This window comes from Notolepis coatsorum (genome assembly GCF_963971535.1).
Source record: "Notolepis coatsorum genome assembly, chromosome: 20".
In the NCBI taxonomy this organism is placed as follows: domain Eukaryota; kingdom Metazoa; phylum Chordata; class Actinopteri; order Aulopiformes; family Paralepididae; genus Notolepis; species Notolepis coatsorum.
The window spans coordinates 35,951,989-36,082,128 of NC_140184.1; the positions used below are offsets into that span (position 1 = coordinate 35,951,989).

Consider the following 130,140-nt stretch of genomic DNA (forward strand, 5'->3'; position numbering starts at 1 on the left):
CCGTGCTACCCCGTCCCATGAACAACGCATGCCTGGCCGTACTGTATTGTACCCATTCTGCAATCTGTTAAATAAAGTTTTCATTCATTCATTCATTCAAGTTCTTTCGACGGTTAAGCTTAGGCTAATGGACAAGCTAAAAGCAATTGGTTTTGATAGCCTATCAGTGAGCTGGATGCAATCCTACCTGGAGGGGAGAGAACAGATGGTAGAGGTAAACGGTACTCTATCCCCCCCCCTCACAGTGAGCTGTGGTGTTCCACAAGGAAGCATACTAGGACCGCTACTCTTCCTAATTTATGCAAATGACATGTCGTCAGCCTGTGACTGCAACTTGTTCCTGTTTGCGGACGACTCAGCCCTGCTGGTCTCTGACAAGAACAAATTGCAGGTTGAAAAAACCCTCAGCACGGAACTAGGCAAAATCTGCATATGGCTCGCTGATAACAAACTATCATTACACATGGGCAAAACAGAGTCCATTCTCTTCGGTTCAAATAACAAACTCAGCAAGACCGATGGCTTCTCAGTTACAGTGGGTGACAATATTGTCACAAGGAAAGACGAAATTACCTACCTGGGTTCCATCCTAGAGGCAAATCTTTCCTGTGACAAAATGGCATCCAATGTAATAAAAAAAGTCAACCAACGAACTAGATTCTTGTACCGGATCTCCTCTCTGGTAAACAAGAATACCCTGAAGACTCTGGCAGGAGCACTCATTCAAGGGTACTATGACTATGCGTGCACCTCATGGTACCAAAGCACCTCAAAGGCGCTTAAAACAAAATTACAAACATCACAAAACAAACTGGTCAGACTACTACTTGACCTGAACCCCAGAACCCACCTCACCCCTGCCCACTTTGCCAACCTAGGATGGCTTAGAGTAGACGACAGAGTACAGCAACTTGCAATGGGCCTGGTCTACAAGATACACTATACGACCGGGGTGCCCATGTACATGTCAAAATACTTCCCAAAGGTCAGTGAATACCACAACCACTACACCAGAGGAAGCTCAACAAATCATGTTAAACCCAGATTCGGCTCAAACAAGGGACTAAACACGTTTCGCAATTATGCCACAACAATGTGGAACGCCCTACCCAAAGCTGTAAAGGAATGTGAATCCCTGCCCACATTCAAAACCGCCCTTAAAGAGCACCTACGGGAGGCTGCAATTCGAAACTGGCCACCGTAAATGCCCAAAACCCCCACCACCTCCTAATAGACAGTCTCCTCCCCACCGCATGTATATATTCCCTCCCCGCCGTATGTATATTTCCCTCCCACCCACCCACCCCCTCCTAATGTACAGTCCCCTCCCCATCATATGTATATACTCTGTCAGGATCTAGGGGTAACAGTACTGTATATTTGAATACCGCCTATGTCACAAATGTATCAGTACTAAATACCTATATGTCCCTATGCCATAAATGTCATGTATGTTGTGTATGTCATAAATGTCTATATGAATTGAAAATGGGGGACCCTGATGGAAACAAGACAAACGTCTTTCTCAGGTCTGCATCCCCTTAACAATTGTATGTATTGAGCCGTACTGTATTGTACCCATTCTGCAATCTGTTAAATAAAGTTTTCATTCATTCATTCATTCAGGCACTCTTTCGAAGTTGGTTAAGGTTAGAGTTTGTCTTAGAGCATGGCGATAGAACGCCAGGTAGTTTGCAGGCTGTTTGGCGTCCCCCCCCCTCATCCGCATGCGCAGTAGTGCAAAGCCAGGTCCATGCCACAACAAGCCACGTCCACGCCACGAAGCCCCGCCTCAAGCCACGTCCACGCCACGAAGACCCGCACAGACGTTGGGCTCTGTGGCTCTGCAGATATACCCTACTCATTGGTTTCGATGCTGCCTCTTTGAATATCCACTGTTGCTTTGTAACCACCAGGTGTCGCCACAGTCTTTTCAAAATGTTGCCCCTTCAACTTCCGTTTACGTATGCAAATTTCACAACAAGAAACATGGCGGCTGGCTCAGAGCGGAATCCCCCTCCTTTCCCTAAAACAGAGGAACAAGATCCAATGCCTTCTGGAATTAGAGATGGGGATAGTGATGAAGGAGCGGATATCTTTGTCAGTAATGTAAGTACGTGATGTATTTCGTAATTCGTGCACAATAATTGCTTCGGTCCGGCATTGTGTGTTGATAGTTGTAGCGCCGGTGAGCAACTCGTTTAAGCCAACAGGGAGCTAACGCTACTTGGCTGTCTAAACAACAAGTAGGTTATTAATTGAGGAACGGAGATCATTAAAATGCTAGCTAACGATAAGTGAGTTTAGCGACCTTGTTTGTTTAAATGTATCCTGTTTTCAAACGCCGTCACTACACACCTGAATATTTGATTTTGTTTTCGTATTCAAAACAATCCCAGATAGACATCATTAGCAAACATATCTTAACTATACTTGCCTGACGATAGTGTACTATTAACGTAAGTTAGTTAACTTTAGTTGATAACGCTGCGTGTTATTAGTCTGTGTCCCTCTCCATTCTTGCAGGCCCTCTAACGCAAACTGGGGGACCTGAATTGCCCTCTCACATTAAAGGGGAATGACACCCATTTTAAGAGTCAACATAATGTTCGTCCTGTGCCCAGTGCAGTTCAGTCAGTATTTGTGAACTTCACCCACTAATACTAAAGCTATAGGTCGGAGAGAGAAACCTTACAGCAGAAATAGAGCATGCTATGTATCACTTTTCAACTCATGCACGACAACAAATGTTTTCCACAGAGGCACCAGCAGCTTTAAGCTGAATAAAAAAATATCCCAACCTCTGACTTATACATTCCTAGCAAGCCGACTTATCCATGCCAAGAAATGTTTCAAGCCGATTAACGTTTTTCATTGCAAAATATCGTACCGTCTTCATAGCTTTTGAACCAGTGTGGTGGAGCCAAATGTATGTCACCAAATGCGTCTGTTGGTGCTTATCTATCTATGTGTCAGACAAATGTATTGCGCTCACTCTGAATTCCCTTTCAGTCTGCATTTTTTTTTTTATGTCATGTGCATTATTAACTTCAGTCATCTTGTGTTTAGATGAGGTAACAGGGAAAAGCTTTTCATGAGTTCCACTTCTTTTTCTTCTTCTTTTATGGCTTAAGTAACCAATGTTTTTATTTTGTATATATAACATGTGTTTTTAGAGCATTCCTGTGGCAATGAATGTAGGAGTTCCGCCGCCAGACGCCACCAACAAGAGTGAGGAGCCTCCTGATCTCTTCAGCGAAGAGGAGACCAGCAGCACGGCTCCCAACCCAAGCAATACTTTCAAAACGAATGGAGTCCACTCTGATGATGACAATGATCTGTTCACTGGTAAGGAAATCAACTCATGTTGGCTGCCGTTTACGCCAATTAACCTTGTTTATGCCACACCGTCTTCATCCAAAAAAACATATTCTTGAACCCAAATGAGCCTTGTACAATTGAACCCTTGCATGGAAGAGGCACCTCTTCTGCCTGTACCTCCCTTCCCCCATGCTGTTATGACACCTGAATTTCCCCAACGGGATTAATAAAGGAACACTTGACTTGAGGAACCATATAAGTCTATTTTGAAATTCCTTGGAGTCTTGGACAGCCCATGTATTTGCAGTTGTGAAGTTAATTTAAATCACTTGGAATGTGAATGGAATGTATCACAAGAAACTACTCAACATCTACTGTCTTTAACTACAAGTCAACACAACACTGTAACTTACCATCTTTAGATAATAAAGTATGAAAACATTGTTACTCTGAATACTTTATAAGGAGTTATATGGTTCTTCATCTGAGGTACTCAATTGTATGTTTGTATAGCACAGAATCGCATGTCTCAGTAGGCTTCACAGGCCCTCAATGGAACAACACCTCCTGGCTTAACACCCAAAGAAGATCAGGAAAAACTAACACAGAAAAAAAAACGTAATGGGGGGAACAAAAGGAAGACATTTTAGAAGGGCATTTCAATGAGAGGTCCCCCCAACAACGATGGCCAGATGTGCAATAGGTGTTGAAGTGGGTGACAATTTGACAAATAAATACAATGAGGTATTAATAATACTTGACACAAGGAAAATCATAGATAGGCATAACAGGTAAGCAGATACAATGGGGCAGAAACGGCATTCATAGAGATGCAGCATCATTAATGTCTGATGTGTTGCCACCCAGGGTGATGGATTGTTGCCTATAATTTGCCTTTCCTTCACATATAGTATAAAATGCTCATATCCAAAAGTAGTAGATAGATAAATAGGTCATATGTAGGTATGCATTTGGTTATGTGGGTGGGTAGGTTTGTGGGTGGGTGGGTGGTTGGTTATGTATTATTATGTACGCAGTATACAGTATATGCATGTAACTATGTACTGTGTGTATGTATGTTTGTATTAACACGTATCTTTTGAATGTATTCTGGTATTTTATAACATATGTTTGATTTGACAAAACGGGGGAAGTTCTCGATAAGCCTCTAGGCTTCTAACTTCTCCTTCACAATATGGTTATAACTTATTATGTATTTTTTATTTATTTTTTTTTACTTTTGTTTAACTGTGTTAATAAATAAATACAAAAAATAAATAGTAGAATCTAGGGAAAAATGTTTTCCCTTAAAATGTTCAATACAAAACATGCAAACAGAAACAACACTCATGAAAAGGAAAACTAAATATTTAAACAAAATAAATTAAGTTAACAAAAAAGGGCATTTACCATCCTTTCCTCTGTATTTCACAAAGTCTGGCCTCATGGGTCTCACCAATTCACACAATCTCCTCTACCTCTCCTCAAACCTTTCCATCACATGGATCACGTCCATCCATTCTCCCTCCGTCTGCACCACCAGACTTATCCACTTCCTTGCGAGAGTCTTTTTGGTTGCCGTCCTTAATATGTTAAAAATAGACTTGTCATCGTTATCCCTTATATCAAAATGTATTTTCCCCAAATACATCACTTTGAATTTTATTGGTATTTCTACTTCTAATCTTTTTTCCATATACTTGTGTACTCGTGTCCATAGAGGGAGGAGACTTATCTTTCTGGGTTTATCTTTCCTTCAGAGGCCTCGGTGGAGCTGACTATGGAGATGCCAGGCAGTACTTCCAGAAAGGAGCCATCCATGTCGACTGACCCTAAACCTGCTGTCTCATTCAGCCCCAGCGTGGCAGCACAGCCTAAATCCATGGAGCAGGTACAGGCCTGGGCAGACTGCCCCACACAGTGACAATAACTTCTTTTGTTGGTTTGTGCAAATCCACATTAGGGCTGGGCAATATGGCCAAAATATCATATCACGTTATTTTTCTTAGTATTTCAGTGGTATTTGGTGGCATTTTGTTTTCCAGTAAAAATTACAATGTGGTATACATTTTATTTTTACGTCTTTATCTTATAATGCGGTAGTCATGGTGCTGTTTCATTAAACATTTTGTGTTTCTTTTGTATTCTTTAGCTTTTTTAATACTGCTGCAATGAACAATCTTTTGATAAATGTACAAATGTACACTATGTAGCCTATATTTTTCACAATATATAATATGGCTATTGTAGGCATTATTGTAAATATCCCTACCTTTGCATGGATCCATGACCGTATACCTTCATATTTGGTATACCTCCCAGGCCTAGTCTGTGTCTATCATGCTTTTTGAAAGCTTATATATGTAACCATCTTCCAGACGCATAAGCCAACCATCCACCAGACACCTAGAGCTAACCATCCACCAGACACCTAGAGCTAACCATCCACCTGACACCTAGAGCTAACCATCCACCAGACACCTAGAGCCAACCATCCACCAGACACATAGCCAATCGTCCACCAGATACATAGCCAACCATCCACCAGACACATAGCGCTATCCATCCACCAGACACCTAGCGCTATCATCCACCAGACACCTAGGGCTATCCATCCACCAGACACCTAGCGCTATCCATCCACCAGACACCTAGCGCTATCCATCCACCAGACACCTAGCGCTATCCATCCACCAGACACCTAGCGCTATCCATCCACCAGACACCTAGCGCTATCCATCCACCAGACACCTAGCGCTATCCATCCACCAGACACCTAGAGCTATCCAGACGCCTAGAGCCAACCATCCACCAGACACCTAGAGCCAACCATCCACCAGACACCTAGAGCTATCCATCCACCAGACACCTAGAGCTATCCATCCACCAGATACATAGCCAACCATCCACCAGACACCTAGAGCTATCCATCCACCAGACGCCTAGAGCCAACCATCCACCTGACACCTACCAGACACATAGAGCCAACCACAACCATCCACCTGACACCTAGAGCTAACCACTGGAGTTATTCTAGACTGAAAATATGTTTGCAGTGTTGTGAAAACTACAGTTGTCTTTACTATGTGCCAATTGTTGTGATTTCCTGCAGTTGGAGGAGGAAGAAGAGGCCAAGGACAGCTTTGATGTAGATGTTGCTGTCACCAACCCTGAGAAAATTGGTCAGATTATTTGTTATGCTGTCTGTATTAGAACCACTTCTAGAGCCACATTCCTGAAACATTGAGGGTACTTGCCTTTTTGATCTGCCAGCCAGATTTCATGAATTTAGTGGTTACTTACTATTTGTGTATTGGTATTTCTAAATGGACACATAGTTTAATCCCGTCTTTATTAAGGCTCATTTATGGTAGGGCCCTCAACACTTTGGACAATGTCTCATGAGAAAAGGTGTCACTTGATGTTTATCATTTATGCATTTCTGACATCTGCAGAAACGTAAGACACCAAGTTCCCAGCAAGTGTTAATTTGCTCTTCCAGTCGTTCCTTTCTGCCTTCCATGTATCAGAATGTTAGCTACAACCAAAGCCAAAGTGAAACCACATGTATGTCCATGGCATTAGCATTTCATCCAATCACACTGTGACAAATATATGACAGTGTCTGCGACATAACAATATTCTGGAGGTGCGCAACATGAAAGAAAATGTTTACCATAAAAAATGCGTAATTTCTAGGAACGGCTGGGTAGCGCAGTGGACTAAGCACTCGCCTACCACCGCAGAGACTGGTATCGAATCCAGCTGTCCGTGGTACCTCCGGCTTGGTCAGTCGTCCCTACTAACACAATTGGCAGTGTTAACGGGTGGGAAGCCGTTGGGGTATGTGTCCTGGTCATTGTAAACTGCGACTCCTACTGGTCTGTTCTCCTACTGCCTGTTCAGCAGGGAGGGGGTCTGGGGTAAATAGCGCGAACCTCCGGCACGCGTTATGTTCCCCCAGTGAAACTCCTCGCTGTCAGGTGAAAAGAAGCGGCTGGCGACTCCACATGTATCGGAGGAGGCATGTGGTAGTTCTACACCCTCCCCAGGCCGACAGTGCGCGCAATGACCAGGAAGTGAATTGGCATAAAAACTAAATTGGGATGGGGGAAAAATATAGAAAGCCCAAAAATGTATAGAAAAAAAAAAGATAAATTCTGTCTAGCAACAGTTGTCAAAAGTATTGATTGTCTGACTCTTTCTAATGTGCTGTGCTCTTGTAGGAGATGGCATGAATGCGTACATGGCTTACAAGGTGTCCACTCGGGTATGTAGTCCAGCTTGTGTTCAGAAGAAACATCCAGTATATTCTTTCTAATTCTGTTGGCACTGTTAAGATGCCAAAATTCACCACAGTTTATTATTAGGGATGCACTGAAATGATAACTGATATTAACATTTCTATTATGGTTGATAACCAATATTACCAATGTTGATATTAACACATTGAGTGCCACGCCCCTTTGATCATATATGGCCATTCCGTGCCAGCGCTGAAGTCAATGGGAGAACGGGGAAATTTGCGAACGCTTAAACTATCTTAAATTATGGCTATGGGTCTAATACACCCGTCGCTTATCAATGACTTGCTTGCAGTCAACATGTACGAAACGGATTGTTTTTTCATTGGTACATTTCCGTTTTATACCGTTTTGAATACGAGTATAGTTTTGAAGATTTCTAGTGATTCCAGAGAAATCCGCGATAATAGCTCTTTAGTGGAATACACATGTTGTCATTTTTCGGCTGATTTATGAATCGTTTTCAAATAAACGCTAGATTATTGATAGTATATGTGTACTTATGCACGCTAGAGAAGCGGGCTGAAAAATCTATTATCCATGACCTGGTCAGCGCTAACGTCATATACACACACACAGACACGCTGCGATGGCTGAGAAAAAAACATCTGATTAACCAAATACTGGTAAAATAGAGTCCTTACCTCACATCAGATGTTCTGCAAAAAGATTAATCCAATTCCTGATCCAAATATTGATAGCGTTTATTGATCCAACGTTATAGTCCGAAACACATAATCGACGCTGCTCTAAGGGTCCTCAGTCAATCTGGTAACACGATACTGCTTGCCAGAGATGGGAAAACCACGGACCGGACTTTTTTTCTGATGCACATGGCCACCCAATCCAATCCAATGATGTGCATTACCATCCGGGAGACGATAGGCGGCGGTATTTGCCCTTTTCGAGCTCAGACCCATTCACAATGATAACGTCAGGCTGGATGGATGAAAAATGAATGGATATCGCTAATAAAGGAAATGGCGATTAAAAGACGAGAACTCGTCATTGGCACTCAAAGTGTTAATAAAACATTTCTATGATAATCAAATTTTGTACATTCTGAAACAAAGTTAGCCCACAATCCTGTGCATCATCATTCATTGTCACATGCAAGTAACATTACCCAAAGAAACTGCTTGGTAAAAAAAAAAAAATCACACAAAACTGCAGCTAAACGGAGAAATCATCAGTTGTTCTCATTGGTCCAATGAGCAAAACTGGCCAGAACTGTGTGTGTGTGTGTATATATATATATATATATATATATATATATAATCGTTCAGTTTATAGATGATGTGTCTCTCTCCACCAGACATCCTTAGCCATGTTCAGGAACAAGACCTTCTCGGTGAGGAGGCGTTTCAGTGACTTCTTGGGTCTGTACGAGAAGCTGTCCGGCAAGCAGTCACTCAATGGCTGTATCATTCCACCACCACCAGAAAAGAGTGTCGTAGGTGGGTCACCGTGTCTGTTCTGCGTAATAGACCTCTGAAATGTTGTCATTTTGAAAAGAAAAACGCCTCCCAATGGAGAGAATTAACAGTGTTTTACTTTCCTCTTTACCACTAATGTTGTCCTTTTATGTTGCATTTGGGATGAGAGGTAATGTAAGGTTTTACTGGAGGATTATATGTTTTGCTAACTAGATGTTGGATGCGTTTCATTACGCCATGACTACAAGAGTGCATGGAAGCTGACGACATCTGGATACCTGTGCTGCTAGCAATTCCCCCCCCCCCCTTTTTTTTATATAAATTGCAGCTTCAAAATTCAAAATGCTCTGCCTTATGAGACAGAATTCTATATTAGAAGACCTAATTCAAGGTATATATGTAAACTAATCTGACATACTGAAACTTGTTGTCTTTGCGGATGACACAAACATTTTATGTCCGGGGGATGACCTTCAGCAGCTTTTAGAAGTGGCAAACATAGAAATGGACAAATTAAAAGGTTGGTTCAACACAAATAAGTTATCACTCAATTTGAAAAAAAACAACTTCATGATATTTGGAAATTGTAAAATAATCACTGATCCTCAACTGAAAATTGATCATGTAAAAATTGAGAGAGTATATACAAGTTTCTAGGGGTCTTAATAGACCACAAACTCTGCTGGAAACCCCACATAAAATATTTGTGTTCAAAGTTAGCGAAGTATTGGTATACTGGGCAAGACTAGATCCTATCCTGAATCAGAAAAAACTCTATATACATTATATTGCACACTCATTGTACCATATCTATCATATTGTGTTGAAATCTGGGGAAATACTTATAAAAGCAACTTACAAAAGATATGCACACTGCAAAAAAGAGCCATACGCATAGTACATCACGGTAGATATTTAGATCACACAAATAGTCTGTTTGTAAGCAGTCAAACATTAAAATTCATGGACTTAATCCAATTCAAAATCACGGCTAAAGAGTGTTTATAATTTTAGAGGGACATTAGCTTTAAAGCAACCTACGGTACGTACAACTCTTAAAAGTATGTGCATTGCAGTTTGTGGGGTATCACACTGGAATGGTCTGGATGCGAATATAAAATTAAGCAAAAATATCAATACATTTAAAGGTAGCTATAAACGAGCACTTATGGACACATATAAGAGAGAGGAGCTTGAGCAGTAATGTGACTCTATTATTTTTTCATATTTGGATATATAAAAAACTGTACTTTTATTTTATTTTTTATTATTAGGTTATATTATTTTTATTTTTATTAAATTATAATGTCAAATATTGTAAGGAAGGGGCCGGGCTTGATAAGTTGTTTTACTTCCCCCTGTTCCTTCTCGAACACTTATTGTATGGAAATAGTCTTTGACTATTTACCTTTTTGTTTTTTAAACTTGTTTATGTTTCTATGTTCGAGACAAATAAAAATCAAATCAAAGGTAAAGAGCCTGTGAGGCTGAGCCACAGACGAAGCTAGGTTAATAACCCATTAATTGTCCTATGCTGAGGGAGACTGAGGGAACCACTCTCCCTTATTTGGGCAGAAATATTAAGATGCGTGTTTCTAATGTGAGCTTTGTGTTCGTTCAGGTGGTACACGGTAGTCATGTACATATAGTAGCTATCGGCTGATTAGAGACATGCACTAATCACGAACAAACATCACCCGACTCTTGACAGCAAGGCAGACAATTTTAAGCTGGCCTGCCTGTCACTCATTCCTGCCTTCATCCTTCTGCTGCTGCTTACATGCTGTTGGTAAAACCTGGACCTCTCTAAAACAATGGACAAGTTGCATGAGCATGGTGGTTTAGATGAAGGACTTGCGTCTGATTAACGGTATATATTTTGGGTTTATTAATTGTGTTCTCCCTCATCCCCACCTTTTTAAGTATTGTATTGGTTTGTGCTCCCCCCACTTGTTGCTATAAATGGTTTAATATCTATGATTATATTTCTTGACTAAAATACAGCTATAGTTTTTTTTAGCTTTTTACATGTCTTTTTGTGTTTTATTGTTTTGATCTAACAGGAATGACCAAACTGAAAGTGGGAAAGGACGACCCGTCATCAGGCGAGTTTGTAGAGCGAAGAAGAGCGGCCCTGGAGAGGTAAACATGTAGGGACTCACTAAAGATGGGGTATCTCATGTACCGTGTCATGCATTGCATCCAGTTGGGTGGTTAGGTTTGTGTGTGTGTGTGTGTGGGGGGGGGGGGGGGGGTATTCAGTGTTTCAAACGGGGGCTAAATGCTGTATTTCCCAGAGGGGCTCATTTGCTTCCCCACTTGGCTAAGCGTGGTTTGACTTTCTATGTCGAGTGGAGAACATTGATTATGTAGTTGTCTTTTCAAATCCACACTCGGATTATTATTATTGCATTATTGTACGGCCGAGATGAATATTGCATAGCTGTCATCATGCTGTTCATCATTATGCTATATCATAGGCAGTTCCCACCTGGCCTAACTACTTTCATTGGGGGCAAGACCTGAAGCCCCATGCTCTTTTCTTGATCCTCCAATTACAACTGTAGCTTTTCCTTGGAAGATCAAGAAAAGAGGGCCGATTTAATGCTTGAGTGCCACCACCCACTTCAATGATAGAGCTCTCATATTTGCGAATGCATAAACTACATCTTAAATTATGGCTATGTGTCTAATCTGGCTGTCGCTTATCAATGACTTGTTTGCAGTCAACATTGTCGAAAAAGGATTGTTTTTTAATCGGTTCATTTCCGTTTTATACCATTTTGAAAAACACTTGTTTTTTGAAAGTTTCAGGAAAATATAAAGATTCTGTGATAAACGCCCTTTATTGGAATATTCTGGAATACACAAAAAACGTTGTCATTTTTCGGCCTATTTATGAATCGTTTTCAAATAAACGCTAGATTATCGATAGTATATGTGTACTTATGCATGCTATAGAAGCGGGCTGAAAGATCGATTATCTCATTTCCTGATCAGCACACGCACACACACACATAGGGTACACGTTGATATCTCTGAAAAAAGCTCTGATTATCCTAAGACTGGTAAAATAGATTCCTTACCTCAGATCAGATGTTCTCCAAAAAGATTATTCCAATTCCTGATCGCCATTCCAAATATCGATCGCGTTTATTGATCGTCAACGACGCTGGGTACTGGAAATATGTATTCCACGCTGTTCTGGGGCTCGGCAATGAATCCGATCGTCTCGGGTGACTTGTCTGAGAAGTAAAATGAGGAAGCAGGATTTCCCCCCCCCCATGCGTTTCATTCAATCCTTTCCAAAGGGGTGCAGGGAGCGACGATAGGGGGCGGTATTTTCCCAATGGAGCTCAGAGAGAGTTTGCAGCACTAACGTGAGGCTAGATTGATGAAATATGAATTCAAATTGCTAATAAAAAAAAATGTATCTATCGTCGTTGGCACTGAACGGTCGGCATGAACAAACGAGTTATCTCGTCGTTGGCACTGAAAGTGTTAAAGGTCCCCTGTCTTATAAATAGCCTTTTCCAGTGTTTAGCATTGTTTTCTAGTAATGGGGCTTTGTATCAATGGGGTCTGTGTCTCTAATTCTCATTTTGGCGGATTGCTCCAATTCAGTTGAGACTATATCCTCCCCCAGTGAACTAAGCCATTCTGATTTGACTCGCTATCCTACATAGCAAGGAGCTGATCTTCAGTAACGCCCCCTCTATGGTTGTAGCGCAACCATTCGCTCAACAGCAGAGCGAGTGAAAATACCGACACTTCCTCAAACGGGTTGACATGAGCGGGTGCCGACAGAGACAGCCGAGAACGAGATAGAGGGGGGGGGGGGCGGGGGACGGAGCATTTACACTAGGGATGCTCGATATTGGCTTTTTACCGATATACCGATATTGTCCAACCCTTAATTTCCGATACCGATATCAACCGATACCGATATATGCAGGGTTTCCCCCCCAAAAAAATTGAATAATTTCAGGTAATTAACACATTACATATCTCTTGTTGTGGAATTAACACAACATTATGCATACTTTTGACAATAAATAAAATCATAATTTGTTCTTACTTGCTTGCCTGGGTAAATAAAGGTTATAGAAATGTAAAATTCTTTAAATAAAATTGAAAACCGATACCGATATTTTCCGATATCACATTTTAATGCCGATATCGGCCGATAATATCGGACATCCCTAATTTACACACAACCTCCCGACCTCGCGGGTCAGGAGCTTCGCCACTCGCATATCACTGTCAAAATATCATTGCGCCCGTATTCCGATCCATGCAATAATATTCACAGGGGTATATATTGTCATTTGAAACAAGTTACCAATGCATTGTCCCCTGGGATTATGCCCCCCCACGGCGAAATTAATTAGTATCCCCCTCAATCTCTCTATATCTCTCTCTGTCTGCCAGTGCAGACTGTGGGTGACTGTCACTCAAATCGCTTATGGGCGAAGCCCAGCCCGAACAGCTTGGAATCTTGAAGTGGAAAAATGCTGCTTTAGAGTACTTGATTAGAAATACAAAACAATGAATTTCTTTGAAAAAAAAAACATTACAGATGTGTTCCATAGACTCACAGGAATTGTGTAAATTTGCCCAAATAGTGAAAGGAATAGCAAGACATGTCCCCTTTAATGACCTCCCTACGGTCTGTGACGAAGTGGATATCATGATGTATGCTGACGACACAGTCATACTTACCCATGGAAAAAACCTTTCTGAAGTTGCTGCCAAATTATCCCATGCTATGGACAGCGGAGTGGCTCGATCAATCGAGCCTTACGTTGAATACAGACAAGACAGTGGCTATGTATTTTAGTAAACAAAGTAACAAAAGTATCTACCCTGATATATTTGTAAAGGGAGAGTGATACAAATTTGAGGAATTTAAATACTTAGGAGTTACTCTTGACTCAAAACTGACCTTTAAAAAACACATTAAAAATGGCTCATGTTTTAAAGTTTAACATTCAGAATTTCCGCCATATTAGAAATTCTTTAACAACTGAGGCTGCTAAAATGTACCTAAATGCTATGATCCTGTCCTATATGAGATACTGCATGCCATGCTGGATGCAAGCCAATCAAACCACCTTAAATCCCATCAGATTCCTGTATGGACAATCCCTGAAGATATTGGACAGAAAATCTAGACAGCATCACCACTGTAATATTCTGCCCAAATACAAACTACTAAGCTTTGATAATTTAACTATCTTCTCATACATTCGTTTAGTTCATAAAAATAATTAATAATACTGCCCCTCCTCCATTGAAACATTTGGTCCTATCCTGTTCTGAGCTGAGAACAAGGGCTTCAAGATCTGCATCAAGAGGTGACTGCAAGGTCCCTCTAAGAAACTCTGCTTCTGCCCAATCTGCCTTTTCTTTCAAGGCCATCAAAGAGTGGAACAGGCTTCCTAGTGACATAAAAAATAATATAAATGATGATAACTTTTGCTCTGTCACAGAAAAATGGCTCCTGAGTCACCAATGTTGCCAACACTAGGTGGTGCTGTCTGACTTCCTTGTGTATATATAGATGATTACACAAGGGACTCGGTTACTTTTACTTTGTACTTTTGAACACTGTCTTGTATTTTAAGTGTCATGAATAGATTATTGTGTTTGGCACTGTGCTGTGTCTATGTGCATGTTATGTTGCATTTCCATGTGTATGTATTTTGCACTCTTTATGCTGTGTGTCCTGTGCATGTTGTCTGGCATTTTACGTTTATATATATTTTTAACTCTTGCACTGTTTGTATTTCATGTGTTTTGGATAGACTACAGATGGAAATTAGCTTCTGCTAAATCTGGTGCAAACATATTTTCATGTAACAATGATTAATGTAAATGCACATTGTCTATACATTTAAAAAAAAAAAATCTAAATAAAATGCAGTCTGAACAGTGGGTTGTTGTTTCTGTTGAGTTTTTTGGTTCCACACTTGACCCTCCTTATTTTTCCCCCTCTTTCTTTTCTTTCTAAAGTGGTGTAAATGTGGTGATCTTACTACCACTTAGTACTCCCTTTTATGCACATTTTCTAAATGTTTTTTCCAGGTATCTCCAGAGAGTTGTGTCCCACCCCTCACTATTGCAAGACCCTGATGTCCGTGAATTCTTGGAGAGAGAAGAGGTATGGCTTTTTCAGAATGCTTTTCTGTTTAATGTAATTTTGAGGGGCTTTTACATTTTGAGAAACATGTTTTACCCTCGCTCTATCATCTCTAGGTGTATATTAATTTTACATAATTGTTCTGCATTTTGCCTGAGTGCAACACATGGGAGTTTATGGAGTAGGAAGTTGCAGCTGCTAAAGGTTATGGTTATTGTGATTACATGTTTAGTTGTGAGTGTCTGAGAGAGGTGGGAGTAAGTCACACATGTGTGCAAGTCACAAGCAAGTCCCAAGTCACTGTGTTTAGTCAAACAAGTGAAGTCATTGCTCGGGGTCAAGCCAGTTACAAGTCACCATGAACTAATTGTTTAAAATAAGAGAGAAAGGGGTACAATGGCAAGTCATGTCATGAGAAAACTGCACCAGTTAGTTAGTTACTACAACTAGGGATGGGTATTGTTAGGATTTTATCAATACAACTATTTATACTGGTTATCGATACCAATACTTATCAATACATGAAAATAATTATCAGTATTAGTTTGAGCTCAAATATTAACTTTTTATATATATATTTTATAAATATGAAGTGGAATAGATTTTATATATATTATATATATATATATATATATATATATATATATATATATATATATATTACCCATATAGGTATTGATTCCTTATAATGTGTGGCTTTTGTCCATACATCATGCCATTTCTCAGCATTCCAATTTTAAAGCCAGCAGCAGGCTCAGGCTGCGGTTAGACTTTCGTTTCATTTTCTGGTGAGTTTCGCCGCAATGTATGAGAGGTGGGTCACACTTTCGTTTTGTCACCTGAGCACAGTGATGTAGTACACTGCCAAAGCAGTAGATGGCAGTAGGTGGCGAACATGAAGGCAATTCTCAACCAATCAGAACTTGAATGTGCCAATACACTTCCTGCAAAGAAAATGTCAACAAGGCGGGCGCCACCATCTTTGCCTATTTACCCAATGCAGCACTTATTTTTCAGCAAAGTGTAATAAAAGTGCAATAAACAAAACGGATACATTCACTGTGTGTTCTGCTCTCATTTGTTGATGAAACAAAACTAACATCAACACAAGTGACCACCAAGAGCGGATAGTTTAGTCTCAAAAAAGATCGGTGACTTTGTTAGCTACATTGTTAGCTGCATGCTAACGTGAATGGAAGAACCATTATAGCATTGTGGCTAGAAGCTAACGTTAGCTCACGCTAGTTAGCCAGCACCAAACTGATGATATCGGGAGCTATCAGTAGCTAGATAACATTAGAGACAACGCCGTGTGTATTAAACAAAGGTGAATAGATGACTGGGCCATTTTGTTTAATGCTTGTTAAGATTGAAAGAGGAGCTTTGAGCTAACCGGGTCTGATAGCTAACGCTAGCTCATGTTAGCCAGTGGCAGTGCTCGTGCAATCGGTAATGCTAGCAGAATGAATGGATGTAAACTTTATTTAACATATTGCATAATGGGTACAATACAATACGGCTCAATACAAACAATTGTTAAGGGAATGCAGACTGTTGTAGCTTGGACTGGGGTCCTTATAACAATAACTTGACAACACATGGTAGCTGCAGCTATTTGGGACAGCTCTGTCCCAAACACACACCCACACACACACTGTTGTCACCGGAAGGGGCACGCAGATGGTATCTACTGCGCATGGGCGTTTTCGCAACAACGGCTCCGTGCAGATTACACGTCTGTTGTCGGCGAGTTTTGGCGCTATTTAGCGTTTTCAGTAGGGCCACAACGTATCCGCCAAAAAACGCATTTCTGTGTAAAAGGGACAGCAAACGTATTCAAAAACGAGCACAAAAACAGTGTGTGTAACAAGGGCCTCAGAGTCCTGCTGTTAAGCCCATGGTCGACAAATGCAATAATTGCAATCAAGTGTCAGGGATTTGCAATTGAGCACCATTATGAATCAAACAAGCACACAAGAGACTGCTGCTGTCAGATTGACTTCAGATTAATTTGATATACCATGTCTTGTCTGTGCCAGTTAATGTTATTAAATGAGGCCACTGGTGGAACATAAATCAACCTCACAAACCACCTACATTTACACATTGAAACTGAGAGGTTAGAAAACCCCTTGACTTTATCTGAGGCCCTTGTTACACACACTGTTTTTGTGCTCGTTTGAATACGTTTTTGAATATGTTTGCTGTCCCTATTGGATAGAAATACCGTTTTGGCAGGAAACGTTTTGGCCCTACTGAAAACGCTAAATTGTGTTTCCGTTTTGGAATAACGCCAAAAACTCGCCGACAACGTGTCATGTAATCTGCACGGAGCCGTTGTTGCTCAATGCCCATGCGCAGTAGATACCCACATCTGCGTGCTCTCGCCACGTCCGGTGACAACAGAGCTATAGCTGCAGCTACCATGTGTTAAGTTATTGTTACAAGGACCCCAGTCCAAGCTACAACAGTCTGCATTCCCTTAACAATTGTTTGTATTGAGCCGTATTGTATTGTACCCATTCTGCGATATGTTAAATAAAGTTTACATTCATTCATTCTGCTAGCATTAACGATTGCATAAGCAGCTGGCTAACGTGAGCTAGCGTTAGCTATCAGACCCTGTTAGCTCAAGCTCCTCTTTCAATCTTAACAAGCATTAAACAAAATGGCCCAGTCATCTATTCACTTTTGTTTAATACACAAGGCGTTGTCTCTAATGTTATCTAGCTACTGATGGCTCCCGATATCATCAGTTTGGTGCTGGCTGGTTAACGTGAGCTAATGTTGGCTGCTAGCCACAATGCTATACTGTTATACTGGCATATTCCATTCACGTTAGCATGTAGCATGCATGCATCGCCGATCTTTTTTGAGACTAAACTATCCGCTCTTGGTGGTCACTTGTGTTGATGTTAGTTTTGTTTCATCAACAAATGAGAGGCAGAACACACAGTGAATGTATCCGTTTTGTTTATTGCACTTTTATTACACTTTTGCTGAAAAATAAGTGCTGCATTGGGTAAATAGGCATTTAAAGATGGCGGCTTGTTGACATTTTCTTTGCAGGAAGTGTATTGGCACATTCAAGTTCTGATTGGTTGAAAATTGCCTTCATGTTCGCCACCTACTGCCACCTACTGCTTTGGCAGTGTACTACATCACTGTGCTCAGGTGACAAAACAAAAGTGTGACTCGCTACGTTGCGACCTGGAAAAGCGAAACTCATCTGAAAACGAAACGAAAGTCTAACCGCAGCCTGAGAACCGTACAGGCGTATTCTCACTTACTGCACTGTGGTAAAGGGCTGTGGGGCAAGATAAAGGTGACATATAAGACACCTTCTCACATTTGGTGAGATGAAGTAAGGAAATAGGATTTCTATGGAAATCAAGATACAGTTGTGTGAAAACCAACAAATTCCCGCATTTCTCACACAGCAGGTGGTACACACTAGGTACAGTAAATATATAACGTAGGATTTAGGATATTTGATTTGAAATGTAGTCCAGTAAGACTTAGGTTGCTCAGTGCAACAGGATCTCGGGTGGGCGATTGAGTGCCTCTCCACAGCATCCAAGGCTCCTACGAAATTCTGGCAGTGTCCGAAAATTGTCTAGTGCGACAAGTGAATGAGGCGATCCCAAAGACTTACCAATAGAAACACAGAAGGCGATGACACCATGCTTGGCAGTGCCGGTGGTAAAGAACATAAACATTATGTCAAACTTTAATAATTACTGTATGTAATGAGACCAAAAGCCTTTTTATGTGTCATCTGGGACATAACTCTTTGACCAGACAACCCCCAAACAGACACTGCTTGGCGAGAAACGGCAGAGCTACCGGATGAGCAAACTAGATGACAAGAAGCAGAAATCCTACCTATACATACAAAAAGTAAAAGTAAAAGGGAAGTTGAAATGATGCGTCAGTGACCATCAGCTGAGGGAGGATGCAGTCTAGTATCGGCCAGTATGACAGCAGAACTGCTCCAACTTCTGCAGTCTGACTAGACTGAGAAAGATGTTACCTCTTTCCCATCACGCAATCTGATAAATGTATCACTCACTCACTCACTCACTCACTCACTCACTCACTCACTCACTCACTCACTCACTCACACACACACACAGGTCGTTTGGTACATTAACAGACAATTAAAGTACAGTAGTATAAAATGTAATATATAAACAAAATTTGAATACAAATGCAATAGAATACCTGGCTGTACAATTGTGCAGGATGTAGTAGATTAGAATAAGAATACAGTGGAATAGTAACAGGGCTGTGCAGTATTGTGCAAGAAATATGAACAGTGTCATGTTCAGATGCTCTGTCATGTTCAGATGCTCTGTGTCATGTGTTCAGATGATCTGTGTCATGTGTTCAGATGCTCTGTGTCATGTGTTCAGATGCTCTGTGTCATGTGTTCAGATGCTCTGTGTCATGTGTTCAGATGCTCTGTGTCATGTGTTCAGATGCTCTGTGTCATGTGTTCAGATGCTCTGTGTCATGTGTTCAGATGCTCTGTGTCATGTGTTCAGATGCTCTGTCATGTGTTCAGATGCTCTGTGTCATGTGTTCAGATGCTCTGTGTCATGTGTTCAGATGCTCTGTGTCATGTGTTCAGATGCGCTGTGTCATGTGTTCAGATGCTCTGTGTCATGTTCAGATTAGGGATGGGTACCGAATTCTGTACTTTTGAGGTACCGAACCGAAACACGTCGGTACTACCGAGTATCGAATCAAGTGAGATACCGATTTTTTTTTTTTCTTTTTGTATGTCAACGTTCACACGCACAATATATGCTTACCTAGGATTTGACTTGATTCAACAACAAAGCAGTCGGAGCAATGGCAAGCCGAAAACTGTCGAAATTGTAGTTATTTGAAGTTTGGATTTTTTTTTTCACGACTGATGTAGGTAAATTAAATTTCTTGAGACTAAAGTACCGAAAAAAAGGTACCGTTGGGTACCGGTATCGATTCACAGGTACCGGTATCGGTTCAAATGTGAAAGGTACCCATCCCTAGTTCAGATGCTCTGTCATGTTCAGATGCTCACAGTGTGTCATGTTCAGATGCTCTGTGTCATGTCCAGATGCTCACAGTGTGTCATGTCCAGATGCTCACAGTGTGTCATGTTCAGATGCTCTGTGTCATGTCCAGATGCTCTGTGTCATGTTCAGATGCTCACAGTGTGTCATGTTCAGATGCTCTGTGTCATGTCCAGATGCTCACAGTGTGTCATGTCCAGATGCTCACAGTGTATTATGTTAAACAGTCTAATATTAAGATGTGTGTCTGTGGTCTCAGCTACCTCGGGCAGTGAACACCCAGACACTGAGTGGAGCTGGCTTCCTGAAGATGATCACCAAGGCGTCGGATGCCGTTAACAAGATGACGATCAAGATGAACGAGTCTGACACCGTAAGGGGGCTGGCCAGCAGCAGCTTATCGTTGTGAAGGTTCACTTTTAAAATGTATCCTATACTATTCTGAACTAGTTTGCTTGTATGGAAGTATGTGGTAAGAGTTTCAGATGCATCCTAGATGGTTTCAACCTAGATGGTTTCAACTTAATAACAGACATTGATCCCGAATTTCCCCAAGGGGATCAATAAAGGAATATCTTAACTTATCTTATAACACAAACAAACATTCTAGAATGGACTACATTTGATTTATGATGACCAACTCACGGAAAACGACTGCAGTGTCATGTACTGAAATGCCAATAAATTTGCCACAATTGCATGTTTGAATGAAACCTTTATACATATTGACAGCATATAATATAACATGAAACCGAAAGCATCAATGAATCTCAATTAATCTTTGATTAATCAATCTAAAGGACATTTAATTTCTCTGTTGAAATGAGTAGAGTGGTACGTTTGATAAGGCCATTTAGGACAACCTTTGGACTAGGAGGAGAGAAGAATCTATTGTTACTTTGGCATGAAATAAATTTTCTAGTTGCAATGAGTTGCATCTATAACTGTTCAGCACAATGCATGTTATGATTTGTTCATGTCATAATCAAATAGTAAAAATGGTCTGATACTACTTTTCCCTCATGCTTTTTAACATTCTTAACTGTTTCAGCGCCAACCACGGAAAAAGTCGGGTTAACTCGCCATCGCTTGAACGCCAATCACGAGAAAAGTCGGGTTTTAATCGTTATTTCTTTTATTCGGTATATCCATTCATTTTTCATCCATCCAGCCTGACATTATCATTGGGAATGGGTCTGAGCTCGCAAAAGGCCAATACCGCCGCAAACGCCTTGCGGCCGGTATTGCACATCATTGGAATCCCTCTGGCTGAGGCTGTGCATCGATCTAAGAAGTCCGGTCCAGGTTTTCCTTCTCGGGCAAGAGTAACGTTTATAACACATGGATTGGGGGACACTGGAGCAGCGTGGATTCATGTGTTTTGGTTGAGAAACGTTGGATCAATAAACACGATCAATATTTGGAATGGCGATCAGGAATTGGATTAATCTTTTTGCAGTACATCAGATGTGAGGTAAGGACTATGTTACCAATCTTGGGTTAATCCGATGTTTCTTTCGTAACGATCACTTGTGTGTGCGTGCTGTTGGCGCCGACCAAAGCACGGAGGGGCGACTTTTCAGCCCCTGCTTCCGTGCGCGCATGATGAAACATATAATACCGATAATCTAGCGTTTATTTCAGAACTATTCATAAATCAAGCGACATGGCACGATTTCTAAGAAAATACATTGAAGCGCCGTTTGCTGGGGTTATTGGGATTCGACAGGATCACTCTAAAACTATACTCATATTCACCACGGTATAAAATGGAAATGTATGTATGAATAAATTATCTGTTTTTTGCATGTTGACCGGAAGAAACTCACTGACAATTGACGTGTTTATTAGATCCATAGCTATAATATTTCATATAGTTTTAGCACTCGCAAACACCGGCATTATCCCATTGAACAGAGCGCTGGTATTCTTACCACAAGGTAAACAGCACAACACTAGGCAGCACGGAATGAGTTAAAGGAACACGCCAACTTTTTGGTTGCCATCTACCCTGGAGTTAGACAAGCAGATACATACCCTTTTCTTCTCTGTGCATGCATTAGGCTTTGGGAATAGCTGCACCGTTAGCCTAGCTAACGGAAGAAAAGGGTATGTATCTGCTTGTCTAACTCCAGGGTAAATGGCAAATAAGCTAATTTCCCAAAAAAGTTGGCCTGTTCCTTAACTCATTGAGCGCCACGCTCTTTTCCCATCTTTACTCAATGGCGCCAGCGAGCGTTATTAACCATTTTATCGTGTGTTCTGTATTATAGCTATGGAGACAATAGTATGGCTCATTTGATCATTTGACAGGCATTGTTCATATGATAGTCCAACACTGTCTAACCAGTTCATTTCTACATACTGTAGTTGGTGCGCTATTACATGCTTAACATCGCCCCTTTCCAATATAATCCAGTCTTTTTTCATAGACCGCGAGATATGATGCATTATATGCAATATGCCCAAATCATTCTGGTTGATTGCCTGAAACCCCAAATACTTCCAAATCAAAGGTATATACCATATACACATGTGTCTTCACAAAATCATCAAGGGGGGGGGGGGGGGGGGGGGGGTAGTCTTACCCCGAAAATGCGATCGTTACAAAAAGCACGGTTTAGGTCCGGTAAAATATGACACTGATCGGTACAGAAACATGTTTCAGCTTCGGTAAAATAGACATAGAATGTACCTTACCTTAGCCAGAAGGTACTCCAAAGAGAATAATCCCAGTGATCCCATCGGCGATCGCGATTACTCGTTTATATGTGTATACGGGAAACTATAGGTTTTGAGGCGAGGAAATCTCAGAGCGATTGCTCTGCAAGAACTCCTCCCCATCAGAGCGAGTCAGGACAGACACTGTCTAAACTAAACTATCAGAGTTCAAAAGGTAGGCGATACTGCCACCTGGTGAGATTTGATTGTCATTGCAATTCCAACGTAGGCAGATATGCCAGGGAGACCTAGGGAGCTCTGGCTGAGTGTTTAGAACGGGGATCAAAGGAAAAAGATCAAAGGATCAAAACCCTGAGTATACTCTGTTATGGTGCTCAACCGCTGGCGGCGAAACTCGACTACTCAGGTTTGGCGCAGAACGTGTTAAGTCTGCCATTACAGAAGTGGTGAGACTGTTGGGTTGTGGTTCTCTTGACGTCCCTGTGTTGCTGTGTGTTCCAGTGGTTTGAGGACAAGCTCCAGGAGGTGGAGAATGAGGACCAGCAGCTGAAGAAGCTGCATGCTGTGGTGGACTCCCTGGTTAATCACAGGAAGGGTAAGTGTGAAACATTATTACACATGTAGGATTTTGCTGTAGATGGCTGCTGCCGTTACTGTTGTAGAGTAAAGCCATACGTGCAACGTTTCTTCTTTTCACCTGTCACTTCTGAAGTGCTGTATGGCTCCTGGCTGGGCGGTAGGTGAGAGAAAAGAGTTGTTGGCTTTTCCGACACCAAAGAGGCGATGTATGGTCGTTATGCATAAGGTGCGGCCCAGAAATCAGTGGTGATTTGGTCTGGGGGGTACTGCCTATACACAGATTGGCACATCCATCAGTGGTGATTTGGTCTTGGGAGTACTACCTACACACAGACTGGCATAGTGGTGATTTGGTCTTGGGAGTACTACCTACACACAGACTGGCACAGTGGTGATTTGGTCTGGGGAGTACTACCTGTACACAGACTGGCACAGTGGTGATTTGGTCTGGGGAGTACTACCTATACACAGACTGGCACAGTGGTGATTTGGTCTGGGGAGTACTACCTATACACAGACTGGCACATCCGGGTACTTGGGCTTTTTTCAGTCACCCCTTCTATTGGTGGAAAACAGATGGATTGCTATCGCTGTTGTATTTGGCTGGTATAAAAACTGCAGAATGCTTACATTGTTAGAAACGTTTGTTTTGTTAGTGGTTAGTGCATCAAGTTATGTCAAGCAATTACTTTCCAACATTGAGCATTTGCAATTTGTGACGAGTTGGATCCGTTTTCAGGCCCCTGCAGTCTTATCTGGTATTTCCCTATTCAGCTGCAGGATATTTCCCCATTTCCATACCGGATATTTAATATGTCTGATCTCTCCCCCTGCTGCCCCAAACTCCAGTTTTACTCATGGACTTAATGCCCACGATGCTGGTCAAAGCCTGCCTACCTCAGCTCTGGCCGCTGGTTGTCTGCTCATCCAGTGGTGCTGGCCTTTTCCCCCCACAGTCCTCAGAATGGACTCTGGCAGACCTGCACTTAAAAAGTCAGGCATTGATGCTGATGCCCCGAGTATCTATGAGCCTATTACAAATCTACTATTCCTCTCCAATGTGCTGGAATGTTCTCTCTTTCCCAATTACTAAACCACGCTGCCTCAAATAAGCTCCTTGACCCATTTCAGCCTGGCCCTGGTTAACTCTAATGATCTGCTGTTAACTGCTGACTCTAGCCACATGAGAGTCCCAATCCTATGGCAGTGCAGTGTTGGAGACTGTAAAACACACCATCCTGCTGGAATGACCTTGCTTGAGACTCTTGTAGTCATCTCTGGTCTGCCTCTGTCTTGTTTTATGTCCTTCCTCACAACAAAATGCAGTTTAACATCAACGGCACCCAAACAACCCTGCAACAGGCTGCATTGACATGCTTTTCTGGTCTGGGCCATCTGATGATGGTAATATTAGGGAGTTATTGATTGACTTTTTCACTGCGAGTCCTGTCGGCATATACGGAGTACCGATCCGTCACTTTTGTTGAACGTTAGACCATCATTTTGCCATCACTGGAAACATTATTTTTATATATATAATCACATTTGTCAGAAAATGCAGCAAATTAATTCATTTGTTTTCATTTCTGATATATTACACATGGCTCTTGGTATCAGATTTTAGTATTGGGGAAATTCTCCGATAACAATACCCTATTTTTGCCTAGTGTCAGACTGATAACCAATACTAGTATCGCGGTATCGCTGCATCCCTAAACGACATGCTATCTTTATGCTCAATGACTGCCTGCACAGTGTTGAAGCCTGAATGCTCAGCAGCGTATGCAGTAGCAAACTCGACTGGCAAAACAGAGGTTGTCTTTATTCCACATCAGTAAGTTGTGACTTGTGTCTGCGCATCAAGGAAGCTTCTATCTTTGCTAAAATACTGGGAGTGCTCCTCGACTCTAGCATCTCATTTGAAACCCACACCAACATAGAACACAAACTGGTCTTATTTCACCTTAAATATTGACCTGCCTCTTCCTCTCCTGTTCTGATGCTGCACCGTGACCCCATACACGCCATGAAATATCAACATATTGCATTGTTTATAGAGTTGCAGTATATCTCAATATATTGAATTGCTGCCCATGTATCGTGATATGTATCATATCACGTATCGTATCATATTATTGCCAATACACAGCCCTACTATATTGTATTACATTTCCTCTTTTAATTCATAATACTCTTTCTTTATTACATTTCCTCTTTAAATTCACAATACATTCTTTCTTTATTACATTTTCTATCTTTTAATTCATAATACACTTTTTTGTATTACATTAACTAACTTTTATCCTACAACCATCATGTATTCAATGCAATGAATTTGTGAGAAAATAGAAATAGAAAAACTAATGAACTATAAATACAATTTTGTAATTTTTATTGAAATGTTATTAGAAGCCTGTCTCAAAAAAGAAAAAAAAACATAGCCTAACTATTTGTCGTTTTTCTAATCTTAACATGGATGTATTTTGCACTAGAGCTGTGCGGGAACACAGCGGTGTTTGCCAAGAGCATGGCCATGCTTGGAACCTCTGAGGACAACACAGCCCTGTCCCGAGCCTTGTCCCAGCTGGCGGAGGTGGAAGACAAGATGGAGCAGCTACACCAGGAGCAAGCCTCTAGTGACTTCTTCATCTTCGCTGAGCTGCTAGCCGACTACATCCGCCTGCTAGGTGCCGTCCGGGTACGCTAACTGTCATATAATGGTAGCTGTGAGAGGGATACCGGTAAACGAAAGCACCATTAATGAACTGATATTACATGATATATTGGTGATTTTGTATGTCCACAGGGCTGTTTTGATCAGCGCATGCGGGCGTGGCAGCGCTGGCAGGAGGCTCAGAGCACACTCCAGAAGAAGAGGGAAGTCGAGGCCAAGCTGCTGTGGGCCAACAAGCCAGACAAGTTACAGCAGGCCAAGGAGGAGATCACTGAGGTACCAGAGACCACCAGACCACGTGGAGGAGAACATCAGAGTCCAGGTGCCATTCTTCAGCTCCCTAAATGGGTTGAAGAATGGCACAGTTCTATAGCTAGTTCTGGATTGGGCCTTTTAAAGGAATGTAGCAACGGTCTGGGGTCACTTGAAGTCAGAATAGTATCTTAATTACGTTACTATATGAGGGTAAACTTGCTGAAGAAAAGCAAAGAAAGATCCTGACCCAGGAAATCTTTCATACTAGTAGTAACACTTGAGCACTAGAATTGCCTCAACTGATGGCATCACAGGTAAAGACCATTTCTGAAAATGATGACGAGTCCATTCAAGTCCTTATTTTCCTTGTGTGTCTTTTAGTGGGAAGCAAGAGTCACTCAGTATGAGAGGGATTTCGACAGGGTTGGGGTGACTGTACGCAAGGAGGTGCTCAGATTTGAGGTTTGTTTATCTACTTATATTTGACAAAACTGTTGGTCCACAGTGATATGTCTTTGACATGGGCAAAGACCACATCTTCATGCTTCTACTGTCATTTCAGAAAGAGAAGGCCAAGGATTTCAAGTCTCAGATAGTGAGATATTTGGAGTCTCTGCTACAGTCCCAGCAACGGGTAATCCTTTCATTATTTCAGTCATGCAATCTAGGCATTCATCCAGTTTCTTTAGCAAATAAGAGTGTAAAGGTGTTTTGCTTGCATCGTGGTTTTGAGGTACTTTATCCCAAAGCATTAGCACTGAAAAATCCCCTCCTTAGTGAATGATTTAAGTGTTTTGCATTGAGTTGGTCAGACATCATTTAAGTGATTGTTACAAGTTTTTCCAGCTATAAAGTGCTTTGAAACAATGAATGGTTCTAGCTATAAATTCAAAACCTGCTTTATTGAACAGGTTCTAGCTATGAATGCAAGATTTGGTTTATTCACTATTTTCAACTCTGTATTCCAGCTTATAAAGTTTTGGGAAGCATTCCTGCCTGAAGCGAAGGCGATAGCTTAACAAAGCGGGAGACCTTTCTAAAATTAAAGACCCCAACTGCCTTTTCGAACACTTTACCTCCTGACCAGGAACTGAGGGGACAACTGCCACACAGGAGAAAAGCTTCAATCCATACATTTCTTTTTGTAATGGAATACCAATTGTAGTGATGTTTCTGCTTTTATAGCTCTTTGATATAATTTGAAGTCATGCTTTATGTTTGACTCTATACATCTTTGTTTAGCTTATTTTATTTAAGAAAATATGAAGAATGAATTCACCAGAGATTAATTTGGAACTGCGTTGATTTGTAAGAGCCACTGTACATCACAATGGGACATAATGCCACTCCTCAGACCAATGTTGACAGTGATGTACTGCCATAGAGTAGCATTGTATTTTCTGTAGAAGATGTTTCTTTACAATAGAAGATACTCTTGTTTACAGTTGAAGATACTCATATATAAGGCATTCCAGTCACTTAACAGATTATTGTGTTAATGGAAACTTGTCAAAGAATGTGTTGATGCACTGCAATGCTTTGTGCAATTGGAGAGGCAGCAGATATGTATTGAAATGCCACTATTGGTGACAGCTCATTTACCAACAGTATTATCACACTGTTACAGTTTACTACTTGATGCACATTTATAGACGTGTTAAAGCCCTACAAAACAACAGAGAAACCAGGTTAAGGTTGCAGGGAGGTGATGATAAAATGTGATCACTGATGTATTGGTATTTAATGAGATGTGTCGGAATCCAGTGCAATGCAGTCTGCATGTCTGAGTCCAATGAAACATAGTTTTCTTTTGTTACTCACCTTGCCTTCAAATGGAGTCGTGTTCATGAGAAGGATCCGTATGAATGACCCACTGGTAAGGTCGTAAATGCACATTTTCTGAAAACTCTGAGTTCACGACTTATGACGTGGTGCTGATGTTTTTAATGGCAGAGCCCATGGAACTTAGTTTTGCTGTGGAATTGTTGTACATTTAGTGTTTCTTAGTAATTTTTTTTGCTGCGACCAGTATATATAGGTTACTGTTTGTCTGTTGGTCGGTCCACAAACATTTCCCCACCCTCTAGAGCATAGGTGTCAAACTCATGGCCCGCGGGCCAAATGTGGCCCGCCACGTCATTTGATGTGGCCCCCCAAGAGCTCTGGTAAAAAAATTAAAAAAACACAGGCCCTATGTCAGGATGCTGCAATTGGGCGTGGAGGTCAAGTGTGTGTGTGTGTGAAGATGTGTCCCAATTGACAAAAGAAAATGGGAGTGGTCTATTGCAAAAACGTTGCACTTGTTATTTGCGCTTGTTCCTCTGTTATTATGACTGCATTTAGTTAGCTAAATTGTTAACCTCAGTGACTTAAAGACTCATTGCCCAGTTGCCTAGCAACGGTGTCCTCACAACTTCAACCATTTGAACGTGAAGCATATGGCGTACCTGACTTCCCATGTCGAGACTACAAACCCACGAGTTCCATTTGAAGGCAGCATTAACCTGTGCTCATCATTTACTCTGATGCACAACAGGTCACCCCTGCTCCTGGGCCCAATTAACTAGACTGTTGTGGCTGCTTAAATCACACCACAGCTCTACTCCAGCACATTGGATTTTAAATAATGTTGATCCATTTCAAATCCAATGTGCTGGAGTACAGAGCCAAAAGAACATGACACATTTCACTGGACTCAGACGGATGGAGTGCACTGTATATGTGCACTACTTTGTGTCATTCAATACTCGTATGTACTTATAGATTTTTGGGGGTTGGACTGCAAGCCATGCATTGATCTACACAGTTTCATTACAAATGGTGAGGCCCAACAGAAATAATTTGGAACTGTCGCTGAGATTGTTTACTGCCCCTGTAAATAATTCTTTAATAAATCGATATATGTTTCTAAACTGACTATGTTCAAACATTTACGGTACCTGGATCAAATGTATATCATTGTCAAATGTTTTCTGTATCCAAACAATTTTCATAAGCAGTGTCTTAAGGCGAAGACATGTCAAATAAATATTGTCCCTTATTTTCTTATCTAACATTTGTAAGTCTAGTTTACTGTCCTGTCTTTTCTGTAAAAATGTGCTTTATTTTTGTAATCACTTGCATTAGCTCAGACAATTCATGAAAGTGCTATACCGTAAATGTAAAAAATAAAGATGATTGATTGAAATGTTAACTGATCTCAAGCTTCTTTTTTATATTTTTTTCCAAATAGTGCTGGTATTGGTGTTTACACAGTTATTAGTTATCAGTAAATGTAAATCAGCCCTACATAGCATATTTTAAAGCATGTTAATTTTTCCCCCCACAAGAACATTGGGATGGGGTGCCAGGGGTGGTGTTCAAAGTTGAATCCTCACTATGTTGATTGATGGATTTTTATTTAGTACATACAATTTATACAAAAGTATAAAAACAAGGGGTACAAGGATAACATGTGAAAGTCTCGACTTGTTTCCAACATGGTCCCAAGAAGAATACAATAAATCACAAAAAGAGTTAAGATAAAACAAGTAGATAGAATAGACAACACACTTTTTTTGAAAGAGCCTCATTACATCATGTCATGTTCCTGTTCTTCAAGAGTGGTGGCCAAGCACCCACAGTGACCCACTGTCTGCAACCTATTGTTGCAGATGTCGCTCCACACCCCTCTTGAAGAACAGCGATAGTGGTGGAGGTTTGGATGGCCCTGGGCAGAGAGCTCCACAGCCCTCTTGAAGAACAGCGATAGTGGTAGAGGTTTGGATGGCCCTGGGCACACAGCCCTCTCGAAGACGGCAATAGTGGGGGAGGTTTGGATGGCCCTGGGCAGAGTTCCACAAACAGAAAGCCATTCTGTGAATAGGAACCCTTTCTAGGCTCAAACAACTGAGAGCTGCCCAGACCCTACTGTCGTCCGTGGACCTGGTCATGTTACAAATGAAAAATAATGAGTGTTGGTTCCACCGTCATCCCAGTACGACAGAATAAACAAGTACTTAGTATAAATATGGAATCATTTGATAATCAAAAATGAATACATGTGACCTGGAAATGTTTACTTAAAGCGGGCGTGCCGTGTTGTTTGTACATCCGGTGTGTTCGAACCATTCACGAGAGAGAGCAGCGAGAAAGAATGAAAGGGTTTCTGCTTTTCTCTGCATGAAATAGCACAACATTTTAGATCGAAGACGTTATGATACTCTAATACATTTGTAGATTCACTTAAGTACGCAACTTGTGACGTTATCGTCTGGACTTATCACAGAGAAGGTGAGTGGTGTGTTTGTTTGCTATTATAACATTAGCAAGTCGTTGCTAGCCAATATGTTGTAGCTAGCTCTACACGTTAGCCGAGCTGAGGCTAATTGTCAAGTTCCATTATCGACTCTAATGCCCACCTCACTTACTAGGCAACAACGTTAATTGCTTCTATCACAATTATCTCACTAGTATTCTGCTGACTAACGTTATCGTCGTTTATAACTGGTGGAAATGTTATGTGCGCTAACATTAGTTTATTAGCATAACGTTACAATCATCCGTCATAAGTAGCCAGTGTTTAGCTAACGTCAGTCACAGCCATCTCCCTGTAGTAATAACGTTACTCAATAGATCATAAAGCATCGGTACCGTTGAAAGGCTAACGCATTAGTCACAGGGCTAGTTTAGCTCTAGGTTAGCCAGCTTCATAATTGATATGACCACCACCACAGTGTCAATAATGGCTTTGTCTCTACGGCATGTTTCTTAAGTTTGTTTTGATTGATTGATTGAAAAGTTTATTAACAGATTGCAGAATGGGTACAGTACAGTACATCTCAATACATACAATTGTTAAGGGGATGCAGACCAGAGAAAGACTTTCGTCTTGTTTCCACCAGGGTCCCCCATTTTCAATTCATCATAACATATATGACATACATGACATACAGATAGACAGTACTGCTACATCTATACATTTATGACATATCAGATTTGCAAATACAGTACTGTTTGTGATACAAAAGTGTCCAGAAAAGGAGTGTATATACATTTGGCGTAGAAACTGTACATTGGAGGAGGTTGGTGGGGTGGGGTTGGGTGGGTTGGGTGAGGGCTGTACATTGGAGGTGGGGGGGGGGGGAGGGGGGGGGTTGGGTAGGGGACATACACACATTTTACACTGTACATTGGAATGTTGACAAAGCCTTACTTGGTCATTTACTGTACAACTAGGTTAGGACATTTGTAGGGGCCAGTTTCGAATTGCAGTCTCACGTAGGTGTTTTTTGAGAGTGTTTTTGAAGGTGGGTAGTGATTCACATTCCTTTACAGCTTTAGGCAGGGCGTTCCACATTGATGTGGCATAATTGCGAAACGTGTTTAGTCCCTTGTTTGAGCCGAATCTGGGTTTTACATGATTTGTGGTCCGTGAGCTCCCTCTGGTGTTGTGATCGTGGTATTCACTGACCTTTGGGAAGTATTTTGACATGTACATGGGTACCTTGGTCGCGTAGTGTATCTTGTAGACCAGGCCCATTGCAAGTTGCTGTACTCTGTCGTCTACTCTAAGCCATCCTAGGTTGTCAAAGTGGGCAGGGGTGAGGTGGGTTCTAGGAGTCAGGTCAAGTAGTAGTCTGACTAGCTTGTTTTGAGATGTTTGTAATTTGTTTTTTAGTGCCTTTGAGGTGCTTTGGTACCATGAGGTGCAAGCATAGTCGTAGTACCCTTGAATGAGTGCTCCTGCTAGAGTCTTCAGGGTATTCTTGTTTACCAGAGAGGAGATCCGGTACAAGAATCGCGTTCGTTGGTTGACTTTTTTTATTACATTGGATGCCATTTTGTCACAGGAAAGATTAGCCTCTAGGATGGAACCCAGGTAGGTAATTTCATCTTTCCTTGTGATAATATTGTCACCCACTGTAACCGAGAAGCCGTCGGTCTTGCTGAGTTTGTTATTTGAACCGAAGAGAATGGACTCTGTTTTGCCCATGTGTAATGATAGTTTGTTGTCGGCGAGCCATATGCAGATTTTGCCTAGTTCCGAGCTGAGGGCTTTTTCAACCTGTAACTTGTTCTTGTCAGAGACCAGCAGGGCTGAGTCGTCCGCAAACAGGAACAAGTTGCAGTCACAAGCTGACGACATGTCATTTGCATAAATTAGGAATAGTAGCGGTCCTAGTATGCTTCCTTGTGGAACACCACAGCTCACTGTGAGGGGGGGGGATAGGGTACCGTTTACTTCCACCATCTGTTCCCTCCCCTCCAGGTAGGATTGTATCCAGCTCACTGATAAACTATCAAAACCAATTGCTTTTAGCTTGTCAATCAGAATGGTGTGATTGACAGTGTCGAAGGCCTTTTGTAGGTCCAGCATGACCATGCCGCAGTATTTGCCCGCGTCCACCTCTTGTTTGATGTGGCCGTTCAAGTAGAGAAGGCATGTGTCAGTGGAGTGGGATGTTCTGAAGCCAGATTGGAATTCGTAGATTAGATTTTTTTCCGCGAGGTACTTTTCGATCTGTTCGTATACTATTTTTTCCATGACTTTCGAGATGGATGTAAGGATAGAAACAGGGCGGTAGTTACCCGGGTCTAATTTGCTGCCCTTTTTGTGCAGGGGTGTTACTCTCGCAATTTTGAAGTCCTTGGGGACGTGTCCCTGTTTTATGGAGAGGTTTATTATGTGTGTGATGACTGGGGTGATGGCTGCTGCTGAGTCTCTGAGGAATTTGGAGGGGATGTTGTCATGGCCAGTGGCCAAGTCATCTTGCTTGTTTGGTTTAATTCAGTGATTGTTAGCTAACTATCATGATTTGCTTACAAATATTCATATTTTTTTTTACGATTGTTAAGTTAGCTTACCTAACGTTAGCTACTTGATGTCGGAAGTCGCCAAAGTAGTTAACTTCTTATGTCATTAATACGTCCGCTTGTGAATGAAAAGATCTTACTACAATAATACCCCATCCTGGATCATATTGGCCCGTTCCATGTACACTCTTTACAGTCAACACAGTCGGAGTGAATTGGTTAACTAGAGCAGGCTGGCTTGATGGATGAATGAGAACTTTATTTAACAGATTGCAGAATGGGTACAATACAAGGGTACTACGACTATGCTTGCACCTCATGGTACCAAAGCACCTCAAAGGCGCTAAAAACAAAATTACAAACATCTCAAAACAAACTGGTCAGACTACTGCTTGACCTTACTCCTAGAACCCACCTCACCCCTGCCCACTTTGACAACCTAGGATGGTTTAGAGTAGACGCCAGCAACTTGCAATGGGCCTGGTCTACAAGATGCACTACACGACCAAGGTACCCATGTACATGTTAAAATACTTCCCAAAGGTCAGTGAATACCACGATCACAAGTTAACACCAGAGGGAGCTCCACAAATCATGTTAAACCCAGATTCGGCTCAAACAAGGGACTAAACACGTTTCGCAATTATGCCACATCAATGTGGAATGCCCTACCCAAAGCTGTAAAGGAATGTGAATCACTACCCACTTTCAAAAACACTCTCAAAGAACACCTACGGGAGACTGCAATTCGAAACTCGCCCATGTAAATGTCCTAACCCAACCCCCTCCAATGTACAGTAAATGACCAAGTATGGTTGTCAATATTCCAATGTACAGTTTTGCTTGTACAGTTGTACAGTGTCCCCCCCCCCCCCACCCCTCCTGCCCCCCCCCCACCGAACCACCTCCAATGTACAGCCCCTCCCCCACCTACCCAACCTCCCCCAACAGTTTTTACGTCAAATGTATATACTCTTTTCTGGACTCTTTTTGTATCACAAACGGTACTGTATTTGCAAACCTGGTATGTCATAAATGTATAGATGTAGCAGTACTGTATATCTGTATGTCATGTATGTCATATATGTCCTGATGAATTGAAAATGGGGGACCCTGATGTAAAGTAAACAAGACGAAAGTCTTTCTCTGGTCTGCATCCCCTTAACAATTGTGTGCATTGAGCTGTACTGTATTGTACCCATTCTGCAATCTGTTAATAAAGTTTTCAATCAAAACAGTACGGCTCAATACACACAATAGACCTATCTCAAACCTTGCCCCTTTTCTTGATCCTCCAATCACAGCTGTCGCTTACCTCGGACTTCCTCGTACAAACAAAGAAGTTTGTACGAGGAAGTCCGAGGTAAGCGACAGCTGTGATTGGAGGATCAAGAAAAGAGGGCAGGGTTTGAGACGGGTCCATTGTTTTTTTTTTTTTGATCCACTTTTTCTCCCATTTTTCTATATTTTCTCCCATCCCAATTTCGTATCATCCAATTCAACCCTCCCCTGTCACGAACGCTGTTTCTTGCCTCCCACAAGCCGGCTGCAATGTGGACTAAGTCATACATAGCACAAGTCCCCTCCGGTACTTGAGGTAACAGCAGTCGCATCTTTTCACCTGCGCAGCTCGACCTCTTAGTGTCGAGGAGTAACGCGTGGGAGGCTCACGCTGCCCCCGACACTTCCTGATTCTACTGCGCAGGCGCACCAACCGACTTGTAGGAGTCGCTTGTTCACAACGTTCGATCCCCACCCTTCAGTTTTTCCCTCCCCGTAATACGGCCAATGTGTATTACTGCGGACGACCAGCCAAACTGAAAAACAATGTGGAGAGCTGGATTCGAACACGCGAATCCTAGCGTCTCCACACTGGTGGCGAGTGCCTTAGACCACTACACCACCTAGCCGCCCTGAGACGGGTCCATTGTTAAGGGGATGCAGACCAGAGAAAGACGTTTGTCTTGTTTACATCAGGGTCCCCCATTTTCAATTCATAGTGATCTGGTCCCAGTAATATGAGTCAGAAGCTATCGCTACAGTTGTGTAGTAGTTGGTGTGCAAGATCATGTTAACACACAAGTCTGATTGTGTGATTATGGCCCCAGCAACTGCATGTGGGTGTAAGTCTGTCGGCATTCTCAACGAGTGTCCCATTCAAGGAGTGGCTGGCAGACGAGTCAAAGTAGGGCTGGGCGATATGACGATATTATATAAATATCGGGTACAGTTCATTAACGATACACTTTTTAAACGTATCGTGGATATCGTGATGTTTTGCCCAAGAGGATTGTGTCGCGTCAATCTGGTCCACACGTTGACACTTTTGAACAGCGCCGCCCCACACACACACTACTACCCAAAGTTACTACTTATGATAACAAAGGCATTCGTTTTGTGGCATTAACGTTATATAGTTACACTTTCAATAACATCAGCGTATATACATAGCAACGTCCGAGGTCGACCTAGATATAGCAAGGCCTAACAAAAATAATAGTTGGTTTCAGGTTGGTTGTCAGTTTGGCCATGGGTAGGTAGGGAATTTATTTTATTTTATTTTTTTATTTTATTCTTTCCCACGGCGACTATGGATAGGGAATTTCTTTATTTAATTAAAATGTTCACAACAACATGGATGCATGTACTCTGCCAGCATGTTTAATATCCATAATACTAAATGTTTGACTAAGATTTCTATGAAACTTTATTCTAAAAAAAAAAAAAAAAAAATCGGATTTTTTTTTTTTTTTTTTTTTTAATATATAATTTTTTTTTAAAACTCATAAAATATATTGGGTCGCACCTAAATCGGCAGGGTCGGTCGGCAACCTGAAACCAACCATTATTTTTGTTAGGCCCAAGCATTAGTCGTTCATATCTCAGCATGGGGCTGACTCAGTTATGCCCATTCTGCGTCTGTTAATAAAGTTTTCAATCAGACAGATGTATGGAAAGGCTTTTATTATAACATCCGTTGCAGTAAAATCATTATGCCTCCAGTCGTTTAGTCATTCTGCGGAGCTAAAAGCTAAACGTCGGCCGCGGCGAGCTACCGCTGCCATTGTTGTTGTCATTGAGCTCTCCAATGGAGGAAGTAAAAAATGAATACGCGCTTGCCAATTGGTGCTAAGAACAGCAGGGCGGGTGCAAGCGGTGTGACGTAATTGGCAGACGCGACTGTCAATCAAAATGATTCTGTTTGCCGTCGGAATGAATGAAAACGTTATTAACAGATTGCAGCATGGGTACAATACAGTACAGCTCAATACAACAACAGTCAACAGTGGACTGGAGGATGCAGACCAGAGAAAGACTTTCGTCTTGTTTACATCAGGGTCCCCCATTTTCAATTAATCATATTTCATATCTAAATCATATAATATCTCATTGCTAAATATATGCAATATATAATCTAATAATCCAATAATCTAAATCTAATATATAATATAAAAATGCTAAATGCATGGGTATTTTATTTTGTCTTCAATGTTAGCTTGCAAACTCAAATACTGTCTTGGTAAGCCTCATAATGAATTGTTTGGGGAAAAAAAGAAAAACATCGTGATGCGTATCGTGTATCGCCGAAAGGTCAGAAAATATCGTGATATCATATTTAGGCCATATCGCCCAGCCCTAAGTCAAAGCCGCTATTTGTGTTTGTTTGGCCACGAATTCAAGCAGCTCAACCATTTAAAGCAGGCCTAGTCCAGCTCGGTCCTTGGTGAATGAATGAATGAAAAACTTTATTTAACAGATTGCAGAATGGGTACAATACACAGTACGGCTCAATACACACAATTGTTAAGGGGATGCAGACCTGAGAAAGACATTTGTCTTGTTTACATCAGGGTCCCCCATTTTCAATTCATATAGACATTTATGACATACACAACATACATGACATTTATGGCATAGGGACATATAGGTGTTTAGTACTGATACATTTGTGACATAAACGGTATTCAAATATACAGTACTGTTACCCCTAGATCCTGACAGAGTATATACATATGATGGGGAGGGGACTGTACATTAGGAGGGGGTGGGTGGGAGAGAAATATACATACGGCGGGGAGGGAATATATACATGCGGTGGGGAGGAGATTGTCTATTAGGAGGTGGTGGGGGTTTTGGGCATTTACAGTGGCCAGTTTTGAATTGCAGCCTCCCGTAGGTGCTTTTTTTTTTTTAACTTAAATTTTTTATTAACGGTTATTTAGACAGACAGCACTTACAAAAAATAAATAATAGAAAATGAAGAGACTAGTATCACAATAAAAACGAAAAGAAAAAACAGTGCACATAAATATTTACATGGGTATCACATGGTTAGTTGTCTGGTTCCCCTACTGTTGTTTTCTAGGTATTTGATACAAAGGCTGATTGTGTATCTCCCTTAAACAGGCATAAACAGGTAATTCCTACTCAAAGACAATAAATGCTGACTAAGGTTTGTATGTGTGATCTGGGTCCAGAGACCCTCCTTGAGTTTCTTTCTTCCCTTCTCCTTCGTCCTTTCTTTTTTTTTCTCTTGTTTATTAACTTTCACTTTGCCTTTTGTTTCACCCATACACAAACCACATCATCCCTGAATGTTTAATATCACACCGTTAAACAGACATAAATAATAAGGTATAAAAGCATTCAGCACTTGTAATATCCCAAAAACAAAATAGAAAATATTAACTAAAGTACAGGTGTGTGACATGGGTTCATAGACCCTGCTTGAACATCTTTCCTCCTTTACCCTTCGCTCTCTTGTGTTGCATTTGGTTCTTCCTCTGTGATGTCGTTCTCGTTCCTTTTATAATCCTCCCACTTTCCCCATCTTTCCCCAAATTTCTCTTCCTGTAACCTCAGCATGTGTGTTATCCTTTCCATATCCTGTATTTCTTCCACTATTCCTACCCATTTTGCTATTGTCGGTGGGTCTTCCTTATACCACAGTCTCGTTATTGCTTTTCTGGCCGCTATCAACATTATCTTTATTAAATATTTGTCCCCCCCTTGTATTCCCTCGTGTGTCAGGTCTCCTAAGTAAAGCACCAGTCCTGTTTGTGGTATCCCGTATCCTAATATTCTGATCATTGCTTCCCCTATCTCCTCCCAATACCCCTTCAGCTTCTGACATCCCCAGAATATGTGCGTGTGATTTGCCCCCTTCTTCCCACACATCCTCCAGCATGCTTTTTGTGTTGGTGCATATTTTCCCTTCAGCTCTGGGGTTATAAAGAATCTGATTATGTTTTTCCATCCAAATTCTTTCCATATTCTCGATCCTGTTGTTGAATGTTGTACCTCGCATATGTTCCCCCATTCCTTCCCTGTTATTTCTATCTCTAGCTCTCTCTCCCATTTCTCCCTTATGTAATCTGTCGTGTGTCCCTTGCTGGTCATTATAGCCCGGTATATTGCTGATATTACTCTTCCTTGCCCCCCTTCGTATGCCCATACTATCATCTTTATTATTCCATTCTGTTCCTCGTCTTTGGCCCCCCAGGCTTATTTCTTTGTTGTAGTAGTCTCTAACCTGTAGATATCTGAAGTGGTCCCTGTTTTCTAGTCCAAATTTCTCCTTTAATTTTTGTAGTGTCTGCATTTCTCCCTTCTCTATCATTTTGCATATTGCTGTTGCCCCCCCCCTCTCCCACCTTCTGAATCCATGGTCTAACCTCCCTGGTTTGAATCTCTTGTCATGTGCTACCCATCTCAGGACCCCTGACTGCTTCTCCAATTTGTGTGTTTTTACTACTCTGTTCCATATGGTCAAGGTGCATTTGGTGATTGGATCTAATAGTCCCTCTTTTTCTTTAAATAGTTCCCTATCCCCCACCAGAGCTTGTACCTTGTATCCCTCCCCTTCTTTTTCAATGTCTTTCCATCTTGCCTCATATCTGTCGTTACACCAGCACGTCACTGCTCTCAGTTGTGCTGCATAGTAATAATCTTGTAGGCTGGGTACTGCCATCCCTCCCTCTTCCTTTGGTAGTTGTAGTGTTTTATATCTGACCCGTGGTCTTCTCCCCGCCCATATGAACCTCGATATCAGTCTGTCCCACTCCCTGAATTGATTCTGTGGTATTTGTATCGGTAGTGACTGGAATAGGTACAGTAACCTTGATAGTATGTTTATTTTAATGACCTCTATTCTTGAATTGAAGTCCAAGGGCATTACTGTCCATCTCTCTAGGTCTCTCTTGATGTTCTGATTTATCTGTGTATAATTCGCCTCAAACAGTTTCTCCACCCCTCTCGTGATGTTCACCCCTAAGTATTTAATCTTGTCCATGTCCCATCTTATCCCGTACTGTTCTCTAATTTCCGTCGTTGGAGAATAGTTCCATGCTAAGGTCTGTGTCTTTGTCACATTTAGTTTGTATCCTGAGTAGTGGCCATATTCCTTCAGTAGATCCATCAGTGCCGGGAAGCTCTTTTCTGGTTGCCTCATGTATACTATCACGTCGTCTGCAAATAGGCCTAGTTTATATTCCGTTCCCTTTATCCTTACTCCCTTGATGTCCTCGGTCTGCCTGATCAGTTGTGCCAGTGGTTCTATGAAAACGGCGAAGAGCGTCGGTGAGGGACAACATCCCTGTCTGGTAGCCCTCTCTAATCTGATTCTATCCGTCAAGCTGCCATTCACCTTAACCCTCGCTGTCGGCTCTTGATATAGCGCCTTGATCATCTTCATCGCCCTCCCGTTCAGTCCGAACCTCATCAATGTTTTATATAAAAATGTCCAGCTCACACTGTCTAACGCTTTTTCTGCATCTAGGCTAATCAGTACCGCGCTACCCCCTTGTTTTTGTATCTCCTCTACTATGTGTAATGTCTTTCTCACGTTGTCCTGTGTCTGTCTCCCTTTAATAAATCCAGTTTGATCTTCATCTATAATGTCTGGCATAAACGTCTCAAATCTTTTTGATATTATCGATGTATACATCTTGTAATCTACGTTGAGTATGGACACAGGTCTGAAACTACTACATAATTCCCTATCCTTCCCTTCCTTCGGTATCGTGGTGATTATGGCTTCCTTCCACGAGGGGGGCATTTTCCCCTCTTCCATCGTGTGTCTGAACGCCGCCCCTAACATGGGTGCTAATTCAGTTTTAAATGTCTTGTAGAATTCCGATGGGAATCCGTCGCTCCCCGGAGACTTGTTGTTTTTAGCTCTACTAATTGCATCTTCCAGTTCTTGTTCCGTAATTATTTTATTTAACTCTTCATTCTGTTCTTTCCCTATCGATGGTAACTCTAGCTTCTCCAGATATGTTTCTATTTCCTCTTCTCCCGCTGCTTTTGGCTGTGTGTATAATTTCTCATAGTATTCTCTAAATGTCCTCTCTATTTCAGCTGGGTCCCTCAATATTTCATTAGTCTTTGTATCCCTTATTGTGTGTATCGTGTTCAACTTCTGTTGCGTTCTAATTCTCCTAGCCAACAGTCTGGTCGCTTTTGGTCCCCCTTCATAGTACGTTTGTTTCATGAACCTCGCTTTCTTTTCTATTTCCGTCAATAATTCCCTATTTATCCTGGCCTTTACTTCTTTGATTTCTCCGAGCGTTTCCTGTTCTTTTGATATCTGGTGTCTCCCCTCTAGCTTCTTTAGCTTCCCTATCAGATTGTGATATGTCTCCGTTCTGGCCTTCTTCAGCATTGCTGTTTTTTCCATCAATTTCCCCCTTATCACTACCTTCAGTGTGTCCCATAGAATGTTCGGGTCTACCGCCCCGTTGTCATTTTCTTCCTTATATCTGGCTATCTCCTCCTTGATCTGACTCACCACCCCTTTGTTATTTAATATTCCTACATTTAGTCTCCAAATTGTGTTCCTCCGTCTCCCTTCTAGATCTACTGTCAGATATATGGCACTGTGATCCGATATGTCCGCCACTCCTATACTGCTCTCCCGTGCCCTGTAACTGTCCCCCGTCGTCATCAAAAAGTAGTCTATTCTCGCATACGTCACGTGTGGGTGTGAGTAATGTGTGTATTCCCTGTCCATGGCGTGCATCTCCCTCCAAACGTCTGTAATTCCCATTTCCGTCATCTGAATATTCATATATCTACTGATGGGCGCCCGTCCTTTTCTAGTACTCGTGGTGTCTAGGTCGTGATTCAGTACTACGTTAAAATCTCCCGTACATATCAATATCCCTTCTAGTTCCATCACTATCATGTCAAAAATGGTCTCATATAAATCCCTCTCACTCTCTGGGGGTGCATAAACATTTACTAACGTAACCATTTGGCCCTCCATTTTCCCCTTCACCAAAACAAACCTTCCCTCCTTGTCTCTTACTTCCTTGATCAATTCAAATTTGACTATTTTTGATTAACGTGATTACTCCTCTCCTCTGGTTTTGTTCAAAGGAACTATAGTATGCATTTTCATATCCAAATCTCTTCAGTTTCTCATGACCCTGTGCTACCAAATGTGTCTCCTGCAGAAAAATCACTTCCATCTCACTTTTTTTACATTTCAACATCACTTTGCCCCTTTTTATCGCATTATTCATTCCATTAACGTTTAACGACATCATTTTTATACCTTTAACCCTTGTCATCTTTCTTCTTCTTTCGTCTGTCAGTCCCCCCCATGTCACACTCATTCCCCCCTCCGGTTGGAGCCTCCGCTCTCTTCACCGAATACATATAATGATTAACATAAATAAAAAACATAAACTTTACATAAAGTGCTCCCCAGGCGTTCGGCGGGTCCCTGTGTCCCCCCCTGTCCCCTGCTGGTGGGTGAGGGGTAATTGCTATGTTTGGTCCTTGTGGAAGGACTCATTTTGTATACAGAAAAAGTATCCTGAATATTTAGTTCAAGCGGGTGCCTTGGGTCAAACGGGGGATATGTGGGCTATAGTGGCAATAATGGGCTTGTTCAGAGGTAGCTAACTGCTAATGTGACATGTTTTGTTTCTCTGCAGGGCTTCCATCTCTCCCTTCTGTGCCAGCCAGATGTTGAGGCTAGAGGCTAGCCCGTACAACAGGTGTTAGAGGTGCCAGGTGGAGACTGGAGGAAGGGTGGCAGGTTGTGGTGCCAGCCCTTATCTCATGAGAGTGACTGTGCCATCTCTGCGCTGCCAGTGACGAGGGCTGTGGTGGGCCCAGCCCAGGGGGCTTTTCTCTGGATCCCGGGCAACCACTGACCTGCACTGCTCGCACCATGGATCACCAAAGAGACAAAGATGGCGAGCGGCCAGCCAGGAGCAGCAAGGTCGCGCAGGGAAGCCGCAGCGGTCACTCGTCGCGGCCCTCCGGCTCGTCGTCCTCCTCGGGGGTCCTCATGGTGGGACCCAACTTTCGTGTGGGCAAGAAGATCGGCTGTGGCAATTTTGGCGAACTGAAGCTTGGTAAGCTCAGTTTGAATTCTGTTTAACTATTCAAGACACGAGAAATTGGAAATGGGTCAATTGGGGTTATTCTATTCCTGGTCCCTTAATTTATATTAGGCCAGCTATAAAAGCCTAGATATACTCCACACGTGAATCCTACAATTTGTGATTCTTAAAACACACAGAAAAGCTGTCTGGAGAAGATTCATGTTCATAACCTTTTGTGCTGTAGTGGAGAAAAGGGGTTGTGATGGGGTTTGAATGGAAGCTGTGTTTCCTGACTGTTGCCAATCCAGATGTGTGCTGATGGTACTAATCTTCTGTGTGGATGCTGTAATGATCCTCTGTATATAAATCCTTATGGACATTTATCATTATCTGTGCACTGGGGCTCCTATTACAACTAGCCAACATGTCAGACCCAAATTTGATGTGATTAATGCCCCAACAATGGATGAATAATCAATGGATTTTATTCTTGGGGCAGGGTAGTGCAAAATAGCTATACGCCTCTGTGGACTGAGCCGGTAATCATTGTGACCTAAACTCTGGCAGGATGAAAATCCTTTCGGCTTTGCTCCCATGTTCACTCCATCCCTGCTCTGCTCCCTTCCTCCCATGTTCACTCTATCCATACCCTGTTGCCTTCCTCCTAATGTTTACTCAGTCCCTCCCTGCCTTGATCCCTTCCTCCTATGTTCACTCCGTCCCTGCCCTACTCCCCTCCCGTGTTCACTCCATCCTTACCCTGCTCCCATCTAGAGCCATATGAAATCCGCGTTCACGGAATCGCGGACGGAATCGCGGAATTAACCAATAAAAATGGAATCAACTGCAAAACGTGGAATATTGCAGAATTTGGCCTAATCTGGACAGAAATTTCGTTTTTGGGTGGAACGTTTGGTGCACACGCGACCGGGGAGGCGGGGACGCTACAGCGTGTTACACACAACACAGCCGCGGTGCTCAAGCGTCTGGCTGCTTCAGTGTTAACATCGTCAAGAAGCTAAACAATTCCACAATAAGCCCTCAATTCAGAGCAGAACAGTATCCTAATGACTTTTATGCCTCCGGTGATAAGGTGTTTTGCTAATTCTGTCAACGTTCCGTGGACTGGACCCGCAAAAACACTTGCGACACTATTGTGATTAAATAGCTATAACGTTAGGACGTTTAGCTTCTAGCTAAATCTAGTGCACCCATCCATTTGTTTAATGCAAACGACTGCCCTTTATAAACTAAATACACTTAAATAGCTATGTAACGTTATAGGACTATCTATGGAAATGATAGCTTCTAGAAGTTGTAGCTAAATCTGGTGCACCCATCAATTTGTTTAATGCAAACGATTGTCATTATACACTGCCCTTTATAATCTAAATAAACTTAAATAGCTATGAAACGTTACATTACATAGGACTATAGATGGAAATGATAGCTTCTTGCTAAATCTAGTGCACCCATCCATTTGTTTAATGCAAACTATTGTCATTATACACTGCCCTTTATAATCTAAATAAACTTAAATAGCTATGAAACGTTACAGTACATAGGACTATAGATGGAAATGATAGCTTCTTGCTAAATCTGGTGCACTCATCCATTTGTTTAATGCAAACGATTGCCATTATACACTGTCCTTTATAAACGAAATAAACTAAACTAAAGGTGCCTAAATTATGCATTACTATATTTCATCACAATATAATAGATATAGCTAGGTTACTGACATTGTCATTGTGATAATGTCAGTAGTAGCTAGCTGTATCTATTGTTTACACTTGAAATATGTATTTTTATTGTCACAATATTAATTGAAAAATATTGTGTAAAATTGAACTGTATTTCTGAGTTGAAGCACTTAAAAACATTAAATGGACTGTTATATCTTATTCAATTGTGGACATTTATTCATTCCCACTTATTAGACACTATTTCTGATGGTAAAATGAGCATAAAAGGCAAAATACAGAATTCTGAAATATTAAAACGGAAAAAATGGAATTTGGGAAAAAATTTAATGGAATTTGGAAAATAATAAAACGGATTTCATATGGCTCTACTCCCATCCTCCCATGTTCACTCCATCCCTACCCTGTTGCCTTCCTCCTATCTTTACTCCGTCCTTGCCCTGTTCCTTTCCTCCCATGTTTTAATTCCCTCCCTGTCCTGTTTAAAGTCCACAGTTATCTATGGAGACCAATTACCTGGCTAACGTTGCAACTGTTTTGGATGCAAAGCACGCAAAAGTTTTTTTGTCTTTGTTTGCAAATGTACGATAAGATGTTTCAATGCCATAGTAGAGGTTATGATGATTGGATTAGATATCCTAAATTTCAATGTAACCAATCTTGGCCTCGTCTTACTAAAGAGCCGCCTAACATGTAGGGCATAATCTCATCTCACTTAAACAACCTATATTTTAACATTTCATAGAAAGTGGTAGCCAATCGCTATCCTTTAATCTTATATAGGCCTGCCACGATAACACATTTTGCTGGGCGATTAATTGCCCCCGAAAATATCGCGATAAGCGATATTATTGCGACCGGTTAGAGAATTTTTTTTTGAGAAATTTATTTCCCAAAACTTTTATTTTGAAGCCCACCGCTCCGTCTTTTCCGGTGTTTAGACTTTTATTTTGAAGCCCACCGACCGGACCGGAAGTACTGTTGTTATTATCCTAGCGGCACCGCCACCTATGAGCGGCCAACTTGTCTCGTCCGGTTGTGTTTTTGAGCTAATGATAAAACAAATATTGAGATTGTTGGTGAACAACTAACTTTAGGTTAGTTTTAACGTTAGCTACTAACGTTAGATGCAGCTACTACAGGCAATCAACGATGAGGAGGAAGCGTCAAAGCAGTATATAATAGAATAGCATATGCATATGATTGCTATACATTATGCTCAATCATGCATGAAGGAAAGGGGAGGGGGGTCGTTTATGATTCCTTGATTGTCACTAACTGCTTTCTTTAGTACGACACCATACGTCGATTGGATAGATTGCAATGAAATAAATGTTTTTACCTGTGGCTGTGCGTCTGGTGAAAAAAAGAAATTCCTATTATTTGATGTCGATCTGCTAGATCCATTTTCCGTTTGTATGACGCAATAAACGCAGTAGGGCTGTCTTAAATACTTTGAAGTTTCGTTCGATGGCACAAGCTTCGAACATAAAAAAAAATCGAAGTTAAAACTTTTTTATTTTGTAAATATGTTTTGTAATTTTTTTGCCTCCAAAATCTTGCGCCTCCATTCCAATGAAATGAAAGTAAGCGGCGCCTCGACTCCACCTCTCTACAACAAGCACGTGGAGATTATCTGTGTTGAAAACAACAAGGACATGTGCAGCAGACGAAGAAGTCATCAGACGTGTGGTTACACTTTAAAATATGCAAAGACGATGCCCAAAAAGCAGAGTGCCAGATATGCCAGAAGAAAATGGCATATCACAACTCTACAACAATTGTCAAATCACCTAAAAAACGTAAGTATCGTTGTACACGACGGCGACGCCACACAAAACATTAATAAGGCTATGCCTATGCTGCTATGACTAATGTGTTACCAAGTTGGCTAATTTAATTGTAATCATCTGCTTTTGTAGGTGCATTGTCTGATATAATTATAAATTATAAATGATAAATTAAATATAATATAATTGTTTGCTTGATAGACGAAGGTTGCGTTGCAACATAATTGTCATGTCGTTGGCTGTGAGAGCAGCCCCATTGCACCCACTTTATTTATAGAGCACATTTAAAAACAACAAAGTTTACCAAAGTGCTGTACAAGTCCCACAACATAAGATAAAAAAAAATTATAATTAATATATTTTTTTCCCGAAGCTTCAAATTAAAATCGAAGCTCGGCCCCGAAGCTTCGATTGCCAATAACGAGAACTCGTCTTTGGCACAAGATGTGTTAATATTTTGCATCTGTATAATATAGCCACATTGCCAATGACTGAATGAGCCTTTTAAACATACTTTCATAAGCCATGCAGGGAAGGGCAGCTTTTTCATGCATGTGAGAGGGAGAGAGAGTGTCTGTCAAGTTGACATTAGTTTATACTAGAGATGCACCAATCCGATATTGATATCTTATATCGACCCCGATATGACTAAAATAACTGGATCTGGTATATATATAAATAAATCTGAATTATTATATTATATTTATATTATTATTTATAATAATAAATAACAATTCAGTACATTTATATCTGTGTTAATTTGTTTCACTAAGTTAGGAAAGTAATGTCAAGCCTGATGTTGCCTTGCACAAAATAATGATCCCAGTCTCTTCCACACAGTGAGGCATACAGTTTATTAATTGAACAATGGGTATCGGATCGGTACCCTTTTTTTCCCTTCAAAAAAAGCTTTCTGTGGTTCAAGTGTTAAAAAGATTGTCTTTAACACCTGTATGTCTTGGACAGGTATGTCTGAGTGGAGTAGGTATCATCAAATGAGAGTCCCCGGCTCCCCGCACAGTCTTATAGTCCGCTTTATTCAATGCTACGTTTCGGTCATCCAACCATCATCGGGTATCATTAAGGGTGTAATGATACACACATTTTCAGGTTCATGGCATACTCTTCCCTCCCTTCTCCCACTCTACACTGGTGGGATGCAGTCGGATGCCTCGATATTCTGTATTGGAGATGGTTATACCTAGGGGTGGGAATCACCAGAGGCCTCACAATACGATATTATCACGATACTTAAATCACGATACGATAGTATTGTGATTCAAAATATATTGTGATTTGCTGAGTATTGCGATATTAATATTGCGATTTATTACCTTTTTTCAACTGCAAAGTAAAACTCAACATGTTTTATCTAATAAAATAAAGATTTCAGTCTGTTCATCTCTAATCATTTTTATTGCAGCAAATGGGATTTTCTCAAGCAGACAGATGTCAACACTGTAATCTGTGTTGCATGTACCTGACAAACTGAACTGTTTGTATTAGTCATATTCCAATTTAACTGAATACACACGTGTTTGTGTGTAGACTACTATACTATTACAGGTATTGAAATGAACAATGCAACTTCCTTATACAAAAGAAATGTTTTTTTTTTTTTTTTTTTTGTATAATTAACACTTTGGTCGCCAGGCTTATATTCTTAATAAACCTTCCCACGCCAGCTCTATTTGTCTATGGAGAAGTTCCCCTTCTTTGCAGGGCTATAACGTTTTAAATTGTATTGCTAAATTGACATTACTATGGCCCATTCAACATCAAGTATCTATTGTTCAGGGTGTAGCAACGTTATATTTTTTCATTCACATATTCATACTAAAATACGGTCTAAAGTATAAGTGTTTTTATCGTTTTCTGCAGCTTCTCCAGAACGTGATTTATAGACCCAAATGCATTATATTGATGATTGTATACAGTTTGATAGCAATCGGCGTGAGATAAAAAAATTCAAATGGACGTGCTTCTAGAAGTTACTACTTATCATCTGATGTTGACCGGATGGGGGGGGGGGGTCGTTTATAATTCCGTGGCCAACGTTGGATGATTCATCTAGTGTGGGTGATAATTAGAGCAGTTTGTATCGAACACGTTAAAAAATAACGCTGAAACTAACCGTAGCTTCCTCAGGCCGTTGGGCGATGAGCGTGGAGCAGAAATATTCCTATTATGGGATGTAGAAATATGCGATCCATCTCCAGGTTGTATAATAGTATATACGTCCAAATCATGTTGTTTATCGAGTTATTGGTAACGGATTGCTATCCATTGTGTCTAGCTCGAGTCCTGGGACTATTGGCGAGTGATCGGACCGAATTGGAATGAGCACCAGCTTCCATTTCCTGTTTCCGGTTTGAGCGATCCGCCGATCGGCCACCAGATGGCGCTCTTGAACCGTTGGAGAGTTGAGAGGGGATCAACAGTAGATCTCAAGTCTCCGGGGGAGAAATATGATTGCGATCACAGATTTTTGAAATATTGATATCAAAGACGTGGTACGGCGTCTTTGGCAGAATGAGCATGGCGGGGAATGACGTGGTAAGGCGTTTTTGGCGACCATAGTGTTAAATATCGATACTTGGCGTCCTTGTATCAATACAGTATTGCCACGCAAAGTATCATGATACTATACTGTAGGGCTGCAACGATTAATCGACATAATCAACATCGATTATGAAAAATCGTCGACGAGGAATTGTTGCGTCGATTAGTCATAAAATTAAAAAAAAGAAAAAATGTTATAATTTTTATTTTATTTTTATTTTTTATTTTTTTGCACTACCTATCTTTGTGAAAGTGGCTTCTCAGCTCTGGTCCAGCCAGCTGAAGACTTACAGACCGACAGTAAGTTTGGGGGAACTAATGGGATAACTGGGGATGTTGTTTGGTCCTGACAAGAGTCTCAAAGCAACTCTGAGGTCATGCTCAATGTCCAATCTGTTCCTCTGCTCTGTCTTCAGCTGGACCAGAGCTGAGAAGCCACTTTCACAAAGATAGGTAGTGCAAAAAAAAAAGAAAAAATTTATTTTTTTATTTTTTAATATAATTGTTTTTCGATTAGTCGACTAATCGAAAAAATAATCGACAGATTAGTCGACTACCAAAATAGTGATTAGTTGCAGCCCTACTATACTGTATCGATATTTTCCCCCACCAATAGTTATACCCCTAGGTATCATACCTCAATACCTGATGAAGGTTGGCTGACTAAAACATAGCATTCAATAAAGCTGTAAGTGGAGAGAGAGAATGTGTTGACTTTGTTATTTTTCTAAATGTGTCTGATGTGTGCTTTTTCTTCCTTATCTTACAGGTAAAAATCTCTACACCAATGAGTATGTAGCTATTAAACTGGTAAGTACACACTTGTTTCACTCTTGCTTTTGAGTTGCTATCTCTGTAGATTCAAGGCTACTAAGTATTTTATTATATCAAATATTATTATTTGAGATGTTCTTCAAGCTCTCAAATAATTAGGGCTGCACCGAATGTCATTATTTGCCATTCCAATTAGGAATTTGAACAAGGCTTAAAATATGTTGGTCACCACCATATTTTGTTAACGTTGTTAATTAAAGCAAGTGTTGTTGCTTGTCCTAGGATCATCAATTCACCTAAAATGCTACCAAATAAATGTAGTCTTTCGGACAACCAGGTTTGACCAACTATTTAGAGCAGTGGTTCCCAAAGTCGGGGTCGCGACCCAAAGGTGGGCCGCGAGCAGCCACGGATGGGCCGCGAAATGATTTAAAAAAAATTAAATTTTTTTTTTTTTTTTTTTTTTTTTTTTTTAATTTTTTTTTGTCAGGCCACTGAACTTAGAAGCAGGCCAGGACAGTGTTTCTAGTTGTATTCTAAAATTCTATTCTATTGTATTCTAAAATGTGACTATGGTTTTATATTAACTTAATAAATAAACAAAAACGAAAAATCTACTTATTTCAACGAACATTTCAAACTAAATAACAGATTATGCACATAAAACGCTGAAAACAACCGAAGCAACAATAGTATTTTAATGAGGCTATTATTATTATCATTATTATTTTGCAACAAGTTAGCCCTCTCATAAATAGCACATATAAATGAATAACTAACTTGAACTAACTTAATAGGATTGAAGTGATATTTGGCTTAAAAAATCGGTCGCCTGGCAAAAAAAAAAGCCAGACGATGTGCATTGGGCCGCGGCTCTCTGACGCCTTATTTTCTGGGCCCCGGCCTGAAAAGTTTGGGAACCCCTGATTTAGAGGAGTGAGCGGCTGTGCTAATGCTACTGTTGTCTAGTCTCATTGCTGCACGGCCCTGTCAATAGTTTAAAAATGCTTTGCAAATCTGGGGCCTCATTGCAGAAAAGAAATCCTAAATGCTTGTCTTATCCTAAAGGCAGGGATATAATCACGAGTCACGACTAAACTGAACTTTTCAAGACTGTTTTGAACAAGAGATTAACCAAAGCCACTGTGTTGAGTTATTTTGTTGCAGTGTGCGCTAGGCTTAGGCAATATTGAAATCCCCCTACTGACTATATTGCTATAAGAAAAACAATAAACATTATCGTCCCAAAAAAGTAGAAAATACTTGTATGTTGTAGCTTTTATTTTGAAGAATTCTGTTTGTCATCGTCTTCATTGTTGCATTATTGATAGCTTGACACAGTTAACCCTACAATCTCGGGGAAGATCCAGTATTTCGATTCCACATTCCAATCAGAATAGATAATGTTAGCAGTGATGGACATGTATCGCTGTAAATTAACACTTGATCACATGCAATTTTGTAAGTCATATTGCAAATCCAATGTGTTGTGTTTGCTCAAATCTTGACTAAACCTTCTCAGTTGGTGATTGTTTGATTAGAATATAGACTCGGTTGTTTGTGCTTATGAGTTACCATATTTACGTTGCGCCGTTTGGAGAGCTAGGAGGCCAGCGTAGGAGGGACTCGAGTTCAGCGTAATAGTCAAAATAACAAGTAAACATGGCTCTAGCCTAAAGCTAAGATCTGTTTCCTTGTTCTTGAGTATGACACAATATCAACCATTCCTTTCCCAATATAATGTATCCAACGTTGGTCTCGCTACCGCTGACTGTCGTGTTGGGCGCATTTTCATTATTTTGCTAATGAGAGCTGACGTCTTTCAAAGTGTTCTCCACTAAGTTAGGCTACATGTGGTACCATTATATACAGGGTCAGACTGTATGCTCGCACACACCCTAGTCAGCATTTCAAAAGCAGTTTGCAGCGGCTCAGACCTCTCTGTCTCCAATTGATCGAAATATCACATGGTTGGTTATGTCACGGTTGATCAACATTCAGCTGTGAACTGGCCTCTGCTGCTCATTTCCTCACTGACTGAGGTAGCATTGCATTTCCTTTACTGTGGTACAGCTAGTATAGTAGGCTATTTGTCTGCTAGTAGTTATTCATTTAACTTTTTATCTTTATCTCCTGTAGCACTTTGAGATTTTCACAAATATAAAGTGCGGTACAAATTGAACTTATTATTATAGTAGTAGCATGTTAGACGAGGTCTGTTTCTTGCTGCAGAGAGAAAAAATGGCACATCCTGATCCTTGGTATTATAACATTACATGTGGGGCAGGGCTCCAGAGTGCTGTTATTTATTGGTGCTAGTAAAAATTATAACTAGTAGCAGTGCGACTTGAAAATATACCCCCATTTCACTCTTGTATATCGCATACATTTGTCGTTCATCACTGGGGGAGAGGTGTCTCGGTCTGCCACATTTTCAACATAAATGCCTATCCAGAGCAGTCAGCCAGCTCCCTCTCACTCCCTCCCTCCCTCTCTAGTTCCCTCGCTTGTAGGCATTAAAATGTATTGATTCCAGAAAATATTATTCAGATCCTTGTGTGCCACAGATGGTAGTCCCAAAATTACGATGAAGACAATTTAGACTAGTCAGCAGGCAACCTTTTATACTGATTGTAAGGTGTCCAGGAGTAAGTAATCAGTGAGGAGGCCAGTAAACGTGACTTATCTTCAAAGCTCTGTAAAATATGCAAATCTCATTCATGCCACTGCCAATGGCATTGTAGAAGTGCACAATAAGAAAATGCTAAATGGAATATCGTAGCATCCTGATGAGTCTTCCAATTAATTCCAGTCAGGCTATTTCAATCAAATTCAAAGAAAAGGGGAAAGAGCACTGTCAGTCCATTTTAATCGAATACATCATCAAAGTGTAGGGGGCGTTGAAATGCAAAACAATACAAATGTGTTGTGCTGAATGGGGATTTAATTGGTGCTTCTAAATCTTGTGCTGGTGCTACTAAAATGTTCAGTAGGTAGCACCAGTACTACTAGTGGGAACGAGTCTGGAGCCCTGCAGCCCCCTGGCTGTTCTAAAGTTAAGCTACTGAATGTAACAATTTCACACATTAGGATGCATTTGTAATATCCAAAATCTTAATCCTAGAAATCCTAACTTGGAAACAGTTCCCACACGTTATGGAAGCTGGAATATCATGACTTTGCAAAGGCTCTACTCCAGACAGGAGAGAGAAATTCAATTAAAGAAAATGTTTAAAAGATTTCGTTTGAACTAGTGGTTATTGGCAGTTCTTTACATTTAAAGTAGATTTGCAAAACATCAGGAAGGTAGATTAAACACGGTTTGAGAATCTCCAGAATGTACGTATGTGTTCAGAATGCACACTCTGGGCCAAATGAGTGTGTACCAGGCTGTGGTTGCGGAGCAGGACTGTTACGGATGTGAAGATAGATGGGAATGTCTGGTAAATGCCATGCTAGGTGTGCCTCCGAAATACTGTCACACTGGAAATTACTCATGCCTGTATAATGGCACTCCAGACAGCTCTAAATTGTCACAGTATCAACGAGAATCAAAACAAGGTGAGATTTAAAAGAACAGTGTAAGACAAATACTACAGTTTTTCCTCAATTGGTCTGTTTTTTTCATGTAGGAACCAGTGAAATCGAGGGCGCCACAGCTGCATTTGGAGTACCGGTTCTATAAAACATTGGGAAGTACAGGTAAGGTCACAGACGGGATTAGCTTGTTCTTCATCATGTCATTGCATGATGATGGTTTCTGTTTGGGTTGATGAGCCACCAAGATTGCCTCATTTCCACAACAAGTGATTACTCTTATCCAGGTGGCAATCGTTTGACGTTCATTTTGATGCTTTGGCAATTTATTTCAATCTCTGGGAGTTGATTGAGCGGTCAGTGTTTGTACACAAATCCCTCACTGAAAGATGACTGCACATAAAAGTCCCGGGTGTTCAAACCTTTACGTGGCTGATGTAGTGGCTCTGACGCAGAACCCGGAGAGGGTCTTTGACCGCAATCGCACAAGGTTGAACAATAAGAGTTTAGGTAGGGCTGCAACTAATGACTATTTTGGTAGTCTACTAATCTGTCTAATTTTTTCGATTAGTCGACTAATCGAAAAAAAAATGTATTAAAAAAAAAAAAAGTATTTCTTATTTTTTGCACTACCTATCTTTGTGAAAGTGGCTTCTCAGCTCTGGTCCAGCTCTGGTCCAGCTGAAGACAGAGCAGAGGAACAGATTGGACATTGAGCATGACCTCAGAGTTGCTTTGTCTACCATCACCCCAGACTTTGAGACTCAACAAACAACATCCCCAGTTATCCCATTAGTTCCCCCAAACTTACTGTCGGTCTGTTATGTTAAGCTAAGAAGTCTTCAGCTGGACCAGAGCTGAGAAGCCACTTTCACAAAGATAGGTAGTGCAAAGAAATAAAAATAATAATAATAATAATAATTCTTTTTTTTAAACGACTAATCGACGCAACAATTCCTCGTCGATGATTTTTTATAATCGACGTTGTCGACTAATCGTTGCAGCCCTAATGATGAGACAAGCCACATTTGAATCGCAACTAAAGCTCTGTATAGCCTAATTTGTGTGGCGTACAGTCACATTTTTATACATTTATACTTTATACTTTATTTTATACTTGCTATACTTATTTTATACTCATCTATTTTTGTCTAGCACAGTCTCTGGAGCGCAACAGAAAGAAGCATTTTGTATAAAAGTATTCTGTACTTCTGTATGACAACTAATAAAGAAACTTGAAACATGTCACAACAACTAGGGATGGGCGTGAGTAATCCATTACTCAAGTACACACCGTTTCAATTGAACTCTAGTGGTTTTTGAGGGAACTAGATTTTTTTTCGTATATTAAGTACATCCACTAAAAGTGATCCTGCAAGGCGTGAGTTGTTCCAGGAAGACGACACTGGAAGCTGTAACGCATGAGAGCGGAAGGAGGATTCTATGGATAGTATGCGAACGTTGCCGTGAAAGGTTTGTTGCATTGGGATACAGCCCTCTCAGCGTTATCTCGCCCTTTTTGGACATGCAATCGGGACAATGTGCCGAGAATTGGGTGCGGGAATTGCCTGGAGTTGCCTTTTGGACATGTAGCACACAGCAGCTGATTCTCCATGTCAGACATTATGGGAATACTGCATTGGTTTAGACGAGGCACAGCACCTAGGTAGACCATGACACAGAAAGCCTCAGTTTGTGTTTGTTTATTCACAAATTCAACATGTCGGCGTCGCCCAATTTGCGTTGTGTTCATAGACTATTGATACGTAAGAAATATTCCATTACATGAGCGGAGAGACATGCTGCAGACAGTGTGGGTAATGTAATTATTACAAATGGTAACTGACTGTTTTGACTGACGATTTGCATTAAACATTGGTGTAACTGAGGGGTACAATTCCCTGACTGTATTGATAAGTATGGTATCATTAAACCACTACCGCTTTATGTACTTTAATTACTGGCCATACAGTACATGATATATAAATATGATGAACACTTCCCACAATGAATCGGTTCCACACAAAGGTGTAATCAAGTATTTATTGCAGCAAAAGGTACATAATATACTTCTCTATTTTACTTTGGATGCGCTTATAAGGCAAAGGAATGTGCGTAGGCAAATCAATAATGAATGTCCATTCTCTGGTTACGCAGGAGGTAATTATACAACCTGAATCTTAGGGAATTATATCTATGGTACACTAGTAATATATAGCGGGAGATACTGGAAGGGTCCCCCCGGTTGTAAGCCAGCAGGGGTAGAGGATCTGTCGGTAGTAGAGAGTCTGGTCAACGATGACTAAGGAGACTCCAAGTACAGGAGACGGTGCAATAGTCTCTTGATCCACAGACTAATACAGCTGTTCTCCGTAGACTGTAGCTCCACAGTGAAGAAAGCTAGCCGGCCTCAGGCTCTCTGAGGCGCAGACTCGACGTGGCTCCTCACAGGGTAAATCCCACACATGTAGGCGTCGGCGATTCTCCGCTCCATAAATCACAGGACCAAAACAAATATAATCCAGCCGCAAAGGGCTATGTAGTCGTCGGGTAGATTAATCCAGTGTACATGTCCACACGGTTCTCGTCTAGGTCTCCTCGGGTGAAAGCGCCATGAAAGCAGCCCAGCCTGGATAAGCACTCTAGCTGATACGAGGAAGCGTTGGTGATGCTGGTCACTATAGAACTTTAGCCGCACGATACACTATACACAAATAGACTATTACTGACTTAATAGAAATATGTCGCACTCGACGGTATAGCGCCAAACTCTGACAATTCAGTTATTAATTCGCACGCGGTCTCAATGCTCTTATTTGGGGCCAAACAGGCCATACTTCACCGCACGGAGTATCGTGGGTGAGGCTTCAACTTATTGGGTAACTCTACTTCTGTATTCACCTGCGCCATATTTATATGCACGGCGAACAATCTAGTGCCAACCTCATTTCTGTCTCGTATCCCTGGGCAAGGCCGGGCATGTACGGACATGTCTTGACGGTGGCCTTGAACCTGACTCTGGAGGCATGGCCCCGGCGCCTGTGGACCGCTGTCCAATAGGAGAATGAAATATTATGGTCTGTACTAGGCTAAAGGGATATTCCGTGTATATGTACAAGGAATATACAAGGGATATCAAACGATATACAAATACTATGCAATATATATCAATCAATAAATATATATATTCGGTTTAATCTGATCCTTTGTAACAATTGGTATATTTCTGTGCATTGTATTGCTGCTGCCATGCTCTTTAACTTAAGATGCCTTCTAAAAATAGATTTCCCTACTAAAGTAATTAATGCAAGTACTTGATCTGGCAAAACATTACTTGTGCCCATCCCTAACAACAACCTGTATTTCCAAATGCCTTAGTAAGTGGTAGCCAATCAATACCCTCTCTCGGATTTGAGAGAATTACTGCATCTCTCTGTACAGACTCATTTACAGAGTAGTTGGCCAAGGGCCGGAACCGTTCTTGTTAATGTATCTGGTAACCCAGTGAAGCTCATGCTCATATGGGGAAAGAGAGACCATTACCTGGTGATGAGTCTCCCTCAGTGCCGGGGTGATGCGTCACGCAGAAGGCATCACCCACAATGTTGGTGCAACTGTTTTCCTTCCTGATGCTTAGAGAATACTTCCCTGTCGACATCTAGATGGACGATGCAGTAGGAGTCAATGTCAAGTTGAAGATATGTGTTAATATTGACATCTCCGACATGCCTGGAAAGTGTGTAGTCTGTGCCTGTTTCCGTCTGTATGTGATGGAAGATGTTTGTGACCATGCATAGTGGTGCAACTCAGTAGCTGTTTTAAATATAGTGCTATAGTAAAGATTATATTAAGCTGAATGTTCGATGACTTAAATTAACGCTACCTGCTAATGTCAACCAAGCTGGTAAAAACGGTTAATCCTGGAGCCACTCACAGCGGAGTCTGTGCAAAAATACGTTTAGTTTTCCCCATAGTCGCCAGTAATTGTTCCTTATAAAAGCTGGGGATTGATCTCCCAATACTGACATTAATTTGTTAAAATATGTTGCGTGTGTAAACATTTGTAAAAACGAATGAAAGAAAATGATCATCTGTCTAACATAAATAAATAACATTGTGTTTCATAAAACAATTCAACAATTGTTAGAGCTACTGTATATTAATAAGTCCAAGTAAAGATGGAAAATAGTTGTTCTATTAGAACACTGTTGCACTCTTACCGATGACAACATATTGGGAAAGAGGCTGATATTTATCACCCGGCCAATATGTCTAGGCCTACTTCAATAATACTGCTGTCTCCACCCTGACATCCAGGATGCACAAAAGATCTTGCCTCTCTAGACCCTTGGAGAATTTATCTTTTTATTTGTAATTAGATATGTCCGATATTATCGGCCGATATTGGCATTCAAATGTAATATCGAAAATTATCGGTATCCGTTTAAAACAAAATAAAAAAGTATTATTTAACCTATATTTACCCAGGCAAGCAAGTAAGAACACATTTTTATATATGTAGCATATATCTGTATCGGAAATTAAGAGTTGGCCTATATCGGTAAAAAAGCCAATATCGAACATCCCTATTTGTAATCAAAACATTTGTCATAGTCTACTGATGCATCTTCAGCCATGACTCCATCCACTCCTCCAACCCCTGTTCCCACCCCTGTCACAACCCCTGTTCCCACCCCTGTCACAACCCCTGACAGGACTCTTGGGAAGATGAAATGACGAACAGAAAATTTTATTACGGGCCAAGCGCCTTTTTTTTCACAGGAAATGGGTGGAAACGTAAGCCGTCATGCAACACAATAGAAATGTTAACTGATCTTTTAATAGCTTCTCATTAGGGTTCCCATAAAACTATGGGTGAAAATACTACCTTTTTTAGTTGTAGAGCAAGTTGTAAACTCAAACCAAGGTCATTGTCATTGTCAGATTTTTTTTTTATTAAATTGTAACAATCCCTGATTAAGTATGACCTAGGTTAGCGGTATTACACAAGAATTTTTTTATTGTAAGCCCAGTGTTTATTATGCATGTTCCTTGTCTGGCTTTCTGGTACTTTAGGGTGTGTACATTATAGCCAGAACATGAGGTCTACCGTTTTGCAACGGCAAGGGTTGGAAAAGGCCAACCATGCGGAAACTCATTAAATATTTAGTGAGGGGGACTGCCTCCCTTAGCACTATCCTACCTACTCCTCCTACTCCAGATGGGGTAATGTGACCCTGTTTCTTCTCAGTTGTGCTATGCCATAGTCCTATGTCAGCCAATCTGGCCATCAAAGCTTGTCTGTGTGCATCAGTGCATTCATGAATGAATGAAGTTTGTCTCAGATGCTCAAGTCACGTGTCATTATACTGACCAATTATCAATGGATATTAATCATAGTGACTGAATGTAGCTTCTCTTTTTTTTGCCATATGAATGTTATGTGAGAATGCTACTTCTGAGGCAGTTGGTAAGTGTTGTCTGGCTTTGACAAGAATGACTCAAGGTTTGTTAATTTGTTGAAAGTAATGCATTGTTCTGCAGAGGCCAAGACTGTTTCATGATCTAGAGCAGTATTGTTGCATGGAAAGTGGCAACTAGGGAGCCATGTAAAGGCACTGGCAGCCAGGCCCAGCCAGGGAACACTATACCAGGTCTATAGCCAGGCCCAGCCAGGGAATACTATACCAGGTCGCGTGAATACTTTCCCTAAGGGGTTTGTACTTCCGCGTTCGGTTTGCGCGATCTGATTGGCCACTGACGTTTCTGGTCATGTGACATGTGCGCCAATCGTGTGACGGCAAGTTCTGCGCCTATTTCCGGGTCTAACAGCCTGCAAACTACCTAACGCCTAGTTTATCACTGGTTAAGCTTAGGCGACTCTTTTGAAGTTGGTTAAGGTTAGAGTTTGGAATCAGGGCTGGTGTTCTATCGCCCTGCTCTAAGACAAACTCTAACCTTAACCAACTTCGAAAGAGTGCCTAAGCTTAACCGGTGGCAGAACTTGCCGTCACACGATTGGCGCACATGTCACATGACCAGAAACGTCAGTGGCCAATCAGATCGCGCAAAAGTACAAACCCCTTAGGGAAATTATTCACGCGTTCCCTGGCTATAGACCTGGTATAGTGTTCCCTGGCTGTGCCTGGCTGTAGACCTGGTATAGTGTTCCCTGGCTATAGACCTGGTATAGTATTCCCTGGCTGGGCCTGGCTATAGACCTGGTATAGTGTTCCCTGGCTATAGACCTGGCATAGTATTCCCTGGCTGGGCCTGGCTATAGACCTGGTATAGTGTTCTCTGGCTATAGACCTGGTAACACTATACCAGGTCTACAGCCAGGCCCAGCCAGGGAATACTATACCAGGTCTATAGCCAGGGAACACTATACCAGGTATACAGCCAGGGAACACTATACCAGGTCTACAGCCAGGCCCAGCCAGAGAACACTATACCAGGTCTATAGCCAGGGAACACTATACCAGGTATACAGCCAGGGAACACTATACCAGGTCTATAGCCAGGGAACACTATACCAGGTATACAGCCAGGGAACACTATACCAGGTATACAGCCAGGCCCAGCCAGGGAACACTATACCAGGTCTATAGCCAGGGAACACTATACCAGGTCTATAGCCAGGGAACACTATACCAGGTATACAGCCAGGGAACACTATACCATGTCTATAGCCAGGCCCAGTCAGGGAACACTATACCAGGTATTAGGGCTGCACGACTTTGGGAAATAATCTAATTGCGATTTTTCTGACAGATATTGCGATTGCGATTAAATTTGCGATTATAATAAAATTAAACATTGTAAGCAGCCCCACAGAGTTTTATTGTAAAATGCTTGCATCTGGCCTACGCGGTGGGTCTGTTCTGGACACCGAGCCTGAAACTGTTCCTACAACAATAACAACTTGCAAAGGAGATCTTGTATCTCAATGGGACTTCCTGGTAAAAAAAATGATTTTTCTTTTTTCTTCGATTTGCTAATTGCATCATTTCGATTTAAAATGGATTAATCGTTCAGCCCTACTGTAGACACCTGACCTTGATGCTGTAGCTATCAGCTGTTGATGTTAAACAGCACAGCCTCATCTGTGGCGTTAGTCTGCTGCAACACACACTCTGACTGCCAGCTACTTTTAAGATCTATAGATCCGTCTGAGTAGACTCTTGTCACCCACCGATATATATACATTATATACATATTGAAAGACATAGACATCCTTCAACATGAATGGGCACATTCACCATATTCACAGCCATTGTGCTTTTATGTCATGCTGCTGTTAGGAATTATATTGAGCATAACATAAGAGCAAAATGGCCACCATGTGAATGTGGTCAATTGGCTATCATGGGAGTTCAAACCTATGACCTTCCTGCTACAGGATGATCTCTCTAACCCAGGGGTCTCAAACTCAATTTACCTGGGGGCCGCTGGAGGTAGAGTCTGGGTGAGGCTGGGCCGCATCAAATATTCCACAAAAAAAGGGTTTAAAGTATTCAAAAAAAAATACAACTGATCCAATCTTAATCTTTAGCAATAACATTTCAGAACATGAACAGTTCTTCAGAACATGAATGGTTCTTCAGAACATAGGCTTATTAGTGGTGTCAGTGGACTCATCCACATGCAGCTATGGAAATGCACTGTGCATTTTTTAAATTCTATCACAAAGCTGTTTAATCAAATCACCAGCCAGTATTTCAGTTATTCTGGTTGCTGTGCGATCTGAGGGGGATTTGCTTTCGTTTGCCTTCAAACATGGTCTCCATCACTTCAGTCATACATTATTTTATTATGTATGCATCAGAGAGAGATAATGACTTCTTGTGTTTAGCCAACACCCATGCCACTGAGTGAGGACTTGGTTGCTTTTTCTCGTTGTGACATAGATTTAACAATAATTCTGCTTGCAGCTTAATATGATTTCATTCCATTTATTTTTGTGGTTCTTAGCACTGAATTTTGAGGGAAGGTTGCATCAAAATAACTTTCGTAGTGGCGTTTCAAATTGCCACTCTTCACAAGAGCTACCGTTTCTTGGCATATTAGTCGCATTGGTTTGGTGCTGGGACTCAGGATGAACGCATATTTTTCAGTCCATTCACCTTTGAATTGCAGTCGACTTTTCTTTGACTGACCATCTTTGAACATGCCATATTTTTCTGCTGGCGAAACTAGGCTACTAGCTACATTTATCTCACGGAGATAAAACTGGGAGCGAGGCTACTGTAGATGCGCTGTCAACTCTCTGCTCTGACTCGGACTGAAAGAGACGACACTCATTCCGTGAAGACCCGCCCTACTCAGCTCTGATTCGCAGACTGTGGGTGGGGGGAAAAACGCAGACGGGACGCTGAATATGATTGGACCAGAGCAGAGTACTCGAGTACACAGACAGTGTGGCAGTGCAGCCGGACATGCAGAGCACTGCTTTCAGAGGAGATAGCGAGGATGCATTTGCCTTCCACTTTACTTGGTATCACTCCGGAATCACGTTTCAACCAAGTCACTAACGTAACGTTGCTGTCTGCGCTATGGTAGCCTACAAGTGATCAAATAAATAAAACTTCCAACTCGCGCAACGACTCTGCAAAAGTTGCGCGTGGGCCGCACTAACACTAAACTTTGATGTCAAGTAGGGGGCCGCAAAATATCCAGCGGGCCGCAATTGTCCCGCGGGCCGCAAGTTTGAGACCCCTGCTCTAACCGCTAGGCCTGTGGTTCTCAACAGAAGGGCTGGGGGCCCACAAGGGAGCCTTGAGATGATTACAGGATACTTCACTCAGAAAACACAAGTAATTATTCAACTCTATATATAACACAAGCAAGCGGTTGATATTCTATCAATATAATAGCCATTTAACTTTATGCAAATGTCACATCTCATACTGTATTTGCTCTGAATGGGACAAATGAAATAGAAGTCAAAGGGAAGAAGCATTGGACTAAATGCATTGTTGTGGGTACAGACGGAGCCACGGTGCTGGCAGGCTGACGGGTTAGGTGTCCTGAGGGGGGCCCTGGAATCATTATTTGGATGCGGTATTAGGCCACCCTAGTTAAACTGTTGACACACAATTCTAACCCACATAGTGTTCTTGTTTGTGCTATCCATAACCATGTCATGGCTCAACAACACAGACCCCTGTAAGATCAGGGCTGTCCTCTCCCAACACCCCCAACATTCTCCTCAGACAGGAGCTGTTGCACACCAAAAACATGCACAGCTGCTACCCACCAGTTTGCGGGCAATGTAGTGTACTTAGTTTGTGCTTAACACTATCCGTGCCGACCTTGTTTACCTTTTTACCCGGTTGAATGCCATCATCCACTTCAATGTTAGCGTTAAAAACGCATAACTGTACCCAGCAGCCTTGTTGATTTGTACCCTCTGTGACCTTGTAGCACCGCCCCCCCCCCCCCTCCCCCCTCTGTCCTCTTTGACTTTCTGTGACTGTGGCTGACCTGGACTTTAACTTGTGATTATCTCATCAGTCACGGGAGGCCGGAATAATAGTCTCTTCTTACTGCTAGTGTAAGAGGCTTGCTGGTCTAGAGCTCGGTTTGGTAATTTGAGTTGTTTGTAATGGGGGGGAAAACGCAAGGAGTCGGCGTCCTCTGATGACCTTGCATCAGAAGACATTCTGATCCAAACTGAACTCAACAATATCTTTCAAATAAATGTTAACTTGTATTACTAATGGTGCTGCTCTCTCGTTTCAGTGGAATGTCTTCCCCAGGTGTTTTCAACTTGTATTTCTAATGGCTCTGCTCTCTCTTGTTCCAGCGGAAGGCCTTCCCCAGGTGTTTTAATGTGTTTCTAATGGCTCTGCTCTCTCTTGTTCCTGCGGAAGGCCTTCCCCAGGTGTTTTAATGTGTTTCTAATGGCTCTGCTCTCTCTTGTTCCAGTGGAAGGCCTTCCCCAGGTGTTTTAATGTGTTTCTAATGGCTCTGCTCTCTCTTGTTCCAGTGGAAGGCCTTCCCCAGGTGTTTTAGGCTGTGGTTACACTAATGGCCAGTTTTCGTTTCGTTGTCAGGGTCCGTTTAGCTTTTCAGAACGCAACGTAATGGCAGGCAAGTTAGACATTGTTTTTGCCTCCTGAGCACAGTGATGTATATACATGTAGTACAATGCCAAAGCAGTAGGTGGCGCTCGCCAGCGGTTGAGCACCAGAACCCAAGAAATCTCGGGTTTTCGATCGTTTTCATAATTTTTTCTTATTTGATTTTTAATATTCTATACAGTCTCACAGACCTCAGTGTATCATTGGGACTCATTCTGAGATCAAGATTGCAATGTCGGCCAAATTATGCTAGGTGGCAGTATCTTATATTTAGTATTTTATATTTGTTGTCGGGTCACGAAATTAGAGCCCGCCACCCGCCATTGGCGGGCAGATTTTAGGTTTGGCGAGTGAGACTGAGAGGTCTGTCCGCCATGTGGCGGGCAACCAAAATTAATAGTCATGTGAAAACCGATCGAAAAACATGATCCAATTCTTAGCGGAGTTCTCACTCGCTGACTTCTGAAGCACACAGTCATGCAGCGCACTGCTCCTCCTCCTCCTCCTGCCCCTCCCAAACCCGTGTAAACACAGAGGCTTGCTCGGGCAGTCTGCTGACTGCTCTAGTCTAGTGGGACCTCCGTGAGCTAACGTTAGCTACCGTTACAAAATGACCCAGTCAACTATTCACTTTTAGTTTAAAGGAAAACTCCAACATTTTGGGAAATTAGCTTATTTAACATCTTCCCTGGAGTTAGACAAGAAGATACATACCTTTTTTGTCTCTGTGCGTGCATTTAGCTTTGGGAACATTCGCTCCGTTAGCGTAGCTTAGCTTCATCACTGGAAGTGGGGGAGATCCGGAGCTTCATCACTGGAAGTGGGGGAGATCCGGAGTCTGACGTTCCCTTACACTGTATAGTCACGAAATACACTCCAAATACAACTCAAACATTCATGTAAACATGTTGTGACCTGTGTATTCACCACGTGGAGAAATAAAAAATAATTGAATTAGACAATTACGTTTTATAAGCAAATATACTCTGAACTATTTTTTGCCTAACCACTCCTCTCTGAGCGCAGTCAGTGATTTCAACGTGTCGTCGTGATTGTTGACATTCTCATTCATTCAAAGGATCCGAACCGATTGAAGTTTATGGATACCATGACTTAAAATCCTCTTACCTTGACGATTAAAAGCCTCCCCAATTTAGAAAACAGTAATCCAATGGCTGGTATTGATAATATACTACTAACTACTGGACGCTCTGAGCTAACCGGAGCTAACACAGAACAGGATGGTAAAGCATATATAATGACTTCCTTTCTGGGGTTTTCAAAATAAAAGTGCGACGTTTATAGCAGCGGAAAACGTTTATTTTGTACATTATTGAACGTTAACACGAACCTAAACTAACTTTAGGTTAGTTGTAACGTTAGTTAGTTGTAGCCTTACAGTGCCTTACAGTGTATTGCAAGGTCTGACATTGACCAAATTTGATATGCATGACCTTGGTGGGCTCTAGGTCAACTCCTGAAAAGGGGGTCAATGTCAGACCTTGCAATCAAAAGTTAGGGGGCGCACTGAAATTATGGCAAGGGTTATTAGCCCCCTAACTTTTGATTGCAAAGTCTGACATTGACCCCCTTTTCAGGAGTTGACCTAGAGCCCACCAAGGTCATGCATATCAAGTTTGGTCAATGTCAGACCTTGCAATACAATGTAAGGCACTGTAAGGCTACTGTCCTGCCTCACTTCCAGTGATGAAGCTAAGCTATGCTAACGGAGCGTCTATTCCCAAAGCTAAAATGCACGCACAGAGACAAAAAAGGTATGTATCTTCTTGTCTAACTCCAGGGAAGATGTTAAATAAGCTAATTTCCCAAAATGTTGGAGTTCCCCTTTAATTTCCGAAACCGATATCAACCGATATCACATTTTAATGCCGATATCGGCCGATAATATCGGACATCATTTCTATAGAAATGTAAAAAGAAATTGAAAACCGATACCGATATTTTCCGATATCACATTTTAATGCCGATATCGGCCGATAATATCGGTAGGCCGATAATATCGGACATCCCTAGTTAACACTATCAGTGCCGGCCTTGTTTACCTTTTTACCCCGTTGAATGCCATCATCCACTTCAATGTTGGCGTTAAAAACGCATAATCTATGTTTTAAATTATGGCTATGTGTCTAATCTGCCCGTCGCTTATCAATGACTTGTTTGCAGTCAACATTGTCGAAACGGATTGTTTTTTAATCGGTTCATATCCTTTTTATAGCATTTCGAAAAGCTATCGTTCTCTTGAAAATTTTCTGAAAATTGAAAGATTCCCCCATAAACGGCATTTATTGGAATATTCTCGAATACACTAGACACGTTGTCATTTGTCTGCCTATTTATGAATCGTTTTCAAATAAACGCTAGATTATCGATAGTATGTGTACTTATGCACGCTATAGAAGCGGGCTGAAAAATCTATTCTCTCGTTTCCTCAAGATCACACACACACACACACATACACACAGCACATGCTGATATCTCAGTGAATACAGCTCCGATTACCCCAAGACTTGTAACATAGACTCCTACCTTAGATCAGATGTTCTCCAAAAGATTATTCCAATTCCTGATCGCCATTCCAAATATCGATCGCGTTTATTGATTGATTATTGGCTGCTGTAAATATATATTCCAGGCTGCTTTCCGTCTCGCGATCAGATCCCTCATCATCAGACTGCTCGCCAGCATAATGGAGCCAGTTGGCTCCACCTCTACAGATCCCACAGGGATCTCCCAGTATAATCGACTGACCTGCAGTTAAACAGGGATAGACGATAGGGGGCGTTTTTTCCCATCTGAGCTCCTAGAGGGTCTGCTGTACCAACGGGAGACTCTGTTGATGAAATATGAATTCAGATCGCTAATAAAAAAAATCAAACGACAATACACGTCGTCGGCCCTCAATGGGGTGGTCTGATAAGACGAGCATACACGTCGTCGGCATTCAAAGTGTTAAATGCCTCGCGTGAGCGTAGCATTTATTTTTCAGCAAAGAGTGCAATAAACAAAACAAATACATTCACTGTGTTCTGCCTCATTTGTTGATGAAACAAAACTAACATCAACACAATTGACCAAGAGCGGAGTTTAGTCTCACAAAAAGATCGTCGCTGATTTTGTTAGCTTACGTGCTAACGTGATTGGAATATGCCAGTATAACAGTATAGCATTGTGGCTAGCAGCTTGGTAACGTTAATGCTAGCAGAATGAATGGATGTAAACTTTATTTAACAGATTGCAGAATGGGTACAATACGGCTCAATACAAACAATTGTTAAGGGAATGCAGACTGTTGTAGCTTGGACTGGGATCCTTATAACAATAACTTGACAACACATGGTAGCCGCAGCTACTTGGGACAGCTCTGCTGTAAACACTGGAAATAACCGTGCGGGTCTCTACTGCGCATGGGCGTTGAGCAACAACGGCTCCGTATCCGGCTCGCGCAGATTACATGGCACCATTGTCTGCGAGTTTTGGCGAGTATCCAAAACGGAAACACAATTTCAGCGTTGCCAGTAGGACAACGCGTTATCCTGCCAAAACGGCGTTTCTTTTTAACTTGGACAGCAAACATTCAGCAACAAAAACGTTGCTGGTATTCAGCAGTGTAACCATGGCTTAATGTGTTTCTAATGGCTCTGCTCTCTCTTGTTCCAGCGGAAGGCCTGCCCCAGGTGTTTTACTTCGGGCCCTGTGGGAAGTATAACGCCATGGTTCTGGAGCTGCTGGGCCCCAGTCTGGAGGACCTCTTTGACATTTGTGACAGGACCTTCTCACTAAAGACCGTCTTAATGATAGCCATTCAGTTGGTGAGTTCACTGCATAAAAAAAACATGCTCCAGCACATACTTGCCAATATTGCATTGTAATGGACTAATATAAGAAAAATACATAGTTATATAAAAACTAGAGCGTGTGACATTTGGCACGCTAAAGGTTTTCAATGGGGTTAAAAGATGGCTGACATCCACAAACATGTGCAGCGCCATTGAACTGCTGTCCATGCACATTGAATAAATTTAAGCCAGCTTCCAGTTCCCAGAAGTTGAAACTAGAGCATGTAACAAATCTGCATGCATAGTTGATAATTGTCATTTATGGGTCCCGGAAGCTGGCTTCCAATTGATTCAATACGCATCGCAATGACTCAAGTCAATAGTCACTCCCAGTTTTAGGCCAGGTTGGACGGATGAAAAGAGACGCCCTCATGTTCATGTTGCTGATGAGGACTTTGGCGTCACTGCTTTTAACTTGGTCTGATATAGGATTTTCAAATGTGGAAAATTTAACATGCCAAGTAAATCCATTTCACTGGGAGACGATAGGCCTGTTATGCAAGGTTGGCTAGCGTTTGATTATAAAAAAAAAAAAAAAAAAAAAAGATCCCAGTGGAAAAATGTATACTTCAAAACGATGCTGCTTCCTAAATGGTTCCAAAATGGATACTTAATTTTTTTAAATTTTGTATAATAATTTAAATTATTAAAATTATAAAAAAATAAAAAAATATTTACATTTATTTGAAATTTGAAGCAAATTTTGGGAATAAACATGCTTGAAATTATGAAATGACAACACAAACACAAATCTAAAGAATAACCTTTAGAAACCATGAGCAACAATAACCTTAAAAGATGCTTATTTATATTACAGATGTGGTGGGAGGGCAGGACACCACCGTTAAACGTGGTGGGAGGGTAGGACACCACCGTTAAACGGATAATATTATTTATTTTACAGATGTGGTGGGCAGGACACCACCGTTAAACGGATAATATTATTTATTTTATAGATGTGGGCAGGACACCACCGTTAAACGGATAATATTATTTATTTTACAGATGTGGTGGGCAGGACACCACCCTTACACAGATAATATCTAGGTCATGGTGTGTTCCAGGGATCCAGTTTTCTTCTTGAGACACTTAACTCAGTTCTAATGATATATCACACTATCTTGAGTTTTCAGAGGTTCAACCTTCTTTCCCATAACTACAAAGTGCAGCTTTAAGCTTGGTGAGTTGCATCTCTTGTATCATATAACCGTAGTTACACGCATACTCTGCACTCGCTCTGTTCCTGCTGTCCTGCCTCTGAAAGCCCACAACCAGGGGCAGCCCCTCCACTCCAACATATGGCTGCACCAGACTGTTTACAGTTTAATTGTCTAGTTGTTGTACTTTAGCCATTGACGTTTTGCAAGAAAAGAGAACCTCTGCTAGGCAGGACATTTCACTGGCTGGCCCTGTATTTTCACTCTCTTGTTCTGGTTCAGGATCTGAATTCTGTCTTTCTGTTTCATCTGCTTGTGCTGCTAGTTGATTTGCTGAAGCGCTGTACCGGGGGGTTGATACGGCTCTGTTATTTGTAGCCTATGCTGTGAAACAGAGGTGGAGAGAAGGAGACTTATCAAACCCAACACTTGCAGTTTTAGCTTGTGCAGCAGATTAGAACGTTGATAGTGGGATGGACAATGTAAACTTGTCATGTACCTTTTGAGCAAATCTTGACTTAATTTTTTTTATTTGAAACACACCAGTACTACCTAAGTAAGGGATAATGTATAGCTACGAGGTCATTGTCGCAAAATAATTGACCGACACAGAGTTTAAAATACAAAGACGCCTCTGCGAGGTTTTTTAAACGTCAGTGAAGGTCAATTATTTTGCGATGATGACCGAGTATAGCTATACATTATCCCGCTTATTACATGGCTAACTTACTAACAATATACCTAATTCATTTGACAAAATCGACAAGATGAGATCAAATGCAGACGCAGTTGTTCTGTGGCTCTGTCAGCCCAAATAAAGTGATTATTATTATCGCGGGCAGCCCGGCAGGTGTGTCTGATTGCACTGAAACAGTGTGTCAGTGGGGCTTGATTACTCCAGCTGCGAAAAACAATAATCACCGGTGGTTATCGAAAAATAATTCACCGCTGTCGGGGGCTATTGACCAATTACAATCAAGCATTTCGGCGAATGTTAAAACGCCATGTAATAAAGGAAATTAATTGGTTCGTCTCAGTAAAAAAGTGCGGTTTCAGTGAAGTGAAGCCATACTTGAGAGCATTTTGCTTTTGACATTATGATGTTCTACTTGTGTTCTCTCACTTTGGAAGTGCACGTGAGACGGCTGACTGGGCTGTAGGTGAGAGAAAAGGCTTGTTGTGAGAGCGGTTTCCACAAAAGGGCAATTGATGGTCGTTATGCATAAGGTGCAGCACCTAAATTAATGTGGTGATTCAGTGTGGGTAGTACCGAGCATGGTGGCACCGGTCCGGTACCAGTCGCTACTGTTCTCTGTACCCAACCCTACTGTTATGCGTAGTGTGGGTCACTGTGGAAAGCTCATGTTGTGAAACTGAACTAATTATAGAAGCTACAATGCGTTTCACAATACAATTTAAACAATGGGATGGTCTTTTGATATTTTTCTCTTTGTCTGTGCCATTTATATCGTTTGAGTGGATATTGAAATATATGACTGCCGAGTTAAATTCCTCTTGAAAGTACTCAAAATGCCAGTCGTCAGCAAAAGTGATGGTGTCCAAGTTAATCTGAACACATTGTTTGATTACTTAACTTTTATCGATCAAATTGCTTCGATACTATCCCCAGTATCAAAAAATGCTGCGTTATTCGATGCCCAAGTAGTTAATCTCATAAGCATGTTTTTTCCAAGATATAAGGCTGGTGATTGGCCGTTTCTTCTGCTCAACCAATCCAAAATGCATGACACACAAAACTCAGCAAAGTAAAGGTATCAAAGTATTGTTTTGGTATCAAATCCCGGGTATTATCAATGATACCCAGCCCTACCTAATAGACTTAACTAGCTATTGTGTCTGTGTAGTGTGTTTTACTGACTCCGCTGTATCATTCCTCATCAGATCTCGCGGATGGAGTATGTTCACTCTAAAAACCTCATCTATAGAGATGTCAAACCTGAGAACTTTCTCATTGGACGGCAAGGAAACAAAAAAGAACACATTATCCACATAATCGACTTTGGCCTGGCGAAAGAATACATTGACCCTGAAACCAAAAAACACATTCCATACCGGGAACACAAGAGCTTGACCGGGACGGCCCGATATATGTCAATCAACACACATCTGGGCAAAGGTAAGATGGGTCTTCAAATGTATTTAACAGTGGTCTTTTCAGTTTCAAGATGTTATAGGTTTTTGGTGTTTATCTGTTAAGCCCTAGCCCTATTTTCTGAAAATCCGCCTAAAAAATACACACTTAACACTTTGAGTGCCAGCCACGAGAAATCTCGTAATTTCATGCCATGCGTTGAGTACCAATGACGAGAAATCTAGTTATTTAATCGTTGTTGCTTTTATTAGCGATATCCATTCATTTTTCATCAATCTAGCCTCACGTTACCATTGCGACTGTATGAGCTCGAACAGGGAAAATACCGCCCCCTATCGTCTCCCGGATGGTAATGCACCCATTGGATTGGACTCAATGAAAATGTATGAGAAGAAAAATAAATCCGCATTCCACATTTTACTTCTCAGGCATGTAACCCTAGCCGATCGGATTCATTGTGGACCCTCAGAACAGCGTGGAATATGTGTTTCGAGTACCTAACGTTGGTTCAATAAACGCAATCGATATTTGGAATGGCGATCTGGAATTGGAATAATCTTTTTGCAGAACATCTGATGTGAGGTAAGTAATCTATGTTACCAGTCTTGGGGTAATCTGATGTATTTTTCACATATCTCAACGTGTCTGTGTGTGTGTGTGTGTGTATGACGTTAGCGCCGACCAGGAAATAGATAATCGATTTTTCAGCCCGCTTCTCTAGCGTGCATAAGTACACATACTATCGATAATCTATAGTTTATTTGAAAACTATTCATAAATAGGCCGAAAAATGTCCGTGTTTTGTGTATTCCACTAAAGAGCTATTATCACAGAATCTTTTTTATTTATTTTTTTGGAAATTTTCAAAAACGTCTTTCACACCACACACAAGTGTAAGGTATCAAAACGACCGGCTTGGTCCAACTCAAGTTGCTATTACTTTTTGGAAAGTTTCACCGCACCACTTGGCTACAAATCGACTCTAAACGGGCGAGTGTAGAAACTGAATTTTTTTTGTTTTACCATCACCATTTGTAAATTGCGACAGTGATCTCAATTTTGGACGTAGATATAAAAACAACACACCAAAACGATGACACGACTGTGCCCTCGCTCACAAAAGAAAAATAACTTATGACCATTTCTTTGACAGTCATGCTCCACATACACACTAAACTAATGGACTCTCCACTCTAGCTGAAATCTGTGATTTCACCGTTCCTTTCCTTGTTTTCCGATCGCCACACAGGCCACAATTGTCGACGGAATTACACAATATTGCACATAATATTGCACATAACCGCTCATATTAAAATAACTAAGCTTCATCTCTTATCGTTTTGCTTTAATCATCGTGAGAGTGAAGGAAGCGCAGCCTCATTGAAATACATTGGGGATAGATTTGTGTCAGTTAGGATTTGAATCAATTAAGGATAGCAGGTGTGCATGACTCAGAGGGAGGTGTCAATCAATTCTGTACTGCCATGACCTAGCCATGGCCTCTCAGGCGATTAACCCTTGATCATTAGGCCACGCCCCCTTTTTGTATCTTTTGAACAGTTTGTCGTAGAGCAGGGGTCTCAAACTCAATTTACCTGGGGGCCACTGGAGGTAGAGTCTCTGTGAGGCTGGGCCGCATCAAGTATTCCAAAAAAAAGTACAACTGATCCAATCTTCTCAATCTTTAGCAATAACATTTCAGAACATGAACAGTTCTTCAGAACATAGGCTTCTCAGTGGTGTCAGTGGACTCATCCACATGCAGCTATGGAAATGCACTGTGCATTTTTTTATTCTATCACAAAGCTGTTTAATTAAATCACCAGCCAGTATTTCAGTTATTCTGGTTGCTGTGCGATCTGAGGGGGATTTTCTTTTGTTTGCCTTCAAACATGGTCTCATCACTTCAGTCATACATTATTTTATTATGTATGCATCAGAGAGAGAGAATGGCTTCTTGTGTTTAGCCAACACCCATGCCAATGAGTGAGGACTTGGTTGCTTTTTCTCATTGTGACATAGATTTAACAATAATTCTGCTTGCAGCTTGATATGATGATTTCATTCCATTTATTTTTGTGGTTCTTGGCACTCAATTTTGAGGGAAGGTTGCATCAAAATAACTGTTTCGTAGTGGCGTTTCAAATTGCCACTCTTCAGAAGAGCTACCGTTTCTTGGCATATTAGTCACATTGGTTTGGTGCTGGGACTCAGGATGAATGCATATTTTTCAGTCCATTCACCTTTGAATTGCAGTCGACTTTTCTTTTACTGGCCATCTTTGAACATGCCATATTTTTCTGCTGCCTGCCTGCTGGCGAAACTAGGCTACTAGCTACATTTATCTCACAGAGATAAAACTGCGAACGAGGCTACTGTAGATGCGCTGTCAACTCTCTGCTCTGACTCAGACTGAAAGAGACGACACGCATTCCGTGAAGACCCGCCCTACTCTGCATCTGATTCGCAGACTGTGGGTGGGGAAAAAAACGCTGACTGGACGCTGAATGTGATTGGACCAGAGCAGAGTACACAGACAGTGGCAGTGCAGCCGGACATGCAGAGCACTGCTTGCAGAGGAGATGGCGAGGATGCATTTGCCTTCCACTTTACTTGGTATCACTCCGGAATCACGTTTCAACCAAGTCACTAACGTAACGTTGCTGTCATGTGCCTGCGCTATGGTAGCCTACAAGTGATAAATTAAATAAAACTTCCAACTCGCGCAACGACTCTGCAAAATTGGCCCGCGGGCCGCGCGTTTGAGACCCCTGTCGTAGAGAATTGCGGGTTGTGGCATTGTACTCCGTAGGGATATCCTCTTTCATTGGTCTATGTTGACCACGCCCCCATGGTTCAGCTCCTCCCCCTTCAGGGGATTAACCCTTGATCCTTAGGCCGTGCCCCCTTTTTGTATCTTTTGAACCGTTTGTCGTAGAGACTTGCGAGTTGTGCCATTGTACTCAGTAGGGATATCCTCTTTCATTGGTCTATGTTGACCACGTCCCCATGGTTCGGCTCCTCCCCCTTTGTGTATCTTTTGAACCGTTTGTCGTAGAGACTTGCGGGTTGTGCCATTGACACCCTAGCAACCAGCTATAACACCCTAGCAACCACCTAGAAACACCCTAGCAACCAGCTATAACACCCTAGCAACCACCTAGAAACACCCTAGCAGCCACCTAGAAACACCCTATCAACCACCTAGTAACACCCTAGCAACCACCTAGTAACACTCTAGCAACCACCTAGAAACACCCTAGCAACACCCTAGCAACCACTTAGAAACACCCTAGCAACCACTTAGAAACACCCTAGCAACCAGCTATAACACCCTAGCAACCACCTAGAAACACCCTAGCAACCACCTAGAAACACCCTAGCAACCACCTAGAAACACCCTAGCAACCACCTAGAAACACCCTAACAACCAGCTATAACACCCTAGCAACCACCTCTTTTGAACCGTTTGTCATAGAGACAATACAGACCCTCTCCCATTGGCCGGCGGTGCACAGGCATCACCCACACTTTCACAATTTCCCCCGCGGAATTGTCTAGTTTTATTAGCGATATCCATTCATTTCCATCCATCCAGCCTGGTGTTATCATTGGGAATGGGTCTGACCTTGCAAAAGGGCAAATACCGCCGCCTACGCCTTCCAGCTGGTATTGCACTCCATTAGGGATGGTGTAGTTTCTTTTCTTGGACGATCCGAGCCGTGCGGGCGGGGTTTAAATACCCAGGCGGGGTAGGCCTATAAAACGATGGCATGGAACAGTAACCCCGCCCACCCGTCAGTGTGTAACGCTCGGTAATGTGCGATGGACCTCCACAAGCAGTATTTGGAATGGCGATCAGATAATTGGATATAATATAACAGATAATTTCTTTTGCATTACATCAGATACCAGGTAAGAACACTATATATAAAAGCTTGCGTTGATCTGATATGGCTTTCTACCCCGATCGAAGCTGTCTCTGTGTGTGTGTGCCGTTGGGTGGGAGGAGGTGGCGGGGGAGCCCCGCGGTCCAGGGCTCTTTTCAATCTTGCATGAGGAAGGATAATAATTATGATCTATCATCTAGCGTTGATTTCAGGAAGATTCGATAATCAGGCGAAAAATTACAACGTGTGTTTAGTGTATTCCATCCACTAAAGGGCTATTATCGCGTCTTTTCCTGGAATTACTAAGAATCACAAATTATACTCGTATTCAAAACGGTATAAAACGGAAATGTACCGATGAAAAAACAATCTGTTTTGTACATGTTGACTGGAAGCAACTCACTGATAATCGACTGGTGTATTAGACCCATAGCTATAATTTAAGATGTATTTTAAGCACTCGCAAATCTCGCAGTCCCCCCATTGATTAAAGCGGTGGCGTTCTCGCGCATTAAGCGATGGCGCAGAGTTAAGAGGTTAACCACTTAACACTTTGGATGCCCAACCAGAGTTTTCTCGGGTTTACCCCCCGCGGGTTGAATGCCCATAACGAGAATATTCGTTTTTTCTTGTTTTTTTTAATATTTTTATTAGCGATCTGAATTCATATTTCATCAACCGAGTCTACCGTTGGTAAATCAGCCACCCCAGGTGCTCGGATGTGAAAAAAGCGCCCCCTATCGTCTCCCAGATGGTAATTCAACCTTTTGGATTGGACTCAATGAAAATGCATGGGGGGAAAAAACCCGGACTCCCCTTTTTTTCTTCTCACGCATGTAACCGGGACCGATCAGCTTCATGTTGGACCCTCAGTATACGCTGTTTTACAGTATACGCGTGGGATCAATAAAAGGATCGATTTTTGGAATGGTCGATCAGGAATTGGAATAATCCATTTGGATACCATCTGATCTCGGGTAAGGAATCTATTTTACCAGTATTAGGATAATCAGACCTTTTTTCACAGAGATATAAGCTTTCCCCCTATATGTGATATGGCTGTTTTGACTGTGCGAGTGATCAGGAAATAAGAGAATCGATTTACAGCTTGCGGCACCAGCGTACATACGTACACATATACTATCGATAATCTAGCGTTTATTTGAAAACTATTCATAAATAGGCCGAACAATGACAACGTTCTAGAATATTTTTTTTCTTCTTAAACAAGGGCTTTTCAAAATGCTATAAAACGGAAATAAACCGATAAAAAAACAATCCGCTTCGACAATGTTGACTGGAAATGGGTCATTGATAATGCGACGGGCAGATAAGACACATAGCCATAATTTAAAACGAAATGTGCGCCCCCTGCTGGGCATTCAAAGTGTTAAGCATCGGGCAAAAATGCGGCTTTATTTTTATTTTTTTTATTGCATACCCAAAGTAATTTGCGATTTATTAATATACTTTATACTTATAGCACATGCATGAGTCTGGTCTCTTGAGAGGTAACATTCTGAAGTTTCTTACACAACTATTTCATTAGCACTCAACGTAATTTTTCTTTAGAGCAGTGGTCTTTAGAGCAGTGGTTCTCAAACTACGGGTCGCGACCCAAATTGGGGTCGCGAGTAGGTGAGAGTCGGGTCGTGCATTGGAAAGTAAATTTTTTTATGTTCTGGCAACATATTTCTACTAAATATGCCTCGTTTTGTATTGATAACATAGTGCTGTAATTACATTTTCTAATAAATATGCATGATCAAGTTCAACAACATGTGCTTTTATTTTGATATTCCTTAATTCCACGTTGAAGTTAAGTGTGGGGTCTCCAAAAAGATTCCTAAATAAAATGGGGTCACGGTATGAAAAGGTTTGAGAACCTCTGAGTTAGAGATTTGAACACACAGAAGTAAACGTTTTGTGTACTTAATTTTTTTTTACTTGTTGCCAGATGCCCGTTTTTGGGTTCCAGCTGAAAGGGAGGAGCTGGAAACCATAACGGTTCTTCCATAGCCTGAAGTCTTATAGTCATACAGGTCCAAAGTTGATAAAAATCCAAGGTTTTTGTAATGCGTGTGCCGGTAAAAATGTGGCATGATTATCCAAAATGGCCGTCCGCTCCCATTCATTCACAGACGCTCCTTGGCTACAAAGGCGGTCAATCATTTTCACCGTTGGGGGTCATTGGTCCGCTCGGGACAAGGGCAAATGACGCTCATCGGATTTTTCGTCTTGTAACTCGAGAATGGAAGCACGCCATAGGTTGAGTGGGGTGACGATCGAAAGGCGGCAAATTCAACTTTCCAACAATGTATTGGTTGATTGGCAAAAACGCAGCCCGGAGCCAACAGACGAGGGCAAAGTGCTGCGACGTGCGCCAGTGTTCGTGACGATGCGAGTGTGCGTGAAGATGCAAAGAAAAATCATAATTCATATTCTCCTTTGTTTCATCACAATTTAAGCAAGCCTAGTAATAGACACAATATTTCTGACACTGGGAATACATTCACTGAGGTCCATAGATGTCCCTAGATACCAAGAATATACAAATGGACCTTGTAGAAGTGGAGCAATATTCCATTTACTTAGGTATGTATTTTAGGCGGATTTTCAGAAAATAGGGCTCCGGGCTTAACACTTTCCGTGCCAGCAGGGGGTGCCAGATGTTTGCAGTCAACATTGTCGAAACGGATTGTTTTTTAATCGGTTCATTTCCGTTTTATACCATTTTGAAAAACACTCGTTTTTTGAAACTTTCAGAAGAAAAAAAAGATTCTGCAGGAATCGCGCTTTACTGTAATACACAAAACACGTAATTTTTCGGCCTATTTATGAATCGTTTTCAAATAAACGCTAGATTATCGATATGTGTACTTAAATATGCACGCTATAGAAGCGGGCTGAAAAATCAATTATCTTATTTCCTGATCAGCACACACACACTCACAGCCACACACACACACATATGGGACACGTTGATATATAGGTGAAAACAGCTCTGATTATCCCAAGACTAGTAAAATAGATTCCTTACCTCAGATCAGATGTTCTCCAAAAAGATTATTCCAATTCCTGATCGCCATTCCAAATATCGATCACGTTTATTGATCCAACGCTGGGTGGTCGAAAGACATATTCCACGCTGTTCTGATTGTGGGCAATGAATGGGATCGGCTCGGATTACATGCCTGACAAGTAAAATGTGGAATCCGGACTTTTTTTCCCATCCATTTCATTCAGTCCAATCCAATGGTGTGCAATACCATCCGGAGAGACGATAGGGGCTGTATTTTCCCTCTTCGAGCTCAGACAGATCCCCACTGGTAACGTGAGGCTAGATTGATGAAAAATGTATGGAAATCGATAATAAAAAAAATAACGATTAAAAACGCGATTTCTCGTCGGTTGGCACTCAACGCATGGCATGAACTAACGAGATTTCTCGTGGCTGGCACACAAAGTGTTAAGAGGTTAAGGGATATAAGGCAGTTATTTATTTTTATGGCTCACTGTATGTAATTTAAACCCTTTTCTTTCTGTAGAACAAAGCCGGCGAGACGACCTTGAGGCCTTAGGTCATATGTTCATGTACTTCCTGCGTGGGAGTCTACCTTGGCAAGGACTGAAGGTACAGTATGCCATACACATCATTTAAGCTTGAAGCTTAGAATTCCAAATTGAAGTGATACACAGAGCTATCAAAAATGAACATGACATCCAAAATGAAGATGGCCAATCAGATGATCCTCCAATCACAACGGTTGCTTCCCTCGATAGGTCAATTGTGGTTTTATTATAGCTTTTCAAATCACTAGCCTATCATAATACCAGACATGCTTCAAGTAGTCGCTTCACCCTACCTCTGCCTAGAACCAACGCTCTAAAGAAAACTGCAATGTATAGAGCCATAACATACTGGAATAGGATCCCATTACATATTATACGGACAGAAAACAAGGACAGTTTCAAAAAGAAACTCAAAGGAGCCATAATCCGGAAGGAGATTAATATATGTCATGCATGAGTGTAGCTGTGTGTTTTTCTTTTTCTTTTTAAAGGTATGGTGAAATTGATGTTTTAGTAACATTGATGAGCATTCTAAAAGCAATTCTTAAAAGGATTCAATTTTAAAAACAATCTTAAATTGTATTTAACACTATTTTGTTTTCTGTTTCTTTGCTTGCATGTAATTTTAGCCATCTTAATTGTTAGTTTCATTGTGTATTGTATGTTGAGTACTGACTTTTAATAATTCTGTTTTGCAATAATTGTTTTTGTATGTTTTTTTTTGTGTGGACCCCAGGAAGACTAGCTGGTTGCCATGGCACCAGCTAATGGGGATCCGTAATAAAATCAAAATCAAACTAGCCTACACAATAACGCCAAACATTATTCAGTTCACATAATAATACGTCTTGAAATGAGGGTTGAAAATCACACCCATTTTCTTTTTTAAATATATTTTATTTATTTATTTAATTTATTTATTTGTATTCCCTTCCACTCTGGATAGCAAAGCAAAATTCCACTCTGTTTTGGATTTGTTGTAGGCCGACACACTGAAAGAACGATACCAGAAAATCGGAGACACAAAGAGGAACACTCCCATTGAGGTGCTCTGTGAGAACTTTCCAGGTAAATTTACTGGCAGGGCTGTTGATCAGGAGAGTAGCGACATTAATGTGTTTCAAACATTAACTCCATTGTGGTTGTTGCAGCAATTTGCATTCATTTTTAATATTGTTAAGATAATAATATCATCCAGATAAAGATGTACTGCATGAATCCCCTTCACACCACATACACCTCCATACAAACAGCTTATTTCTTCTTTTTTTTCTCTTCATAAAAACATAATTGAAATTGCTCCAAGGCTACCAAGGCAGTTATTGAATTTTTTTATACTTTTGTGAAAACTTGACACTATGCTCTAAAGCCACACTACTTTACCTGCCTAGGAGCTATAGTACTAATTCATAGAGAACTCAAGGCCCTCCTTTTCGAATTTTGTACATCATATTTGTCACGCAGGTAAGCAAACTAAATGTTGACTTGGTATTTCAGAGGAGATGGCCACCTACCTGCGCTACGTGAGGCGGTTGGACTTCTTCGAAAAGCCTGACTATGAATACTTGAGGACCCTGTTCACTGAACTGTTTGAGCGGAAAGGATACACGTTTGATTACACTTATGACTGGGTTGGCAGGCAGATAGTAAGTCATTCATGTTACTTAACAGATTTATGAGGCAGTGCAAACTTTATAATTTTTTAGCAAGCTACCGCTCGGTTATATATTGTTGTCATTGTCCTCCATAGCCCACACCAGTCGGGTCTGTCCATATAGACTCTGGAGCGTCAGCCATCACAAGAGAGAGCCATCCCCACAGAGACCGGCCTTCACAGCACCAACCCATGAGAAACCAGGTACACCAGACCTCCTGGATATTATTCAGCAAAGTCCCTGAAACCATTGCACCATGAGTTGAAATGTAAAGATCACAGGTCTGCACATAACCCAAGGATATCCTATAGGACGCTTGGAGCATTTACCCGGAATCTGCACCACGCCCTTCTCCATAGATTTCCAAATGGGTGATTTTTCATTATCAAGGTTATTATTTCCGCTACTGGTAAGTAGAAAATAGCCAAACAATGTTGTGATACTAAACAAATACCTTGCATGCATAATTCAGGGCACAGTAGTCCATAAGTAATCACAGACCGTGAACAAAATATCACTTGAGTGTGAAAGCGCCCTTGAAAGCACCCAGAAACTTAGGTTTGGTCTGGGCTTAAAGGTGGATCAGCTAATAATGGGGAGTCGCTCACCCTGGAGCTCCCAGACATGCTCTTCAGGTTACTGGAATCTCACTGCTGCTCCCAAGCGAAGCTTATTTTATCATGCAAGGCTGCACAGCTTGCTTGGCGCACATAATTGCTAATGCATGAGTAAGAGCCATCTAGCACTTAAAGGTCCTACTCAGGACCTAGTCAGTAATATATCACTGTCCAGACCATGATCATAAGAGAAGATATTCCTATTGACCTCCTTGGGGATGACATATTTGAGTTCTAGCTCAAAAGATATATATACATAATATTCTGTCCCGTTATGGACAAAAAGATGAGCCTGGACAAAAAGATGAGCCGTTTGTATAAATCATTCTGAGTCGTTATTAAAAATAGAAAACATTGTTTATTTCATCTGTGACCACAAATGAAAGTTCAGTTTACAATCGGAGACATGTGTTCACACACTGAGTCTGACCCGCAAAGTGACCAAGAGGTCTGGGCAGAACGTACATTAATACACACTTGCAAGACGTAACATTATACATCAGATATGATGATGAAAGTAATTGAAACTGAGTTCTCAGTAGAGAGGAAGTAATAACACCAGCTTGCTTTGGCTGGCTGGGGAGATAACCTTGCTAGAAGAGGAAAAGATTTAGGTCAAAAGTCATCCTTTCTGAGTACTTAAAGGAACAGTCGAATATGTATTTTCACACAGATGTATAGATAACATTCCCATCACACCCCTTGATCTGCTTTGTAGTCATTGGACACAATTTTGAGGTTTTAGGTTATCTGCCATGAACTGCAGTTGAACTTAATATACAGTGAGCTGGTTACGCATGCCCTAAAAGCAGCGGTAACAGGAAATTGTGAAAATGATTGCTGAAAAGCTACAGGTCTCTGACATCATTTTACAGTTTTGTATTTAGTTAAAATCCCACGTTGTCTCGTCTTTGGGGAAGTTATTCATTTCATCAATTATTTACTTGTGAAAATGATTTACTTGTGATCAAAAGAAATTGAGACATGGTCCCAATCTGAGAATATAAAAAACGGTAAAACTCATATATTGTGTCCGGTCAAATGGTTCATTCTGATATGTCAGGATTAATATCAAATTTGTCTAATTATATTGATTGATTTGCATTAATTGTTAAACTGATCCGTTATAGTGAAGTAAAAACATGAACTATGGGTTTTGCTATTTCCTGTATTCACTTTTAGCATGTCACTGTGGAAATAGTTTATTCTCAATTGAAGCTGAAGGAACACGCGTGCACCTCAAAGTTGTGCCAAAGTCATTGTATGAATTTGATTGGGAGATTGTGGCCAAAGCTTGAGATGCGCAGCTGCAGGCACAACTCCAATAGGCTTCATGTTCAGGCCCAACATTAGTCACTAGTCCAGTTCCCTGGCTTCAGCATTGCCTTATTTTTTATTCACTTTTATTTTGTATTTTCTTTTTCCTTCATTTCTCATGCTGCTTTGCATGACACCTGGGCTTGCACACCCACCCACCCATCTCACCTACCCCACCTATCCTACCTTGCTCTTCCCCTCACCCATTACACCACCAACCCCTGAACAGACGGCAGTCACTGACCGACGGGGAGCATGGGAAGTACAGCCCAGTCGCCAGGGAAACTCTTCCTATCTGACCTCTCACCTGGCGGCGGACAGGCACGGGGGCTCAGTGCAGGTACTCCTCGTCTGATCTAACCAACAAGATGTTGTCCCCTTCCCCCGTTTGTCCATGGTTACACCTCCACATGTTTGTCACATGATGCCCACTCACGCCAGGCCATGAAAATGTGAGATATTTTGTAGGGCATTATAGGTATGCACCTGCACCAGTGCCACCTCTTAATTCCCCCACACCAATTGACCTATCGCAAGCCACACCCTCTTTTCTTGATCGAGGGAAGCAACAGTTGTGATTGGATGATCAAGAAAAGAGGGCAGGGTTTGAGATGGGTCAATTACTAATATAACTTTGGGTTGCTGAGCACCACTCATAGATTTATTTTCTCTTAATAGAAATATTGTACATATGCATGGATGCTCTTTGCTTGGAATGAGTAAGAAATACATAGCCTACAAATTAACTTCCGCTCAATGTGCTTTTCTTCAGATAAAATTTAAGCAGCTTAATTCAATGTGTACAGTGTTTTAGGCTGGATCAAATTACGCCATTATCAGATGAGATAATAATATTAGCCTTTTCTGATATGAAATCCAGAGTTTTCAGGTCATTATCTGTGCATTCTTAACTCAATCAGCGCCAGAAGCCTAGAGCATCTTTGTTCCTACCACGCCAACGCTCTAAAAGATAGGAATAAGTGGCGGTTTCTGCAGGGCTATATATATATTCTATATTATAGCTATGGATACAATACTATGGCCCATTTGACATCATCTATCTATCGTTCAATATGTGAAAAAGAATAAATTTTTTCGTCAATACGTTTGCGTGTTATACCGTGGTGAATATGAGTATAGTTTTAGAGTGATCCTGTCTAATCCCAGAAAACAACGATATGCAGCAAAGCGTGAATTTCACTAAAAGCGTGACCGTTTCTCGCCTGGACACGCTACTATTTCCAAATCAAATGTGTATAATGGGTATTATGTTTCATCATGAATGCATGAAAGGGGCGGGGGGTCGTTTTTTTATGCTTTTATCGTCCCCAACGGCATACGTTGTGGAGTAACGTTACACACACGTTGTGATCGAGGTGAAATCATTGTTGGATCAAAGCGGGATTGATATCATTTAATCCTTACCTTCACTAGGAGGTACCCCAAAAAGAATATTCCAATTGTCTGATTGCGAGTCCAAGTACCGGTGTCCATCGTGTCGCCAACTATTACGTAACCATTGACTACAGGAAGGCTCGTTAACTTGTCAATGTTACACAATAAGGAGACGGCAGCCAAAGTATCTAAATAAAGAATATTTTTATTAATAGTTACCATGGTTTTCGTAACTGAAATGAACATCAAATAATAGACAGACAAACACAGGACTATACAGACAGGATCAGCACCAGACGGAAGGGATGACGGACTACTTATACACAAGGGAGTGACGAGACAACACACACCTGGGGTAATGGTAATTGGGTACACCTGGGGGGAAAACAATAGGGACTACACACCATGACAGAGGACTACATCTAGACATGACAACTCACATTAGGAGCGCCTGATCAGGGCACAAACATACCCCCACATAACACCCCCCCCCCTCAAATTTATGGCCATAACCCCAAAGTGAAATGGGGAAATGGACATAAACAAGAAAAACCGTACCTAAATAACTAAAGGGGAAGAAAAAAAACAAATATAGCGGTTGATAAGTGGGGAACCCTGCTGTAAACGAGACGAAAAAGTCGCCCTCCGGTCCGCATCCCCCCAACAACTGTGCATATTGAGCTGCCCCGCATTGCACCCTGCAATCCATCAATAAAGTCCCCGATCAACCAGGTAAGGAGAATGGACAGCCTCAGCCTTACTCCTCATCACTCCCGACTCCTGGAACACAGAGCAAAATCAACAAAAAGCAAAAACAAAACAACAGCAACACCTCTCACACAACCCCCCCCCCAGAAACACAGCACAAAACCCACACCCCACCACTGACTACAGCCGTGACAACGCGTCGGCCAACACATTGTCCTTGCCCTTGACATGCACCACCTCCACATCAAAGGCTTGCAGGAAGAGGCTCCAGCGCATCAGCCGCTGGTTCGAATTCTGCATCCTGCCTATAAAGACCAATGGGTTGTGGTCCGTGTAAATTTTAACAGGTGATTGAGAGGAGCCAACATACACCTCAAAATGGGAGAGGGCCAGAATCAAAGCCAATGCCTCCTTCTCGATGGTCGAGTAACGCCTCTGGTGTATATTAAACTTCCTGGAGAAGTACGACACCGGGTGCTCAATACCTCCATCATCCTGCAAGAGCACTGCGCCAGCGCCCAACTCGCTAGCATCCACCGCCAATTTAAAAGGCCTCGTGAACACAGGCGCCGCAAGGACAGGAGCACTGACCAGAATGGACTTCAACTGTTGAAACGCGAAGGAACACCTAGGCGTCCACTGAAACGGGATCTTCGGGCTCAACAGATCTGTAAGGGGAGAGGCTACCGCCGAAAAGTTCCTACAAAACCCCCTATAATACCCCGTCATCCCCAGAAAGCACCGGAGATCCCGACGTGTAGCTGGCTCTGGGAAACCAAGTATAGCCTCCACCTTAGAATGGACAGGGCGGACCTCCCCCCGCCCCACTACCTTGCCAAGATAGGTGACGGTCGCCCTGCCAAACTCTCACTTGGCCAGGTTCAGTGTCAAGTTCGCCCCAACAAGCCGCCCAAACACCTCCCGCAAACTAGCTATGTGCCCCTCCCAATCGTCAGAGTAAATGACGAGGTCGTCGAGGTAGGCCGCACAACAAGCCATGCCCGACAGCACCTGGTTGACCAACCTCTGGAAGGTCGCAGGCGCGTTGCGCATCCCAAACGGCATCACCGTGTATTGCAGGAAACTGTCAGGTGTCACGAATGCAGAAATCAGTTTAGCCCGGTTCGTAAGTGGCACCTGCCAGTACCCTTTTAGCAAATCCAACTTAGTTACAAAAGACGCGCCCCCCACCCTGTCAACACAGTCCTCCATCCTGGGCAACGGGAAACTATCTGGTCTAGTCACATTATTTACCAGACGAAAATCAGTGCAAAATCTATCCGTTTTATCAGATTTATCCACCAACAAGCACGGCGAGCTCCACGGGCTGAAGCTGGGCTCCGCGATGCCATTAGCGAGCATATATTCCACCTCTTTTTGCAACCGTGCGCGTTTGTGTGGATTCACGCGATACGCGTGCTGTTTAATGGGCACTGCCTCCCCCACATCAATGTCATGATACAAGACACTCGTGCGCGAAGGGATATCCGAGAAAAGTTTGCTGTGAGTCCCAACCAGGCCCATGATATCAGCTTGCTGTAGCTCTGACAAATGGCCCAGCCGACAGCCAAGAGTGACCACAGACTCCGTGTTTGTAAGACGGCCCTCCACAACCGCTTTAGACGGGATAATCACGTCATCCTCCAGCCCACCAACGCCGTCTGAAAGAAAGAGACTCATTACTCATATCGACACTAGATGGGGCCAACACACAAGCCGACACCGGCGTAGCGGCCACCACAGTACTGGCCACAGGCCCCCTTGTATGAAACGGCTTAATCATATTAATATGACACAGGCGGGTCTTCCGCCCACGATCCGGTGTCTCAATAAGGTAATTCAGCTCCCCTACCTTTTCCCTAACCCGATACGGTCCACTAAACCGAGCCTGTAGACTGGACCCTGTTACCGGAAGTAACACCAAGACTCTCTCCCCTGGCACAAACGTCCTATCCCGAGCCTTCCTATCATACCACCCCTTCATCCGTTTTTGTGTGTCGATCAGATTTATTCTCGCCAGATCACATGCCCTCTTCAGCTTTTCCCTAAAGCCACAGACATAGTCCAATAGGTTTTTCGGCTCACTCTCCCCCAACCACTCCGCAGGGCTGAAACCCAAAGATTCCTGTACCACTTCCCTTGCGGCAAACAACATCAAATGAACCCCCTCATCCCAATCATCCTCTGTATCACGACAGAACGCCCGAAGCATAGTCTTCAACGTGGAGTGGAATCTTTCTAACGCCCCCTGTGACTAGGGTGACCAGACATCACGCATTGCGCGTGATTGCACAGCATTTGTGTCTCTTTTCACGCGTCATGCAAATTGAGACCATGTCCCGCATGATTGGTTGTCATCCGCGCTAACGCCCCCCCCCCCCCAGCCAAAGTGAAGAACCTCTATGCGTCCCGGTAACGTTACTAGTATCTGACCGCGAGTGACACCGCATCCTGGGCATCCTGGCGACATGACAACAAGTCCTAACGCTGTTGCGCGCGGAGGATCCTGGCGCAACGAACCCAGGCAAGGGATACACGCGCGCTACGGATCAGATCAGTTCCACACGCTGCTGTTACAGTATCTCCGCTGCTCAGCACGAGAGAATAGCGCTTGGTCCAAGTTTGAAAAGGGGAAAGCGATCCCAAAGGGTTTAGATTGAAAACTAATGATAACAATAAATAAGATGCGAGTAGCCGTTCATGTAACCGGTAACCACCCCCCCCCCCCCCCCCAAATCAGTGCAGGTGGAAGATAATTGTATTCTGTACTTTATAATTGTGCCATTACTGTTTCTGCTCATCACTGCAGTAGTGCCAGTGTGAATCCCTGGACTTGTGAGTTGTTTTGGTGAGTTACTTTTGTTAGTCAAAAGTCAAAGTCAGCTTTATTGTCACCTCTCGTAATGTGCAAGACATACAGATAAATTAAATTGCATTTCCCCCTTCCCACAGTGTATATAAAGAACAAGATCTAATATAAACATAAAGTAACATAGTACACTATAAACATAAAGTAACATGGTACACTATAAAGTAACATATGGACAGTATACAGGACTATATACAATGTAGACAGTAGCTAAAAAAAAGTGAATGTATGAGTGAATGTAAATAGAGGTAAACGAGAACTTAGTGCAAGACTTTTAGCAGCAGTGGTACATAGTAAGTATGAATAATAAATAATGGCAGTAAAATACAATAATGGCAGCAAAGTGGCAGTGAGATGATGGATATGGCAGTAAACTAATATGATGTACACTAAATAAATAAACTAATTAATGGCAGTAAAGTAAAGTGGCAGTGTGTGTGACACAGACACTTTACTTTGTGTGTCAGAGGGGGTTAGTCCAGAATCTGTGGGGGGCAGAGTAAGAGAGAGGGGGGAGAGCTGTGTGTGTGTGTGTGCGTGTGTGATAAGACTGCGGGTCCAGACCTATAATCATAAGTGATAGTAAGTCTGGGTGGTAATTTTATTTATTTTGAGTACTTAACACCCATTAGAGACAAAAGGGGAAAAAAAGAAAATATGAATAAGGGCAAAACTTATTAGGCTTGTGGTCATTTTAATGAGGACAGTGGTGGATGAGCCTTGAAGGAGGCGACAGGGACAGTCCACCAAAAAAAGGGGAGGGAGCTGCACTGGGGGGGGGGGGGGGTGTCCCACATTGTCCCTCACAAACATACCATTTGTCCCACATTTGGTTTATTGGGATCTGGTCACCCTACCTGTGACTCCGGGTGGTATGGACTAGAGAAGCCATGTGATATATCCAGCTGTTTCAAACGCTTTGACCCTTTGAACCTCCCTTACCAGGGTGCAGTTCCTAGGCTAGGTCTCTTCCCACCCCTAGGCCTGACCATCCAGACCCCTCTGGACAGACAGACCATAGCCTTCTGCTTCCCGGTGTTTTCTTTTCAAACCCACCGATCACAGAAACACTACTCGCTTACTAGCTCACTCGGTTTCAGCTTATAGTGGCCTGACTGTACATTGAGCCGAACGCGGCGGCCCCCACCGTGGTCTTACTGCCATATGCGATCCGACCGGCAGGTGACCCAGTCGATAGCGACCCCAGACCCCGTAGTGGTTATTGGCCACCCAGGTAGGAACCGACGGTCTGATTCCCACCCCACTTTGCTATGGGTACGGACATTTTGACCGTTTTCACCCGCCTTGCCTGTTCACAGAGAGAACACCCCCTGCTAGGTGTGGACTGTCGTCCACGTACCACGTGTTGCCCACCACCTGTGACAATCACGCCAACTAGCGGTACCACGGTGGTATGTTGCTTCATACCTCATCAGACACGAGGGCCATTCAGTATCTCCCCAGCACTATATTCTGTCTTTAACGTGCCCTCGGGACCTCACAGCCCCACCGCCGCCTGTTGAAGGCCAAGGTTCGGGGCGCCTACCCCCTCCCTAACCTTCATCACATGCATCCCAAAAGACCTAACTGTTATCCCGCATCCACCTCTGTACTACTGTCGAAAGGCAACACATCCCCCCGAATAAATGACTGGGATGCAGCCGTGTCCCTTAATATGGTCACAGGAACCCTCACCCCATCGCTAGATAAGGATACAAACCCCCCGCTGATAAACGGTAGGTAAGCTTTAATATCCTCACCCCTTTTGTCATACTCAACCGATGTGCGTGTGGGTGCCATCACCAACGAAATCTGCTTACTGGGACGAGTAAGGGCAAAACAATTTTCTTTTATATGACCTCGTTTTCCACAGTTAAAGCACTCGCGTGTCTCAGACCTCGCGCCCCGCTCAACCGCCTCGCCCCCACTGATACCACCCATGCCCACAGTCTTGTCGCCGAAGCCCCACCTTGGCTTACTCTCCACATTGCGTACAGGGTAACATGGCGTAAAGAGTGTCTTGTGCGTCAGCACAAACTCGTCCGCCAGGCTCGCAGCCACCGAACACTCAGTCACCCTATGCTCGTTCATGTACATAGCAACATTATCGGGCAAACAATACGACTTGAACTCCTCAAGGAGCACGAGCTCTCGCATCTTAACCAGGGTGTCCACCTTCTCCGACGCGCACCACCGGTCAAACAACAGCTCTTTCTTGTACGCAAACTCCACATAAGTCTGCGAGCTGCCCTTTCTCAGAGCCCTGAACCGCTGCCTGTACGCCTCAGGCACCAGCTCATACGCCCTGAGAATCGCAGCTTTGACCGCCCCGTAGTCTTGGGTATTCGGGCACAGGGACGCATACACATGTTGGCCTTTTCCCGTAAGGACACTCTGGAGCAGCAACGTCCAGTGTTCGGCCGGCCATCTCAGTGTCGTGGCCACAGTTTCAAACATGGAAAAATATTTATCCACATCTTTCTCCAGAAACTGCGGCACGAGACGGAGATATTTGGCCACATCGAACCTATCCTCAACGTGTGGGCGCACCTCTGCCCCAAGCCTCCTGAGTTCGAGCGTGCGCGCGTGAGTGCGCTCCGCCTCAGCTTGGTCACGGTCAACACGCTCCAACTCGCGCGCATGCACACGCGCCGCCTCCGCCTGCTTCAGCTGTTCAAACTTAAGCTCCAACTCCAACTTGCGCAGCCCCAGAGAGCCATCAGAAACTTGGTCTAACTCCTCCTCGGTATCGTCATGCACCACCTCTTGGGTGGTCAGAGCCTCTACCAATATCCCCCGCTGCTGTGCTTTCCTACCCGGGGCCAGCTTAACCCCATAATGGTCCGCTATTCCCGCCAGCTCATCCTTCGTGCACACGCCTAACAACCCCACTGTCGGCCTACGCACAAAGTCTGCCACTGTCACTGGCATTTCTGAACAGGGAAGAAACAGGGAAGGAGAAAACGTGAGATACCTACAACCACCATATATCAAAACAAACGAAAACAATCAACCCCTAAATAACCACAACAAACAAAAGAAAAACGGCTTCACCCTATGCGTCTGTATAGTCCTGGTCCCTACCTACTTCGGCCACCGCTCCACTACCAACCCTGGTACTGTATGTACGAAATATAAGCAAGCGCTGGCATGACCGCCTAACGCCTCCACACCTAGAGGTATTCGCAAATCAACCACCGTCATGTGTCAACAAAAAAAAAACCATCCCCAAACGTTCTCAACCCTCACTATAGTACCCCTATATAAGTAACCACTATACACACGCCGGCCTAGGAGGAGCCTGACAGGGTCCTTCTAATACCCCGACCGCATGTGGTGTGTCCCCAGGCGATGGAAGGTACCATATATAAAATGGTCCAACTGCCCTAGCTGGTTGAGAACACTCCCTATTGGAGAAGTATTTGCCAAGGGAGTCTAAAACATGGGTCACACACACGACAATGCCAACCATACCTCAGTGTGGATCAAGCCCAGCGGCCATCACCAAATGCTTGCTCCGAGTCGTTTGGCCGAGCCCCCATATTACATAACCATTGACTACAGGAAGGCTTGTTAACTTGTCAATGTTACACAATAAGGAGACGGCAGCCAAAGTATCTAAATAAAGAATATTTTAATTAATAGTTACCATGGTTTTCGTAACTGAAATGAACATCAAATAATAGACAGACAAACACAGGACTATACAGACAGGATCAGCACCAGACGGAAGGGATGACAGACTACTTATACAAAAGGGAATGATGAGACAACACACACCTGGGGTAATGGTAATTGGGTACACCTGGGGGGAAAACAATAGGGACTACACACCATGACAGAGGACTACATCTAGACATGACAACTCACATTAGGAGCGCCTGATCAGGGCACAAACATACCCCCACATAACACCAACATAATCCACCACAACAGATGCATCGGAGGCATTTGACGCTTCTCAATGGGATTGGGATACCCCCCGCCTCGCCCGACAAAGAAAAGTGGGCCTGGAGACATTTGATCGACACACAGGCCAAGATATGTTTCAAAGGGTGCTCGATACTGCCACCTGGGTGTATGCGGCCGGTATTGCACTTTGGCATTCTCAGGATGATTCCTCATGTTAACCCAGAGTCTGTGTGCCTGTAATGAATGGAAATATCGGGAAAAAACTAATGGCGATGAAAACCCGACTATAGTCTGGTCTGGCTCAAGCTTTGGCGAGTTAATCCGACTATCATCGGGTCTGGCGCTGATTGAGTTAAGACTGGGTTGACCTGCATCTCCGCTCACACGTTTCATAGCCCTTGGACATTACTTGCGTGTTTGGAGTTTTGCGAAAACTGGTCATCGCAGTTGAACCTATACTTTTTTTTTTTTTTTTTTTACTTTGACCAGACAGCTGGTTCTTTTAGCGTTTATCGCTTTTTCTGGTCAAGCATGACCGACAGAAACAGGTTGAATGGGGTATAGATCGGGGGAAGACACTCTGAGAAAATACGGCGAGTCCGGGAGTCGAACTCGTGTACCCCAGATCCGTGACGCGCACGGTTGTCCCCGACGCCGAAATAGCGCCGAGATACGCGGTGAGCTACTGGAGCTCCCCTAACCTATACTTTTTAAATGCATGCTTTCCAAGTTAAGGAGATGTAGAAGTTGCTTGCATGGCAGGTTGACATGGCTTAGCTGGCTTAACGCATGCTGTGACTGCATTATAACATATTGAGTATGACAATAAGGTATTGGTCCTCCATGTTTATCTTTTTGAGATATTGCACGCATTTAATTATGAGTCTCTACTCGAAAACTAAATGACTCATACCATCAAAACAAAGAAAATGGTTGGTGTGATATTTTGGCCATGTGTGATTTGAAAGACAAAGAATCTGATCTTGAAGAAACAAAGGGGTCACACCACAGTGTGCTAATGGAGATGTCAGAAGGAGGCTGTCAAACTCCCATATTGCAGAACACACCCCACTGGGTGGTACAGTGGTATTGTAGCACGATTTGGTATGTCAGTGATGAGAACGGTGTGAAAGAACATTAAGTGTGATGCCAATGAGCCCCGTCAAGTTTCACTTTAGCGTTTGGATTATCCTTTGTGAGGAAGAATATTTCTGAAGCCACTTGTCCATGTCATGAAATATTATATTTCCTGTTTCGGCAACCGGGGTCAGCAACCCGCGGCTCTGGAGCCGCATGCCACTCCTCAGCCACTTTGCAGTGGCTCCCTACTAGGTTTGAAAAAAATCAAATACTACGGCTATTTATTTTTATTATGGAGATCGAGGTGATGCTGTGAACTGAAATAAAAGTGTTTAATATCAACTAAAATATACGTCACAGCCCACGCCTTTCCCTGCCGTCTGCAGATGGCTAATCTTGAGTTTCTGACCCCCCAATAAGCTAACCATGGATAAATCCAAAAAAAGAAAAATGGAGGGTTTATTTCAGGATGGACGGATTCATTTGCTTTCACTACTAACGATGCAGGCTTACCTGTATGTTTGATATGAAATTGGCGAACAACTAAAAAAAACGTCACTCGCCACTCAAAAAAATCAAAAGCATGTATTTAACAAACTCAAATGTTCTAAACACGGTTTTATATTAACTTTATATATTAACACTTTGGATGCCACCAACACTATAAGTCGTTAGTTCATGCCGCCAGTTGACAACGACATATATAGTCTGTTTGCCGTTTTTTTTTTTTTTATTGGCGATTTGAATTCATATTTCATTAATCGAGCCTCGGGTTAGTGCTGCAGAGTCTCTCTGAGCTCAATTGGGAAGATACCGCCCCCTATCGTCTCCCTGTGTAACTGCACACATTAGTTCAGACTGATGCAGGGGGAGTGGTTAGTTTGCTCATTTTATTTTTCCGTCAAGGCATCTGAAGAGACCAAGTGATCGCCGGCCCTCAGAACAGCGACGATTATGTATAGTACCAACACTGTAATCAATAAGCGTGATCGATATTTGGAATGGCGATCAGGAATTGGAATAATCTTTTTGGATAACATCTGATCTCGGGTAAGGAATCTATTTTACCAGTCTTAGGATAATCAGACCTGTTTTCACGGAGATATACGCTTTTTCCCTATGCGTGTATGTGCGCGGTGATTCCTGATCAGGAAATGAGAGAATCGATTTTTCAGCCCGCCTCTATAGCGTGCATAAATACACATATACTATCGATAATCTAGTGTTTATTTGAAAACTATTCATAAATAGGCAGAAAAATTACAACGTTTTTGTGTATTCTAGAATATTTCAGTAAATGCCGTTTATCACGGAATCTATATATTTTCCTTGAAAACGAGGGCTTTTCAAAATGCTATAAAACGAAAATGAACCGATAAAAAAACAATCCGTTTCGACAATGTTGACTGCAAACAAGTCATTGATAAACGACAGGCAGATTAGACACATAGCCATAATTAACGCTATCATTGAAGTGGGTGCTGGCATTTAACAGGGTTTTCAATGTTAAATGGCCAGCACTGAAAATGTTAATCTACTTCTGTCAAATGTCCAATGGGCCTAACTAAATAACAGATACACACAAAACGCTGAAAACAACCAACTGTACTAACGAAGCGAGTATTTTCAATGACGCTATTATTATTATTATTGCAACAAGATAGCCTACATAGAACATAAATAGCCTGTCTCAGACTGACTCACATGGTCCCGGGTTGTCAGATGAGAGCGCAGGCAGCCTGGTCACAATCAGTCCAAAAACACTCTTGGATGGTACCGATGTCGCAGGTATACAGAGGTACTGGCATGCCAGCTCTGCCAGTCTGGGGAATCCTCCCACAAGTTACGGTAACATAGCTTTCGGTCGTTCGGCAGTCTAACTGTCTGTTGTCAAGGCATCCTTGCGAACTAGCTCTCTCCACAAGCGCCCCTCTCTCCGTTATGCGCGCGTCTGACGACCGAATCTGTATGACTGTGCACTGGAGTAGATATTAAATATAGAAATAGATGTGTTCGTTAGAGAAAACTAATTTCAATAATATATTATTTAGTGCTGTCAATCGATAAAAATATTTAATCGCATGATTGTCCATAGTTAACTCGCGATTAATCGCAAATGAATCCCCTTTTTTTTTATCCACCTTAAACAGATCTTTTTCAAGTTCCAAGTTTTAATACTCTTATCAACATGAGAGTCAACAAATGCTTGCTTTGGGCGGCTACGTGGCGTAGTGGGCAAGGCGCTCGCCACGAATGCGGAGACGCTGGGCTCGCCTGTTCGAGCCCAGCGCTCCACATTGCTTTCAGTTTAGCTGGTCGTTCATACTAATACACATTGGCCGTATTAGGGGGTGGGAAACTGATGGGTGGGGATCGGGCGTTGTGGACAGCGACTCCTACAGGTCGGTTGGTGCGCCTGCGCAGTAGAATCAGGAAGTGTCGGGGGCAGCGTGAGCCTCCCACGCGTTACTCCTCGCCACTGAGAGATCGAGCTGCGCAGGTGAAAAGATGCGACTGCTGTTACCTCAAGTACCGGAGGGGACTTGTGCTATGTATGACTTAGTCCACATTGCAGCCGGCTTGTGGGAGGCAAGGAACAGCGCTCGTGACAGGGGAGGGTTGAATTGGATGATACGAAATTGGGATGGGAGAAAATATATAGAAAAATGGGAGAAAAAGTGGATAAAAAAAAATGCTTGCTTTATGCAGCCATTTAACACAAAAGGATGACCCTCATGCATTGCAAATTTGCATCAAATTCAAAACAGAGTGATGCACAAAACAACTTATTTTGTACTTTTTTTAAAAAGTTAATCTTGAGTTAAAAAAAAATAGTGGCGTTAATAGAATCAGGCGATAACGCGTAATAATAAATTCTATGCGCACTGCCTTTATGCGATGGAGAGATGCACTTAAAAATGTTACAGATACAATTAAACACAAACTGTTCCAAAGATATTTAATGTTTGTAGGCATATTTTCACACCACCAACACTGTACTGGGTCTGTTGTCTCTTATTCAGAATGGATTTGGTGCAGTGTCATTTCTAGGGCTGTCTTAAAGGGGAACTATTTTACTATTTCTTTCACTATTTGGGCACTTTTACACAATTCCTGTGAGTCTATGGAACACCTCTGTAATATATATATTTTTTTTATTCATTGTTTTGTATTTCTAATCAAGTCCTCAAAAACAGCATTTTTCTACCTCAAGATCTCGAGCTGTTTTGAGCCTGGGCTCCTAAACCACTGTGCAGCGTCGTGTTCGCCTGAACATTAACATGCAGCAGTGTCTCTCTGACATCACATATAGGCACATTTTCAAATGACTCAGTTCAGTGAGGGTGAATATTGTGAGAGGAGAATTGGAAGAATGAGCCAATATGAGAATTTTGAGACATAGATCATATTAATATAAGTTCACATAGCTAGGAAACAATGCTAAACACTCAAAAAGGCCATTTATAAGATAGTTCCCCTTTAAATACTTCGAAGCTTCGAAGCTTCGTTCGATGGCACAAGCTTCGAACAACAAAAAATCGAAGTTTAAAAAAATTAAAAAATAAATATATATTAAAAAAATTTGCCTCAAATCTTGCGCCTCCATTCCAATGAAACGAAAGTAAGCTGCGCTTTCCCGCCTCCATTCCAATGAAACGAAAGTAAGCGGCGCCTCGACTCCACCTCTCTACAACAAGCACGTGGAGATTATCTGTGTTGAAAACAACAAGGACATGTGCAGCAGACATGTCGACGAAGAAGTCATCAGACGTGTGGTTACACTTTAAAATATGCAAAGACAATGCCCAAAAAGCCGAGTGCCAGATATGCCAGAAGAAAATGGCATATCACAACTCTACAACAACTTTGTCAAATCACCTAAAAAACTTAAGTATCGTTGTACACGACGGCGACGCCACACAAAACATTAAGGCTATGCCTATGCTGCTATGACTCATGTGTTACCAAGTTGGCTAATTTAATTGTAATCATCTGCTTTTGTAGGTGCATTGTCTGATATAATTATAAATTATAAATTAAATATAATATTGTTTGCTTGATAGACGAAGGTTGCAACATAATATGTAATGTCATGTCGTTGGCTGTGAGAGCAGCCCCACTGAACCCAGGCAGCGCAGCCGAGTGAAACCTTGTTGGCTGCGTCACAGTCACGAAAGGGGCTACTTAATTAATTAATCCAATCCACTTTATTTATAGAGCACATTTAAAAACAACAAAGTTTACCAAAGTGCTGTACAAGTCCCACAACATAGGTTAAAAAAAAAAAAGTATAATTCATTTTTTATTTTATTTTTTTGAAGCTTCGAATTAAAATCGAAGCTCGGCCCCGAAGCTTCTATTGCCAAAAAAAGCTTTGAAGGTCAGCCCGACTAATTTCTGCCCATCTCCTCTGCGACACTCGAGACCGAACAAAGGTACATACTAGAAATATGCTTTTCCAAATTCCAATCTCTATATATATGTAACGGAGGTACCGCGAGTATATCCACAGTCACGATGGACTTCAAGTGTTGTGAAGTGACTGTGGCACATAGCGGTACTGCAAGTAAACTCACTCCCCTTAACACATTGAATGCCCATCGAATGCCCATCACGAGATTTTTTTTATTAGCGATCTGAATTCATATTTCATCAACAGTCTACCGTTGGTAATCCTGCCCCGCCAGGTGCTCAGATGTGAAAAAAGCGCCCCTATCGTCTTCCAGATGGTAAAGAAAAATGGATGAGAAAAAAAAACTCCGGAATCCACATTTTACTTCTCACGCATGTAACCGGAGCCGATCAGATTCATTCTGGACCCTCAGCACAGCGTGTAATATGTGTTTTACAGTATACGCGTGGGATCAATAAAAGGATAGATTTTTGGAATGGCGATCAGGAATTGGAATAATCCATTTGGATACCATCTGATCTCAGGTAAGGAATCTATTTGACCAGTCTCAGACCCGTTTTCACGGAGATATAAGTTTTTCCCCTATAATGTGATATGGCTGTTTGACTGTAAGATCGATCAGGAACTGAGAGAATCGATTTTCAGCGCGCGGCACCAGCGTGCACACGTACACATATACTATCGATAATCTAGCGTTTATTTGAAAACTATTCATAAATAGGCCGAAAAATGACCGTTCTAGAATATTACATTACAGGGCGATTATCATGGAATCTTTTATTTTTCCGTGAAAACTAGGGCTTTTCAAAATGCTATAAATGGAAATGAACCGATAAAAAAACAATCCGCTTCGACAATGTTGACTGGAAATGAGTCATTGATAATGCGACGGGCGGATTAGACACATAGCCATAATTTAAAACATAGATTAGGCGATATTAATGCTAACATTGCAGTGGATGGTGGGCATTCAAGCACTAAATGTGCGCCCCCTGCTGGGCACTGAAAGTGTTAAAAGGCATACGGACACATTACCAAGAAGTGAATTCACCTCTTGGTATAGCGGTCTGTAATCGTGCTCGCTGTGTGGCTGACCCAGGTTCGACTCCCACTCAGGGCATGTCAAAATAAGACCGGTGACACGTGGGGCCCTGGGTGAGTGAGTTTAGGGGGCGTGAGTGTAACGGAGGTACCGCGAGTATATCCACAGTCACAATTAGGGATGGGTACCGAATTCTGTACTTTTGTGGCACCGAACCGAAACACGTCGGTACTACAGAGTATCGAATCAAGTGAGAAACCGAATTTTTTTTTTTTTTTTTTTTTTACTTTTTTCTTTTCATGTCAACGTTCACACGCACAATATATGCTTACCTAGGATTTGACTTGATTCAACAACAAAGCAGTCGGAGCAATGACAAGCCAAAAACTGTCGAAATTGTAGTTATTTGAAGTTTTTTTTTTTACGACTGAGGTAGGTACATTTAATTTCTTGAGAATAAAGTACCGAAAAAAGGTACCGTTGGGTACCGGTATCGATTCACAGGTACCGGTACCGGTATCGGTTCAAATGTGAAAGGTACCCATCCCTAGTCACAATGGACTTCAAGTGTTGTGAAATGACTGTGGCACGTAGCAGTACTGCAAATAAACTCACTCCCCCTTAAAAGGCATACAGACACATTACCAGGAAGTGAATTCATGTAAATGGTTGCAATTTGGGAGTGGCAAAGAGGGAATCGAGCAGTGATAAGAGAGAGGGATGTATAGATTGTTAAAGGAATGGTTTGGATTTCTGGACATTGAAATACTATAGTAAACCTAGAAGCCATATTTGAGACTGACATGACATCCCCTTTGAATTCGACACCCTATACCTAGGAAACATCCCCTTCGGAAAATGGGATTTTAATGATAAGAAATTGATTATGATGCTTCTGATAGCAAGCAAGAAAGCTATCACAAGAAGATGGTTAAAACCAGAGGCACCCACATTAGACTATTGGATAGATGTAATTCATGATATATACATAATGGAAAACATGTCATTTTCAATTAGAATCCAACTAGAAAAATTCTACCGGCTCTGGATGGAATATGTCAAGCATGAAAGGTCAGACTTTAGTTGAAATGTTAAAAGAATAGACGAGAAAGGTACTTTTTGCACTATAACCTAGGAATTATATACCGTAATTTCTGACTATAAGCCGGACCTTTTTTCGAATTTTTCGACCCTGCGGCTTATATAACGGTGCATCTAATCTATGGCAATTAGTCCTGTGGTCGCAGTTTTGGCCGGGCTCCAAGCGAGCTGAGAAGCTATAGACTGGGAGCAAACGACAGAAACTGGGTCACGAAACCAAAACATGTCCACACTAGGCTTGCTGAGGGGGGGGGGGGGGGGGCAGGGAGCCGCAGCTGATTGGCTAAAGAGCCGCAGGTTGCCGACCCCTGGCCTAGGCCCATTACAACTCTGATCAGCTTATTCTGTGACACCTGTAGATTGTTCTTTAATGAAGTTGACAGTCCCCCAAACCAGGCTGCACTAGCATAATCAAAATGACACTGCACCAGGCTGTTGGCTAGTAGTCTAAGGCTTTCCCTGTCAAGTAGATTGGCCTTTCTAGCCAAAAACCTGGTGCAGGCATATACCTTACCCAGTACCTGTAAGCCCCCCCCCCAGACTGTCATCCAGCATACAGCCCAGGTACTTCACTGCTTTTCTTGCTGCTATAACCTCTGACCCTAATTCTACCTTGAGTTCAGGAGCCTTTTTTAATCTGGCCTTAGATCCGAACAAAATAGACTCTGTTTTGCCTAAGTGAAGTGAGAGCCTATTTTCAGACAGCCATTTGTTAACCTTAGAGTTCCTCTCCAAGCATTATTTGGAGTGTACTCAGATCCTTATGGGAGATGAGCAAAGCTGAATCATCTGCAAATAAGAATAAATTACAAGAACATACATCTCTCATATCATTAAGTACAATAAAAATAGCAATGGTCCTAAAACACTTCCTTGCGGCACCCCACAAACTATTGGTTTGGCACTCGACCAAAATCCATTGACCTCTACCCTCTGGTCCCTGTCTGTCAGATATGAGGCAATCCACTTTACAGCTATATCATTCAGTCCCAGAGCTTTTAGGCGAGTCAATATATGGTTTAACCCCAAAAAAATTTATACAAAAGGTTTTTCAATGGATTCTGGTAGTATTGGGCGTGCTAAATAACATACTAAAAGTCGACAAATCGACCCCTCCGAAAGCCGTCATTTCCAAGATGGCGTCCCAGATGGCGCCGGGGCGATTAAAATGGCTATCTCAAATTAAGAAAATGGTGCAAATGATTTCTCAACTGATTCTGGTACCTCTGGGCATGCTCACTAACATACTAAAAATCTAGGAAAATACACCTTCCAGAAAGGCTTCATTTTCAAGATGGCGTCCAAAATTGCGGCTGGCCAAGCTTAAAATGGCTATATATATGTCTATATAAATGATTTTGTCATTTGATTCTGGTACCCCAAGTACCCCTAGACATACTTAGGAACATACTAAAGTTTTAGGGAAATACACCTTCCGAAGAGGCTTAATTTTCAAAATGGTGTCCAAAATGACGACTGGGAGCTTAGAATGCCTGTATCTCAAATGGGAAAACATTTCTAAAGGATTTATAAACTGATTCTGGCACCTATATACATTAATAACGAGCAAAATATCTAGCTAAATATATCTGCTAGGAATGCATCATTTGCATCATCAAAATGGCTGCCTGTAGCTTATTTTGGCTAAAATTAAAATTGGTTATTATATTCAACCTAGAAAGCTGGCTTTGGTGTTGAACACAAAATAAATGACCCACTTATTGTGGTCTTTAGGCCTACTCATCATCATCTTCAGGATCCTCTGGGAGAAACTTGTTATGTGGATTGTCACATTCATGAAGTTGACATGGTCCACAGACAGTAGTACAAGGTAGTCCATATTTTCTGCATGAGCAGCGAAGTGTCTTGCAGGCAGTGGTACAGTTACAATGAATGACCTTCAAGAGACTGTCTGGAGCAGCATTCATTGTTGACATGAGTGGGACAAATCTATTGTCCTGCAGTTTCCAGCCCCAGTCTAGAGCATATATACCATCTGTTCCCATCCAGACCATGACCTGGTAGTATGCTCTACGACAGTGGAATTTGGTAGCAGATTCAGTTGGTGGTAGACGTTCAGGCGTTACCGTTGATGAAGCTGAGACAACCTTCTTGCTGAAAATGTTATATCTCATTTTTGCAAGCGAATCTGTGCACTTTCCACCAAAAAAGACAGCCATTGCTTGGCACCCAAGGTCATCGATCACATCTGTTGTCTGGTTTGGTACAGTGAATGCATTGGCACAAGCCTGAAGGACAGGATCCCCTTTTACAAGTTTTTGGAATGCTGTCTTTTTGCCAACTCCGAAGATCCGGGAAGTTGTGTCACAGCCAGTCACAGCATGGATGAACAGCAACTGAGAACACACATCCTGTCCGAGTACTTCTTTCAAATGGTTTATGGCGTACACTTTAAAACTGCCATCAGCTTTCGACTTGTCTGATCTGAAATAAAGGCCCTTGCTATCTCTCTGTGCATAGTAAAGAAGTAAGACGAGGAGATCAGTATCTTCTCCAATCAGCGTCGTGGTGTGAAGAAGAGATGATCCCACTGCGGCCCTTACTATGTCTACATCAGCATCTCCAAGTGAATTGACCACAGTGCAATCCCGTTCTTTCAGTTCATCACTTATCATGTGGATCAGTTTCTGTTTATTCAGATCTCTTGACAGGAACTCCTCCTTCTTACCTGAGAACTCTGTCTCAGCAGTGAAGTTGACAATGGGATGAATATTGTTTCCTCTTCTTTGATGTGTGTTGTCTTTAATGGATGGCCCATCCTCATAGCCATCAAACACAATGGTTGTAGCTGAGCCATAATGTTGGATGGTGAAGTCTGCATATGACTGTGCAATTTTACCATAGCTTTGTCCGTGCTTCCATTGTATTCGGTGAAGGAGTGAACCACCATCAAGAACATAATGCTCCGTTTCTGGTACAGAATCTAGGATTGCATCACTTGCATAATCACAGATCGCGTGCGCTAGTTGTGGTTTATCAGCTTTGCGGAAGACGTTTCCGGCTTCAAAGAGGGCAGGAGGGAAAGGACTGAGTTCGTAACGCATAACCTCCTCCAATGACAGCTCTCCATTTTGGGAGACAATAAGGAAACGTTGAAAAAGAAGTGCAGAATCAATGATTCGATCAGGAGCAACCTTGATAGACTATTTTTGTCCAAGGGTTATGGCTTTATCCTTTCTACTAAATGAAAATGTGAATGCCGGCTGTCCGATCATTTTGTGCATGATGTTGCGTCCAACAGAGTCATAATCATGCACGTTCACTCCATCCTCAGCGACAACACCTGTAACAACATTCCTTAAAGAAGAGTCTGGAGAGAAAGGTGAACATATAGCAAGTTTTGAAGTGATCTTCTCCAGGTCAGCAGCATCCCTTTTCATCCTTGCCTCTGTTGAATCCTTGTGCTGTTCTGATGTTGTGTATGTCTGGTTTGAGAACTACTGCATTGCGGTGTTATACTCTGATGTTATGCCCTTTGACATTGTCCAAAGGGATCTCTGATTGTCGGTCATTCCACTTCCATGTGTCATCCCTCGTGTAGTCTTCAATGACCTCATCAATGTTGTTTCGATTACAAGATCTGAGCTGAGGCCTGCCCATGATTGGCTGCTGCGACGGATAACATGAAAACCCTTTTCAAATTGTCTGAAGACATCTGGGTGGTTGATGTGAAGCTGACTCATCTCTTGGACATAAAAGTGTGCCGATTTCAAGTAATTGTAATGCCCAGCCGCAGCGAATATCGGCATGCATTCAGAAACAGCGCGTAGGTGCAAAAGCCAGGAACCTGTGCGATCTGCTGTTATCAGTGACCTAGCAACTTCTAACATGTGTTGGTAATTTAGCCACAACTGACTAGTTTTGGATCTAGCACACAGTTCCATCTTCCTTTTTCCCAGCTCTTCATTTATTGTAATGAGGGTCTCTGATGTGAACACTGTTTTCAATGGCATTTCACCCTTAACTATTGAGGTATACATTGCTTCAGACTGTTCAACCATTGCTGCAAATTCATGACTATCATCTACCATTTCTGATATTATCATGCGGTTAAGATATTTGTCAACCAGAAGATGGCCACGGAATGCTCTCTGAACTGATTTGCCTGTCATCATATGGGCTACTGAGTTCTCCCCATAGACTACCCCTAGAATGTCCTTAAGTCCTGTACCGTCCATCAGTGTACCAATTGCTCCTAGCAAATTCATAAATGTGTGAAATCCTCCTAGGAGCAGGACATAGGACTTGAGGTGACTGCACTGTGGTGAATCTAGGATTATCTCTGCTGCTTTCCAATATAGGGGTTGGTCAAATGTAACTACTGGGGCAAGGTGGTGTTTGGATGCCAGACCACAAATGAACTCCAGTGTTGACAGAATGCATGTTTTGTCTCCGGAGTACATGTCTATCATTGGTAAGTATCTCACTGAAGACTGCCCTGGATGTTCATCTCCCTTATGAATAATGTGCATCATCCCCTGCCAACCAGGTGCAGGCTGTTTGAAATTGAACGATAACTCCCAAAGCAGATCAACCATCTTGTTACATTCTGCGAGTCTTGGAAGTTCTTTAAATGTGGTGTCTCTGCAAAAGTGTTTGGCAAAGTGATAATCTATTATCACAACTTTTGACCTCTGCACAAGATTCAGTTCATTAATTCTGAACCTCGGAATCCTTTGGTCTGTCTTCTGTCCTGGTGTCAAGGCAGCTATCATGCCCATCAGATGAATTTTTTTTTTTTTAATTTTTACAATTCCCGCACTCACTTTTTCTCTGCTTTTATTGTCGTCAACGTTTCGGCTATTCAGCCTTCATCAGGACAGTGGCATCCCATGAAATGTCCCTTTCCCATCAATTGTTAGAATATTATGATCTACATCAGTGGTCACCAACCCATCGATCTTGATCGACTGGTCGATCTTTGAGACTGTCCCTGTAGATCTTTCCATGATTTTTTTTTTTTTTTTTTTTTTTTTTTTTTTAGATCTTACCCTGAGAGTCCACATTACAGTTCTACTTTTGTTTTGATGTGAAAAGTGATGCTGCACTTAGCACTGACTGAGAAAGTACACATACAGTTCTACTTTTGTTTTGATGTGAAAATGTTGCTGCACTTAGCACTGACCGCACTTAGCACTGACTGAGAAAGTACACATTACAGTTCTACGTTTGTTTTGATGTGAAAAGTGATGCTGCACTTAGCACTGACTGAGAAAGTACACATTACAGTTCTACTTTATAAAATGCTAATTGTAAATATGTTTTTGTCAATGTTAATAATATGAGAAAGTCCACATTACAGTTCTACTTTTGTTTTGATGTGAAAAGTGATGCTGCATAAGATGACTGCACTTAGCACTGACTGAGAAAGTACATAATAGTTCTACTTTGATGTTTTAATGTTGGACCAAAGCATTGCATGTAATTAGAATACAGGCAAATAAAAGTAATTTAGTTTAAAGTACAATCTTGGCTGTCTTTTTCTTTCAACGCTTCAATAGGTAGATCTTGCCTTCACCAAAATAAAAAGTGATCTTGGGCTTAAAAGGTTGGTGACCACTGATCTACATTGTCTGCAGCAAATAAGACGGTCGTGTTCAACACATCAATATCCTTACCAAGCATGTTTGGTGCAGTACAATTTGCAGCATTCATTTCAAACCTCTGCAGTTCAGAATAGGAAGAGCAGAATCCCATCTTATTCAGCATATCTACAATGAACCGACACCGGTTTAAGTGGTGCATTTGCACTGCTAGGCCAATTTGCAAAGGGGCAAGGACAGCTCGTGGTCGGACTGCCTGTATGATTGCGTGGCCAATACTAGCAATTTTCTGCTCTGTCTCTTTACCGACAAACAAAGCTTTTAACACAATGTAGAGTGATTGTGGAATATAATCAAGGGCATTCTGTAGTTTTAGTGTCTCTGTAGTCGGGTACTCATTAACAGGTGGAACATTAGTCATTATGTCACTTTTTATGAGTTTTGCAGCTGTTTCAAGTAAGTGTCTCTTCTCAGACTCTTCATCACTGTTTTGTTTTGTGTTGTTATAGTAGGATCTGAGTGTCTGATGTTTTCTCTCTTATTGTAACAATACAATCCAAGCCATCTCCTTCTGCAATAAATATGCTATTTGCATATCGTTGCATCAGCAATGTTTTTAGGTATTGATTACTATATGGGATGGAATCGGCCTTAGACAAATACTCTTGCATTTTACACCTAAGTGCAGAAACGGTCAGCTGTCCATCATCATTCGTTTCAAAGTAAGCACACATTTTTGAGAAGGCTTGTTCTTGGTCCTCATTCTTTGGCCTTCCAGACTTTCTCCGCTTTGGATTACAATCAGGCTGAAATTCCATGGGAACATCACGGTCACACCGGAAATGTGTGCTACAAGCATTATGATACACACAGTCTGCAGCATGTAGATAGTATTCAATTCTACCTTTGACTTTGAATGACCACTCATCATTTCGTTTATCACAGCTTTGCAATATAGACTTTGCAAAGTTGTCTGTTTTCACGTAACTGTAGTCGGCACGTCCTTCATGAACATTTGTGCCGCAGAAAAGGAAATCAGTTTGGCTATTGAATAGAGCTTCAGACTGCCTAGTACTAGTCCTTTTATTAGTGGTACTTGATTCACCGCTCTGTTTCCTCTGTAAATGTAAATCAATATCTCGGCTATGTATGTACATTTTGCGGCATTCTGAATGTACTTTCATGCCAGCAGTCACATGAACAGTGTCACCTCTTTTAACACTAGCTTTATTGATCCCATCAGCACCTTTCTGACGAATCTCAACAAAATCACTTCCATCTTCCAATTTACAAATGGGACAGATCTGGGCACTGAATTCACTCATCACTTTAGAAATCAGATAATGGTCAAAAAGAAAGATTCAACTATGCTAGCTTGAGAGCTGGAGAGTGCAAACACCTCTGGCAAAGACTAGGATGAAACTGGGGCTTAAATAACACTGCCAGGCCAGACACGCCCAGGCATGCCCAAACACAGGACTAGGTCAGAAAAGAAAAAGAAACTGATTCAGAAAAAGAAGGCTTCAACTATGGTAGTTTGGGAGCTGGAGAGTGCAAACACCTCTAACTATAACGACTATAATGGTCAAAAAGAAGGCTTCAACTATGCTAGCTTGAGAGCTGAGAGTGCAAACACCTCTGTCAAAGACTAGAATGAAACTGGGGCTTAAATAACACTGCCAGGTCAGACACGCCCAGACATGCCCAAACACAGGACCAGTTTGGACGCCATCTTGAAAATGATGCCTTTCCGGAAGGTGTATTTTCCTAGATTTTTAGTATGTTCACAAGCATGTCTAGAGGTACCAGAATCAAGTGAAAAATCATAGTTATATATTTTTTTCTATTGAGATATATAGCCATTTTAAGCTTGGTCTGCCGCCATTTTGGACGCCATCTTGAAAATTAAGCCTTTCTGGAAGGTGTATTTTCCTAGATTTTTAGTATGTTAGTGAACATGCCCAGAGGTACCAGAATAAGTTGAGAAATCCTTTGCACCATATTCCCAATTTGAGATATAGCCATTTTAATATCTCCACCGCCATCTGGGACGCCATCTTGGAAATGGCGGCTTTCGGGTGGGTCGATTTTGGTCGACTTTTAGTATGTTATTTAGCACGCCCAATACTATCGGAATCCATCGAAAAAAAAATTTTTTGGGTTAAGTGCTTTTTTTTCATAGATTGACTCGCCTATTTCAGTTTATTAAGCAGTAGACCATGATTTACTGTGTCAAAGGCTTTTTGAAGATCAAGTAGGACCATTCCACACAGTTTCCCTTCATCCATGTCCTTTCTAATAAAATCAGTTGGATAAAGGAGGCATGAGTCTGTAGAATATGACTTCCTAAACCCTGATTGGAATTCATATAGAAGGTTTTCCTTGCCAACATATTCTGATATCTGCTCGTGCACCACTCTTTCTAAAATCTTGGACGTGACACTCAAAATGGATACTGGCTTGTAATTACCAGGCTCAGAGCTATTCCCTTTTTTGTACAAGGGAATGATCTTTGCATGTTTAGTACCACTTGGTACAATGCCTTGCTCCAGGGAGAGGTTAATAAGATGTGCAACACAGGGAGCTATTTCCTGTGCCCCATCTCTTAAAAATGTTGCAACAATAACAATAATGTATCTATGGATTTAAACAAAATGTCATTGTCTGATGGAATTCTTCTGTGTGCCACAGGTGGTCAGCTCAACCAATGGGGAGCTGAATACAGATGACCCTCTGGCAGCCCACTCCAACGCACCAATCACAGCTCAGGCAGAGGTGGAAGTTGATGAGGCCAAGTATGAATCATCTCGCTCTCTTGGTCTCTCCCCCTCCCCCCACCCTTTGCTATAGCAGTTCTCCTCCTGCCCTCTTCCTCTTATGTACTTGTCCCCAGGGTTCGAAATTAACGGGGGCTTGGGGCAAAATGCCCTCAAAAATGGACCAAATGCCCTCAAATCAGTTAACAGTTGACAAATTATATATATATATATACAGGGAACAAAATAAGCTCCCGCAAAGCGCCAATGGCGGGCAGATTTGAACAAAATAAAGGACAGTCGCCTTTTTTGCAGCCCTCAATCTCTCCTTGCGCGTCAATCTCTCCTTGTTTACACTGCTTGCACTGTAACGTTAGGCTAAGCTAACGTTAGGTTAATAACGTTAATGGGTTATAAATATGTGGAACCATATGGAAGGAGTAAGCCGGCCGCTAAAAAGAAAACCCACCGCGGCTTTCTCAGACAAAGGATGAGTGGGACCACCTGACAAAAGAAAGTTTCCAGAGCAGTGGATGTTTGAAGATAGTTTCAAGAGACTGGCTAGGCTACAGTATGATGCGGGGGCTGTAGGCAGTGGTGAGTTGTTAACTTGTTCTGTGTGCCGCAAGTATGTCAAAAAGAAACGGAAACAACACGTTTGTCATTGTCGTGTTACTTCACAGTACAAATACGTGAGTCCTCTGCTGTGGTTGTGACGAGTATCCTTTATTAGCTTAACTCCGTAGAAACATCACACAGGTGTATCTCTATCGCCCCTCCCGTACCTGCCCTGTGACCCTGAGTACGGTGGCCTGTACGCCTAAATATTAAAGGCAACCAACTTGTGTCTAGCCACGCCCAACTTGCGTCTAGCCGCGCCGACGCAGCAGCAGAGCGGAGCGGCATCTCCGCTCTGTCGCGGCAGCATTATGTAGCAGTAATCCCCCCTTTTTTAACATCGAAAACTAGCTCAACTGCTGTGGATCCTGTGGTCCGTTGGTGACAAGTTCGATTCCCTTCAATTATTTTTTTTTTTTTTTAACATGCATTCTTTCGCCGGTTAAGTTTAGGCATGTTAACTTTAAGCATTGTTTCGGAGTTGGTTAAGGTTAAGGTTAGGCATTGTTTCGGAGTTGGTTAAGGTTAGAAGGTTTAAGTTTAGGCGCTGTTAAGGAGCTGGTTAAGGTTAGAGTTTGTCTTAGAGAATGGCAATAGACAGCCTATTTCCGCGCTGCAGCTCTCTCGCGCTGCCGCGGTCACATGGGCGTAGTGGCCAATCAGAGAAACGCTAAACACAAGTTTGTTGCCTAAAATATTCACGCGGCCTGTACACTCTGTCGTATAACACAAACGCACACACATTAACATACCACCACAGTCATCGGTAGTAAATCAATGAGATTGTGGACTCTGATGAGGACATGATTGAGGAGGTTTAAGTTAGGTTTACAAAACCTTCACATTTTATTATGTTCTGTTAAAACCTGCAAAGAGGCTAGAGTGAGGAGTCTGATGATTAGGTTAGGTTACATTAGGGTACAATTTAAGCTTAAGATTGACTTGTATTGATTAATCAATCATCAATCAATATATTAAAATAATTTGCTTAAAATGTTTCTCTGGCCTCTTATTTAAGTGTGTATTCTTTATCTACTTGAACGTAATACCTTATCTACCTGAAATGTACTGACATTTTTAATATATATGCGGCACGGCGGCTACGTGGCGTAGTGGGCAAGGCGCTCGCCACGAATGACTGAGACGCTGGGCTTGCCTGTTCGAGCCCAGCGCTCCACATTGCTTTCAGTTTAGCTGGCCGTCCGTACTAATACACATTGGCCGTATTAGGGGGTGGGAAACTGATGGGTGGGGATCGGGCGTTGTGGACAGCGACTCCTACAGGTCGGTTGGTGCACCTGCGCAGTAGAATCAGGAAGTGTCGGGGGCAGCGTGAGCCTCCCACGCGTTACTCCTCGCCACTGAGAGATCGAGCTGCGCAGGTGAAAAGATGCGACTACTGTTACCTCAAGTACCGGAGGGGACTTGTGCTATGTATGACTTAGTCCACATTGCAGCCGGCTTGTGGGAGGCAAGAAACGGCGTTCGTGACAGGGGAGGGTTGAATTGGATGATACGAAATTGGGATGGGAGAGGACGCGTCTATTCTTTCCCCAATACATTTCCAGTTCCAATTTCGCCTTCTGCGATCTAATTGGCCACTGACGTACACTAGTTCTGCCCCCCCCCCCCCCGGTATGACGCCAGGCGGGCGTCGAAATAATGTGTGGAGAGTGAGCCTCAACGCGCGAGCGCACACACGCACTTTGAAATGAATCATTCCAGCAAAGTAGGCTTCTATTATTCGAATTACTGTTTTAATGGGTATCACAGTAGTAAGTCCTACTGTAGAACATGACATATTAGCATGACATCTGATTTATTAATGCCAATACTAAAGATTAGGGACAAACGCAATTGGCACAAGTGTAAATCATGGATTAGTCACTCAGTTTTAACATCCGACGTAGCTCACCTCGTTAGTCTGCTGGCTGTGAATCCTATGGTCACAAGTTCAAATCATTCTTGGTTCAATTATTTTTATTTTACGTTTAATTAATTTATCCACTCTGGTTGGATGGTATGTATATGTATGTATTGTGCTGTATAATGACAATACATTTTGAATCGAATCTCATTTTGAGTCAAGTCGGATGTTAAAACTGAGTGACTAATCCATGATTTACACTTGTGCCAATTGCGTTTGTCCCTAATCTTTAGTATTGGCATTAATAAATCAGATGTCATGCTAATATGTCATGTTCTACAGTAGGACTTACTACTGTGATACCCATTAAAACAGTAATTCGAATAATAGAAGCCTACTTTGCTGGAATGATTCATTTCAAAGTGCGTGTGTGCGCTCGCGCATTGAGGCTCGCTCTCCACGCATTATTTCTACGCCCGCCTGGCATCATACCGGGGGGGGGGGGGGGGGGGGGGGGGGCAGAACTAGCGTACGTCAGTGGCCAATCAGATCGCAGAAGGCGAACGCGGAACTGGAAATGTATTGGGGAAAGAATAGACGCGTCCTGGTGGTGCAAAGCACTGTATTTCTTTACAGTCTTCGTCCCACCGACAAAAACATCCACGCAAACTGCTCCTTGCACACTACCAGCCAGGCAGAAGGCGAACGCGGAACTGGAAATGTATTGGGGGAAAGAATAGACACCACCAGGACAGCCGCAGCCACAAAATGAGGTCATTAATTGAGTTGTATTTTTTAAATGATAAGTATGTTTAATAACCTTTTTCATCATAAAAGTTCAGTGCCCCCGAAATACAAAAAAGCCCCCGAAAATCAATTAAGGGTGGCAAAAGAAATCCCTGGGAAAGAAACTTAATTTCTAACCCTGCTTGTCCCTATTTCAATCCCTCTATTAATTGACCCATCTCTGTTTCCTCAATCACAACTGTTGCTTCCAGAGAATGGTCAATTAGGTATAGCATTTATAGTTTTCAGTACCTATCCTCATACAAGTTTGTATGCATGTCTATTTAATAAGTCTCGTCTTTTAATTTACCACATAGCAGTTACAACAGCAAAAAAAGTAAATACCCATTAATGTTTGCCTAGCCAGCCCTCCCTGTTCGTCTTTACACCTGATAAAACGAGCCTTAGATAAATACCTTGTCTACTGGTGTCCATCACTCCCTCCTGCTCTCCTCATATCTCCTGGAGATTCATTCACTTTTATCTGTGCCTTTCTATTCCTGCCTTGATGATGAGGCCTGCCTCCTGTTTCCTTTTGATATGATGATTGGTGTATCAACTGGCAGGCTCTTTGATATATCATAAAGCAAGTCGATGGTGTGCGTGTGTGTGTGGGGGTGGGGGGGGGCAGTAAATGCAGATAACGTATCCTACACTATGCAGTTAATGTTTGACATACAGAGGGAAGACATTTTCCATAGCAATATGTTGTTAAACATATCGGACCATCAAACAATCTAAATGCACATTTTTGTTTGAATGCACATTTTCAAACCTAAAAGCCTAGGTCCACATTGTGAATCTGGTTTTCCATGTAAGCAAGGCCTCCTGTAGTACAGGATTTACATGCATCACTATATATGCATATTCAAATGTTTTTACTTGATTTATGTTGACTTTGCTTTAATTTAAGTCTTAAAGATCCCCTCCAGAATGTTTTTCGAACTGTTAAAAAGAAGAAAAAGATAAATCCACCGTATTGTTCAGTAAACTACTGAAAATGTCTTTGCAGCATCCCTACACTTTTACCCTCACTGAGAATGCAAGGATCTATGAATATGCTAATTTAAACAAGCACCCATTGATATTTAACAGGAATTCCAGTCTGCAGCTTATATTTTTTATGTATGTCAATCTAATAATAATAATAATTTATAATTAATTGCATTTATATAGCGCTTTTCTAGACCCTCAAAGTGCTTTACAATGTAGGGTGGAAATTGCCTCCTTCACCACCACTGGTAGCACCCAACCTTGGGCTATGCAGGCTCAATGGCTACCATACAATGGCACCCGGCACACATCACACCCAGGGTTCGAAATTAACGGGGGCTCGGGGCAAAATGCCCTTGAAAATGGACAAAATGCCCTCGAAAATCAGTTAAGGGGGGCAGAAAATGCCCCCGACAGTTTACTAATTATATATATAATTATATATATGATCTACAGTGCGAGCATTTCCCTTGTATTTGCCCCTAATAATATGTGTGTGTGCGCGACCCGGAAAAATCATTTACTCGAGACGCGTGACGATTACAAAACAGCTCCGCTGTTAATAATAGTCTCACATTACACAAGGCGCATAAACGTCCAATCACAGTAGCGCCCGAAAACAAAGTCACGGTACCGGCTTAGGCAAGTTATACATTCAGAATCAGACAACGCAAAAAAATCAGCCAGCCATGAAGCCCATTCATTTTTATTTTGAGCAAAAGAGAGACGAGGAGAAAGAGGAATCCGGCTGACATGGTTTTTTGAAGTGATATTCGCACGTGTTTTTGCGGGTCCAGTCCCCACGGTATGTTGACAGAATTCGCAAAACACCTTATCGACTGAAGCATAAAAGTCATTAGGATACTGCTCTGCTCTGAATTTAGGGCTTAGTGCGGAATTTCTTCCGACGTTAACGTTAACGACGCACCGAAGCAGCTAGACGCTTGGACATTTCTCCGTGTTGTGTGTAACACGCAGCGGTCCCCGCCTCCCTAGCTCCTTGCAACAAACGTTCCACCCAAAAACGGAATTTCTATTTCATAATGAATTAAATAATTGTATAAAGAATTTTCAATGTTCTGTCATCTAATAATATATTCCATTACCTTTCCTATCTGTATCAAAGTCAAAATGTTGGTATCATAACAACACTACAACATACAAAAGCAGCTTGACAACCGATATCCTTTGCGTTTGATTGATTGAAAACTTTATTAACAGATTGCCAAATGGGTACAATACAGTACAGCTCAATACACACAATTGTTAAGGGGATGCAGACCAGAGAAAGACTTTCGTGTTGTTTACATCAGGGTCCCCCATTTTCAATTCATAGTGTGCACACGCACAGTATAATATGCATGTGATAAATAGTTAATAAACTCTGTTACTTGAACAATTTTCACTGTGCTCCTAAATTTCTTTGTGTGCTCCTACATTTTTATTTAGATTTTATTTATTAACATTTTATTTAGGAGCACATGTGCTCCTTGGGAAAAAGGTTAGCGTAGAGCCCTATATATGGAGACATTAACATTACATTATCAAACATAGGGACGAAGACTGTAAAAAAAAAGTGTCAACAATGTTTTATAATCCTTATGTTAATTTTCATCATAAAAATTCAGTGCCCCCGAAATACAAAAAAAAAACCCGAAAATCAATTAAGGGGGGCAAAAAAAGCCCTTGAAAAAAAAAATGTTAATTTCTAACCCTGCACTACACAATGGCTGAACGGCTCAGGAGACAGGGATTGATATCAGTCAATTAAGGGGAAGGGATGATTAGGTGGCCTTGATGTCTGATACCTGATTGGGACATTGGGGAACCCCCTACTCTTTACGATGGGCGTCCTGGGTTCTTTAACAGCGTCTCATCTGAAGGATGGCACTCGCAGCTGTACAGTGTCCCTATCACTGTAACGGGCATTGTTACTGACGAGTCCAGAGGACAGAGTGCCCCCTGCTGGACAACAACGCCACTTTCCGACAGCAGCCTTGACCGGCGCTCGAACCGGTGATCTTCCGATCATGAGTCCGGCACTCTACTCATGTAGCCACGCTGCCGGAAAAAGGTGTCGAGTTACTGTATCTACTGATCTACTAGTCAGTGCAGTCAACAAACACCTTCTAACAGGTCGGACCTTTAGCTCAGCCGGTTAGTGTGGCTGCCTGTGGATTCTACGGCCCCAGGTTCAAATCCACTCCGTTTCATTACCATATTGCCTGTGATATGTTCTAACTATTAGTGACATCACACATGCAACACAGATTTCAGGGAATTACAGAGAAGCTCTCCCTCTCCAGGGGAGGAATGTGGAAAAGGTGCTCTGGTTCTGCACAAATAACAATCTGTATAGTCAAGCCATGCCTCCAAGAGGAGTTAACCATAGAAAAACATAACCGTTCCTAAATCCAGCCCACACCATCTCTGAGAATTCTACGAGTTGCTGTAGTAGAATATTTTCTCTTTAAAAGACCTGTCCTCTGTGTCCACCTGTCTCCCCGGTTGGGGGGTGTGTGCATGTATGTGTGGCATGAGGCTAGTTCCATCATCTTAGTCTTGTTGTATTAATCTATCTTTTCTCTTTACACTCTTCCTTCTCTTTTCTGTAGCTGCGTGAAAATGCTCAACTTGTGGTGAGTCCCTCTCTGCTAGTCCACATCATACTCATGGGCCAGGGAGTGGACCAGCCTAGACTGGGCCCAGTATATGGACCCCAGATTGTGCCCAAATCTGCCCATTTAAAAGGCTCAGACTTAACATCTATAGTTTACCATGACTGCAGCTTTTCATGTAGGCTAATGTCTAAAGGCTGATGGCGTTTGTGTCATGAACATGTAACACCCTGCTGTGTTTTGAGCAAAACTGCACTTGAGACTCCTTGTGCTGCAGAGATTATGTCATCTTTGAGACACGGGAAGTAACGATAGAAGTTGGCTAACTTGTGCCTATTGGGTATCTGATATAAAAGGAATATAAATTTGACAATAAATTCAAATCGGAGGATATATAATGGCGCTATTTAGGTTTTGCTGCATGTTACACCAGTAATATCTCTTATTGATGATGTAATCTGAAATTAGCCAATCACTGTCCTGTGTCTCAGTCTATGGCTGTTTTCCCATCTCTGTTTTTTTCTCTGAACACTCAAACGCACCATGCTCTGTCTGCACTAGGCGATATCCATCCATAAAAACATACTTTAAAAAAACGAAAGTTCACTGCCGAAGTCTTTAGTCAAGCCCTCTCTGAAGCTGTTGTGTGCAATCACTATTGATGATGATGATGAAGGTGGAAGAGATGAATGAGCACATCAACATATCATCCCTCTGGTCCTTGGTGCTGCTCTTTAACCTTCTAACCACTAACTTTTCACCTGGTAGTATTATGATGAAATATTTAGTGTTGATGTGAAAGGCTCGAGTTGTGACGTGTGATAACCTGATAACCTGCAAGTGATTTCATTTATCATCCCTCCTTTTCATCTTTGCACCGTCTGGTCCGTACTTTGGTTTAACCTTTTTTTCGTCCACAGGTGCTGCTGCTTTTTCAAGCGGAAACGGAACAAGAACACGCCGCGACACAAATGAGTTCACGCCAGTCTGAAACGTTCCAAGCATCGATTCTGGCTGATTACTGTGATTCCAGAAATCAATGAGCTCCTGTTCTGAAGAAGAAGAAAAGTGTGACACCCAAAAGATCTTGATTGAAGTATTCACTGGGGGATCAGTCATACTGGTTGTTGTACACAGAATTCATGTGCGTTTCGATGGGAGTCCCATTACTTTTTCTTTCTCCTCCCCTCCATGATCCTGGGGAATATTTAGAAGAGGCCTGTTGGCCTGATTGAGCTCCTCTGTGTTGGGATTCAGCAGCGAAAGATGGGGATTTTTTTTTTTTTTTTATTATTATAATTTAAGAGGCACTTGGGTAGCAGTTGCACTTCTTTTTGCTGTTCTCCTTTTTGCCATCTCTTTTGTTCCCATTTCTCTTCTGTGGAATTGCAAAGGAAGAGACTAATCTGATCTCTGGAACCTCCTAACCTTCAACCTCCCTGTTCTATTCTAAATGTTACTTGGCTCTTTCCTGCAGACACACACACAGACACACAATCTCGCTCTCCATGATCCTCTGTCGATCCCTCCTGAGTATGGTTTGCCTCTTGTTTATTTTGCCAACAAATTTTGGCACAAAGCCCTATTGTCATTCCTAACGTGGGACCGAATGTAAATCTGAACTCGTGAGGAGCCAGAAGTGTAACTGCCTATATCCACTTAAACATACTGAACACGGTGAACATAGTGCGGTGAAAACTACCACAAAAAGAACAAAGCCCATCAATCTGTGGTTTCGGCCCCTGCACTTTCCCCCATGGGAGCCGGGTCTAGGAATCGACGACTGAGGAAGCTCTGTGTGTTCTATGTTTTCCTGATGGATTCTGTTCAAGCTGCTTGTTTTAAAGCACTCCCTTCAACCGTGCTGGTGTCAAAATACACTACAATCTTTTCGACTGTCATGCAGTTTTGGTCCCAGCGGCTTTGCAGTGAGTTGACAACTTGACACCTGCAAGTTGGCTGCTATTATGCTATTTGTCTCTAGGTTGCCACCTTTTTTTTTTCTTACAAACTCTTAAACATACACACTGAATGTATGAACCGGAAAAGTAAATTACTTTTGAGATGTTCTAGAATCTATCGAGCATGGAAAGAAACCTCATCAAGCAATCTAAAAGCAAGACCAATGTAAAGGAAGAAATAATTGGACCAAAACTAGATGGACTTGGGAGTGTTTCTAGCTAATGTTAATCACATGGTAGTGACTCGTGGGCTTTCTGCATTCTGCAAAGGTGGAAGTTGGTGGATGTTGCTTCAGAGGCAAGAGACCATGATCTGATCTGCTTTGGAGAATCCAAATATTCGATCAGCACCTCTTTTTGCTACTGTCCAATGCCTTAAACCCAACCGCAATGTTTGGAACTGTTTATTCCCCTCCCCCTGATGCCAAAATGTAAGGTGATCTAGGATGGTATAAGGATGGCCCTGCCCCTTCCTATTCAGTGTGAGCACCCTGTGCTGTAAAGCATTGTATGATCAGATGTTTGGCTCACTTGGCTAAAGATAGAACACAGGTCCCTCTCCTTGATGGCCAGGTTCTCAATCAGAAAACCTCGGCTCACCTTACAGAGGATAGAAGAACCTGGTTGAATGTGTATACTGTACTCAAATTTTTTTTGTAATTGGATGTTGCATATTTTTTATTTTTTTTACGTGTCATGGAGGACTGCCTTGAAACAACACCATGGACAGTGTCACCTTGCCTTTCCTCTTGACGCCCTCCCAGGGTGAATTTTGTTGGCGTAGCGTTTATTTTAATTTTTATTATATACGTGTGTATATATATATATATATATGTGTCTTGCTAATGTGAAATTTTAAATGCAATTTTATTTTCCATTCCAAATAGCCATGGTTTTATGGGAAACGTGAGGGTGACAAAAAGCTCGAGACCATGACTGCACTACATTTGTTGACTCCTGTTTTCCATAAGAAGACCCTGCCTTCCTAATACTGTACTGCTTATTATTTTAACTCATTGTAGCCACCTCATATGCTAGACCTGGAAATTCTAACATTGTTGAGGGTTTTACCCCCCCCCCCCCCAGTAAGTGTGTGCCATACCCCCCCCCCCCCACACATGCATCCAATTGCAAGTCCCAGATGAATCGACTCCCTGTGGAGTATTACATTTGACATTTTGTGGACCTGCTCAGTCATCCTAGATACAATATTGTAGATGTTGCAAACTGGCTCAGTGAACCAGTAAGCTGACCTGTGTGTTATGTGTAATAACATTGTAGCCTATAGCTTTTGATTTTCCTTCCCTTGGTCTCAAGTCAGTTTCTCTGGGGTCTACGTTATTGTGTTATTGAGAGTACTTGAATATGAAAATCTATTGGACTTTTTCTGTTTTTTTATTTTTATTTTATTTTTTATCTGTAATGGTGATTCTAGAGATGGCATTTGAGGGGAATCGTGCAAAATAGACTTTTTGAATGACAGGTATTCATTTCTCAAAGATGCCTCAGTGCCTCTTGACTGAGTAGTGGACGCGTGAGGATTGTGCTTTTGTGGAGCTCACCGGCTCTGGGTGCTGGTGGGAGTGAGTGGGTTCGTTTACTCAGTACTTGCTATGGGGAGTAGCCGTAGCGGGCCCGCTTGTGGGTTGGGAAGTAACACAAACTCCAGCTAGTTGGTATCTCTGTGAGACATTCATGTGGAGTTTGGCGTGGTAGCTGAGACGAGCCACTCACTAGCTGCCAAACCTGAGCTCCTGGTGTAAGAACATGTAATGTTGTTGGATAGCCTGGACTTTCCGCTCTGTGTTCACTAAACCAGACTTTTCTTGAGAGCTGTGTTCAGGATTTTTCTTCATCCCCAGTGAGCACAAAACATGTCTGGTCTTGAAATATTGTTTAAGAGATGCCTAAATATGCAATGTGTATCTCTGATCTTTATTTAGTGGCCATCACGGCTCAGGCTATCTGATCTGCTCAACTGAAGTCTTGCAAGTGGTGAGTGATGACAGCCATGTTTCAGATGAGTGTTTCTGCAGAAAATTGTGCCATCTGCTGCCCATTGTCCTCCCTACAAGACGCCCAATGGTACTGCTGCACACCAGCTACCTAAGAAGGTTCAAAGTATTCTTGTATAGTGTGATGGATCTCCAGACAATAGCCTTCAATGTTCCCTTGGAATTCCCTAATGCCATCCCATGACTACTAGCCCATGCCTTTACCTGTGCCAGGAAAATGTGGAGTTGAATGTTTTTGACCACCTCATCCCACATTATGTCATTGATTTTTATTGTGTCCACTGTCATTCTGAAAGTCCTAGAACAATATGTTTCAAGTCAGTGCTAGAAAGTTAGTATTCTTAAAGGGAAAGTGTGTTAAAGTTCTAGGTGATTGTACCCCAAACTTTACTCTTAATTGGCCGTCACATTTGTTAATATAATTACTGCTCTATCAAGCATTTCCATGCGACTGGTTTATCTTTACAACTTTAGTTTCTACCTTTTTTCTTTTTGGGTGGCCTACCTGTTACTGTTACTGTTAAGGATTTGGTTGAAATGGTCAACATATTACTTAAAAGACCAAATGCATATTTCCTTTTTCTTCCCTAGACATCACCCAAACTGATGTGAGGAATACTCTGCATAGTTAGTCATATCTGCATGGCTTGTCTGGAGATGGTGATCTATAGTGAATTTTAGATATGGGGGTTAGTCACCTTAACCCTTTCACTACAGAAGGTACTATCTACTACTATCTATCTACTACTACTATCTATTACTATCACACTACAGACAACAGTGTAGTGTGATAGTAAAGGGTTAACCTTCTGTAGTGTGGTAGTGAAAGGGTTAACCTGCTGTTGTGCGGCAGTGAAAGGGTTAACCTGTATTGTCACAGTGAAAGGGTTAACCGTTTGGTAGTGTGGCAGTGAAAGGGTTATGTTCTGTTGGATCAGTGAAACTGCATGGGCTTCCAGTCATCATGTAGAATAAGACTTTACCCATTGTGTCCAAGGTCTTTAGAGGGGAAAAAAGGTCTCTACATTAATGACATGCCCTTGACAACAATGCAGATATTCGCCCACAGGACGGCGCTTGGGCCAGGATTCTGTTTGAGTGAATGAAACGTTTGGAACACTGGTCCCAGTCAGCGCTATTGTAGTTGTTAACATCCGCATCCCTGACCAAACCTTCGTTATATACCAACCTTGATCTGGTCACTACCACAGAATGTTTGCATTTCAGTTGTCATAATTTCCTGTTAACTGTTTGAGTGGAATTGCGTTTGTAGCTAACAACTTCGACTGCAGTTGATTTCCTGTTTCAGTGTTTGCCAATATCAACAGATAGGAAATCAAATTTAGTCCATTTAGAATGTTTGTTATTCAATTGAAACCGTCAATATAGTTTACTTCAATCAAACTTTGCCTCGCCGTGTTTGTTACTTTTGCATTTACTTTGGTCTTGTGTAATTCACATTCCTGCATGTGTCATAGAAGGCGTGTAAATTAACGCAAAGGAGTTATATTATACAAATGGGAATTAATGGCTTGGGTCTTATTTTGGGTTCTCTGGCACTTTTTTCCTATTGCTGTACTGTAGAAATTTCTTGGATTTACTGTAAATTTCCTTGAGGGCAAAGTTATGGGTGACATTACTGCAATATTGTGATGATTATTTGTAAATTGTACAGAGTTCACCATTTTATTTGTATCGTCTGTTGGAATCCTATAAAAGATGTACTCCTGATTTTCTTTTTCATTATTATTATTATTATTTTTTTTTATTCCCAAACTGTGGAAAATAGAATTGTACAGCACCAAGAGTTTATCCCCCACAACCTGGCCAGCTATTTCTTTTTCTTATTTTTTGTCGGAGCTATGATTAAGAGACATCTGTAAATATTGTGTTGAAAAATGATTGTTACTTCAAAATGTATTTCAGTGGGTTAACCTAGTCAAGGGCTTCAAGAATGAAGGACCGCCCATGTCTTTTCTTTGTTTTTCATTATGGTTTTACGTTAAGTTGCAGAAAGGTAAAGGTCCTCTTTTTTTTTTATATATATAAATATATCTGAAATGCCTTTTTTTCCCCCTCTTTGGATTCACATGAAAAGTCACACGTGAACCTTAAAATTTAACTTTGTATTCCCTCCACACCTAAAGGGAAACTCCAGTTGGCACCCTTTTTTTTATGTAAAATAAACAATCTCTTCACCTTTCTTAAGGGTCTGTGTTTTTGTTACGGGTCTGTGCTATAGAGGCTTTGCACAGAATGTTAGAATGCACAGACTGGTTTGCTATACAAAGCATTTGCCATGTGTTTATATTACAGTATGAGAAATTTATAAACTTTTTTTTTTATTATATATATATATTCTAAACGGGTCACAGTTTAATGACGTGCTTTTCCAATATTTTACTTACTCGACGACTGCACAGAAGTTAGACTTTTTTAAATTTTATTATTTATTATTCTCCAAAAACCAATGGTTACAGGCAACCATGTTGGGAGAAATAGAACTTTACTGCAAAGCCTCTATAGAAAGGATATTCTACTGACTTCACGTTGGTGACCATCTTTCAGGGATAAAGGATATCTGTTTACCAATACACAGGATGTTGTCACTTGTACCATTGACTATGGTGAGTACAAGCATAAGAACCTTGATTCCATGTGAAGGTTTATGATGGGTACTAGTGCAGAGCATGGGTTTGTCATAGGGGTTATGCATCAGCATCTCCCATCATGGATGTTCCATAATTGAATTCTGCCCTGTACAGCACAATCAGGAAGTAACGGGGGCAGCGTCACTGATAACAAACTATCATTACACATGGGCAAAACAGAGTCCATTCTCTTCGGTTCAAATAACAAACTCAGCAAGACCGACGGCTTCTCAGTTACAGTGGGTGACAATATTGTCACAAGGAAAGACGAAATTACCTACCTGGGTTCCATCCTAGAGGCAAATCTTTCCTGTGACAAAATGGCATCCAATGTAATAAAAGAAGTCAACCAACGAACTAGATTCTTGTACCGGATCTCCTCTCTGGTAAACAAGAATACCCTGAAGACTCTGGCAGGAGCACTCATTCAAGGGTACTATGACTATGCGTGCACCTCATGGTACCAAAGCACCTCAAAGGCGCTTAAAACAAAATTACAAACATCACAAAACAAACTGGTCAGACTACTACTTGACCTGAACCCCAGAACCCACCTCACCCCTGCCCACTTTGACAACCTAGGATGGCTTAGAGTAGACGACAGAGTACAGCAACTTGCAATGGGCCTGGTCTTCAAGATACACTATACGACCGGGGTGCCCATGTACATGTCAAAATACTTCCCAAAGGTCAGTGAATACCACAACCACTACACCAGAGGAAGCTCAACAAATCATGTTAAACCCAGATTCGGCTCAAACAAGGGACTAAACACGTTTCGCAATTATGCCACAACAATGTGGAACGCCCTACCCAAAGCTGTAAAGGAATGTGAATCCCTGCCCACATTCAAAACCGCTCTTAAAGAGCACCTTTACGATGAATTGAAAATGGGGGACCCTGATGTAAACAAGACGAAAGTCTTTCTCTGGGCCCCGTTCCCCGTACCTGGATAACTGAGTTAGCCGGATAACTTTCGGTCAAGTCTGACTTAAGCCGGACTTTCCCATTCCCCGAAGCTGGATTGTCTAAATCACCATGACAACAGATCAAAAAGTTTGAGCCTGGTCGAGAGCAGGGTTAAGTTCAAGTTAGCCGGATGAACCATAGCCACGCCCCCGCAAAGAAGTGACAGCTCGTTTCCTGAAATTATTCCCACAGTCTAGGATCTGCATTATACCATTCTGAATTACGTTTTTGTGCTCCATTCTTCCAGAGGGGGCTTTTGAAATGTAAAATAGACCCAAAATGCTGATACTAAATTCACTTTGTCCTAAATAATGCACGTTATATATACCGTGGCGCTCGCTAGGTGCGATGTACACATTATGTGGTTATTTTTTTTTAAACTTTATTTTTTAGCGTTTATCGCTTTCCTGGTCAAGCATGACCGACAGTTGCAGGGTGAAATGGGAGAGAGAGCAGGGGGAGACATTCGGCAAATGACGGCGAGTCCGGGAATCGAACTCGGAGTCAACCAGATCCGTGACGCAGCACGGAGTCCCGCGCGAGCGCGGTAACATGGTGTGCTACTGGAGCACCCTATGTGGTTATTTTAACAACGCGCAGCATTGCAAATGTGAATCCCGCGGGGATATCCTTAATGATTGAAACCTATCGCTCGTTTGGCTCTGATTCCTTTCATATTCTCCGCTGTGGATGAGGAGCGAGGAAGGAGAGGAGCGCCTGGATTTTGTTTCATTCAAGCATAGAATTGAAGTGTCTATGCGTGGATTGTGGATTTTGTGTGATATTGTAACTGGGATTAAAATGTCTGATGAGATGCGCTGTTTGACGGATTTGAGAAATTGAATGAGCCGTTGACGTCACATTAATGCATTTGAGAATAAAGAGATAAAACTTAATTCAAGAGAAAAGATATTTTAAACACGGGTCTCTCGTTCATTAATGTATAAACAATGAATTTATCCCATCTGGCACAGTGGTGCAGCGGTAGTGCTCAATCCTGTCAACCGGGCGACCGGTGTTCGAAACCCCCCGTTTCCAATATAATCTTTTGGAATATAATATTAATGATTATACGCAAAAGTAGCCTAGTTTTAAGTTAAAATATTATAAATCTACATGCATTGAGGATGTCATTCTTTATATAGCTCTCAACGTGCACCAAATTGAATTATTCCTACATTGCAAAAAGAAGGAAAAGACTAGGATTCGAACCCCGGTCGTCTGCGTGAAAGTCAAAAGGACAAGCCGTCACACCACAGTGCAGATAAATAAAAAATCCACCATACATCAATCAATGGATAAGAGAGCCGTATCCTTATTCTGAAACAGTTGAACTAATTATTTTCGCTAGCAAGATCTCATTTGATTATTCAATGCATAAACTTACTGCCAGCAGGAACGTTTAAAGAAATATAATCTGATTGATTGGGGTAATGAGGGATTTAAAATTAGCCTATAGATTATGCATTTAACTTGTCGGCAAGGCTATTGAGCCGCCTGCAATCTGTAAAACAATCAATCAATCAATGCCGTTAGAAGATCAGGATTTCTGCGATCTACACCTGCTGTCTTTTCAACTGAAGCGGCCGCGCGCACTTATCCAGAGTCTCAAGTCTGGTTTGAGTTAACGAGACTGAATCAGCATTCGAGGAACAGGAAAATCCCGGCTTCAAACATCGGGTTAACTGAATCTGGATAATGGGACTCTTGATCGACTTAGTTGAACCAGGTACGGGGAATAGGGCCCAGGGCCCCGTTCCCCGTACCTGGATAACTGAGTTAGCCGGATAACTTTCGGTCAAGTCTGACTTAAGCCGGACCTTCCCATTCCCCGAAGCTGGATTGTCTAAATCACCATGACAACAGATCAAAAAGTTTGAGCCTGGTCGAGAGCAGGCTTAAGTTCAGTTAGCCGGATGAACCATGGCCACGCCCCTGCAAAGAAGTGACAGCTCGTTTCCTGAAATGATTCTCACAGTCTAGGATCTGCATTATACCATTCTGAATTACGTTTCTGTGCTTCGTTTTCCTAGAGGGGGCTTTTGAAATGTATAATAATAGAACTAAATGCTGATAATAAATCATATTGAGCCTATAGTATTACTTTGTCCTAAATAAAATAATGCACGTCATATACGGCGCTCGGAGTCGCGATACATGCTGCATGTGGTTATTTTAATAACGGCTCATTGCAAATGTGAATCCCGCTGGGATATTTTTAATGAATGAAACCTATCGGCCGTTTGGCTCTGATTAGTTTCATATATTAATCTCCGCTGTAGATTTGCTTAACGGAGCGCCGGATTGTGTTTCATTCAAGCATAAAATTGAAGTGTCTATGCTGGGATTGTGGTTTTTGTGTGATATTGTAACTGGGATTAAAATGTCTGATGAGATGCGCTGTTTGACGGATTTGAGAAATTGAATGAGCCGTTGACGTCACATTAATGCATTTGAGAATAAAGAGATAAAACTTCATTTTTTGGTAAGAAAAATATTCTAAACACGGGTCTCTCGTCCATTAATGCATAAACAATGAGTATATCACGTCTGGCACAGTGGCGCAGCGGCTAGTGCTGAATCCTGGCAACCGGGTGACCCGTGTTCCAAACCCTGCGTTTCCAATATAATTTTTTTGGAATATAATATTAATGATTATACGCAAAAGTAGCCTAGTTTTAAGTTAAAATATTATAAATCTACATGCATTGAGGATGTCATTCTTTATATAGCTCTCAACGTGCACCAAATTGAATTATTCCTACATTGCAAAAAGAAGGAAAAGACTAGGAGAAGTGGGATTCGAACCCGGGCCGCCTGTGTGAAAGTCAAAAGCAAAAACCACTACACCACAGTGTAGATAAGTAAAGGATCCACCATACATCAATCAATGGGTAAGATAGCCGTATCCTTATTCTGCATAACAGTTTAACTAATTATTTTCGCTAGCAAGATCTCATTTGATTATCCATTCCATAAACCTACTGCCAGCAGGCAAGTTTAAAGAAATATAATCTGATTGATTGGGGTAATGAGGGACTTAAAATTAGCCTATAGATAACGCATTTAACTTGTCGGCGAGGCGATTGAGCCGTACTGCAACCTGTTAATAAAGTTTTAAATCAATTAATCAATCAATGCCGTTAGAAAATCAGGATCTCTGCTATCGATACGTGATGGTTTTTCAACTGAAGCGGCCGCGCGCACTTATCCTGGGTCTCAAGTCTGGTTTGAGTTAACGAGACTGAATCCACCTTCGAGGAACAGGAAAATCCCGGCTTCAAACATCGGGTTAACTGAATCTGGATAATGGGACTCTTGATCGACTTAGTTGAACCAGGTACGGGGAATAGGGCCCTGCTGCAGGCCTAAAAGGACTGTTAAACCTCCTGAGAGACTTATTGCACAGTGCTGAAAGGCATGTGGACTGTGGACATAGATAGGGTAAAGAAAAGAGGACACTTGATGATGAAGGTTAAATGAAAAAGAAAATGTAAAAAAAAAAAAAAAGAGGATTGTAAAGAAAGATTTGATGCATATGCTTATTGTTTAAATGCATATGTTCATGTTTGAAATTAATGTTTATTATTGGAATGTACAGGTTTAAGAACAGTCGGAAACAAACGTTTTGTTATAGACGACTACAGGAACAGAACAAGTTGTTTCTTTTTAAAAGAAGGGAAGATGTGTTGTTATTAATACATAATATTGGTTCCGCCCTGTTGTTGTAGTACCCGGACCGAGGACCGGAGTAGGAGGAGAGTGCCTTGATGTACGAATGTGCAACGTGTGAATAAAAGCCAGTAAAGAAACCCTAGCCTGTTTATTCCTAGTTAGTTAAGACATCACAGGACAGAAACATATTGCAATAATGACAAGACAATAGAGATCAAATAGAATAAATAAAATTAAAACAGAAATAAAAATGTCACCAGTGCTGTGCTTATTTACATTTATACAACTGGTTACAAATCAAACAAAGTATTTTAAACAAGTGTTTTCTCACTCAATTATCAAGTTGCCCTATGACATGAAAGGGATTCAAGTATTTTCATGAATGCAAGGTACATACATAATATTTTATTGCCTCCACTGCTGTCAGACAACTATTTACTTCTCCAAGTATTAACATAAATGACCACTCATTAGCAGATCACACTTTTCTCTTGTAGTACTTTTACCACTGGATGGCACTATCACTAAATACCACCTCTGCTTGTAAATGCTGTATGGTGCAACAAGCTCTGGTAAATATACAACAGGTTATGGGCCCAGATCGACGCTAAGAAGCTACACAGAGTTTTGTGTGAGATGAACAGTAATGTGGGATTTCACAATGGATGACAAGCTGTTTATTGACCGGCTGAGCGGACCAGAGAACTGGGCAACTGGAAGTTTCAGATGGAGCACTTGCTAAAAGCTAAAGGATTTGCAAATACAGTACTGTTTGTGATACAAAAGTGTCCAGAAAAAGAGTGTATATACATTTGACGTAGAAACTGTACATTGGAGGAGGTTGGGTGGGTGGGTGGGTGGGGGCTGTACATTGGAGGGGGGGGGGGGGTTGGGTAGGGGGGGGGGCACTGTACATTGGAATACTGACAAAGCCATACTTGGTCATTTACTGTACAACTGGGTTAGGACATTTGTAGGGGCCAGTTTCGAATTGCAGTCTCCCGTAGGTGTATTTTGAGAGTGTTTTTGAAAGTGGGTAGTGATTCACATTCCTTTGTTTACAGCTTTGGGTAGGGCGTTCCACATTGATGTGGCATAATTGCTAAACGTGTTTAGTCCCTTGTTTGAGCCGAATCTGGGTTTAACATGATTTGTGGAGCTCCCTCTGGTGTTGTGATCGTGGTATTCACTGACCTTTGGGAAGTATTTTGACATGTACATGGGTACCTTGGTCGCGTAGTGTATCTTGTAGACCAGGCCCATTGCAAGTTGCTGTACTCTGTCGTCTACTCTAAGCCATCCTAGGTTGTCAAAGTGGGCAGGGGTGAGGTGGGTTCTAGGAGTCAGGTCAAGCAGTAGTCTGACTAGCTTGTTTTGAGATGTTTGTAATTTGTTTTTTAGTGCCTTTGAGGTGCTTTGGTACCATGAGGTGCAAGCATAGTCGTAGTACCTTGAATGAGTGCTCCTGCTAGAGTATTCAGGGTATTCTTGTTTACCAGAGAGGAGATCCGGTACAAGAATCGAGTTCGTTGGTTGACTTTTTTTTATTACATTGGATGCCATTTTGTCACAGGAAAGATTAGCCTCTAGGATGGAACCCAGGTAGGTAATTTCATCTTTCCTTGTGACAATATTGTCACCCACTGTAACGGAGAAGCCGTCGGTCTTGCTGAGTTTGTTATTTGAACCGAAGAGAATGGACTCTGTTTTGCCCATGTGTAATGATAGTTTGTTGTCGGCGAGCCATATGCAGATTTTGCCTAGTTCTGAGCTGAGGGCTTTTTCAACCTGTAACTTGTTCTTGTCAGATACCAGCAGGGCTGAGTCGTCCGCAAACAGGAACAAGTTGCAGTCACAAGCTGACGACATGTCATTTGCATAAATTAGAAATAGTAGTGGTCCTAGTATGCTTCCTTGTGGAACACCACAGCTCACTGTGAGGGGGGGGGGGGATAGGGTACCGTTTACCTCCACCATCTGTTCTCTCCCCTCCAGGTATATTGTATCCAGCTCACTGATAGACTATCAAAACCAATTGCTTTTAGCTTGTCAATCAGAATGGTGTGATTGACAGTGTCGAAGGCCTTTTGTAGGTCCAGCATGACCATGCCGCAGTATTTGCCCGCGTCCACCTCTTGTTTTATGTGGTCGTTCAAATAGAGAAGGCATGTGTCAGTGGAGTGGAATGTTCTGAAGCCAGATTGGAATTTGTAGATTTGATTTTTTTCCGCAAGGTACTTTTCGATCTGTTTGTATACTATTTTTTCCATGACTTTCGAGATGGATGTAAGGATAGAAACAGGGCGGTAGTTGCCTGGGTCTAATTTACTGCCCTTTTTGTGCAGGGGTGTTACTCTCGCAATTTTGAAGTCCTTGGGGACGTGTCCCTGTTTTATGGAGAGGTTTATTATGTGTGTGATGGCTGCTGCTGAGTCTCTGAGGAATTTGGAAGGGATGTTGTCATGGCCAGTGGCCTTGTTCGGTTGGAGGGCGCTCAGTTTTTTGAGTACCTCATCTGTAGTTACCATTTCCAGTTTGAAGTCGTCTTTGTGGACGTCTAGGTTCTTGTAGTATGCTACTATGTGTTCTACCCCATACTGCCCTGAGTGGGAGGGTAGTTTGTTTACCAGTGTTGTGGCTATGTTTGTGAAGAAAGTGTTTAAGTAATTGGCTACATCCAGCTTGTCTGTGATGAGCGTGTTGTCCGTCTTTATGTTTATGTTTGAGAACCTGGTTTTAAGTTTTTTACTGCAGCCTAGTTAATTGTTGAGTAATTTCCAAAGTTCACGTGGTTTATTTTTGTTTTCCTCAGTTTTGTCATTGATGACATTTTCTTTAGCAGTTTTGATCATGGAGTTTACGTCAGTCTGTTTCTTTCTAGTTTGAGTTCAGTCACGTGGTCTTGGAGTTCACTGCTCGTGCTTTTGGTAAGCTTTGACTGACTTTTACGAAACTCAGAGCATTTTTTGTCTCTGGCTTTCATAGCGGTCAGTATTTCAGTGTGCATCCATGGCTCAGCGCGATTTTTTACCCTGGGCCCCGTTCCCCGTACCTGGCTAACTGAGTTAGCCGGATAATTTCCAGTATAGCCTGACTTAAGCCGGACCTTTCTGTTCCCCGACGCTCGATTGTCTAAATCACCATGACAACAGATCAAAAAGTTTGAGCCTGGTCGAGAGCAGGGTTAAGTTCAGTTAGCCGGATGAACCATGGCCACGCCCCCGCAAATAAATGACAGCTCGCTTCCTGAAATGATTCTCACAGTCTAGAGATCCCATTTATACCATTCTGAATTATGTTTCTGTGCTTCGTTTTCCTAGAGGGGGCTTTTGAAATGTACAATAATAGAACTAAATGCTGATAATAAATCATATTCAGCCTATAGATTTACTTTGACCTAAATAAAATAATGCACGTCATATACGGCGCTCGGAGTGCGATACACGCTGCAGGCGCATTGCAAATGTGAATCCCGCGGGGATATTTTTAATGAATGAAACCTATCGGCCGTTTGGCTCTGATTAGTTTCATATATTCTCCGCTGTAGATTTGCTTAACGGAGCGCCCGGATTGTGTTTCATTCAAGCATAAAATTGAAGTGTCTATGCGTGGATTGTGGTTTTTGTGGATTATGAATTACGAGGACTCTGAGGATTGTTGAATTGTATCATCACTCACACGTTATTGTGATATTGTAACTGGGATTAAAATGTCTGATGAGATGCGCTGTTTGACGGATTTGAGAAATTGAATGAGCCGTTGACGTCACATTAATGCATTTGAGAATAAAGAGATAAAACTTCATTCAAAAGAAGAATATTCGAAACACGGGTCTTTGTCCATTGATGGATATACAATGAATATATCCCGCCTGGCACAGTGGTCCAACGGCTAGTGCTCAAACCTGTCAACCTGACGGCCCGAGTTCTAAACCCCGCGCTTCCAATATAATTTTTTTGGAATATAATATTAATGATTATACGCAAAAGTAGCCTAGTTTTAAGTTAAAATATTATAAATCTACATGCATTGAGGATGTCATTCTTTATATAGCTCTAAACGTGCACCAAAGTATTTACATTGCAAAAAGAGGAAAAAGACTAGAAGGAGGGGGATTCGAACACGGGCCGTCTGCGTGAAAGTCAAAAGCACAAACCTTCACACCACAGTGCAGATAAGTAAAGCATCCACCATACATCAATCAATGGGTAAGAGAGCCGTATCCTTATTCTGTATAACAGTTGAACTAATTATTTTCGCTAGCAAGATCTCATTTGATTATCCATTCCATAAACCTACTGCCAGCAGGCAAGTTTAAAGAAATATAATCTGATTGATTGGGGTAATGAGGGACTTAAAATTAGCCTATAGATTATGCATTTAACTTGTCGGCGAGGCTATTGAGCCGTACTGCAATCTGTTAATAAAGTTTTAAATCAATTAATCAATCAATGCCGTTAGAAAATCAGGGTTTCTGCTCTCGATACTTGCTGGCTTTTCAACTGAAGCGGCCGTGCGCACTTATCCTGGGTCTCAAGTCTGGTTCGAGTTAACGAGACTGAATCCACCTTCGAGGAACAGGAAAATCCCGGCTTCAAACATCGGGTTAATTGAATCTGGATAATGGGACTCTTGATCGACTTAGTTGAACCAGGTACGGGGAATAGGGCCCTGGTGGTTCTTAGGGGGACCATGTTGTTTAGTATTGATGAAAATTTGGTTTTGAAGCCAAGCCAGGTTTCTTCAACCAGTGTACCATTGAGATATGATTGATACATTGATATGTACTAACAGTACTAAATACCTGTATGTCATGTATTTCCCTATGCCATAAATGTCATGTATGTTGTGTATGTCATAAATGTCACTATGAATTGAAAATGGGGGACCCTGATGGAATCACTACCCACTTTCAAAAACACTCTCAAAAAACACCTAAGGGAGACTGCAACTCGAAACTGGCCCCTATAAATGTCCGAACACAACCCCCTCCAATGTACAGTAAATTACCAAGTATGGTCTTGTCAATAATCCAATGTACAGTTTTGTTTGTACAGTTGTACAGTGTCCCCCACCCACCCCTCCTACCCAACCCCCCCCCCCCCCCACTCCTACCCAACCCCCCCCCCCCCCACTCCTACCCCCCCCCCCACCCACCCAACCACCTCCAATGTACAGTCCCCCCCCACCCCCACCTACCCAATCCAATGTACAGTTTCTACGTCAAATGTATATACTATTTTTTTTTTTTTGACTCTTTTTGTATCACAAACAGTACTGTAATTGCAAATCTGGTATGTCATAAATGTATAGATGTAGCAGTACTGTCTATCTGTATGTCATGTATGTTTGATTGATTGATTGAAAAGTTTATTAACAGATTGCAGAATGGGTACAGTACAGTACAGCTCAATACATACAATTGTTAAGGGGATGCAGACCAGAGAAAGACTTTCGTCTTGTTTACATCAGGGTCCCCCATTTTCAATTCATCATAACATAATGACATACATGACATACAGATAGACAGTACTGCTACTGTCATATATGTTACGATGAATTGAAAATGGGGGACCCTGATGTAAACAAGACGAAAGTCTTTCTCTGGTCTGCATCCCCTTAACAATTGTATGTATTGAGCTGTACTGTACTGTAGCCATTCTGCAATCTGTTAATAAAGTTTTCAATCAATCAATCAAAACAAGTACGTCTTTCTCTGGTCTGCATCCCCTTAACAATTGTGTGTATTGAGCCGTACTGTATTAAACTTTATCTAACAGATTGCATAATGGGTACAATACACTGTATTCATTAATTCATTCATACTCCGTCTCCGTTGATTCCATGCTGTTTAGTGTTTACACAAAATAATGTGTTGTCGTCGGGTAACCTAGCAACAAAGCGGCTGCTATTGGTCGAGCGCAAGACAC

General features: G+C 41.9%; 2 protein-coding genes across 3 annotated transcripts; both read left to right on the plus strand.

The window, feature by feature from the left end:
* Positions 1–1,988: 1,988 nt before the first annotated feature.
* snx1b (sorting nexin 1b) lies at positions 1,989–29,646 on the plus strand (the record flags this gene model as incomplete). 2 transcript variants are annotated; one of them, XM_084337550.1, is made up of 15 exons in its annotated part: positions 1,989–2,113; positions 3,177–3,348; positions 5,082–5,212; positions 6,434–6,503; positions 7,548–7,591; positions 8,941–9,082; positions 11,125–11,203; positions 15,149–15,224; positions 20,523–20,636; positions 23,447–23,540; positions 26,017–26,222; positions 26,331–26,474; positions 26,835–26,915; positions 27,016–27,087; positions 27,422–29,646. In XM_084337550.1, the coding sequence occupies 14 exons, from the start codon at positions 3,192–3,194 to the stop codon at positions 27,470–27,472; spliced, it is 1,461 nt and encodes a 486-aa protein (XP_084193676.1). In that variant the 3' UTR covers positions 27,473–29,646. The 2 variants fall into 2 exon arrangements, with proteins under 2 accessions (XP_084193676.1, XP_084193675.1); XM_084337549.1 differs by having other exon boundaries at positions 1,990–2,109.
* Positions 29,647–30,590: 944 nt separating this feature from the next.
* Positions 30,591–114,066, plus strand: csnk1g1 (casein kinase 1, gamma 1). Its single transcript, XM_084337730.1, has 13 exons — positions 30,591–30,725; positions 42,191–42,616; positions 49,411–49,451; positions 53,048–53,117; positions 66,716–66,867; positions 69,954–70,188; positions 77,603–77,688; positions 78,611–78,695; positions 79,125–79,273; positions 79,378–79,485; positions 81,446–81,556; positions 105,993–106,096; positions 113,860–114,066. Exons 2-13 carry the CDS (start codon positions 42,430–42,432, stop codon positions 113,912–113,914), a joined length of 1,383 nt encoding a protein of 460 aa, XP_084193856.1. The 5' UTR covers positions 30,591–30,725; positions 42,191–42,429; the 3' UTR covers positions 113,915–114,066.
* The last annotated feature ends 16,074 nt before the right edge of the window (positions 114,067–130,140 follow it).

Excerpts from the sequence above, each read along its gene's own strand:
- csnk1g1 (XM_084337730.1), top strand. The coding sequence starts at position 42,430 with ATGGATCACCAAAGAGACAAAGATGGCGAGCGGCCAGCCAGGAGCAGC. Across the intron at positions 49,452-53,047 it reads AGTATGTAGCTATTAAACTG|GAACCAGTGAAATCGAGGGC; the intron begins GTAAGTACACAC and ends TTTTTCATGTAG. Across the intron at positions 81,557-105,992 it reads GGCACGGGGGCTCAGTGCAG|GTGGTCAGCTCAACCAATGG; the intron begins GTACTCCTCGTC and ends TGTGTGCCACAG.